The sequence below is a fragment of the Pleurodeles waltl genome, chromosome 10 (assembly GCF_031143425.1).
Source record: "Pleurodeles waltl isolate 20211129_DDA chromosome 10, aPleWal1.hap1.20221129, whole genome shotgun sequence".
In the NCBI taxonomy this organism is placed as follows: Eukaryota; Metazoa; Chordata; class Amphibia; order Caudata; family Salamandridae; genus Pleurodeles; species Pleurodeles waltl.
Window position 1 is genome coordinate 107463854 of NC_090449.1, and position 144179 is coordinate 107608032.

Sequence of the window (144179 nt, forward strand, 5' to 3'; positions counted from 1 at the left end):
TGGAAAGACTTGGTCGTCACATTGGCGAGTAGAGTTACACAATAAACCCTCGGCTGTGTTAACTCTCGAACAGTGCAATCAAAGTTGATACTTCAAAGTATCAAACAACCTGTTACATTAAGCATGACTTGATTCTCAAATCATAATTTATGTAAGTCATTGTCACTTTGTTGCACTTAACTTTCCTGTGCTCCTGCACTGGGGTTGTCCCCAAGAGGGGAGAAGTGTCAACAAATTCTGGGACAAAAAAATTCGAACCCTCCACAGGAGAGGTGTTACCTCCCTCTGCCAAGAAGCCACATGGGAGTTAGCCCAAAAAGAAATCTTCAAAGGTGAAGCCACCTTTAAAGGACACATGGAGAACACTTGGGAGATGGGCAGCCCAATTGTTGAGGTAGACAGGCTGGCACTTGGGAAGGAGAGAGGAAACCAGTTGCAAAGCTGTTTTTTCAGGGGTATGTAGCCCCCTTAGTAGCCACAGCTCCGGGTTGGGCTAGGGAGCTCCATACACAGAGAGAGGGGTCCTGCATATTGGAAGTGGACAGAATGGTTCATCTTGGAATAGCCAGATGCCACACTTTGCAAGAAGTCTTAATCAGAAAGGAAGCAATCTAGTTGCTCACTACCTATTGACTGCGTCCAATCTACGGGCATTTTCAGCGCAAAAAAGGGCATCCTTGGAACCCTGCAGGTAGATCTCACCTGAAGTGGAAGGACCCGTGAACGTCTGCCCTGCTGCACCATTGAACTGGCAAGAAGAGACTGCAGTAGCAGGGACTTCACCTGCTGAACCTGTGGTTAGCAAAGCAGAGGGATCATGCCTGCTGTGCCTTGCCCGTTGAGAAGTCATCTGCCGAACAAAACCCTTCAAGAGTCAGCTGGCTGACTTCCTGTAGGCTTCACAGCACAACAACAGCTGAAGAAGTTTGCTAGTACGAGTCGGTAGCCCAAATCTTCAAGCCGTGGCTTATGCCGAAATGCAGCACCAGAGACCAGGACCCAATGCTCAAAGTTGCACCAGAGTTTCCTGAAACCAGAAGAGTTGTCAGTGTGCAGCATGGTCACCCAGAAGGAGAGTTCTTGTTCAAGGAAGGATTCCGCTGGGACTGTGATACTGGCCGACGGGTAGACCAGGTCGACTTCACTTAAGCCAGGAACAGGTGGAGTTTGAGCGAAGGGATGAAACTACCTAGAACTCACAAAAGACTGCTTCTACGCTCAAGGTAAATGTTTCTGTGGACCTTTCTGGTCCCACTGACTGGCTCCCTCACGGTGTTAGTCACCTAAAATAACTTTAAGTAACTGCAGTGAATTGTTGAATTTGCCAATGTTTATTCATGGTTAAGTGAAAAAAAGCTTATCTACTAAACCTTGTAAGTTCTGTATCTCAGCAACCCTGTAGTGGATCCTCTTCATGTTAGAGTCTAAACACACAAAAAATAATCTTTTTTTATTTCTTATAAATTGGTATTGGATTTCGTGGATATCTTCAACAATTGTACTGGTGCTGTTTAAAAGTTTACCCTTGTTCCTTTGTGAAAGCCTTGCTGCTCAGAGACACAGCTTCCAGAGGTTGACAAACAAAATCAACTGGTCCTAAAGGGGTTAAGTGTGTTACACAGTGAGATCGCATAAACCACACCATACAATACACCCTATTTCTTCACAGCTGCTTATCTATAATTGCATATTATACATACTTCTAATACCATTACACCATTCTGAGTAGAGATCTGTAAAAGCAAAAAGCAAAAGAAAGTATAGATAATGTTGGAAAGTTTGCTTATATCTTTAACTAAGTTTAAATTTTATTAAGTTAGTTTTCTTTACTTAAAAAGTGGCGATCTCTCAATATGAAATGTAATTTTGAATTTCCTCCTAACTTCCTGCCTAAGGCAGCAGCACCTATTTCCAAATGCTTGTGGGTTTCCTTTGAACTGTACCGTAGTCTCACTCAAGTTCACGGTCTGTCACATCTTTACCAATTTTGTCCATTTCAATGCAGCATGAGGATGAAGGAAACAGTTTGTGGAGTGAGGGTCTCTGGTGCACTATGGAGTTCTTGTCTGTTTTTAATTGCAGTTGGCAGTGCATCTCACTTCACTGGGAATGGGTGAATAGTCTTAGTTTTCAAGAAAACAATGTATGTTCTGGGGACTAAGTGTTTCAATCACATGATCTCCCACACAGTGTTTCTTATCCTTTTAGACAAATAGTGAGCTCTCTGCTCATTCCTTTAGCATCAAGTTAGACAGTCGTCTTGTCTTTCAAGTTCTTTCCTACATTGATCCTAAAACCGCTTGCACCTCATATGATCCTGTAATGCACTCACTCCCCTCCACTTCCCAGCTAAACTAAGGTAGAGCTTCTTCTCTTTCTAAACTTACATCTAAAGTTACTGGCCAACCTATGCCTCACGTCTTGTGCACATCCAATACCACATCACTTTTTCCCTTGTGAAAATGCCTCTGTTTGCATCATCACTCCCAGTTTTGTGAACTGATACGGTTACTGTACACCAAGACCCTGCTAACCAGGCCCCAGGGCATGTGCCTCGTCATCTATAAACTTGTCAAATTGGCTAAAATCCTAATTGGCACATCTAACATACCGATAAGTCCCCAGTATATAGTACCTAATGTGGCCAGGCCCTATAATCCTAAATGTCACTAGCAGACTGTAGCATCCACTACACCATCTCTAAAGTGACAATGCAAAGGATGTCTTCAAGCATGCAAATGCAGCCCGAATGTGCAGTCTTTAACTCGCCACTATAATAGGCTATACATGCCCAAAGGTTGAAGGGTGCATGGTATATAAAATGTAGGGAATGTGTACAGATGTTTTACATATCCTGGCAGTGAAAAATCTCCAAAGTTGTTTTTCATTGTGGCAACCATCAATTTGAGAATAGCTAGAGCCAGGTTTCAAGGGCTTAATTATTATTTTGGAAATGGCACTTTTAGAAAGTTGGCAATTTCCTGCATAAAGCTGTTAGTAATGTTTTCAGAATTAATCTCAACTGTCCCCTGGCAGCCTGCAGGCCACCTATATGGTGTGAATGGCTCCCAGGAAAGAGAACAAAAGGGTCTTAGCTGGGATGAGGTGTGACCTTCTCCTGACAGGGTGGCCTGAGAGATAAGTCCTCCAACTGTACAAGCTTCAAAGGGGCACTCCTCCACTGGCAAATGTAACTCACACCTCTGCCTGCCCTTGTCCATGTGGTCAGAGTAGCACCAATCGGAGTGGGGGAAAACCTGTCCCAGAACTGGTTTTCAGGGAGAGTTTCTCATTTCACTAGCCACACTTCTGGGGGGTCACAAAGCTCTGCACAGGGGGGAATGTTCTGCCATACTCCTTTTAGGCCAAGAGGGGCACTGTGCATTAGATTAGAGTAAAAAACACAGGATGCCCCGCCAAAGTGGGTAGGAGCACTGTAGGAAAACACCCTTTTAGACATGGTCACCCCGCTTTATGCTACTGGTAGTGAGGTTCTTCGACTGAAGGTGCATTGGGTTCCTGCTAACTAGGTCCCCAGTGCCAGTGCTTGTTCCCTAAAACAAGGAAAACCGCCTAATTTTGTACAACTGACATACACTTTAGTACCCTTATAAGTCCCTAGTAAATGGCTCCTCTGGTACCTAGGGCATGGGTATTAAGGAGGGTCCCTAAGGGCCGCATCAAGTATTATGCCACCCTTAAATTCCCTAAGGGCCGCGTCAAGTATTATGCCCCACAAATTGCATGTCAACGCAGGCCATGACATGGTGGAAACCATGAGTGAAAACGTGACATGGTACATTCACAGTGTGCCATGCCAGAGTCACTGCATATTATATATGTAAGTCACCCTATAGCAGCCCTTAGAGCCCTAAGGCAGGGTGCATTATATTCTATGCGAGGACATACCTGCATGAGCAGATATGCAGATATGCCCCTGCAACCTCTAGGTCAATTATCAGATATCACAAGTGAAGAAGGAAGCCATCTTAAGGTATGTACTGGGCACTGGTTATTACGGTTTACCCACAAACATGATTGCTTCACTAAAACTAATGGTGTTTGGCAGCAAACACCTCATTTTAATAAATCCATACTGATGCCAGTATTGGATTTATTATGACCTGCATCCACAGGGCACCATCGGCCCCCCTGAAAACGTACTAGTCCTCCAGTGTGCTGGCTGACTGGTATCGACCAGCCTGCCACCACTAGTTTCTGACCCCCTGGAGCTCAGAGCCTGCATTCTTAGAGGCCAGAAACAATGCCTGCTCCTGAGAAAGGTGTTATCACCTCCTCCAACAGGATGGCTAGTAAATCTGCATACCAAGGCCGGGGACTTCAAAGTCCCTGCCACCTTCTGTAGGAGACCTCGGCTTCCCCAGTCCTGGGAGATGCCACCCTCAGTCCTGAGGCCCATTTGGCACCAGGACAGGCAGGAAATTAGTTATGTAAGTAGGCGCATTGCAGTACTAGGCTGGTTACACCCCCTAAGGTGGGCTACCTGATGTGCTCCATGAAGGAAGGGTTCCACCATCTTGTAATTGGTAGAACTAGGAACTCTGGGATGGGGTTAGGCCTACTACCCGCAGGAAGTGGTCATATAGGGGGTGTAGTAACCCCAGGGGTAAATAGCCCCGTGGTTACTCGCTCAGACTTCATAAACGCCCCTAAATCCAGTATTTAGGTGGCCCCCTGACACCAAGAACTCAGATTTGACACAGAAGAGCCGACCAATGCAAGAACTGCAGACAAGCTGAGGACTTTTGGTGCCAAACCCTGCCTACCTGCTGTTGTCTCGACATCGCAAGAATCTGACTCGTCCTGCAGCTGTGCATCTTCCAAAAGCCTCAAATAGCTGCCAGCACATCACCAATCAGCCCGCATCTATTCTGGAGTGGTGGAGCTACACCCTTGCAGCTGCAGGCACCAACTGCACTTGCCCGGTCCTACATTTTGCTGGCCAACAGGCCCAACAAGGGAACAACTCCTCTCGAAGGCTGTGGTGACCAGGAGACGAGCCCCAATGCTTCTACCAAGCCTCAAGATGATGTCCCCTTCAGGATCCCCACACCACCAATACCCGGCGCACCAGAGAATTTGCCACAACCAAGGCTTGTTGTGAGTCCAGACCAGACACCACTGCCGCCAAGACCAACCTGCTCACTGAGGCATGACAGAACCACCTGCACTATCTGCATAGTGTAACCCTACATTGGCACACTAACTAGATAACCAGTTTCCTACAAGCACTCCTGGGAACTTCTACCCCATTGCTTAGGGAGTGGCCAAGAGATTCCCCCACCCAGAGGGTGGCATGGAGCATAAACGTGATACCCTAAGTTACCTCTTCAGAATACCTGTGGAAGACATATGAAAGACTGCACCAGCTGCTGAACCTGAGGAGAGAAACCCCAAGGGCTGGACCTGCGCCCCACTTGCATCCAGAACAGAAGAATGGACTTCAATGGCTAGCAGTCTAGATTCCTGTTCAGCTCCAGGAACACACAATCTGCAAGAAGCCCACATCTCTGCAGAGCCCAGAAGGCCAGCTCAAACTGGATTTGCCCTGGATTCTGCTGTTGACTTCTGGGGGATTGAGTCCTAACCTACAAGTGATGCTCAGAAGATCCTGAACCCTCCAGCTGGGTTAAAGTGTACTCTTTGCTTCTTCAACTTTGTAAGACTGAACACTTTACATTTTTTTCTAACTTTTTGGAAAAAAGAACTGAGGCTACCACCAGGATCCTGCCAAACTGCAGCCACTGAAACAAACACCAGTGTGACTCAACTTGCTGGTTTGTCCCATGTTTCTCCTTGACCTGCAGAAAAGTTGCTAAGTTCGAACATACAGGACTTCACTAGCACCAAAGCCTAGCAGCCCCCTGCTCCTCTTTTGAAATGGTCAATGCGTTTTGAACCTGTGAAAATAGCAATATATTATTTCAGTGAGACATGATATCGCACCTACTTAAAGTAGACAACTACCTGATGAAAATCTAAACATTGCGACGTGACTCAATCCATTAAGAACACCTTCAAGTGAATCATACAGATGTGTCATCTGAAAAACAAACATACAGTCTACCAGCATTTTCTATCAGTACTTTGATTACATTTTCATTTCTGCCACAATAAGGCCTAAAGTCATTATTGTCACCAATTTGTGTATTTCTGAGGGTGTATATATATATACACACAAACTCTCCTGTACATTGCTACATACACAAGCAAGTACATCTGAAATCTAAGGTGCATTCAGCCAGACACACACAACACACTCTCTTGCTCAAGGAAAACACATGAAATCAATGCTGAATTTATTTTTTATTTTGAAGTTCTAAACGCCATCAATGTCACATTACTTAAATTAGTACAAGTAGTCTTTAACTTCATATCTACAGAATTATTTTGACAATACATGGACACATAAATAACAAAAACTGTACATATTATATACAAAAACAAGAGGAACGATACTAGCATTACATTTTTTTAATTTAAAAATGCCACTGATGCTTCTGCAGGACACATGTCCAACTGCAAGGCTGCTACCAAATTGCTGGTCCCCCGGGCAGAGGCCTCATGCCCAAGCTCAAGCTGCTGTGCACAGGCGGGTGCATGTACAGAAAACAGAGGAGGCAACTGCCGAGGGCAGTAACCTAGAGGCAAGAGAGCAGTTTGTGTGTTGATGGACAAGGGAAGTGTTACAAAGAAGGAAAGGCCTACCAAAAAAGAACGGAAAACTAGTCAATAAACTCTGGTTGCTCCAGAAGAAATGGTAACATATCTGACAACTGGAGTGACAGAAAATACAGTTGGAATGAGAGCATGTGACTAGGAGCGGCGTTGAATAGTGACAGGATTAAAACAGGATCGATGTGGGAAATTTACCCCATTTAAAAAAATAAAATAAAAAAAATAAATAAATACTTACATGAGAACAGTTTATAAAAAATCACAGTATTATCATCATTTGTTATTTAATTGTTTCAAGATCAATTATTAAGACATTCTCAATGAAATGGACCAGCAACTTTGGCGGTTCCTTGATGCCATTCTATCAAGCACAAATCCGCAGGTTTTCTTGTCTTAGAAAAGTAACAGTACAACTGCCCCAAATATTAACAATTATGCTAGTACCTGGGAACTACACAGTTGTTGCGAAGCACCTTTCCATTCAAAAGACTTGTATAGCCGTTGATAAAGAAAAACTTTTTTTTTTTTATTCTGCAAGGTCAACAAAAAAGTACATTCAAATTGCTTTTATTCTCTTGTAAAAAATGTGCGTGGGCTAATACACCAAAATAGATAGTATATATATCTAGTAAGTAGATCTAGAGAAAATTAGTTAATACAATAAAAAATGCACATTACTGTAATTAGGTAAATGGCTCTGTTTGTACATAGGATCGCGTGTCTCTGTGGAGCATTTATATAGCAGTGTATAGCAGCATGCATGTCCTCTATATATGTGCATGCGCACAAGGAAGCTATATAGACATATGTTACCACTGTGTGGCATACGAAGGGAGATACCGGGGAAAATGAAATAATAACAGTTCACATCGAAGCACTGATTGGCATATGCAAGCCTTTTTGGAAACACTGGTATTTGGGAGCACAATGGTGATTCCAAGTGAATTACTGGGATACCCGTAGCTAAATACAACATTACTTATTATAGATTACATTATGTGTAAGGGATGAAGTCAGGGAGATCAGTAACTAAAGACTGAAATGAACTCAGGTGGGCCCAAATAAAGGACATAGGTGACAAGGACATGTTTAACACACATACACCATATTTACTGAATTGAACAAAATAAGAAAAAAGTGGGCAATCAAACTCAGTTTCTACATTTTAACAAGTATTTACATGGTTTAGAAAATAAATAGATACGTTAACAATGTCTTAAAGTGGTTGAGAAGTGCAAGACAAAATAACCCAGTGACTAAATAAAAAATACACATAGATCCAGTTTATGTAAAAAAACGACTATCAAAAGTACCATAATTGACACAAAGATAAAACAAAATATTGTAAGGAATTCAATCCCCAGAACCAATGTGGTGGATCTTTATCAGGCCTATCAATTATTGTTTCATAATTAGTAGTATACTCTAGATCCAAAAACAATAGCAGTGTCTCAATAACTTCATTACACAGAACCGATTCGATCCTGGAAAAATACTTGAGTTTTGGGCATATACTATGTCTTACTACATACTAAAGTCTAGTATACTTTTTTTTTCTCACAGCACTGGGGCCTACATTATCATCTGTGGACCTAATCGACATCATAAAAGCTCAGGAAAAAGGTAGTAAACCTATAATTCGACAGATTGCAGAGAATCAAAAATACAAATCTTTAATTAATCCAGCTCAGCAGGGATGCTACATGGCTCATGTTATTCAGCTGCTTTCTGGCTTTTGTAGCAAGATGACACATCCTAGTAAACTTCACATTCTACGAAATCAGAGAAAGCAATAGAAACGTTTTTGTGCTGCTTGTACAGAACACAAGCCAACATGGACATGTGAAGTTATCTAAGCTATTGCCTGATAACATATCAAGCGTTACTACCATTATAGCCACAACAGTGACTATAAGCAAGAACTCCACACTCACATAAATGGCGGGAAAGGGACCAGGGATTCGCACTGCACAAAACACCGAAAAAAGCCTACATGTCTACTTAATTTTGTGCAAACTGCAAAAAGGTTCCCAATGGGTTAGTGTGAAATATTCAATACATCATAATTATATAGCACAAAAGTAGAATTGCTAAGGGCTATACGAAGTTACTTATGGAAAAGAAGCTACTCAGAACAAATATTTATAATACAGGAATAAAAGCATCAATTGAAATGCATTAATTTCGAATGTCCTAGTACTGGTGCAGGCCCCAGGAGACTTAATGGTAAGGAATTTTGGTTGAGAATTGTATCCTCAAACCTGGTGTGGACTAAGGGTTGGGAAATATTGGATGCTCCCGTCTTGGGCCACTGCCAAAAAAGGCACTGGCACTTATCAGGGATTTGTTTTATTTGTAAATGTAATTGTAATTTTAAATTAACTACAGGAATGTGGTAACGCACAGAGCTTTTGAGGGACCTGTGCATTTAGATATATGTACAGTTTCCCTCTGGCTGGAGAGCTACAGAAAGGGTAAGGACACCACCACATGAATACTTTCACTAACATAAGTATGAGGGCACAAGAGGGACAGGACTGATACGCTAGTGTATATACGTACACAGACACACAAATAATTAAATAATGAAATTTGGCTATTACATGAGCCTGTTTTCTAAAAAAAAAAAAAAAAGGAGCAAGCTATTTTCTTTATGTAATTACTGCAATTCAGAAAATGTTAAACTGATATGTGTGTAAAACTGGTGTATATCATACATTTTCAGGAAACAAGCTGGTATTAGGCTCGGAAACAGTATATTTGCTGAAAAGGGAAAGGTGACATTTTTGCGAAAAATGTATGTAGTCCTGAAAAACTTCACATTAATATTTGAATTACTATTCAAGATTATTTTGGGATATGTACTGCCAATGGGATATGATGGTTTACTTAATATTAAAGGCAAATGTCTTGCTGATGTGGTGGTTATTTCAAGATTGACATGGTGACATTACATGATGCATACTGATAGCTTATAATCATGGTTTATAAATGCTGTCCGGGGAGTAAGCCTATAAGATCGATGCCCTCTGGCACTCTTCTCTGAGCCTGTAAGTTCTGTCAGTACTGAATGAGTACGTCTGATGTTTAAAATAATATAAGAAACTGATCTTCAGTACCTGTTTCTCCACATACTTCCACGGACGTCGTTTAGGGGTAGCCAGGGGTTGCAGCTGCGACCTCTGTCATGCCCCTTGCGACCCTGCCCTCAATGCTGGCAGAATCAGTCCCAAGTGCACAAGGGCAGCCCCACTCTCCTGGTCTTTTGTAAATTCTTTATTACACTAATAGTGAATAATATGTTATTATTCACAATTAGTGTAAGAAAATGAATTACAATTTGCTGGAATATGACCCTCCTTGGCAGCTGAGGTAAGTAAAAAAATGATTTTAAATGTTTGTAGTGTGCGCGCTTGCAAGTGAGAGTGTTCTTATGTGAGAACGAGTGTGTGTATAAATGCGTGTGTACGCCTTAACCACACCTGTGTGAGTGAAAGTAAAGGTTAAATGGTGTGTGGTGTCGTCTCCATTACCCCAGGCATTTTGGTGAATTGACGCTCAGGCATACTGACCATTCTAAGTAGATTCTCAGTCTTAACGTGACTTGGAATCTACTTTGAAGTGGAAGGCTAGGAAAACAGCAATTCTATAGACTTCCTGAAAAATAACAGGATGCCATGTCAATGCACATATTTTGATGAACTATATGTAACATCTACAGCTCTTGAGCTCATTGATTTGAGATTCTCTTGCGTAATACTCACCACCTAGTCCCGTTAAGTTTAAACTGGTCTTGTGGATACAAGCCCAAAGCGCCAACAGCCTCCTCAGTAAAAGCCTATTAGTTACTGTGACTTCATAATGGTCTGAAAATCAGAGACTTTTAGCTAATTTCATTTGTAAATTGTGTGGTAAAAGCTAATATTTCTCCTGCCTTCCCTTACAGTATGTGGTCAGCCCTACTCCCTTCATTTGCTCTGAGTAATTCAGATAGGGTACTTACAACCCACTTGATTAAAGTTTGCCAGACTCCAATGAACAAAACTGGAACAGGACAACTTACTGTTCTGTTAAACAGTAGCACATGATTTGCCCCAGATTTTAGTAGCAGAAAATATATTTAGGAGTGGCTTCTTGGTGGGAATAAATGTATTTTGCATTGCCTGCCCTAGCAATACCTTAATGAAGGACAATTTAACTTATGCAAATTAGTTATCTTACAACTGCATCTTCTGTCTCACCCATTTTGCTGTCTAGACATAATTTTAATGAAGCATATGGCACACACATATAACAAATTACATGTGTATTTGTTCTTTTTTGAAAGCATATGGTTTCTGCACATGATAACCTAATCCTTTCATATGGAACTTAAGATTTAGCCGGAGGTAAAACTTTAATCAACCATTCTTTCTGGTTAGCTTATATCTTACCTCACACATCGTTTATACCCCAGTTTCTTTGAGAAGTTAATTCGGCCAATTTTGATTTTTGGACTTTTCGGATGAGTACACAAACTGGTTTGTATGTTTTTACAAACCTTTCTTTATCTAACTTCGACCTGTACATCTATCCTCGAGGTTACATCAGAATATATTTTGTAAGAAAATACCCGCATAATTATTTCAATCAAGAAATTACATTACATTACGTAAGAATACAAGGGAACGAGAAGTGCAAAACTATTCTGAACTGTATTTCTTTTCAAGATTTGTCTATGTTCAAATCTATTATTTAGAAATATTTTCAACAACGGAATGGTATACACGGTCATATTAAGTGTTCAATTCAGTGACTGTCATGTATGAATTTCCATCAGCATCAAAAGCTTCATTCAATTTCACAATTTTATTTTGCATTTCTTTCTTCTGAGCTGCTGCAATAGGGTTTTCTTTCAGGAAAAGCATTGTCTGGATAGCTTTGTCTCTTATGAAATAAGTTGGATTTTGATATTTTAAGAGTGTACCTTCCAATGAAGCAGGGGCATGAAAGAAATTATCTTCTGCTGGCTCGGGGCACGTTGATATTTCCTGAGTGTCTGCCGGTGTTGTTGATCCATTTACACTTTCTTTGCGAAGAATTTTGACAAAATCAGCGTTAAGCAATGAAGCTTCTGTGTCCTTGCTCAAATGATTCACTAAACTGATTTGCCCATTGGGCGAGTTTTCAAGCAGATATTCCTTGGTTGGTATCCCTGAACAATCGAAATGTTCATCTATATCATTTGCTGTCAATGTATCATGAGTCATGTTACTGTTCGAAGTCATTATTCTCCGATCTGAATTGCTTGGTGTGTCTGTGCTGAAGCTCTGATCGACACACATTATTGGGCCTAATGCTCTCTTTTGTTCTTGCGTGCCAGCCAAACAGTGCTCACTAATGGGTGTTTTATCAAAGACGAAGGGAAACACACAGTCACAAGGCTCAACATCCACTCCTTTTCTTGGACTATGGCTGTAGGAATCACTCCACTGAACTGCATTGTCACCGACCTCTGTATTCAAATGCACTAACTTAGTTTGCAAATTGTGGGCGTCAGGCTCTGCTGCGTGTATTTCGGTGTCCCAAAACAGCATCTCATTGGGTATTATCTCTTTGTTTTCTCCTGTAGCGTGATCATTTGTGGAATACTCCAAGGAAAAATGGTCTTCATTTCTCTTCTTGAGTACCTCTTTATTTCGAACGGCGTTATCAAAACTTTGATAACCAGAGATGGTAAATAAAGCAGCTGAGTCGATGCCTGCTCTGTGAATGTCAGTCTCTGTAATGCAGCTATCAGAGTTTCCCATAAAAAATGAATCCTCTGCAAACTTAATTGCTGGAAATGCATGATGGTTGTCATTTTGGTGAGATAAGCAATGGAAATCTAACCCTACTACATTGCTAAAAAATTGCTGACTTGTGCTTGAACCTTGTGTCTGTTCTGTACTACAGACAAGTGGACAATTGACGGATATCGAGTCATCATATGCGCAATTGTCTTCAAGATTATCTTCACTTTGTAATATAGCGCTAGTGAAGCTGCGATACTGGGGGTCAATCCTCAGCTCTGAAGTATCTACACATTCTCCCAGCAGCTCACTGTTGACATCAGCCTGGGTTTCCGTACAACCATAAAAACAGCTGGGATGATCCAGGTGAGGCTGAGGGTCCGGATCAGAATTACCAACCTCACTCTCGAAACTATGATATCCAGAATCCCCGAATGCTGGTGTCAGTGGCGTTGAGGGTGATGTCCTTTCACAGCTTCCCTCATCACTTGTTCCACTGAAAAAAGAGAAACTGCCAGTACAATCGGAGGATTTTTTGCTCTGCAATGCATTTTCAGATTCCAAACTATCACATGGCTTATATTCATCAACAACTGTCACTGACTTTTCTAGCGGACACATTGGTATGTTGAGCATGTCTAGAAACATGGCATTCAAGGAGGGATGTAAAAATGTGTTGTTGCTGTTGTCAGATTGTTTTCTGTCTTCATCTTCCTGGTTCATTTCTTCGGCTGGAGTTTTGTCGATCTCATTTGGCCTACTCAGGATTTCACAAGGCTCCACAATGGCTTTTTCTGGTAGTAAGATGGTTGGTTCAGTTAGAGTGTTCATATACACGGTTTTAGACTTTCTGAGGGGGTTATCTGCATATGGTTGTCGTGTAGATGTTGATGAAGGGTTTTGCACAACATCTTGGTTAATGAGGCTAGGTGCAAATCTGCCAAGCCAACTCCAGCTGTTTAAGACAAAGAGGAAATACCATTTGGGTCTGCTTGATAGAGAACATGTTGAACTTGGCAAAGCAGAGTTAGTAAAACAGCCATACTTACCAGGTAACCTTGAGATGACACAATCTGTTGCTGCCGGAAGAGCTATGGCCATACACAAGTGGGATTTCTGAAACCTAAAAGTGCAGAACAATCTTTTTAATGGCGGCAACACATTTCTAGTTCAGACATAAGAATGAATCATCATTTTCATCACAACAAAGATGCCTAAATTTGCCAACTCCCTGTTTTTCCCATGGTATAATATAGATCATTCTTTAATGATTCTCAAAATACTCACTTTAGCCAGCCAGGAAGAGTAACTTTGTTTATCTCAGGCTAGTGTTAGTATAGCTGAGCCAATGGAAGGCAGCCCCCAACCATATATGTCCCTGGTGTCTAATGTATTTGGGGGGGGGGGGGGGTGGAATGGGTGTTTCGGGGGGGAAGACTGTGGATACTCACACCCATCTGCCCTCCAGGGTGGGGCAGAAAAGATGTTACAATAGGTTTTGGGGATGGGGCAGGGTCGTGTCCATAAGGTGTAGTTCCCACCCTTTGTAATTATTTTAAAAAATGACCCTAGTGTCTAGAAGGCTCTCCAGGGGGTTGGAGGGGGGGCAGGAAGACTGATCATGTAATGCAGTGCCAGAGCAAATCCCCTTGCCCAAGGGGCCATTCCCCCTAAAATCCCTAGTGTCTAGTGGGCAGATCCCTGCCTGGGTATAGCTCTCCTATTGCGATCCCCAAGCAAGAATTCACTGGGGAGATATATAGTTGAAAAGGGGAGATTCTTCCCTTTCCAACAATACCTCTATCCTCCAATCTGTGCTGGCGGGTGGCTGGGATATGCAGCCCAAACACGGAGGCAGTGAAAATAAATTGAGCCCATTTTTACTTTCACTTTAGGGTAATGACGTCAGTGCACCCTGCACAATGATCATCGCGACACAAAAAAAAAAAAAAAAAACACAGAGGGCCTTTGTGCGTTTCCCGAGTGTCGACTAATGATCGACAACCGCACTGGGGAGGTAGTGCACCTGTCAACTGCACTTAAAAGGTTAAATAGACAACTTTTACTACGTGAGCTATCAATACATTACGCATGCCAAGGGTTGGTCTGTCTGATGCCCAGGTGTAAGGCCTGACTTACTGTAGAGGGGGGTAATCTGGAAGCTAAGAAAATGTCAAGTTAAGCAGGACATAGTGAGGTGGAAAATAATTTATAAGGGTTCAAAAGAAAAAAAAAAACATTTTCTCCAGTTCATATATTTTTCTGGACAGTTTTGTTCTTCCTACAACTAATCTATGAACTTTAAAGTTAAGGTTTCACTTTCCACATACATGTGCCAACATGCAATTGCTAATGTATGTGAATACCCCTTAGTTACAGCTATGTACATGATATTTCCACAGGATTTCTCGTCAAAAACCTCAACCACCACTGAGAAGACAAGTGAAAGTTACACTTTTGAGTATTTCACAGGTTTACTATCGTATTCCACAGCAAATCTGAATCTGCCTACACACAAAGTACTTCATGATCACTTAACACCAAATAATCTTTCATATATAGGACAGGTATTGGTTATTTTAATGCTTTCACTCTCAAAGACTTGAAGATGTAGTATGGCAATAAACTGAATGACAACAAAGACAAATAACCCGGTAGTGAAAGCAGAAAATATGTCAGCAGCATACTATTAAAAGTGTTCACTAAATGAAGTGACATGAATTTCATGTTTCAGCTAAGATGGGAGGTGCCAGCAATCGCTACCCTTGGTTACACCTAAACAATGCCTCAAATGGCCTGCATGATCACTTTTAGGTAAAAAAAAAAATGAAAACACACAAACTGAAACAGAAAATTAACATGTCATTAGCTGCCCTACAATGAATAGCAGTCCACTAATCCAATGTTTGAATGCTTCTGCATCAAGACAGACACTTCAGTAGCCAAATCAAGGTGTCAAAGCTGAACCGAGGCACTTCAAAGCACTAAGATATGTGACATTTAGAACCATTCTTGTGTCCTACATACGCTACTGGGCATTCTAAATATTGAAAGGTAATTCTACTAGGTGCTTTGGTGTTTCAGGTGGGATTCGTATGATGTTTTACTAATTTGAAAGATGTAAAACCTCACACGGAACTGAAGACACATATCATTTTGTTGACTAACGTACTTTGCCACTTTTTGGTGGTTTATGATTAGGCTGGAAGACAAAAATGTGATAGGTCGAAATAGAGATACTTCCCTGTGGTGTGTCACTTGGAAACCACTCTTCTTCACATGCAAGTGAAAAGGTGGATCATGTTTCCCTGTTTTACAATATTTACCAGCTGCCCCACCAAATATGCAGCTCCCAGCCTCGTTTGGGCTGATTTTCTTGTGGGATATGCCAAAAGATTGTATCTGAGAAATTCATTTTGTTGTGTACTAGAGAGGTCATGGTGCTGTCATCTCAGCAATTTCAAACTGGTTTGAGACACCAGATACCCTAAACAGCAGCTAAGCAACCAGTATTGCAGCAGGTGAAGTGGCACTGGGGCACCAGGTTTAAGAGACCCACTACACCCACAATATGACTGTTTTTGAGTGTCCCGCCAGTGGGTTAGGGGAAATTTACCTTGTTTGCCAGAAGGCCCATTCCACCATTGCCACGGCCCTCAGCCCAGATTCCGCACTATAAAGTCCTAGGGAGGGCCTCTTTCCCTGGGCCTTACAGCTCGGGATTATGGCTATGAGGCTCATGAGAAATAGCCATTCTTAGGGACTTAGTCGTCAATACTGCAGGAAGTGTAATGGCACTAGAGCCTAGGGGTCTTAGGGGCTTTGTTATACTCTTAAGCTTGTGGGGTGGGGTGGAGAGGACACAGGGATATTTACCTGGTTTACACCAGGCCTACAGCACCATTGCTATGCCATGGCCCATTTGCCTTGCTTGCTCCGGAGACCATGACATCAATGTAACTGAACTGGACCTAGGGCTAAATTTTGAGTTTTGTAGACCGTGTACTCCACTGAAATGTTGATGGAGCTCTCCGTCTACCAAACTCTCAGTCCACCCACTCAATTTTAAGTTGGGCAGACAACCAAGTTCACACAGATGGAGCAAAATTCACTCAGTCAGCATGAACCTTCCTTTGATGGCCCACTGGAATATGGGTTGTCACAATAAGCCCATCTGACCATCTGTTTCTTGAGAGTCAGATGGCTTTTTTATCTTCACGACAATCAAAATAAAGACAAATGACTACACCATGAATGAGTGCGCCTATGGTGTTGTGGCCATTAGTTTTCACTTATCGAAAAACAAACTCTACATTTAGGAGTTTGTTTTTGAAAACAGAAAAAAAAAAAAACTTAAAAGGTTTACTGTAAGCATCTGTCATCAACGACTGACCCACATCAAACTTTTAAATGGGTTTGTATGAACTGCTGTGTTAAAAAAAACTCAGAGAGTTCATAGTAGGGTCAACTGTGAACTGTAAATTTGGTAGGTGGATTAAAGGCAGAGTGGTAGACAAAATCCTCCACCAACCTGACAGCCTTTCATCCGTCCATCAAACTCCGTCCGCAGCGGCAAAGGCATCTATTTTGAAGAAACCATCTGAGGTGCCCTTCATGTAATTTGCACCACCATTGCGGGGCTAAAGGGATGCAGCTGCTGACCTTGAAAGAAGTTACAAGCTCTACCTAGCTTCAGTTCCAGAACCTAAAAGGGAAATGTTTTGTCCATTACCATGCTGGATACATTTCCGCAACTTAAATTGCATCAAAAGTCACATCTTTCCATTCAAAGGGGCACTGGGAGTAGCAGAAAGAGTATGTGTGGGGGAGGAAGATGTAAGAAAGCATTGCTGGAGTCAGGGTAACTAGGTGCATGTGTAAGATCATTCGGGAGAAATTGATGGCCACAGTTCTGATTCACAAAGATACATTTCTTAAGGCATGGCACATATTTAAGCCTAGTGATGATCAGTGACTGCGTCACTCATTCAAAAACAAATACCTAGGGTAAACATAAGTTCCATATAAGCTTGTTAACTCACAATCACAGACGTAGGAGGTTGAAAAAGATTTGTCGTGCATCATGCCAGTTTTTTTCAAGAATTTGATTGCCTTCAGCTCAGTAACGCATAACTGATGGTCTCATTTTAATGCTTAGGCATATAAAGTGCCAGTAACCTGCAGAGCGCCTGGGAGCTAAATATTAGTCCTATATTAAGAGGTACGTACATTGATCTCCAGCCTACGACCCCACTCAATGCCTCTCAGTTTATTGAGCAGGGTGGCGTCAGACGAAATGGTTGTACTGCCCCCTTCTTTTAATCTCTGCAGAACTAAACATTTACTCTCTTGTCTAATTTATTCAAGGGTTTACAACAGGTGCAGTTCCTCCATATGGGCGGAGGAGCGTCGCCCCCCGGGCAGCAGCAACCGCTGCAAATCCTGTTTGTGTAAAAGGGGAGGGGCATTGGAGGTGACAAGCAGAGGGGAGTACTCTGTGCACTCCCCTCAGAGAGCATGTGTTTGGCTGGCCGGCTCCGCCCAGCCAAACACACATGCGCTGTAGAAACTAGCTGGGCTGGCGAGAGCCTGCACAGACTCCCAAGCCTGCCTGGGTGCGCCCTGGCTGGGCACTCCCAGCCAATCCTGATGCTGCTTTGACCAGCGTCAGGATTGACACAGGGCAGGCTCGGAGCCAGTGCCTGCAGCAGTAACAGGAGAGGAGCGGTGCGCAGGAGTGTTTGCCCCGCCCCACCCAGCCCCAGCCCCAGCCATGTGAGCCACTCCGGGTTTACAATCATTAGTTTCTAAATCCCCTTGGATAGCTAAACTCACTAGGGTTTCATAGGTAAAATGTACTCTCTGCACTCATAATGACGAGTTGAGTGTCTTAGACCTTAGACTGTATTACTTAGTGGTGCAGATGGTACTGGTCAAGGACTGGTAATTTGGAGATAGTACTAATCATCCATGTGATAACTGATGGGCAACCCTGGGAAACCAGGTACTCTAAGCTTGTTATATGGAGGCCAGCCTCCACACTCGCTGCCACAGATTGTGTGGCTCTCACTTTTGTGCTGGCGAGCAGCCCTGACCCACATCAAATATCTCTGCAAACTGACTGGCCAGAACCCACCCCCCTACGGTTTGGTAACTGGCTAAAACAAGTGGTTTCTGGCCCCTGGGAACTGATTGATATTTCCTGAATATGAAACATATTGAAATGCAATCAAATGAAGTTCAATCAATCAATCATGTATTTGTAAAGCGCGATTTCTCACCTGGGGATCTTGAGGTCCCTCAATCTTTCAGCAGGTGAGTTTGAGGCACCTAAGCCCCAAATCTATAGATCTGTCCAACACCATCACCCCCTGGTTACATAGTGAATAGAGCCTGCTTGAATCTAAATGGAAACTCTAGGTCGAAAAGGACTATTTAAGTTTAACAGATCTCTTCTGCCTAATGCCCCTGATCCGGTGCCTGGTGTGAGGGCAGTTAGGGAGCCAGACAATGGAAGGATGGATGATGACAAATGGCAGTGGGACAAAACAGTAATTTGATATTAGCCATACTATTCCAATTACGATTAATTTAATCCCACAAGATTTATAGTAGCCCAGACACACTCTGGGAGATGGGCAAGGCCAAGAATTGATCATGCACACAGTGTGGAGACTCCGAGGAAAATGAGGAGGGGGCTTCCTGTCATAACATCTGGGATTGCATCACTATTATACACTATTTGCAAAAGCTATATAGCACCTTAGTGGACATTCTACATACCCCAGTTGCCATAGACCTGAAGATGGTGTTGATGGGGATAACTGGCCAGTGGGCGGACTCTGGAGAGTTGAGATACCTGGCAGGCACTGGATTCAAAATAGCCAAAAGAGGTGTGTGCTGAGGCCCCTCCCTTTAATGTTTGGTTTATGGGCACAGACTATTACACAGGAGCATGTGATTTATAAATATTGAGGGTTCACAAATTCTGGGTTCGTGGCTATACAGGTGTACATACTCAGAAGATTCAAACTAATGAGGCTGTCCTCAGCTCACATTTATGTATTTTGTAACATTCTGTGCCTACATGATAATACCAGATTTCTTAGCCCACTATTGAATTGTTGTGTGATGTTGCATAAAAATAATTAAAAAATATATAAAGGAGATCTTACCTTCAATGCCACACTTCATGTGAACATAAATAATCGAGCTCTTTCTCACGGTTTCTGTAACACTTTCAGTTTGAAAATGCATGTAAAATGGATTCCACATGTCTGTGGATATTGATCATTGTTAAGGCTGCAGGTTCCAGACATTTGTTTAGCTTTTCCCTGAGCACGCTTACTGTCCTAGTGTTACCAACATAAACTGATATTTTCATATGTCCCCTCGCTTCTGCATGTTAAGTTAGCATCTCTGCAAGCAAATCACTATAGATGTTTGCCCGTAGAAATTGTCGCTTTTTTTAAGTATCTGTCCTAACAATGCACCCAGAAATATTCTGAATTGCTTGCTCTGAATGCTGCTGAACAATGACACATTTGCTTTTGATAAAGAAGGTAATGGAAGGCTTAACACATAATGCAGAGCCATCTAAGGCTCAAGCACATTCCTTTTTCTGTGTCCAGTCACCATGTCCATGAGAGCTGCAGCACTGTACTCTAGGAGGCCAATGCACAAAGATTTTTCTGTTCTGCAGGAGTCAAGTATGCCTGTGAAAATTTGCAACTTCAATGTTCAAAATTCATCGGCGACTGTAAAACTAGTTTTCCATGCAGAGGTGTCACTTCAACATGGGGGAATTAAGCAAACTTTTTAGCATTCATAAACACTGGTAATGCATTTGCAGACTTATATGCCAAATGTACATCTTTGGACCACGATTATGAGTGAGGGTTGATTTCTTATCCCTGTAAATACAGGAACTTGTGTAGCAATCGGAATACCGGGGCCTGTAATACAAACGGCATACATTTACTGTTTGCACTACGACACACCTTTAAACAGGTGCTCAGGCGCAACCAGATACAATGGATCCTATTACAATGAATGTGCTGTCTCAGAGCAGCCACAAACGTGTGCTGCCCTGGGGGGGGGGGGGGGAGGGCCTTCAGTGAAATACGGAGTGGCTACTTTAAAGCTGCTTTGTGTTTCTCTGAGCAATCAGAAATCCCCTGCACTTTGAAGAGGGAAGAACCCTTTGCAGGCAAGTGAGTGACTGCACCCACCTGCAGAGGCTATCTAGAGGGTCCATGGGACCTCCTTTACTCGCTCCAGATGTGTGTCTTTAGGATGCCAACCTTTTGGGCACACTGTGAGTGCGTCTCCTTATGGCCTGTTTGAGTCTGCACCTGCACCTATAATATGATGTGGGTGCAGAGGCAAAGAGATTTCCCTCAGTTTCATGGGTCCACGCCACCATGCAAATGAAGGAACACCCTCATGATAGCACTGTCCAGCACTATCAATATCACAATAGGGGCTGCACACGCATGTGCAGTCCCTTCTGTAACACGTTCGGTGGCCCGGGGCTCTATGTAAAATACTGTCCCTGTAGTGCAAGACTGATCACACTCATGCTGTTTTCCCATGACAGATTTCAACAGGTCAAACATGCCAAATTTATTGAAGGGAAAAGGCTTGAAAAATGCCAAAGCAAGAGAAACTCAGTACTTTAAAAGCAATGCCTCTTTTCCAACTGAAAAACTTGAAATAGGAAGTACTCACTGCCCGGTTGCCTCTTACAGCAATGAATCTATCCTGAACTCACTCTATAGGGAACATAACTATTTAAGCGAGACTGTTTTTATCTTTTCAGTTTCTGTAGTCCTTTCTTTTTAGATCACTTTGGGGCACATCATAGTTCTGATAGTTGACAGGGCTACACAAACTGTAGGATGTCCCATGAACAATTGATCCACTCCTCCTACGTCAGTTATATTCAGTGCTTTGTTTACTTTGGAGACTTACAATATTCCAATGCCCAGATAAAGTGATGAGGGACATGGTGAAACATGCGATGGCAATATCTTTCCCTAAAAATCTTTGTCAGACTCGGTTTTCCTAATAAGAGCAAGCTTAATGGATGATTGTTTTCATTAATTCACATGAGCTTGAAAAAAATCGAGGTATGTTAATTGCTCTAACAATGACAACACTCAAGTTATTTTACATAGCACTGTCGTGGTGATTATAAAACAACAGTTCATCTTCAAGATTGTGATTTTTTGTTGTTGTTGACTGAAACGCATCCCCATCGTATGCTGCAATACTTGTTGATTTGATATTGATCACACAAAAGGGCCTCCTAAAAGTGCATCGGTCCTGATTTCATTAGACCAGTAAAGCTACTGCTCCTCACATTGGGGTAGAGGTGTTTAAAAGGGTGGTGGATACTTCACCCTTTTCCAATCTGCTTATATTTGTGATCTTAGTGAGGGAAGATTTCTAATGCTTCCCATTTTCACAGTAGGTGCAGCAGGAGACGGGTGCATACATAGATAGGTGACCGCATGCATAACTGAACAGATGACAGTGAATGAATATTTGGATACAAGTTTAATCTGCAAAAAAACATTCATAGATGTGGGATGTTATGCAAACATAGGCCAGGTGGCTTTCGGCATCCCATGGTGCCTAAGAAGGACTAACAAATTCTAAGTATCTAATGTCTGCAATATGGTCCTACAGAAAGAAACTAATTACACAAATACCCTCTCTCACTGGACAGACAGCTGAGCACAAACATGAGTAATGCCTCACCAAGCATGCTAGAACGACCAGCTAGGGAGCTCATCCTCTCACCTCTCCTTGCTTCTCTCTAGTCCATCATAATCCTTGGCTTGCTTCTTTTGTAGTGTATTCATAGAGATGTAATAGTTTCTCCAGCACTCTCGACTGCATCACAAGCTCACACAAAGGTAAAACAAAAAGTGTATCCTTAAATCAGCAATCTAAGGATACAACTCAAGCAGAACCCTGCGAGACCCAAATGCTGCATGGTGGGCTAAACACAAAAATGGTGAGGGAAACCACCGAACAGGGAGTGGGGTGGGGTGAGATAGGCAACAAAGCCACTCAACTTTTACAAATGGATAACCAACAGCCTGCTCTAAGTATATGTTATGTTTTTGAAAAAATATGTCTGGGAATCAGACTGCTAAAGTGGTCTATAACAGAGACCAATAATGGGAATTATTTAGCACACTTTTCCACAGATCCTGCACCAGTTAGAACGAATGTCACCAGATGGGCATTTGTGTGGCAGAGATTGCTCCCCAAGCCACCATGGGGAGATCAAGGGTTAGGGTGAGTTGGGTAATAGCAATCGTAGACCTTCAGGATCTGGACTTGTGGCAAGTGAGCGAAGAACTGATTGAGCAGAACCACTTATCCTCTGCATCCTGTAAATTAATGGTAAATGCAATTGTGGTATCTGGTCCTATACAGCCTTGATGCCCACTTTGTAAAGGTCCTAAAATTAGAATATAAAACCCCAATTCAAAAACCTATCACAGTCTGTTAGAAGATACTGCAGAGCACGCTCACATATGGAGCCTTTTCATTAATATCAAGACATACATACCACAGCCATCTAGTTGGAAAGCCCTCGCCTCAGTAAGTGCAAAATGGATGGGACCACTGTCAAAGCGAACCAACTTAAAATAACCTGTCCTGAAATGTATTGAAGATGTTACTTGCTCTGGGAAGGACTGTAATTGAGTTACTACCTACCCAAACAGCTTATCTAGAAATGGGAACTCAGAGGTTGCGTGAAGTTTACTGATGCAAGAGGATCCAAAGATACCATAAAAAATAAAGGTGTTAGTAGGACATGCCAGTTACTAATGGACAAGTCCTGAAATTCCAAAACTATTTCCTGTCTCCTGTAGGTGAGGGATAGTTTAAAGCATGTATAGTCCTTCATAAACATAGGGTGAAAATCACCCCTAAGGGAGCAAGTGTAAAGACTTGAGCTAAGTAATAATTCAATAATCTCAGTAAGTGCCTTGTCCAGGCAATTAACAGGTAACATATTTACCAAACCTTTCAGAGCCAATTAGTTTTAATTTCTGCAGGGTTCTTCATCATTTGAAGTGAGCTCTGGAAGGTACTTCACTAGCTTCTCCAAAGGATTTACTACCCAAAAGTATGTTCTCTGAGGTTTGCATTCTACTGCATCAATCATCAGGCTAGAAATCTATACTGAGCCCTGCCTTTGGAAAATAATTCCTCATCCAATCTTTCTCTAGTTGTCACAGCTTACATTTAGCTTTTTTATTATTACTGGGGTGTTTATGACTGCCTGGAGGATGTTTATTTTGGTTTGGTTGATAACTTTCATATGCATTCAGACAGAAGAAAGGTAGGTCTTACATGATTGAGCCATTTGTTGATTGTCCACTGAGCGCATTAGTCTTGGGGGGTCACCTTATTTTAACAGCAGACATACAACAAGATTTTAAATTGGATTTCCCCACAGGCAAATAGAAGGAAAGTTGAAAATTTTAATCCCAAATGGCTTATCCATGGTAACTGGCAGATGTACTCATGGTCCAGACTGAGCAGTAACATCTCATTTTTGTGCAACTTTGTTTTAGTGATTTCCCATGCAGAATATCACAATACAACATGCTGTGCATTTCCCCAGTCACAGGTGCATGAGATATTTCAGAGTACTGCAACATCCCCCAGTTACAGGTGTCTAGGACATAAAAGTAACATTTAATTTCAAATATTTAGTGATGACCTCTTCAGGCCTCGTATCGCAGAGGCTCCTGTTGCTCTTTTTGGAAGATCTGTCCCAGGTTCGCACCATCCGAAGCCTCTGTTCAAGGGTCACAGAATCAAACCATACACTTCATGCCTGATCTGTGGCAGGTCGCAATCTCATCTCTTTGCAACAAACTAAGTGAGCCTTATGTCCTGGTCATGCCTACAGCCTCAACAGGTAGAGATGCCCCATAGTGATTAGGCACCCAGAACTCTCAATCACACCAGATCAAGTCTACACAAGCTACAGAGAGAAATCTCCAGGTTCGCTGTTGCACTTATATCCCTTAGACCCTATGGCCGCCTACACTCAAAATGATGCCATAAGGGAAAGGGTACCGGTTTATGCTTAAGCATTCACTTACATAGGGCCATACACACCAACCTATCTGTGGAACAAAGGCAATCTGATTCTCCAAGACATTACCAAGCCTTATTTGATGTTTCCAATTACAGTTAGGTCAGGGTTCATCCCATAAATAATGTATTCCTGACATACGGTGTGAAATGCTTTCATAAAACAAGCAGTCCATCGGCTCATAAAACAGACAACGGAAAACGTCTGGTCATCCATAATGTGAGCAAACCTATTTTATATTTAATAATAAAGGAAATCATTTACCTGTGGCTTTTCAACAAATGTTAAGTGTATGCTGCTCTTCGATGGATCTGGAATTATGTCACAATTTTGCTTGATGCTGTAAAGAAATTAATACTTTGCTTTGAAATGTAAGCATTGCAGGATCTAAAATAATACATACATTTCTAGCTCCTAAAAAGGCTAGGGAAATGATTGCAGTACATTCTGCTTGCATATGTACATACTAAAATCCATAAAGAATAGTTTAATGGGTGAAAGCCAATTAAACTAATTTCCACTCAAAACCCAATAAGATTTATTTAAAACAATATTTATAGATTTATATATTCAAACGTTCAGGACTTCAGAAAGTATCTCTGTGGAAACTGTATGAGTATTTCAAAGCCTAGGCATAAGTAGTTCATGTTCATAGATGATGTTACAAACAAATAGTTTAGTAGCGCCATGACCGCAAGTGAATATAGACAAACACTCATTAAGATTGCAATGGCAGCAGAATGCTCAGTTTGCTCTTTTCCTTCTCCCAACCACATATCATGTGTGTTGTACATCTGCACCACTTTTCAAAAAAATCGTCTTGGGTTGCCTAACAGCTTGGAGTAGAAATGCATTAAAATAGGTTTGTTCATTTAACTACACATCCTACCCCACAGCTCCAAAGTTGAAAAATATTCTAGAAATGCTTATAAAATGAATTCTAAATAATAAATAGCTTGGTTGGATAAGTTTAATATCTACCACAAATTAGCCACCAACTTCATTGGCCTCTACTAATGTTAACCTGTAGGGATAGATTTACATGTGGGAGTGTATTTGAAAGCAAAGACTCTACCATGAGCACCCAAGGGCTCATAAAAACGAACTGCAGCATACAGTTGTGCAGAGAAGTATGAAAGAATTTGAAGACTTTTTTCTAAGAGTAAGGTTAAAAAAGTGGAAGGAGCACTGCACCACCAAGATGCACCACAGAGCAAAAATAAGGTGCCATGAGTGCAAAGGGAACTTTGAAGGAGTTACAGTCTTTTATGACCAAGACTGCTTAAACTCTGATAACAATAAACCGAGAATCCTCAAATATGGCCTGTGCAGTAATATGGAACAAAGTACAGAAAAACAGCTCAAGCGGTTCTCATTATGTGCCATGGAGCAAAAGGTTTTGTGTTCTGACAAAAATATAATGGCATATGTTGGCCTGAATATGGAGTCTAGAGTATTTTAGGAAATCTTGCTGTCCTCTTTCCAGAAAGACGACACTGGAACAAAAGTTGACATTTCAGTACGACAATGCCCTTTTCTCTATGCAAGACTATTTGACTATAACCAAAGCAGAATTACTACTTGCTGCACTGAGCAGCAAAGAAGGAATGACAGGTGAAATAATTTATGAAAAAAAGCTAATGAAATGTATGATAGCGAAATCATTTCAAATGACTAATGTCTTCTTTGCTATAGGGTGCTAAATAGGGCCGAGTAATTTGTTTTTGCTTCACGGTGAGGCATAATTCAATCCCAATGTAAACATGCCTTTTAAAGTATCCTCTTCTGCTTTCCAAACGCTGAAAAAGGACAAATAACAGGATGTATCGCTAAAAGATACACCAACCACTGTGACAATGTCAGCTCACAAGCGGGAAGGCAGACTTTAAAGTCACACTTTTTCTGACTGGAAGCCAGTAGTCAATCACCAGCAGTTAATCCCAATGATCCTAACGCACAACTAGATTCTGAATAGTTGAGTAGATGCCCTATGGAGCTGCCAAAACAACATGCTGCTCAGCAATTTTGATTTGACAAACTTGCAAACAGTAGTAATAACATTATTATCTGCGCCCTCTGTTTTTGACCCTCTATTGGCCTTTGTGTTTTTGTCTTCTAGTATAACACTTTTCTGGCTTCCTTGACACTGTATAAATAACCTAAAAATAAAGAATGGTGATAAAGAAGTAAAAATTCAAGTGAGGACAAAATTAATTAATCCTTCTACTAAAGGTGTTAAGGTTAACAATTAGTAAGTTATCTAGTTTAATAAAGATGCAAATAGGATAATCACATCTATCTTTTCATTTACCCACTTATTTGGTGTGTATATTTCAGTACACCACTTGAAAGTCTTGCTATTACTCGAAGACAAAACCTTCAAAACGTACTAGTCAGTAATTTAATATCTAAAAAGTTTAAATAAAACATTTTGAAAACAATACACCTATATCTTTATTTTGGGAAATATGCTAAAGAGATTACACTTGAAATTAAATAAACATGTGATTGACATTTCTACCCAATCTTCAGGCAAAATATATACATAGATGATTTTATTTGCCTTTGGGTTTTTCATGTTTCAGATTTGTTGTTGTTTTTTAGTATGCTTAGATGTTCATTTACATCTCAGTTTTAGCAGAATTGTCCTCCACTTGACTATATTTTTGAGTCTATACTTGGTAATGAAACTTAAGGTATGCAGTATACGTTTGTGTACATAATTATATCCATTCCTTTAGGATTTGATAACATGGGACCTGCCCCCAATGGAATGGAAATCATTAAAATATTCCCTACTCAATATTACAAATACTTTTTATGTTGATGTAATTGCTTACAAATAGCTATAATTTGTACACTTTAGAGTGTTTCCACCCAAGGTTTGTGAGTGTACCAATAAAAATAATTGAATATGTTCACTGACCGTGTAATGTAAATCAATAAATACCAGGACTAAATAAACCCTGTGTAAACTACAGGTTTGCAGCACGAGCTAGAATTATCAAATTCAAGTAAAATTCCATGAGAAATGACAAAACGCAATGTACAAAAACGGCTAAGAACAGAAGTGCTTCCATGCAGACACGTATCTGACAAGAGTAATTGCTGTCCTTACTCCGAACTACAGCACGAGCCCACCAACATAGCATTTTCTGTCTTCACTCTCAGCTTCCATGGTGGCAGTATATGCTTCACAGTCTGGGACACTTCAGAAAGATGTCTCACGTGTACACTAAATAGCATGGTTCAAGGTCCAATACAGTCCCTCGGTTTGGTAATACCTGTATCAATCATTTAGGTTGGGTCACCAGTTGAGGTTTGGACCAATTTCTCCTCAAGACTGAAGACTTAATATGAAAAAGAAGTAGGTTGATTCACCTATCATTAAATATAAAGACAAGGTTTCTTGATGCAGAAGTGATGATTTTTAATGCAGCAAAATATTTCTTCCTATAGATAAATACAACACTTTTTGCTTAGTTGATCCAAGTTCTTCTATACAAAAGATTTCAGAAAGCAGACTACACATGTTTTGTCCCCTACATGGTTGTAAGCCTGGGGCTTTCTCAAGGCTGCAAAGATAAATGGCATCCAATACTAATTAAAACCTTGGAGAATGTTTGTTTAAGAGAGTGTGCCTGTCTTCTAAGTGTGAGAGCATACATGCAGTCTGTATATGATGTGAGCAATCTAATTTAATTTGTTTTGTGTGCAAATAGCCGCTATGTCTCTACGTAGCTCCCCTGCCCTTTCTGAAGTATCAAATGACATAATTTAATCATCTCAGGAATGAGTTTTAACACAATTTGCAAAAGTATTGTAATCACAAAATGCATTGTGTAATTTGTAACTTAGTATGCTACACAAGTAGACTCTTATAAAAGCATGTAGCATAATCATGTAGTTTTCAAACACTTGGGATGAATTGAACTTAAGTGTAAATTGTAACTTATAGTCTGCTAGTGGGTTAGACTTTTTTTCTATAAAAGTATGAGGCATAACATTTGGTTTTTCAAACACATAGGATTAATTGAATTTATATATTATCGGATATACAATGCTTGAAAATACAGCTTGAAAATACTTTGATGACAAAAAGGATCTTTTCTACTGATCAAAATAAGAGGTATTTCTCTCTGTCCTAAATCAGCACCCTACATCTACCATGCATGCAGCCAAGGACCTACAAATTGGCAATCTTATTTTCAGAATATTTGTATAATCCTTAACTTGCTAGCACTACCAAACTTTGTACTCCCTAATGTCTATTTGATCATTTCAGTTTACCCTCTATAAAACAATCTCTGTTGCTCTAATTTTACTAATCCACACAGGTGTTTTCGGCTTAGATTACTGTACTGTTGATTCTTTGTAGCACTAAACTGTGGACCAAAACTGATGGCTGTCAATGATGGACTAGTTATTTTGCAACTTATTATTTAAATATCACTAGGGAATCACTATTTTGCCTGTATGCTATCACACCTAGGGCATGACCACACTCTCTTAAACAATGGCTAAGGATTTAATTAGTAATAGATGCCATTTATCTTTGTAGCCTTGAGGAGGCGAAACATGTGTTGGCTGCTTTTCTGAAATCTCCTATATAGAAGACCTTAGATCAATTACTAAAACAATATTCGGATGAGCACTCCTCCAAGGATAGTGATTCAATCGTTTGTTTATTGATTGACTGTGAAAAAAAAAACAAAGAAGAGAACAACGCGTTTCGACCACTACGGTCTTTGTCAAGTTCAAAAGTGCACACTTCCATTTCCAACCTATTTATAGATAATCACACCAATACCAGAATAGTGCATGCTGGGGCTAGTAGTATCATGCACAAAAAAGAGCAAAAGAAAAGGAAACAAAAGAAAACAAAAGAAGAAAACAATGCCTTTCTACATTCACTTAGGTACTTATAAACATACTATATACCATATAAATTTATATACCTAATATTATTACTACTAACAAGTGTACCAAACAAACGAAAATTCTTATATCAAACCAATATCAACATATAAGTATATGAAGCTACATAATATATTCATATAAACTATATAGCATATATAATATCATGTGATTTAAAATCCGCATGTTTTTTCAGTATAATTAACTCATCCAGGTTACAAAATTTCAAAATCAATTTTCAAAACTTTTCTTCTTTGCAATTAATGCATTTCATAAATGTACATAAAGTTCCTCATCATAATTCATTCCAAAAGGGACCTTCGTTCGTAATTGTATTATATATCTAGACTCTAACTGTTGCAACTTTTTAATTCGGCTACCACCTCTTTCCTGCTCTGGAATGTGATCTATTCCATAATACCTTAAGTTTCTCCAATCACTCGATGTATGTGTCTGCATATGTTTTGCTGTGGCATATGTAATGTCTTTATGGATTATTGCTCTAATGTGTTCTAATATTCTTTTCTTTAACATGCAAATGGTACTGCCAATATATTTAAGGCCACAGTGGCATTCAATAATGTAAATTACAAATTTGGTGTTACAGGTGATTTTGTGTTTAATTTTCTTCACCTTACCATTTGCAAGTGAAATATTCTTCATGGATTGACCAATTTTGCACGCTTTACAGCTATTGCACTTAGAGAAACCCTTTTGTTCATCTGCTAACCAGTTAGAGTCTTTCCTAAGAGTAAAATGACTTTTGACCACCAAGTCTCTAATACTAGGGGCTTTTCTATATGAGAATTGGGGTTTGGAACCAAACAAGGGTCCCAAATCCTGATCCTTTTCAATTATTTTCCAATGTTTCTCAATTATACTTCTTATGCATCCACTCTCTTTCGTATACCTCATTATCATTCTGACTGGTTCGTTTAAGTTTGATTCTCTTTTCTTAAAAATAATTTCCTCTCGTTTTTTAGATTTGATCAAAGTCATAATTTTCTTTAACAGATTTTCATTGCATCCTCGATTTTTAAATCTTTCATAAGTTTCTAAACATTTTGTAGATAGCTCATTATCATTAGAACAAATTCTCCTAATTCTAATGAATTCCCCCATTGGTATGCTCTTCATTAAAGATTTAGGGTGAAAACTGTGAAAACTGTGTCCATGTAGCACACTGTTACAGGCAGTTTCTTTCCGATAAACTGTAGTTTCTATTTTGTTATTCACAATATATATAGTAATATCTAGGAAGTTAATCGATGTTGTATGGGTTTCACATGTAAATTTTAGACCTACCTGATTATTATTAAGAATGGTAAAATATTTCATAAATTCTTCTTTAGAACCATTCCAAATAATAAAAAGATCATCAATAAAGCGGACCCACAAAAGTGCTTTCTCAACAAATTGATCATTCGTTTTTGCCCAAGATATTTCTCTTTTCCACCAACCCATTACTAAGTTCGCATAATTTGGGGAAAGAGAAATGCCCATTGCTGCACCACATAATTGATGGTAAATTTAATGATTAAACATAAAGATATTATTCTTTAAACACATTTCAGTCATGGCTAACAACATTTTAGAGTGTTCTAATTCGGAAATATTCTGTTGTTTTAAAAAATATTCAACTGCTTTTAATCCCACTTCATGATTGATAGATGTGTAAAGGGAGACAGCATCAATTGTAACCAATAAATAATCTTCCTGCCACTCCAAGTCCAACAGGATTTTTAGTAAGTCTCCAGAGTCCTTGATATATGAGCTCAAAGTTCTAACAATAGGAGCTAGATAAATATCAACGTAATCAGACAATCTTTCAAATAATGAGTCACATGCTGATACAATAGGTCTTCCTGGAGGTGATATTACTGATTTATGAATCTTTGGTAAAAAATAAATTGTCGGCAAAGTTGGATTTTCTTTTTTCAGGTAAATATATTCCTCTCGGTTCAATAGTTGTTGTTGAAACCATTCATCCAATTTAGAATGTAAATGTGCAGTCATAACTTGTAAGGGATTTTTTGTAAATTTTTTGTAATCATGTGGATTATTTAATTGCCTGTAGGCTTCTTCCATATAGTCAGATGTGTTGAGAATCACTATATTACCTCCCTTGTCCGCCGATTTTATTACTATCTGATTATTTAACTTCAAATTCCTCAAAGCTTCATGTTCCTTTTTAGTCAGATTTTTTGAGTGACTGGTATGTCTTTTATTACATAATCGATCTATATCCTCCAGCATCAGCTACGAAAATAAGTCCACTTTATTCCCTGGCGACAGTATTGGACAAAACTTTGATTTATCTTTTAATCCCGAGGGTTTATGAGCTTTTGTATCAATATTTAGTTGTTGTAAAATTTCTTCCTCTGTGTACATCTCATCCTGTAAATTATGAGATAAATCAAAAAAGTTTTTAAATCAGAGGCTTCATCAATCCTCAACTGTATGTCTTCCGGTTCATAAATAATTTGATTAATCATACTGGTTGTTACCTTTTTAGTTTGCTGTGCATGAAATTTATGTAATTTTAATTTCCTCACAAATTTATAAATGTCAGTCCGAGTATCAACATAATCAAAATGAATCTCAGGACAAAATGACAGACATTTATTTAAAATATTCATCTCAATGTCAGTTAGTTGGTAATTTGAGAGATTCACTACTAAATTTGGTGTTGCAATTACTTCTTCTGGCTTCGCAGGGGATATTGCCTTTTTCCCGCCTCTTTTGTCTCTCCTTGTTTTTCTCTTATTGATCCTATTCGGTTTCGCCTGAAACCTGAACCCTTCCTCTTGATAACTTTTGGTCCAAGTAAAGCACCTGCATTTCTTCTAAAAAAGTATTGCCATTTCCCGAACTTTCTCCTTCACTTGTTTCTACTTCTGATTCCATTGAAGTTTCTTCACCATTCCAATTCTGTTGTGCTTTACTGTATCTCGACTCTTGTTTTAAATGTTCAAATCTTTTAGCAAACGTATATACTCTACCAAATATATAATCTCTTTCGTCCCTTAAATATTTCTTTCTTGGATTTCATCCTCATAATTATTGAGTCGTTTCTCCATAATTTGTCGTAAAGGGATCTGTTCACTTTTATCCTCATAGCTAGTCAATCTGTCTTCTAGTTCTTTAATTTTTGTTTGGACATCCTCCACATCCAATTTAGCATGTTTTATGAGAATCCTCATCATGTTTAAAGAACATTGCATGTTGTTTTCTGCCCATTCTGTGCAGAGTTCAGGTTTCATGCCTGGATATGTCGGAATTATAAGAATTCGTAATCCTCTTGGAATTCTCTTCACTTCAATATATTTTTCGAGGGAGATAATCTCCCAACTTTTATTAATTTCTTTTTTGTAAAGTTTCTCCAATTCCAAGAATAATTGCTTTAAGGATAGATTTTTCCGTAAATCAACTTCTGTTCCTATCGATTTTGTCTCATTAACCACATTACTTGTGTCAAAAAGTTTTGTAGCCACTTCAGCTCTTTTTGCTTTTCTGTCCTCCATTTGCGTGTGATACTATAAATATGATGCCTTCTTAAAACAGATTTCACGATTTCAATGTCCCGATTTTTATTCGATGATTACTTATTACTCCTTGGTGACCCCAAAATTTAAAACCACAGTGGATTACTAGGGGGCTGTACCGGCATTAACGTCTGCGTGAATTTCTTGAGAAATAATCAATAATCAATTTGTTGAGAAAGCACTTTTGTGGGTCCGCTTTATTGATGATCTTTTTATTATTTGGAATGGTTCTAAAGAAGAATTTATGAAATATTTTACCATTCTTAATAATAATCAGGTAGGTCTAAAATTTACATGTGAAACCAGCACAACATCGATTAACTTCCTAGATATTACTATCTATTTTGTGAATAACAAAATAGAAACTACAGTTTATCGGAAAGAAACTGCCTGTAACAGTGTGCTACATGGACACAGTTTTAACAGTTTTCACCCTAAATCTTTAATGAAGAGCATACCAATGGGGGAATTCATTAGAATTAGGAGAATTTGTTCTAATGATAATGAGCTATCTACAAAATGTTTAGAAACTTATGAAAGATTTAAAAATCGAGGATACAATGAAAATCTGTTAAAGAAAAATATGACTTTGATCAAATCTAAAAAACGAGAGGAAATTCTATTTAAGAAAAGAGAATCAAACTTAAACGAACCAGTCAGAATGATAATGAGGTATATGAAAGAGAGTGGATGCATAAGAAGTATAATTGAGAAACATTGGAAAATAATTTAAAAGGATCAGGATTTGGGACCCTTGGTTGGTTCCAAACCCCAATTCTCATATAGAAAAGCACCTAGTATTAGAGACTTGGTGGTCAAAAGTCATTTTACTCTTAGGAAAGACTCTAACTGGTTAGCAGATGAACAAAAGGGTTTCTCTAAGTGCAATAGCTGTAAAGCGTGCAAAATTGGTCAATCCATGAAGAATATTTCACTTGCAAATGGTAAGGTGAAGAAAATTAAACACAAAATCGCCTGTAACACCAAATTGGTAATTTACATTATTGAATGCCACTGTGGCCTTAAATATATTGGCAGTACCATTTGCATGTTAAAGAAAAGAATATTAGAACACATTAGAGCAATAATCCATAAAGATATTACATATGCCACAGCAAAACATATGCAGACACATACATCAAGTGATTGGAGAAACTTAAGGTATTATGGAATAGATCACATTCCAGAGCAGGAAAGAGGTGGTAGCCGAATTAAAATGTTGTGTCAGTTAGAGTCTAGATATATAATACAATTACGAACGAAGGTCCCTTTTGGAATGAATTATGATGAGGAACTTTATGTACATTTATGAAATGCATTAATTGCAAAGAAGAAAAGTTTTGAAAATTGATTTTGAAATTTTGTAACCTGGATGAGTTAATTATACTGAAAAAACATGCGGATTTTAAATCACATGATATTATATATGCTATATAGTTTATATGAATATATTATGTAGCTTCATATACTTATATGTTGATATTGGTTTGACATAAGAATTTTTGTTTGTTTGGTACACTTGTTAGTAGTAATAATATTAGGTATATAAATTTATATGGTATATAGTTCCTATGTTTATAAGTACGTAAGTGAATGTAGAAAGGCATTGTTTTCTTCTTTTGTTTTCTTTTGTTTCCTTTTCTTTTGCTCTTTTTTGTGCATGATACTACTAGCCCCAGCATGCACTATTCTGGTATTGGTGTGATTATCTATAAATAGGTTGGAAATGGAAGTGTGCACTTTTGAACTTGACAAAGACCGTAGTGGTCGAAACGCGTTCTCTTCTTTTTTTTTTTCCACAGTCAATCAATAAACAAACAATTGAATCACTATCCTTGAAGGAGTGCTCATCCGAATATTGTTTTAGTAATTGTTAAATTGAGGGCTCGGCTTACCCTCGGATTGAGCACCGGTTCGTGGAGCGCAGCGCCATTAATTGAGCCGCTTTGTTTGTTTGAAGACCTTGGATCAACTAAGCAAATGCTGTTGTGTTTACCTATTAGAAGAAATATTTTGCTGCATTAAAAGTCATCACGCTTACGCTATTCTACAGGTTTCAAATTCTGAAGCACTTAGGCACTGCAGAAGCATATGTGATGCTCCCTCATCCTGCCATAAGGTGGTCAGCACTTCCGCACTACAGGAACATGTCTAACCAGCACTCTAAACAGAACCCCTATCACCACGGTCACTCACTCCCAGCATCACTAGCACCCTGGGGAGAAGTCACTATGACCACTTTCCCATTTTTGTACTTCCCTCCCTCTCTCTCTCTGCCAGTTACCCTGAATTCACCCCTCATTACTGGGGTCCATTATCACCCCTCTTGCCCTCTTCTGAGATATAATTATCCTGCACCCACATATGGCCTCATAAAAGTGACTGTGAAGAGGGAGAAAAACACTAGTACAAGAAAAACCTTAGGGGCGGAGTAAGATTTTGGCAGGAGGGGTTACTCCATCACAAACGTGACGGATATCCCATCTGCCATATTACGATCCCATTATATCCTACGGAGATCATAATAAGGCAGAAAAAGTATCCGCAACGTTTGTGACGGAGGAGCCCCGTCCACAAAGTTCCTAATCAGGCACCAGTCTTTAGAAGATGACTTGCATTTGTAGATTCAAAAAATAAGGGCAGGCCGAGCCAACTGTTCTCTAAGCCTAAACATATTGAGCTCCACAGTGCTCTTACATAGAGTAAATTAGTCTCGTATTTAAATTTAGGAGGGGGGACAGCCACTGCTTTCTGTTTTGAGCTGCAGTTTTGCTTCAGTTAAAATGTTCGCAATAGTGCTGGTTTACTTAACAGTTGAATCAATCACTATGAAATTTGTAGGCACTATGAAGGGGAAAGGTCAAAATGCAGGAAGATATAACACTCATAACAAACAAGTAGCCTGTTAGCACTTACTCCGAAGAGGAAAAGAGAACTCATTACAGGTGGGCCGAATGCCTTTGTTTTACTCTACAGCAGAATGAGAGGTCATTCATGTTTGGGTCAAAATAGCACGTGGCAGGTACGACACAATGTACTGCATTTTACTTCAGCGGGTGGTGACAAATTCACTGCAGTTCCTGCCCATTCGACCTAAGGGTCGGAAGTGACTTCTTTGTGTTAGAAAGCATAATTTTCACTTATAAAAACAAGACTATTTGGTCATGTAAGTGGAACATACACATGCAAATAGTTTTGTGAATAAGGCCAATTGTGGAGGAGCTTGGCCACACCAACACATAATGTGAGGAGCTTAGGACACATGGACAAATACTGTGAAGAGCTCCGGGCAACTAAGACGTATATTCTGAAGAACTTGGGGCACAATGACAGATATTATGTGGAGCTTGGGGCACATGGACAGACACTGCAAGGAGCTTAGGACATGGAGACAGCTATTGTGAGAGCCTGGGGTATTGAGAGAGCTTGGGGCACAGAGCCAGATATTTTGAAAGGCTTGTGGAACACGGACAGATATTGTGGAGAGCCTGGGACCCACTCCCAGATACTGGAGGGGCCGAGACAGATTAACAGACTGTAAGAATGGTGGTTAAGCAAAAAGGGAGGTGACTTTTTGGCTCTTGCGAAAATGTGGAGTCGCTTGAAATTAATGCATGTGCACTTTTCACAACACTACTACATACTTTGTTTGATATTTTTGCCCTTCCATTTGTAGTGAGGGGTGACAAAACTATTTATCTATACCCCTATAAAAATGTAAGCACACAAAGTGACAATTGTATTTTTTTGTGCAAATAGGTATAAAAATGTTAACAGATATGATTTAGGAACACCCACGTATGATCCATTGCATTCTCTCTTGACGCAAAGTAGCGCACACCCCGCCCACTTTGTGTTACTTTGGGTGATTTCCCAGTGCAAAACATAATTTGTGTTGGAAATCAGCACTTAGCCCCAGGTTTGTGCATTTTTTGTGATACAAACCAGGACCAAAGTGTTGATAAATTTAGCTGAAAGTGTCCACAACCACTCTGCATATGCACTTCCACTAGCTCTCTTGCCCCCTTGTGCCATATCTCACTCCTACTCCTATGTGTGCCCCCCATCAGAAACGTGCCACAAATATTACACACTAGAATACAGCATTAAACCAACTGCACTCCTGTACCCTCGCAGCAATTAATTCTCCTCACACTTAATCTCCAAGAGTAACTTTTTGTTTTGTGCAGGCCTCCTGCTAACTTTAAATTCAGCACAGGGTCCTCGCTGAGCAGCCACTTCCCTTCGCACAATCAGAGCCTGCTTCCTATCCTCCTAGACAAATACAGCAAAGATATTTTTAGAACAGCATCAATCAAAATGTACTTGTTGAGCTTGAAGTGTTTTTGTTAACAGGAGGGACAGCCCTGCCAGAAGGCTGATCCAAAGAAAAGGATGGACCCAGGGTCAAATTCTCAAAAGTATTTTGTGGAATAACAAAAAGAGTGCCACATGCACAACCTGTGGTAACTCTGAATGGCAGGACTGGTGGGGTTAATGGCAGAGTTGTGTTGCCAGCCCCATCAGAATAAAAAGGGCACTCGTAGGCACTACAAAGCTGGTGGATTCACAAGAGGGGGCAGATGATTTGCTAGTGGTTACCCTAGGTGCAAAAACTATCAACAACACTAAGGACATGATTACGACCTTGGCGGAGGGGATGACTCCGTCCCAAATTTGACCGATATTCCGTCCGCCATGTTACAAGTTCTATTGGATATAATGGAATTTGTAATACGGCGGGCGGGATATCCGTTACATTTGGGTCAAAGTAATCCCCTCTTGCAAGGTCATAATCAGGCCCTTAGTTTCCAGATGTGCTGCAATTTATGAAATGCAGAGATAACTTCAGTATTTTCTCATGGCCCTCAGTCATGAGCATGTGAACAAGTTCTACTTCATTGTACTTCCCACAAATTCACTTCAATGTACATGTTATTCCATGAGTAAAATACACAATGTGTGATGGGAAACGTTTATAAGCCTCCTCCACAAACCGCCTTTGGCATCATATTTTGCACTAAATTCAATTTGTTTTGTGAAACAGCCTATCTATACTGCAGCTATCAATCAAATCATGGTGGTCTCACCCTAAAAAATATTGCAGACTATTGTGAAACACATGGGGAACAACACCTTCAGAAAGAAAATTTGACCTGACAAAGAAAGAAACAGGTCTGAAATTAAAAATATTATATATTAGAGACAATGTAAAAGTATGTAGATTCCCTTTTAAATAGGAAATGCTTTTTCCCCCAAATCCTAAAATTTCATTTTTCAGGAAAATGGTACAGCCATACAAGTTTTCAGGGATTCCTATTCAGTTTTATGTGTATGTGTTTTATAGTGTTTATACATATTGCACAATTTTCAAAAAGTGAGAGAAAAAGCTGTGTTTTTCCATAATTTACCCACAGAAGGACAACATTCCACAAAATGCACCGGCATAATTGAAAACTGCATCACTGCTGTAAGTGATTGTAGGAGCACCAGGTTGCCATTTGGTATTAGTGCCAAGAATGACAACACGTTACAGGGATTAGGAGGAGCATAATTTTTTGTTCTAGTTAACAAAAGGCTTCAACAAATTTTCAGCACAGGGGATTTCGGCCACACAAGAATGATCTCACAGAGATGTAGGGCAGAAGCAGTGTGTGCTACTGATGGAAGGATATACTGGTTGTATGAAAATCCATGGTGCGACCAAGCCAACAAAAAAGTGCGCACCTGAAAAACCAGGTTAAACCACTGGCAAACCTACCATTTTGCTCTACAATATCCAGGTGTCGTTGATATTGTACTTCTGCCACTGAATGTGGATGTAGTAAAAACGAGCTGAATGGTGCCAGTGAAACAGAAGAAAGCACTCAGTAGGAAACCAACAGGATGGGAGTAACCATGGAAGCATTGAGCACATAAGCCGACAGCATAACTGCCTAACCCTCATTCCTTCACAGTGGTGTATTATGTGCAGAGAAGCTGCACCTAGCTTTCCACAACCCAATTTTGAAATGACAGTCCAACATGAAAGGTCTAATGCTGCACTCACAGACAGCATAGACTTTGAAATGCAGCAGTGTTTTTTATATCTGCTACTAGCCTAGAGATCACAAAATGGAAATTTTGAAGCAAGTCTCATGCAGTCAAGCAACAGCTCCGTCACAAGGACACAATCGCACCCTATGAAATGTTCTACACAAAAAGGTGCAAGATTTGTGCACAGAGAGACAGTGCTCAAAACACCTACAAGGGGACACAAAACATGAAAACATTAAGAAATGCTCTTTCACAGTAAGCAGCGCTGTTGAAGATTTAATGAAGTGCAAGGTGTGAGCACCGGTGAAGAGTAGAGAGAGAATGAGGGTAGGAATCACTGCAGTTTAGAGATAAGTTAAGCAGGCACAGGTGTACTGCTTGGCAAAGGGTCAGCATCGCTGGCATAAAGATGTGGGACAAATGAAGGCATTATTCTGATGTACCGAAAAGGCTTGGGGCAGTTGTTTTTGCATCAATTAAGGGTATCTTGGAATGCAATGAGCAAACTGCATAAGTGCTACATTGTTAATACAAGTTATGCATGTATATGACAAATAAAATAACCCTAGCTACAAAGCAATAGAGTGATTACGCAATGGGGCTCTCACAGTATTTGGCAAAGGTGTGCTGGTGAGAGGGGTGGGATGGGATGGCATTGGGGACTCTTCAAGTGTGTTCCAGCATCTGAGTGATTACTCACCAGTTAGATGTTGCTTCACATGTGTGTTTTAAGCTCCTTTTGGAACATGCAAAGCAATTAAGCCTTGTAAATCTGCAATGTCAGAGCAGGAGAATGCCCCACAATGCTGCTGCTAAGGGCAGTGCATGCTGAAATGCAGAAAGGGTGTAGTAGTCAGTGGATTTCTTAGAGATGCTCTAATGCGGTCATACTTGCAAAAATCCTTAATGGTGTACATTGGTACATGAAAGATAATCTTCAATCAAGTCAAGTGGATCTCAGATGGTGGCCAGATGAAAATTATCTCAGTCCAAAATAGAAAAAGACTAGAACTTGTACAGCTTTACTGAGTCTACTTCTTTTAGAAAGGGCCTTCTTCTGAAGTGCATGACTAAATTTGCCAAACAGAGTTCAACTAAGGCTCAAGAGGAGTGCTGAAAATGAAGTTGGTTTCAATGGACAAGATCAGGAATCTGGCAATGTCAATGAGTCGAGAAGATAAGCCACCAAGTTCCAACTCACAGAACCAGCTTTGTTGGCAGTCTCTGGTGAGGTATAGAAATTCTGGCTGCAGTAGGCATTGGTCACTGACGCTTGGACAGCGCAAAGCAGTGCCTCAAGTGATCAATGCTGTAGGCAGATGAGACACTCAGATAGAGGTGTATGTCATCCACTTAATTGTGGATTCTGAACATCCTTGCCAGGCAGCAATACTCCAAGGGGCTCATGACAAATGTTGAAATTTACTTTGAGAGGTCAAGGGAAATGTTAGAGGAATAGGACTGGCTCAGATATGGAAGAAATGTTCATGACCAACTAGGCTCTCTTCTTTATATTGTAGTATGATGTCATTGATGCCTATTTAAGATGCAAGTGTGTCTGTGGAGTTGGATAGGCAGAGCTTATGTATTATCTTCGGGAAAGTCTCTTTTGTGTTTTCTTCTCTCCATGCTACTGGTATGTTCTGAAGTTTAAGGAGAATCATGATGTGTTACTGTTGACTGCAGGACAGACATAAGAATCAAGACAGCAAAGAAGAAATATGGCACATATTGTCTGGGAGCAAAACAATAATTGACCTCTTAACCCATAAGGCACTAGACCAGGGGTCTTCAAACTAGGGGTGGGGGGGGGGCAAGTGATTCCAGGGGGGCTACCAGGCTCTGACCAAAAGAAGTATTAAGCTAATAACAGGGGTTTGTTTTAAGCTTAAAACATGAGCAGCAGTAAATTGCTCTGTATTGGGCCATCACTAACATGTGTTATCATTTATCCAAGCTCGGAGTATGTGTCAAAAGAGAAGTGACTCCAGATACTCTTCAAAAAACCCCAAACTCACTTCTAATAATCACACTGTGGATACTTTTACACATTAGTAAGGCCTGCCTGACCACAATAGTGTGTTTGGCATCATATATGTGATTCCATTTTTACAACTGTAACATAACTTAACTGTAATGATTCAATGAGTGTGTACATATTTAAACACTGTGAATGTAATAGAATCATTGTGAAAAAGTCAGAACGGGAGGGTGGCAATTTTTTTTTTTTTCCCACTGGGGGTGACATTAAAATGTTTGCAGCCCACTGCAGTAGACTCTGAGAACATTGAGGGATAAGGGTGATAGGTGAAGAGTCAACCTATGGCTACCATTAGTTTGGGATCGAAGTCATATCTGTTGGCCTTGTGTTGACAATTTACCAGAAATAAGCATAGCAAAAGATGGATTTTAACAATAAGTCTTGGGGAAAACATTTGTATTTGTTTGGCTGAACCATATTCCCTGGGCCTTTATAAAAGTGGTTATTCTATAAATTGTTGATGCCATCTCAGAACCTGCCACAGATACTTTGCCAAGGGACCTAACATACGCATTTAAGACATGAGTCTGAACCTTAAGCATGTCTAGGCAGTTCAAAGACGGCTGAAGCACATAAAGTACTGCTTTAAGTACTTCTACGTGCCTCCATGATCAAGCCCCAGACATCTAAACTGGGAACATTTTTGAAAATATATAAACCTTAGCATAAATAGTGCTGTATCATCTTTGCACTTTTTCAAACACGAAGCTAGACGTTTTAGCATTATATCACAAAGGTGCATTATAGTTTGTAAACACTTACTTATGGTGCACTCCTTACTCTACCTACACATGCTTTTGTGAATGGGCACCACAATGTTTTTGCCTTGCTGCCATGGTTGTCACTTGGCCCCTCGAGATTTGGCTCCACTGCTTTTGATGAGTACCACGTGTAATCCACTTGCATGTGACATAATATTTTGGCTTTTGTTACACTCCACCTGTGGCAGCAGTATATCAAGAATGGAGTTTATCAACATTTGGGGCAATGCTATTTTCAGTCATTGTGGTTTTAGGTAATTATGTAGCAGTAAATTCAGTTCTGGAATGGTATTATTTCACCACTAGTACAACAATCTGTGCCACCACTAATAATTCTTATACACTTTTTTTGAATAGGTGAACCTTGCAATTGTAAAAGTATTTGTTTGGTCTTTATCAGTGCTGCTTTTGGAATGTGAGAATCCAAAATACTCATTCTTCCCTAGATAATCAGATAAACGTACGATCTCTTAGCAAGAAACACCATTTAAACTGAGAACACTCCCATCATTCCTTACAATATACAATCAATTAAGTTTGCCACTAAAACAGCATGTGCAATACTTACATGAGAATGCAGAAATAAGATGTGACAATCACCACAATAATGATAATGCAAGCTAGGAATGCGATCAGTGGAACGGACTCGTATACAAAATTGTCTGTTCGATCTAAAGGATGAAAAAAAGGAAATGTAAGTTGAAAATGTGATATTACAGTCATTAAATCTAGCAACTGTATTCAGTCTTAAGTTTTTCGAAATGTACATACTTCACAATTCACAGGATTCAAATATACAAAAGGTTTTAATCAATCTAGAAAACATTGTGAACATTTTCGATTTGCAGCACATTGCTCAGCAAAAGATTACACAGTTTCTCAATCTACCTGAACTTGCTTTGTCCTCAGTAACCCAAACGGATTTATGGCATTTTGACTCCTTTTCAATTTGCACATTCTTGACCAGACATAAGCAGGCTGGTGAAACACCAAAATGGCAGAATTCGATAATGACTATGTAAAAATGGAAGGATCAAAACAGAGATCCTATCATTCTGCCACAATTCAAAATGACCACGAGCAGGGATTCTCGGAAATCATGTCCCTTTAATCTTCAGAGGCAGGATTTACTTTGTCAATCCTTAAAAATCACTGCAAAGGAAAAGATGGGACAGCAGACCTCCATCAAAACATTTGAATGATGCTGTCATGAAGGTCCATATTGCTTAAGGGTTTCGGGACTGCAATAAGAAATATATTTGGCAGTATTTGAAATGCCTTCATGGGAGCATGCAGCAGTCCATGGGACCCCTGTCTGCATTATAAGATATCCACAACTGCTGTTCACAAAATGGAAGTTACAACTCCTGGACAACTGCTGCTTTGTGAGAGGATACCGATTGCTTTTGACAATTGGAAATCTTTCAATGGTTTGTAACAACAGGAGTGATGACAAACTGTTCCTGAATATCTGTCTTATTTCAGTTCAGTGCACCCTTTCATTTTGATTCCAAAGCCACGTTGAAAATGTGACTCAAAGCCATTTGAGACTCTCAATTTCACATTAGTACATTGCAGACTTTTTTTTTTCTATCACAAAGAATGACAATTTCTAAGGTTCAGTGTAGGTCATTACTGAGAACAACAACCACTGTGTACATAGAACTATACATCCTTTTTAGTTACCAAAAAAGAGAAGCACTCAGTATGAAATTCTGCTTTCAGAATTAAAACAAAGTAAATTAAAAAGTTGCAACTACAAATGTCACTTCCTAGGAAGAAGAAATTTCAGGAGTGGAGAAAGAAGTAAAAAGAAAAGAAGGAGGACGACAAGGAGGAAAAAGAGGCATAAGGGTAAATGGAGGCGGTAGAGAAGTAATTTTTGGGTAAGATAAAAGTCAAGGGTGAAACAAGAGCAAACGAATTAGCCATCCAAAATAAGACACACAAAACAAAGATGTAAACAGAGAAGAAGACAGAAGGATAAATAAAAAGGAGGCAAGGATCTTGGAGGCTGACACTCTTGCCAAACCCCATTTTAAAAACATCATAAATAAACCAGAACAAATTGTATTTGTGGATTGATAACAAATAAGAAAGGGTTGGGGACCCAGAAGAAGAAAGGTTTGAGACACCAGGTTGAGGTGTAGTGGTTCACAAAAAAATAAGCAGCAGTCTCGGTTAAGCCAGGATTTAGAAGAGAGCCCTTTCTGGGCTTAAGTGCAGACCAGACACAGAAAGGGCTGTGTCAGTGACCCTTCCGCAAAAAAAGAGGTAGAGTAGATATGAACGCTTGAAAGACAGAGCCCTAAGAGACATGGTCACAACCAGCAGGCTACATGATAAAAAAGGAAAACAGCAAGGTGGCATTCTAGGTGCACAGCAAATGGATGTGTCATTGCAGCATGGAAAGAGCTCCACGGCTGATAAAAGGAGGATGTTGATAGTTACGCAGATCAATAGTTTGGAAAACATACTAAATAATAAGTCGCTGAGGAAAGATAAGGGTGTCCTAAGGGGGCCCTCTTCCATGTACCAATTAAGCTAAGCTGCACAGGCAAGACATAAGCCTATTGATTTCCATACAGGCTTGCGACAGGCATAACCATATTGCTGGTCCCTTCGAGATTAGCCAAGGGAGGGGGTCAACGTGGCCTTGAGGTACAGGATTGTCGCGAAAGGCCCAAGAGCAGCAACTTAGAAGCAAAGATAATCTGTTACTAGCTCCAGGAGATAAAGGAACCAGACCTGGGTTGGCCAATCCGGTGTGATCATAATCAACTCAAGCTCACTCCCCACACAGACAAGAATCCTGTCAAGGAGGCAAAAAGAGAGTAAGCACAAGTGACAAGATCTGTCTTGGAATCTGTAACCCAGAGTTCCAGATCTAGACACCAGCTCACAAATGTTGTTAGTTTGCAATTGAGTTACAGTGCAAAAGGATCAAACCCAGAGGACCCCAGAAACTATTCGCCACCTGCAAATGTAGGGAATTCACTCTCTAAGAACCATATATACCAAAGGATTTTGCATTTCTTAACGGTCAGAATCACTATTTCGGGCTGCTAAGATATGAAAAACTGACTTTTCTAATGTACAAAGGCCTATGCGGAGTTGCAAAATGCTATTTCCACCCAGCAGAAATTGCATTTTGCAATTTCCAAAATAGGAAATCGCAAATCGAGATTTTCTATTTGCGATTTCCTAACCGCATGTACATAGCATTTCCTAATTGCGAAAAGGACTTTTAGGAAATGCTATTACCATCAACTTGGATCTGATGTCCTAGGTGCAAAAATAAACAAGGCACCCAAAAGACAACAATGTGCAACTTGTAGGTCATGAATGCATAGATTAGGTGGCAGAGGAAACATATTTGAATGAGAAAAAGTTGTAATTTACATAATGATCGAAAGGGTGCAAATGTAGTAGTTACAATGTTTTAATGTCACTCCTTTTCCTCTGCATGAGTGAACTAGTGTATCATCAGAGGAAGGCAGTAAAGTAACGCAATCGCAACATGTCTCAAAACCCCTGCCCTTAGAGCTACCAAATATGGAAATAATAAAGTAAAAACATTAATGAAGAGAATCATTGAAGCCCTCTGTATATGACCCAAGTAACATGGTCGTGTTAACTGGCAACAGCTGTCTGCTACCATGCACAAACCAGCGGGTCTGTGTCTGCTAACATCTTCTATAAGGTTTTACCCCCATGACAAGAAAAAACCACAAAGGCAAGGTCAGGATCCTTGAAGCTCCTGAGAGCACTAGAGTCTTCGAAATATGAAAACAAGCCATTGCCTGAGGGCTTCCCGCTCTTAAGAAGGGCGATCTTCCACTGGTGGCAGCAGTTGCAGTGACACCCATGCACAGAGGTCGGACAGGCCAGCGTAGCCTTCAAGATGCTGTGGTTTATATTTCTGCCCACTCCCTTCCTTGCACTAGGGCCCATAATAGACTGGTTGTACCCCTGCTCTTTATTGTTAATTTCAATTTGTTAGACATGAACACAGCCAGAGGTGTTGTTAATTATAAAGCAAAGCAGACCAAAACGCTGACCATAAAAATAAATTTAAAAAAATAAAAAATAAATAGTCCCTGCTCTTATTTCTTGCTCCTTATAACACCTCAGTGGCTTTTACCCCGCCCATTCCTGGAGCTATGAGGCAAAAAACAGAGGGGGAGACTGAAACCAAGGTCAATCAATCAGGAATTTGTAAAGCACACTACTCACCTGTGAGGGTCTCAAGGCGCTGAGGAAGGGGGTGGGGGAGGGGGGGGGGGGTGGTGGGGTGGTGCTGCTACTACGCGAACAGCCAAGTCTTAAGAAGTTTCCTGAAGGTAAGGAGGTCTTTGGTCTGGCGCAGGTGGATGGGAAGAGTGTTCTACCTTTTGGCGGCGAGGTGCGAGAATGATCTACTGCCAGTTGTAGTTCTGCGGACGTGTGGGATGGTTGCGAGGGAGGCGGAGCAGAGATGCCGGGTTGGGGTATTCTGGTGCGGTGTTGTGCTGTGCTTTGTGAGCGTAAGTGAGGAGTTTGAAGGTGATTCTCATGTTGACTGGGAGCCACTGCAGGTTTTTCAGGTGGTCTGTGTGTGATGTGGCAGTGGCGGGTGATGTCCAGGATGAGGCGTGCAGAGGCGTTCTGGATGCGTTGCAGCCTCTTCTGGAGTTTGGCTGTGGTTCCTGCGTAGAGGGCATTGCCGTAGTCCGGCTTGCTGCATATGAGGGCTTGGGTGACTGTTCTTTTGGTTTTGGTGGGTATACACTTGTAGATATTTCAGAGCATGTGGAGGGTGTTAAAGCAGGAGGAGGAGATGGCGTCGACTTGCTGCGTCATAGATAGTGAGGGGTCCAAGATGAATCCTAGGTTGTGTGCGTGGTCGGTGGGAGTCAGAGCGGTTCCCACAGTGGCAGGCCACCAGGAGTCATCCTATGCGGAGGGGGTGGGGCCGAAGATGAGGACTTCCGTCTTGTCACAATTGAGTTTGAGGCAGCTGCTCTTCATCCATTCAGGGATGCCTTCATTCCTTAGTAGAGGTTGGGCTTGGCGGAGTCCTTGGTGAGGGAGAGGATCAGCTGGGTGTCGTCGGCATATGAGATGATGTTGAGGCTGTGGGATCGGACGATGTTAGCGAGCAGACCATGTAGACATTGAAGAGAGTCGGGCTGAGGGACAAACCCTGGGGTGCGCCGCAGATGATTTTGGTGGCCTCCAAGCAGAATGGGGAGGAGGCAGACTCTCTCGGTTATGCCGGTGAGAAAGGAGGTGACCCATTCCAGGGCTCTGTCGCGGATTCCAGCATTGCTGAGGTGTGGGAGTAGGATGTGGTGGCAGATGGTGTCAAACGCAGCAGAGAGGTCCAGGAGGATGAGGGCTGCAGTTTCGCTGCTGTCCAGTATGGTTCTGATGTCACTGGTGGCAGCAATGAGGGTGGTTTTGGTGCTGTGGTTGCTGCAGAATCCGGATTGGGAAGGGTCCAGGGTGCCGTTCTCCTCGAGGAAGCAGGTTAGTTGGCTGTTGACAGCCTTCTCAATGACTTTTGCCAGGAAGGGGAGCACTGAGATAGGCCGGAAGTATTTGAGGTCCTTTGTGTCCACCTTGTTTTTTTTGAGGAGGTTGTTGATCTCAGCGTGTTTCCAGCTCTCCGGGAAGGTGGCGGACGTGAAGGAGCTGTTGATGATCTTCTGTAGTTGGGGTGCGATGATGGAGCTTGCTTTGTTGAGGATGTGGTGAGGGCAGGGGTCAGATGGAGAGCTGGAGTGGATGGTGTTCATGATTTCGATAGTGTTGTTGTTGTTGACGGGGGTCCAGGAGAGCAGGAGGTTGGTCAGAGGTGAATCTGTGGTGTTGGTGGTTGCGGGGGGTCTGGGTGCTGAAGCTGTTGTGGATGTCTGCAATCTTGCGGTGAAAGTAGGAGGCTAGGGAGTCGTAGAGGCCTTGGGATGGCGGGATGGCGTTGGAGAGTTCCTTCACGACGTTGAAGAGCTCTTTGTGGCTGTGTGCGTTGTTGATTCGGTCTTTGAAGGTGGTTCTCTTGGCGGCTCAGATGAGTTGGTGGTGTCTGCGGATGACATTTTTGAAGGCTGTGAGGTTGTCCACAGTCTGATCTTGGCACCACTTTCTTTCGAGTCTTCAGCAGCTTTGCTTAGATTCGTGGAGGTCGGCTTATACTGCAAGGGTCGAGAATCCCGATTCCGGAGAGACTGCAACGGAAAATAATTAAAGTGGCTCACAAAGGACATTGTGGTATCGTTGCCACAAAAAGAGCTCTTTGGTTTATGTATTTAGATGAGAGGGTTGAAAAATAACTCCAGGCCTGTCATCTATGCAACTGTCTTTCTACGAATGTTACTCAACATACACTGAACATGTCAGGACTCCCTAAGCATTCATTGAAGGGAACAGCCACCAACGGTTTCAGTCCACTCGATAATGAAACTCACCGAATGGTGATTTTGGACGAACACTCACTTCTTCTATAAGTCGAAGATCTTTCATCCATGACTTGTGAATGAGTCAGTGAGAGACCAGATGGCATCTTTGCAACATAGGGCATTCCTGCCATTTTAAGTTTGATAATGGCCTGCCTATTAACAGCTGATAATTCAAAGAATTAATGGAGCATTTGAATATAAAGCATCAAAAAAAGCACACCTTTGTGGCCATAGGCCAACTGACTTGTTGAGCGTTTTAAGAGTACACTTAAGAAAGCAGTACAGTATGCAACTCTTGCAAAGCTCAGTTTGAAAACTGTATTAAATTCTACCCTGCGAGCTTATCGTGCAACAACTCACTCGACCACATGCAAAAGTCCTGTGACTTTGATGTTCTTCAATGTAAACACTATTAGTACAAGGTACTTAGTTCACAAGGACAAAATTAAAGCCTATGTGCACAAGAGGCGACATGCCAGAAATATCACTTTTAAATGAGGCGATTTAGTGATAGCGCAACAGATGCAAATAAGGAAATCTGATCCTCCATATGATGCTGAACCTTCCCACATGGTGTCTACCAAGGGACGAATGGTGACTGCCCAGGGCCCTGGGAGGTCTGTTACCTGAGGCTCTTCTCACTTTAGGTCTTTGATTCCTCAGTCTTCAAAACAAGATAGTGAAGGAAAAGACTGAACCTGAGAACTCAGTGACAGCTCTTATCTCTTCACTGTCTTTAAAAATCTGTCACTGAAGATGACAGCTACCAGCTTTGAGTAACCAGATCAGGTCGACTAATCAAAGCGTCAAGAAGGTTGATTGAAGAGATGTAGTTGTACATGCCAAACCGTCTGGCTCCGAATTGACTCCGTAGAAGTGTGAAATAGTTGTTAGAGAGGAATGCAAAGAAAGTTTGGGTTAAAATGTTGAGTTCAATGTTACTTGGAGTAGAATCAAGATGTGTAATATTCAGCTCTGTGTGTGGCTATTGGTAGGTACCTAGGATGGGGAGGACTCTACAATGAGCGACCTAGAATCCACCATAATCCTAATGCTATGCCCATTAATTTGTACATTGCACAAAGGAGGGTCCACTTTCCAATTTCTATCTTCTACCATATTGCTATAGTTTCCCTGTTGTCAGACACTACTAATACATATTTATTATTATTCTCATCTGTGTTATTCTTCAGCTTTGACTATTTGATTCAAATGTCTCAAGTTACTCAGACCCAACCTACAAACACGTGTGATGCCCTTTTTTGACCAGGTTGCCTAAGCAGCTCCTGAACTTTCACCCTGCTGGACCTTGAACCATGTCACTGTTAGTCTTAGAATTATTCCTCATTTCTTTAAGTTCAGTCCCTGTACTGAATATTGACATCTCCCTCATATACATCTTTGAATGCTATATGCCCCTTGCCAAGCTCAGGGCAGTCTCCCGCTCAGAATCCTTCACAGACAACAGTCTCTTCTCTCCTAAACCTTTTTGATATTCATCTTCTTGATTAACTGATCTCTAATTACTTGGTACATAAGTTCACAATAATTACAGTTTTCCACCAGTGTTCATAATGCAAAAACCAAATTATCTGGAGGGGTCACCAGGAAGCGGGTTTCTTTGCAGAAATCTGTCTCTTCTTCGAGTACGACATTCTTTTGTGGATGGAACTTTTATCAAGAGCTTTTTTAATAAAGTAACACACTCGATCACTACACCAGTATCACACTCCTCACTTGCATGTATCCTCAGAAATTTTGACAGGTATTGTTTTCAACAAGTTTCTACTTTCAGAGCCAAGATTGTGGATGAGAAGCTTTTGTTTCTTTTTAGATGTAAACACATCCCCAACAATTGCATCTAAAGAGTCAGACTAGGTCACAAATGTATAATCTTGTCCAGGAGGCTCAATATTCAAACTTATCTAGCTAATTTAAATTTCTGAAGGACATTATTTGTCCTGGGAGGTGATAATAATATTATGACAACTTGATGATAAAAATGAAATCGTGGTGAAACCAACAAAGAAAGTTGGAGCTAACTAAGTATGATACAGAAAATATTCTGGTCTGATAAAATGATGTCAGTCTGAAAAAGGTTTACATAGTATACTAAGGTTACAAACCCTCCAAAGGAAAAGCAAGACATTTTTATACTGTTACACCAACACTATATATAAATTCACAACTTTCCGACTACAATGAGTACTCCTGGTAAGCTGTAACTAGAGCAGCTTCCCAGCAGACCACATTTACATAAATCCACTACACTTTGATATTTGTTAATATTATTTACATAGTTTAACTACTTGAATCCTCTACGTAGGGTAGAATTTTCCTTCTTGAAAAAAATCCTTTTTCATCCCACATCTACACTATTTTTGGTTAGTATACTGTCCCTTCTGCACATACTCTAATCAGATTTCCTTGGGACCAGGGTGGGAATAAATCAGTTGTTGTTTTCAAGTTGGGGTGCACCCTGTAATATGGATAAACCTTCAAACCTGGGAGTATTCACCACTTTTCACCTGTATCTCCTTTGTGAAATGCACACAACCTGCCCCTGTGAACTAATCTACTCTCACAAAACCTTCCCCATAGTGGCTGAATTTGAAGTGTGAAGTAAATGAATTTAAGATGACAGAATTCCACCATTCCTGATTTTGTGAATTAGGATTTGGCCCTCATATTACTTTATATGTCCTCTACACCTATGTGCACAAACATATTTGTGAATTGGGGGAAAGTTAAAAACAATCTGAAGGCTCAAGAATTATTCCCAAAAAACACAACTTGAAGAGAAACAAAGAAAATATTGCCATATTTAGAATTTCTATCAACGAGTCTGTAGAAGACAACCATCAAGGTAACATGTCATTCGTCATCATAGGAGACCAAATGTGCACACCTATAAGTGTGGGAAGCTTTCCTAAAAGAAAATACTGAGATGTATGTGTAAATGCACATAAGCACAGATGGGGTTAAAAGAGTTATAGAACTGAGAAGAGAAAGCCCTTAAATGGTTATTTCCCCCAATCAACAGACTTTTTTCAGTCTCGATCATACCTTCATCTTTAACTAGATTTTCCTCCCATAGCGGGTCCCAACATTCCACACGATGGGCTTCCAGCAAGCATTTTTTCATGTTTTGAGCTGATGTGTAGAAATGAAAACCTTAGAAAGAACACGTGAACATCTGTGAGCAGGTGAACATGTATGTCCTGCTACCAGGTTGCGGTCTTTCAGCAAAGATGCACTTCCACTGCGACAGACACAAGGAACATGTGCTGCAATATGTTCACTTCACTCACATGAAAATGTAAGCCAGGAACATGAGGAGCAGTGAGGCAGAGCAAGCAGAAGTACTCTTGAGAAAGAGCAGCATGCTTACCTCAACAAAACGAAGCAATAACACTCCTACTTGAAACTACTTACCATTACGAAATTCAATTTCAGAGCTGTAGTCACTCCAAATGCCTTCATAGCCTCCTTCAGGTTTTGCTCGAATTTTAGCAACATAGAAATCACCCTGGGTTAGCTGACTCCTACTTATTGCAAACCGTGATTCCACTTGGCCATAGTCAACAGTGTAATTCTAAAAAGTGGAGAAAAAAAAGACTGTCTATGAGATGTTTCAGTTCCTCATGAAGCAACTTACCTGTGGTAGTTTTATAGATACAGGTACTTATCAGCATGCCATAGTTTTCTTTCTTTGGGGCTCATTACGGGTTTCACTAGAATCTTGATTTGGGCACAGCAGTTTCATACAAGAAGTATAACCCATTATTCTATTAACCATTTAACATTTTTCTCACATCTGTTCAGTGAATTATTAATAGTATATGTCGTTCCAGAGATTCAGGATTTACTCCCAATTAAATTAACACACGGTATGCACATATTCAATTAGTGTAGATTTCATGCAAAGCAGTCAGGCTGCTTCTATGATTTTTACATAATAGCAAAAAGAGGGATCAAAAGACCAGAGCGAACCAAAGTCAAGACTTTTTTTCTGAATGATTGAGAAGTTTGGTTAAAATATCTTAGGGAGTTTAAAAAAAAAAAAAACAAGGAGGTGTTATTATGCTTAACCCTACAGTTACGTGGGGGTGAATATTCGATTGGAACATATTTTTTAAAAGCACTAATAACTCTGGTGCACCTAGATGAAGCTGCACAAAAATCTCTGTAGAAGCATATAGACTCCTCATTTGAGCCAATTAACCTTCTAAAGCTTGGAAGGGTGGAGGAGAGTTATAGGGGAGAGACTCTAAAGATGCACTTTCTATTAGATTATTTGCCCTCCACTACAGCAGAAGGCACTGGACAGAATTACAACAGACTTAAGGCTTTATTTGGAGTTTGGCAAATGGGACACTTCATCATACATGTGGCCGATGTCCCACCCGCCCTATCTGAAGTACATCATAGCCTATAGCACTTGTTTTATGACGGACATGAAAGCCATAATGTTTTGAGGGAATACTCTGTCACACAGTAATTTAGTCTCATAGCTTGAATAAACTATTTGTTCCAAATTTGCACCTTTGTGGAATGGGGTGAATCTGTTCAGTGGTTCATGATAAAGTGAAAACATTTAAAGTGGCAACATTTATCTTCATTTGGACCATCACATCCACAAACCAAAACTGAATTTATAACAGGTGCGTGAGATGCCTTTTTTCCAGAGTGCCATCTTACGGGGGCGTACTGTCTGTTGCCAAACCCGAAAGAATATAATTGGCAGAGAAGGCTTGAGATTTTGGTTTCATCATTATATGAGGTTCACAATCTGACTCTCCTGGATCAAAACATAAATTCCTCGAGCCATCGTGCAAGATCACACTTTAAGGAGTGAAATTCCATTTCCCATTAAAAGGCAAAATTACCTCCAGGCTGATTACAAAAATATATATATATATTCTATACTGGAATCAAGCCCACAAAAGAGTGATATTCCATTCACTATGTCCAAACTACATACTCACAGTACAAAGATGTTCACAATGAAAATGATGAAGAATGAGCTAGAGAAGGCCATTATGCAGAATTCTTTCAAATCAGTGATATAGCCCCAACACGGCTAGTGGCCATATAGCTAAAACAACATAACACTGGGCTTTAATGGAGCTAATTATCAAGGTTACTCCAAAAAGACTTCAGACTTTAAGTCAGAAAGCAGTAACAGGGCCAAAATCAAGTAACTGGTAGAGATTCAGTAAATAATGGTACTGGTTCTCCATTGTGAAGTATCACTTTGCCGAACTCTGAGGAGATAAACCAACGACCTTAGTCATGGATTTCTCGGTCAATTTTCCAACCATCTTTGCAGTACAACAGTGAGTATGGGCTAGTCTTACAAAAATGAATAATAAACTTTAACTCAATGAGCGTATGCAGAGGACGAGAAGCGAGGCAACCTCTCATGACAGTAAATTATTCATGTTTTAACTGTATAGATGCAGAATTCGAGAATTATGAGTGCTACGATCGCGTTACCTTCTAAGCCTGCTGTGAGCATCCGGGATAATCAGCATATGTGAAAAACAATTATGTTTGCAAAATTTTAATCTGGCTCAAGAGAAGAGCTAGTCTCAAAGCATTTTTGTGTGACACAGCAGGGGGGGTAAAAAATGAAAAAAGTACAGAGTACACAACATCTAGGTCAAACCGTACATACAGTCAACATACATACCAGCTGTTCGAGCAGTCCCCGTTTTCATACCTCAGGCAATAAAATGAAATCATCAATTGAAATCAGTGTGTGCTTTTAAATGAGTCCATTAATAAAATCAAAAATGTCAACTTCAATTTTTATACAGGAAAAACTTTCAGTAGTCTCACTTAACCTCCACACCATCATATAAGTAGGATATACACAACTATCTAATGACGCAGAACATGCATTCTTTTACTGTGCATCAACATTACTCTTAAAAACTCTGCTGTATCTTACTAATGTCAAGGCCGACTTTGTCCAGGGCGAGGAACTCTACATTCCTCAAGCCTCAACACCAAGTTCACCATTTCACTTAATTCAGAGTTTAATATAATGGGTTGCTCTTTTTCTGCACACTGCCAAATTTAGCAGATAGTCAAACACAGAGATAACTGTAGCTTGCGTTGGATAAAACCATTTCATACACTGATGACATAGGCATTGGAACTATAGATTTTTGGTTTGACCACTCAAAATATAGTAATTAGACCACATTGTAGTTCTTGGTAGAGAAACTTCAGATCTTTTCTACAACCACGAATTTAAATTATGCCATGAGTTAGTCAGGGTTCACATACACCTCATCTCATTCTCTTATACATAGTTTGTCACATTATTTCCAACTACTTTCATCCATCCATGGATCCCCCTCCGCGTGTTCTTCTGTTCCCTCAAGCTAAGTTCAAGTTAGGTTATTTCGTGATCATATAGCACACATCCTCTCATGGCTACATGAACAATGGAACTCCATAATAAAAGTATTTTACATCACTCTACGTAAACCACCAAAATCCACATACAGTCGTAAACCACCAAAATCCACATACAGTCCTTGCACCCAAACCCTAAACATGACTCTGCAACATCCTGATTTGCTGGAGTAGAGTCACATTCGAACTGTTAAGTTACACACACACAAACAGTTGAGAGCTATTGTGTGCCAAATATCAATTACAGGATTTCTATTGCCAAACACATCTTATGGGCTGGTGCAAGAGCCATTTCTCTGTCTCTGCCCCTAAACTGTGGAATCAAAAGAGTCTTAAATATTAGGGCTCCCTAATTAGATGTCTTCTCCCATGTCCCATTCAGGTAGGTTCTAAATTCGTACACGTACGTGGAGGACTACTAAACAGGCATTAGGGAATGTTTCAAACCAATGTACAATCCAACAAATGATAGCACCACATAATATGAAATAAAACAACGCAACTTTTTCTTTGGCACACATTCATAATTAGGTTTTTAGTTGCAAAATGATGGAAAAAGCATAGATCAAAATATGTTAGGACTGTTCACAGCAGAAGAATAATTTACCTCACGAGGATTCCATTTGTTGTAATAGAAAATCTCAAATTTCAGGTATATGGAGATAGCTTCATCCTCTCTGTATCTCTTATCCCAGAGCAGAATGGGGTCACCATTTTTACTATATTCAATTGTTAGTTTTCCAGGTGTTTTTGGCTTAACTATATTGGAAAAATACATTTAGTTGACAGGTGAACTTGAAAATAAATTAATTCAGCATCTCAAGATATGACAGCTTTCATAAACGCTCACCCTTTCTCTTAGATACTGAGGAATAAATATTATGGAGGCTTTTGTAAAAACGCTGTTTGAAGAAAGAAAAAAATAGGCAATTAAGGTAACCATATCACCTAGAATTTGAACACTGGTCCACCTTTCTCCCAAGGTGAGGAGCATAAAATAAACTAGTATGGGAGTCCATGATGAACCAATTAGGCCATTACTCTAACCCTTACAGCGTATGTTTAACATTCTAAAGCATTCTTTTGAACTACTTACTGTTTTGGCTATACACAAGTATTATTTACATGAGGCAATATTAAATCTTTCGACACATTTGCCTTACAAGCTCACTATTTATAAATCTAGTTGCTCAATACTTTCTCCATCCAGGTTCTGTAAAAAAAAAAAGAGCAGGGCAAGTGACAGAAGTAAAGACTGATGAATGTTGGGTCTTCTACAGATGTATGTACTTCTCTTCTACACCTGTACTCATTCCTCTGGGCTGAGACTGAAACCTATCCATAAAAACCCTCAACTGCACAGCAGTTTACATCTGCCTCAAAGCAACTCACTGTAGTCATCAAATTCAGGTGGCTTTGCAAAAAATGCAAATGAGAACCAATGACTGATTCTATCCTCCTGTACTCTAGTGTTATCCAATGCGTATCCAGAGTTGACAACCATTTTCCATTCCTCCACATTAAATACATATACAAAGTCGAAATGTAACTCATTCAAAAGTCAGTGGTTATTCTGAAATTGTGTGCGCTGTGGGACCTAAATCGCACACTCTTGTGTTACTTAAGGCCAGATGTAGGTAGGTAAAATTTTGCAACTTGCAATTTGCGATCATACCGACTCGCAAATTGCAACTCGCAAAAGTGCATGCAGAAAGGTGTCTCAGACACCTTCTGCGACTCGCTATGGGGTCGCAAAGACCCACCTTATGAATATTAATGAGGTGGGTCGCATTTTGCGACCCCATAGCGAGTCCCTGCACTCATAGGGATGGTGGCCTGCTGGAGACAGCAGACTTCCATGTCTGTGACTGTTTTTTTAATAAAGCAGTTTCTTTTTTTCTTTTTGCAACCCGTTTTCCTTAAAGGAAAACGAGTTGCAAAAAGAAAAACTTCCGAAACCATTCGTTTTTTTCAGAGCAGGCAGTGGTCCATAGGACCACTGCCTGCTCTGGAAAAAAAAAAATAATTTCCGTCATTCACAAAGGGGAAGGAGTCCTGATGTGGTCGCAAATAGGAAGGGAACACCCCTTCCTATTTGCGAGTCGCAGCCTCAAATTGCGAGTCGGTACCGACTCGCAATTTGAGGTTGTGCATCGTGTTAGGCCTTTTGCACGTCGCAAACTGCGTTTTTCGCAGTTTGCGACGTGCAAAAGGCTTTCTACATCTGGCCCTTACTCCTTTACTGTATGAACTACAGTCATGTTCCAGGTTGAAGAAGCCTTTCTGACCCAGGATGAATCCCTAATGAATTCTGTCAAGCTTCTGTTTTACCTGTAGCGTTTATTTTTATATTTGACTTGATATGATCACTTTCAAGCAGAGATGACAGAGGACTTCATGGGACAACTCCTTTGGATGAAATGAGTGATTCCTGCTCATTTCCATAATTTCCATGCTATTAAAAACTGTTAGCAATGTATACAAACATAAAAACACAACAGTGTACACTCCGGCGCGGTTGCACGCATGGGATCATGATAAGACAGACCTTTGCTGGAGAGGGTGTGGAGCTACAGGCACACTGGTACATTTGCTCTGGCACTGCCCCAAGTTACATCATTACTGGGAAAACATTATAGATGATATAGATGTAGCGTTCCAGGTCACGATCCCGAGGTTCCCATCGTACATCCTACTGGGGCTGCCCAATCCCCTTACTTTTCCTTTAAGATCTCTAAAAGGGAGGCAGATAGTCCTAGCACTCAATGCAGCGTTGCAACTGATCCTAGCTCTCTGGGGTACAGATAGGGTCCGACTCGCGTCTCATGGCTCCAGAAGCTCTGGTTTATTCTTGCAATGGAGAAACTTACGTTAGCCTCCCAGCAGCGGGTAGAAGAATTGGGCGCATTGTGGAAGCCATTTATTCGTCTTCTTGCTGCAGAATTTACTGACCTGACAGGCCCGACCTACCTGAGAGTCTTGAGGCTGATTTTAATCATTGGTTGGAGTGCCGGGGGGGGTTGCTAGAGGGGAAGTGCGATTGGATGATGTAGGGGTTAAGGAGGGGATGACATGGTCTCTCGGAGGGAAGCATTGTTGAAATGTTTTTTATTTTTTTTAATATGTTTTATATGTTTATGTGGTTCTCATCTGCGGGGCTGACATTCTGGAGGACTATTGGACATCGCCAGTGGGCACATGGCTCAGCAAGGAGAAGATTCTTTGAGGGGTCCATATGAGCATGGTTTTGGGACTCATGAGAGAGACCTTTGTATGAAGATACGATATTGCTATTGCGCGGATATATTTCATTTCTGCCCTGCGATGAGCGGTGTTTTGTATGTTTATATTTTTATAAAACAATAAACAGATTTGATCTTAAAAACACAACGGTGACAGCAAGAACATGCTAGCGGAAGTTGATTTACGATGGAATGACTTACCCGTTATAAAGGGAGAGATAGATTTATTTACTAATATTTTTCCAAAAGACTGTATCTGTATCAGATACACATCTCCTGCATTAAACTGATCGACCAGTATTGTGCAGATACACTTGTTCGGTACAATGAAGCCATCAATTTTCACATTTTCTGGAATACAAGTGTTATTTCTGGAAAAACAAGGAGACGATAATTATCATAACAATTACCTCATAAAATAAAAGCTGTCGGAGTGCAACATAATTTAAATTCTGCCTTTGGACTATATTATAGAGACACCCCAGACAAAATACAATGATAAAATAATTTAAAAAAATAGAAGTTCAAGCTTGTGATTTAAATTGTTATTAGCACATTATTGGATTCACAATAAACTGATGAAATGTGTATAGTGCTCTACATTGAAAATGAGTAATAATGCTCCTCGTTGTAAATGTGGATCACTTGTACATTAATCAGATGTGTTTTGCTGCCTTCCTATTTCCACATCTGTGCTAGTTTATCAGTCACCATTCACTACCTGTGTTACTCAACCTTTGGCAAACTGAGGTGGAGGCCAGAATTATTATTATTTTTTTAACTCATAGTTCAGTGACTATCCATATTTTCCACATCAGTTCATTAGCAAACATCCAGGAACATTGTCCATGACAGAGAAATATGTTTATTCTATGCGATAACTTTAAGGGGAATTGGTCTACAGCAAGGTATTAAACAGCATCTAGTGATCTACTCTAGTGGGTAGAGGTGGTTGTGGTGATCACCTTGGTATGACTCCGGAGGCATAAAAATATTTCTGTATTTATTTGATACTTTAAGATACCACGAGGTTTGCTAGGGTGTAGATTATGATCAGTAGATATAAACAAGAGAGAAAGGTGAGCAGGTACTCATTCTATGACTGAAGCAACAGTTATGAGGGATTTCTTTTTTCCTGCTTCACTCAATTCATAGTTTTGAACTGCAGAAATCAGACTGCCTCTGACTAGCAGCATCCAAACGAGACAGCCCAGTGAAATGCTTCACTTTCTTTAAACATTTAAGGCTAATATACTCCCTGGAAATGTAGTTTTGATTGGGCACTGTAAGAAAAAGCAAAGCTGCTTTATTGTTTTCACTGCTATTATTTTACAGGTATTCAAAATCGCCTGTCCCTAAATTCATCATGCAGTTGTGCTTTGAGTGTTTTAGGACGACACACCAGTTGATTTCCCAAATAAAATATTTCGGAAATAATGTGGGATGCCTATGATCTATATCTGTAGAAGCAGTGAAATAGCAAGGTCCTAAAAGAATATAAAATCTATTGTATTAATCACACAAAATCAAAATGGTCTCAAAATGTTTTTCCGCCCAACATCTGGTCTGGACGATAATCAAGAACACTTTAGAAGATATACTCATTAGGGTCTATATGCCGTCATACAGCAGTACTTAGGAACTGATTTCCGAAACACTTAGTCAATATTCAGAAAACTAATATTTTCCTTGCAGCTGAGCTGATATTGTTTATGTTGTGAAGTTGCTCGGATTCATACACTGATGTGTTTCATAACATTGTTTGTATGGTGAAAAGGCATTTGAATCAATGTCTTTGGGATTCTGGAAAGAGCAAACTTAGGTCACGGCTTGGCAGGATGGATACGATTTTTGTTTGATAAACCTACAGTGTGCATTAAATAGGAAGAGTGGTCTTCGACTCATGGGAGGTGCAAAGTGATACCAACCATAGTTCCTAACTCTGTTTGCCCTAGTAAAAAACATCACAATCTTTATACAGAAGGAACAGGGTGGTAGGGACTAGATATAGCTATTTAGAACTATATGGTATAGCTCCACCAGACCACATACCTCTATGTACAGGGGCTCTTGCAACGCCCATCCCATTAATGCTGGAGGAAACTGAAAGGGCTGCTACACTCAAAGGTGAGAAATATTTGGACAAATCTGGCTCCTTTACCCTACAAGCCATTAAAATAAAGTATTAACTCATTCAAATAAATAGAAAGAGTCTATTAAACAGAAAAATACTGTAATGCTCTAAATAATGTAGAATAATACATTGAGAGCACTGCTAGTTAATGAATTAGGTGGAATTGTAGTTGATACTACCATTGTCTACAGTGGAAAACTGTGGTAGGAATTAGTTTATATTTTGAATATTTCTGGTGCCACAATTTGCAAGACTGGCTGTAAGACAGAGCAAAGTATTTTAGGAGGGTCAACATTCAGGAATAAAGCAGCATAAATATCAAATTATAAAGGTATAACATATGTTCATGGAACCTTAATACATTAGAGTCCACAGGTGAAGGGTGACTGATCAAGACTGAACAGGAGGGATCACAATTGGACAGGGTAACAGCTCAGATAGCATATTTTAAAGTACTGTTGGATATCAGTAGTTGAGGAGGAGTTTATGGTAAAACAAGCATGTTCTTTTTAACTGTTGGAGCAACAAAGGGAAATCTTTGGTGCAGTCAAAAGCCAAACCATAGACAAGTAAAGTCAGTCTGTGGGTTTTCTTTGCTGCAGCGTGCAATTTCGAACTGCACTATCGTGCTTTTCCAAGACTGCAACAATGGCTTCCTCTGTACCCATATACCACTTAATTTAGGGACGCTGGTAATACTCATGATAAACTGTTTTATGGAAAGGACCATAGCTACTTTAAAACACTGATGTGAAAAGAAGAGTCTAGCGGCCTCATTATGAGGCTGCAGTGGTGGTTGGACTGCCACACTCCAAGCAGTTCAACGGCCACATTATGACCTGGGTGGGCAGACCCACCTAAAGACCGCCGTCCCCGCAAGGAACATCCCGATGTGATTCCGGCAGTCAGGTTTGTACTCAGCTGGGTGGCGCTGGACTCAGCGTCGCCTGGCTGATTACAACCCCCTTTTCACGGCGGGGACCCTGCAATAGAAAGGCTGGCAGAAATCCAGTGCCTGGGGCCACAGGGGGGCCTCTGCCCTTGCCCATGCCGAGGGCATATGTAGTGCAGGGGCCTCCCTGCCCAGCACTGTCGGAATACGCACTATCTGCTTTGTGCATTCCGAGGATACTGGTCGGCCTGCTCTGTGCTGTTGTATAGGACATAAGGGTGCCGAGTTCCATATCTTAGCACTGTTCCCAGGAACACGTGTAATATGCTTGGTGGGACCACCAAACTCATAATGAGGCCCCAAGTCTTTTGCAAAGTCATTAAATGACTTAAATATTGAATTTAGAAGGGAAGGGGTGGTTTCCTATCCTAAAATGTTTTACTTTCATAACATGAAGCTGACAGTCTTGTTGCTGCTTTAGCAGGGTGTAATTTAACAAAATGTGGTGTTGTGGATCGCCTCCGCTGTTTGCCCCGGAATGTGCCAGGGTATTATAATAAGGGACATCCAGGACCTGACAAGAGTGAATCTGTTTTTCGGATTTCTGTTATTACTATTTGAGGACATGATTTGCTGGTGTTATGGTCTTCGGGTTGCGAAATAACCACCAATACGTGATTAATTCAAATAGGAAAAAGCAATATTGAAAAGAATGAGTTGGGAAGTGTGTGTCATACACTTTGCATAAATTTAAATCAAAGGAACAGTGATACAGTAAACTTCACTTCACCAAACATTCCTTCTAAAACACTCCCAGAAAGTCACACTTCAAAAATTACTACAGTAACATTTTCTCCACTGCTCAGTGCACCTCAATGGGACTGTTTATTACTACACTATTAGGACGACTCTCAGCTGTCATTCATCTGCTGGTGGAAAACCCTGCTGGTGTTAAACAAATATTGCTAAGGATAAAAACTGACTACCTTCAGTAACAAATACTGTCGGCCAAGAAGAAGTTTGTGAAAATTGAAAAGAGAAGGATAATGCCACCTCTGTAAAAACTAGACATCTGTCATTCCCTGAGAGTTTGGATATACATATATCCTGAGCTAATCACATCACCCTTTCATTAATGAGGGTGAAGGATATTCAGCTTGGTGAGTGTCAGTGTTTAGTTCACAGAGTTTACAGGTTCTTTCGTAGTTTGGCTGGCATAAATTTAATCTAATAGAGTAATGGATCTAGATTACCTGGCACATTTGGTGGCGAAATCTCGGCTGCTTTTTAGATTCCCCATGGTTAATGAGATTTCATCAACAATGTGATTATTTTCACTGTAGCACGAGACACTTAAAATGGAGTGGACAAGGTTGAAATCAAAATAATAAACTGACTATATTAGCATGGAATGGTCTATCTATATTCTCTATGCATCTTTATTTTTCAATAGCGCCTTTTCATAACAACTGCTACATCTGCCCAGCACATGGAAGTAATTAATAATCCCTAAAGACTCAACTCTAAAGATGAGATCATTTAAATACTGGAGTACAGATCAATTTAACGTGCTTCATTCATTCATTCAATGTACATACTCTTTGGGAAATAGTCTATGCAGTGAAAAAAGTTGAGAAAAATTAAATAAAGAGAATAATAAAAGTACTATTGCTTTTGGATGTCTCAGTCAAGACAAAAAGAAATATGACTCCTGAAAAATAAGGCTGTTTGTTGTATAAAGATTGCAGATTGTCAGAGCTTCTTTGGCACACTTGGTCAAAGAACATTTGGTGCATACATTTTTATTTCATACCGCTTGCCGCCAGATTCTGTCACCCACATCTTACAAGATAGCCACAATGAGTAAGCAGGGGTAAAGTTTGCCTTTGTGAAATGAGTCAATTAAGAAAGCATTTATAATTAAGGAAGCAGTGCTACAGGTGTACACTTTTAATGTATTTTTTAATCCGTCCAGGATATCCTCCGGTATTTTTAAAATTACAAAGAGGGCGCAGACTTTTCTATTTGTAGCAACTGGAAATGAATATTCCCTGAATAGTCCTATCTTATTGCTACTTTAGATGTTTTGAGGTCAATTCACAAAAGGCACATAAACAAAACGACAAAATAGACATTTTAAATTTAAAATAGAAAACGTTGTTTCGGTGCCCTTTCAGTATTTAAATTAGTTTATTTATTTACATATTATGTTATTTTTGTCACTATTGACTCACTAGATATTCCTTCAGCGTATGACTTGAGTGTTCACGTGCGTCAGCAGGAGAACATGTCATACACTCCTAGAAACAGGGAGGGTCAGTTAAGATTTATCAGCTCTAGGTTTTAGATCAAGGCAATACTAGGTGGCTGCCCAAGGCTCCACCAGCAGAGGACAGAAGGATGCTTGTAGGAGCATCAAATAAACCCCAATGGCACAGGACATGGTGGTAACAATCGGTGTCTCCCCTTGGATGGCAATGATATTTACCTCAGCTCTTCACAGTGTTTGAAGAATAAAAATTATTACTTGTATTACTTAAAACGAGGGATCTTTAGGGACATTTAAAAGCATCAGGTGTCTAGGAGCACTCATTGTAGTCACTGTGTTCTGTACGTCAACAGTCTGGGTCTGCAAATAACAATACCCAAAGTTGTGCGTGAAACTTACTTCAATCCAACGATCTCTCGCTCATAGATCATGCGGTACTGAGTCGCACAGGTGGTTTCCAAATTCATCCCCTCCCAAGTACAATCCATCTTTTTGTCATAGTCATTGAAACATTGCAAATTTGTTATGTGGCCATCTGTTTTACCTAGAGGGGAACAACAAATAATGGAACAATCGTGCACAAGATTCCAGGTATAGCAATGGCAGTCACTTTGCATACTGTACAACAGTAATACAATGTTATCTTCTTTTTACTTCCTCTCACGTACTACTATTTTGCATAAGACCACTCTTGGCACTCATGTGAACAATCCCATCTTGAAATAAGCAGAACATTTAACTCCATAGGGTCAGAGTTAACGGGAATGTGGAGCTTGCCCTGCAGTGGCAGCCATTTGAGGCGCACAAGTCTCTTCTAGAGCACTGATTGTGCCTCTGGTGTTAGTGCTCAAATAATCAAAGGGAGTTTGGCTGTGCAGCCACATTAAACTTGGCAGTCATCAATCCAAAGTGCGACGTCATCAAGGGATCTAGCATGATGGTGGATCCTCTGAAGGCAAAGGTCTCTAAATATGGCAGGCAGTCATCCACCTTGGTGGCTTAGGGTTAAGCTTCCATGAGCCTGGCTGCACGCCGGACATCACCCACTCCTTAATAAGGTTGTTAAGTTTGTTACACCACATCACAGTGCACTCAATGTACATGTAAACACCTCAGTTGTGACATTTAAATTGCAGGAGACTCAAACCCTACAGTGTAAAAGCCCACTAGTTTGTGCTTAAATATCTATTGCTGCAGCCCTTCAGGCATCCTTAGTCCTACAAGTAATGCAGATTGCCGACCTTACTCATATAATTATTTTGCTCTGACAGGTCTTTACTTGAAATAACACTTATTGTCATTCTAGCTTATTTTACTGTGGTCTTGTGAAAAACATGTTATGCAGGTAGCCTCCTTGTCCTGTGAAGTAGTACAATTAGTGCATGCAGGTCAGCACTCAGCTATGAGTTATTACATGTATGTCAAAAATATCCAAAGCAACAGCCCATCTGTGAAGCCCTGCCAGCAGTTTGAGCCACATCAACAGTCTCCCTCTACTTTAGTCTTGCAACCCTCTCCAACATGAACGGGACTCTTGGTACATAATGTGAGTAGATCAAATTTCAGCAGGATTAACCTCGGACTTTATCTGATCTATGTTGCATCGGAGTCTGCCTGAACGTTTGACTTGACAGTCCCGAGTGACCAGTTAGCCGCAGTTGGCACTTTATGTTTTTAGGTGCTTTTTACACTTTGGCCTTTGAAAATCCATAACTCTGGTTCTACTGATTGGATTTTTTAGTTCTATTGGTCATGTTTTATTAATTAATTGTTTTTTTTTATTCTTCTAATTTGGTGTGGGATCTTTCCTGTGTGGCGCTGTCACTGTTACACTGTTTGACGTGCTGCACAATACTTTACACATTGAGTATAAATTAAGTCTGCATACTCTGTGCCAAGATACCAGGGGGTTGATCACAGGTTAATCTGGGGTTTGCTTGTGCCTTACCCTGAATGTTGCTGCTTGACCAGGGGTCACAACCCAGTCAAGAACCCAGTTTCTACCGTGATTGATTCTCTACATTGTTCTAGGGTTAGTGGAATACATTTGTGACATTTCAGGACACACCAATCACGGGATTCTACTAATATTGCTGGGTTTGTAAGTATGAAGGTAAAAAAGTGTGACATCTGACTGCATCACACACAGGATAATTCTCACTTGAGTTGATATTGGTCTTTGCTTAAGTTCACCTCACAATAGCAGCTATCTTCTGAATAGATAATGGAAGCGCTATGGCTACACTTAAAGAAGACCAGGTTCGACTTGATCCTCTTCTTGACAACTGACTCCCAGATGAAACACTGTTGCAATGGTCAACCATGCTTTTTCTATTTTCAGTATTTACAAAATGTCTTAACATAGCTAAAATAGCATTTGTAAAAAGTAAAAAAAAAAAAAAAAAAAAAAAAAAAAAAAAAACGAAGTACATTCCAAAGATGTCTGAAAAAGAGTGGTGGACAAACACCAAAGACGGTGAAAGAAACCACCTCTTTCTAAAAGAATGCTACACATTGCTTTTAAGATATATCGTAAAAATGCAATATACATTTTTCTACACTTCGAGGTCATTTAAATGGTAAAAATGTGGAGAAACTCTGATTTACCATTTCTATAGTTTTTGAGAACAGTAGGCAAACCTGGAGCTGGAATGGACTTTTAGACTGTCTGACACTGCCAAGTAGGCCAGACTGAAAAGGCAGTGTGTAGGCTGTTCTCTTTTAGGCCAAGCGCAATGCTGTAAAACCACAGTGCCAGGGAACAGGTATATGCACATTAACCAAGAGGACAAGCATCTGTTGTTGCCATCACTAGTTCTTAACACTTTATGCCAAATGTTTACAGACAAATCACTACAGTGGAAATATTCACCTGGTATCAACTCCTACCATCACATTTCGCCTCCCAATTATTACACAGAGCCAGTGACTCCACTTCTTGGATTATTTTCATCAATTTATTTTTGTGGAGTCATGTTTCCTGGAAGCATCTGCCTAGACGCTAGAAATGTTACAAAGAATTGTTTTGCAAGATTATTTCAAAGAAGTGAAAATTGCAGAACGTTATCTACCAAATCAATTGGTGGATTACAACAAGGCCTGTGAAACGTTTTCTACCTATATATTGTTGTAAACAAAACAGCTGCATTTTAACTACTTACTGCTAGAACATCCATAGAGCATGAGGAGAAGGCAAATCAGTTTCTGGTTGTCGAGCCATCCATCACTCAACTGGTGTTCAGTTGACCACGTCATCCTTTTCAAACATAATTTTGATCAGTCAATAGCTGAAAGATATAAAAAAAATTTATAGGTCAGACAGACATTTTCTAATTTGTCAGTTCACATCTTTTAATAAACACAATGTTAAACTCGGGTATCAGAAATATCAGATCATGGATTTGCAGATAGTAACTAACTTACCAGTCTAATGTGCACACTGATGTCTGGGACAGTTGCACACGTGATTTAGTAAGTGCAGTAAGTGGCAGCAGAAACACGAATGACACAAAAGCAAGTACAACCATCCTGTGTTGGCCATGGGTACTGCAGCAACCTTTTCAACATTTTGTGGTGTACCATGAAAAACTAAGGTGAGGGGTATCCATTGCCAATCCTCCACTCACGCACCACGTGTGCAACACTACACACATTTTTCAGTTTGCTGCAGCACTGCAGATCTGGGTAAATGTAATTTAAGTCTTTGCTTGTTTTATCCTTGACAAACATCCTGGAGTCTAAAAGTGTCTACAGTGACTGATACATTAGTACATGTGTAGCTAAGAGAACTGTATTTTGTTATATTATGTGACGCTACTGTCACTTGTTATAGTGCTCGAATCACCCAGGGAGGGGTACCTTGGCGCTCTAAATGTATAGGGAGGGTCAACAGAGTTAGAATAACATAGTCTTGAGCTTTTTCCTCAATGAAAGATGGTTGGTACTGGTATGAATTTCATAAGACAGTTTGTTCCTATAGAATGAGTCCAGAAATGAGAAGGCTCTGCCACCTGATTTAGGTTTCTTTATGCGAGGAATCATTAAAAGTGCTTTGTCACTAGATCTCACACTTCTTAGGACAAAAGTGCATCAACTCTTATGTAATTTATGTAGGACCTTTTCCAATGAGAGCATTGTCAGTAAGGCAACAGGTCTTAAAGATTATTCTACTTTTATTGGTAACCAATGTAACGATTTAAGAAGGGGTAGTGAAGCTGTACCTGGAGGTTGGTTACATATAAGCCTCGCACCTGTGTTTTGTACCACTTGACGTTGAGCAAGAAGATTAGCAATTGCAGAGGCCAGCCGAGAAGTACAGTAGTTCATCAGACTATTTATTAGCTCCTGCACTAAGGTCTTCCTGGCCAATAATGGTAAAAATGGAAGTGCTTTCCTGAGTAACAGGAATGGGAACCGGTACCGATCATTGATGTAACCTGGTCTTTCATAGTTAGGTTCTGATCCAGCTGAACCCCTAAGTTATTCACTACATGCTTAGGAGGTGCCAGAGCCAGGTCGGCTGGCCACCAAGCCTTAGCCCAGAACCTCTGGGCTTTACCGAATAGCATTATTTCAGTTTTTGCTGCATTTAATTGAAGACATTTATGGGATATCCATACTGTGACTGTTTTCATACCAGATAGAAGGGTGATCTCTGGGTTTTTATTGAAAGAGATCACTAATTGAGTGTTATATGCACAGGAATAAATCTCAAGCCTTAAAGTTCTGACAATTTGTGCTAAGGGGGTGACAGATATTGAAAAGTGTGGGGCTCAAGCAAGAACCCAGTGGCACTCCCTTGTCTGTCTGCCTTATGGAAGATTTGTACGGAGCTAGGGAAATATTTAGCGATCCCTCAGGAAGTCATCAAGCCATTTTAAGGCTTTACAGCTTTTTTATGCAGCAGGTACTGTTTAAATTCCTCCAGTGATATAGTTAGTATCGAGTGCCACTGCCAAAAGAACTAGAACGGCCATTATACAAGATTGCTTTCCACTTGCAGAGGTGATGCCTAGATGTGCAAGTACAAGATTATAGGTATATGAGAATCAGTTTTAGCTACTGGCTGGTTTCTGAAAGTCATGTGATCTTACTATTGATATTATGAACAAAAAGTCATGTGATCTTACTATTCATATTATGAACAATCACTGACAGGGGAGGAGGCCTGCTCAACTCCTTATTCACTATGAGGATATGGAGCTGTATTTTAGGCTTCCAGTCTGTTTGGGACACATGGGACACTTTACCAAGTACCTCAAAAGGCTCTGCCATTCTGGATGCCAGTGATGAAAAATTCAAAGATAAAAGTACCTTGTCATACTAGATAGGATAAGTACAGAGCCTCACTAGCCACACCACGGCTACCTCTACTACACTGTTAAAACCTTTGGGGACATGGTTGATGAAACAAATTTAACCTCCAGCAAACAGAGTGAGAACAATCTTCACATGTGCTGACATGCTACACCATTGACCAAGATGCTGGGGTGCCCAAACAAACATTAATGTGTTGCCTGAAAGACACCTGATGCAAACAAATACATACACTGAATGCAAGGGATTTGCAGCTCACATGTGTCATGCTCCACAGTATGGTCCTTCAACAGATGACTACTAGTTCTTGGTGACCATGGACAGCCCTTGCCAAGGCCAATGCTACCACTTCTCTTGCATGTAGCAGTCAAAAAGCTACTGTAAAAACAGCACTTGAGGTAGCAGGCAAGTTCTATCATTGAACACAAGGAAATATTTTTTGGGGTCCGGGACACTAAATCTGCATGCTTACTTTTTCCACAGGACACACAAGTTCAACCCTTCTGGCTGGCACTTTACAGTGCCACAGTAAGGTTGCAAGAGGATTATCTGATGGTAAGGTGCAATATATATTCATATATTTCCCATGGCCAAATTGTATTTCTAGTTTATTCTTAACAGATGGAACACAAGCTATCAGCCTGGCACCTTACTCCTTGGAAGCCTGAAAACTCATAGGTGGAGCATCTCAATGCTCGTCGCTCAGCCCCACCCATTTCAATACATATATGATCCCTCTGACCGGGATTATCCGTGCACACATCAACATCCCCTTCTGTGCTGATGACACACAACTCATACCCTGCCGCTCGGACAAGAGCCCCAACACAAGAAACAAGTTCACATCCTGCATGACTGAAGTCACTAATTGGATAAACATCATCTGCTTCAACACTGACAAGACAGAAGTAGTGATCTTCAGCAGGAACACCATGAGACTCCAGCTGGTAGGTGGCTAATTTCAGACCCACACCCATGCCAGGGACCTTGGAACAACCATTGACAGCAAACTGGACCTGCCTTTACAAATCAACGCTGTTACTCACATACCCTGAAGATGTTAAGGAAGATCTTCAAATGACTCCCAAGCAAAACTAGTTTGACTCACCAACAAGTTAGACTACAGTACCACCCTCTATGCCGGCATCACCAAGCAACTCACTAGAAGAACACTAGCTATCCACAATTCAGCAACCAGGCTAATTCTCAACCTTCCATGCGGACCCAAAATCAAAGCACACTTCAGGGAGTTAAACTAGCTCACAATACACAAACATGCTTATTTCAAACTCCTGACACACACACACACAAACACACACACACACACATATTCAAGACCTACACAACAATCTCTTTCCACTAACCCCCCAGACACCTTTGCACCACAGGACTCCTCCTAAAACATATGCCACAGATACACAGAACCAGATCAGGAGGCAATTAGTTCACTTACACTGATCCTAAAGCATGGAATGTCAGTCCTCCAACTCCACATCAGAGCCTCCATCTCCCTTCTAGAATTGTGAAAGGCACTGAAGACCTGGCTTTATAATTAACTAACCTATCATAGGTAGAGCTAAGTACACACACCTGCTCAGTGCCAAGGTACCCTTGCAGGTGGCAATGCGTTTTACAAATACACATTACAAAACATTAACATGCAAAAACCCTTACCTTTATTGTAAGCATTCTAAGGGTGCGCTTGCTTAAAATTATAGTGCTCCCAATTGAAAAATATGTACAAGTATTTGCAAAATGAAACCATTTGTGAATTATAATGCTCCTAGATCTAGCTCCATTATACAGGCAAATATGAATATATATAAATCAAGGTTATTTTATTTTTAAAGCAAGCAATGTACCAAAATAATATTTGCAACTTTAAAATAAACACAGACCAAGGTTACAGACAGTTTTGTTGAACTCTCAAAATAAAATATATCCAAAAATATTTGCAACATAAAATAGGATAAAAGGTTACAGACTGTTTTATTAAATTATCCCTCATTTGAAGGACCACTTCAAATACCATTCATCTAAATCATAATTTAATTAAAGCATGTTTGATGCATACCAATATTTTTATAAAATAATACTGGAGAAGCACTATAAACACACTTTGGACCAGTGCTTTAAATGGAAAAATAGAAGTGCAGGTACTCTGTAATAGAGTACCTGCTTGTTTCTGAGAAGTGCCGGTACTCTCCAATTGAAAGTATTACGTTTTTCTTGAGATGTGCCGGTACTCTCCCTCTCAAAATAAAAAAGTGCCGGTACTCAGTACCGGAGAGTACCGGAGAGTACCGGCCCATTTAAAGCACTGCTTTGGACCTTATTTTAAAAGAGTCAGAAATGTGGACACGAAGGGCTATGAACTTACATTGTTGCAGATTAACGACTTTCAAAAATGTGGGTGAATGTACAGAAGTAGAACTGAAACTCTCCAACAGGTCCAGGTTTCCAGGCATACTCCTGAAACATTTTTGTGAATTCCATTTCAACAAGAGCACATATACATCAGTAATATGGCTAGCAAGTGCAAATTACCTGTTACAAATTGTATTTTCTTTCTGTTTGGGCGAGGAGGTTTTAATAATGCAAAAAATCCCTTTCCACACTGGAAAAATGTTTTACTCCTGCCCCTATAAGGAATAGATTTTCAAACTTCTTCAGGATGGTAAAGAGTTGGAAAGGACATAGCTAATACCCTATAAATGTAAGCTCTTGTGATGCACACTCCTGTGACCTTCCAGCCATGTATTGATCACGTCCTTCAAACCTTCAACCCTTTTGAGTAGATTTGCCAAAAATAAAATCATTCTATTGGACATCGGGCTCAAACATTGCAGAGGCAGTATCATGTTGGGTTGTGAATGACATATCAAACTTTACTTTAAAGAAGTATTGACTCATAGTTAGCTAGTAGTTAAGGGCACCAAGGAGCTACGACATCAATTTAGTGAACCCAGTTGAAAATTACTGTTAAGTACTGAGGTGCACTCTCCTTGTCAATTTTAAACCTCCATTAACTGGGCTACGAATTTGGTTATACTTTTCAGGTGTTAGTAGACAATGACAGATGTACTGTGTACATGGGTGATATGCTGTTGGGCATTTTTATATATTTAAAAAAATGCAAAATAGGACGAGTTGTAGGTGATGGAGCTCCTCAGTATGAATGCTACACAGTCTGGTTGTTTTACTTGTCATCTCTGGATTTGTAATTAAGTGAGAATGAGCATTTAGCCAGACCTCAGTGGTGTCATTTGGTGATCTGGTGATCACTAGCATGCTAGAGAGATGGTGGCCTGGTTGCATCAAAACAGAACTGAGTATTAGTGTTTTGTATCCTGTAATGTGTGTGCTTCGCTCTATTCATTTATGGTGGGTTGCCAAAGCTTCAGTGTCCCCATGAAGGAGTCGGGCTTGTTGAACAATTTTATATAAGTGCATCACGTCAGCATAGGTTCTGTCATGTGTTACCAATCAGGAAATAGCCATCCCAGTCAGATTTAGGTCAACCTTCAGGCATCAGTTTCAAATTTTCGCTTTTCTTAGTCTTTGGGACATATTTCATTTTAGAGGCGAGATAAAATACAGGTCCAGCTCCAAGATACAGGGAAGACAATAATTTTACTGAGAATGGATCACCGCAAATATGATGTGATATGCATTTTACAGTGTAGTGTGTGGAGTCTGTATGAGTCAAGAGTTTAAAAAACTACACTATACTGTTGTTTTTATATATTTACATAGCACCTATTTACAAGCTAAGTACATGGAGACAAAGTAATTTGCCACAAATCAAATGATTTTTTAATAAGTGTTAAAAATAGGGTTAAAACCCATACATCCAGGCTCCAAGGTTAGCTACAGGACCACATCTCTTCAGTTTTATTGCTAATATTTATAACCACTTATGTAAGCGCTGGGATGCAACCCCAACCTTCTTATTTAAGGCCTTGATATGCTTTTTATATTGTTGAGAAGATGGGACTGGTAGGTAGAGATGTATGATTGATCCACTGTTCATGGTATGATTATCTAAAAGAATCGGTTGGAGTATTAGCCCCCAAATACTCATGAGAACCTACAAATTGTATACTATCTATTGCAAGAAGCATAAGTTTACAATTAGTTACAAAACTGTGATTATTCTGGAGCAAAGAATGATTTACGTCAAGCCTTTTCAGTCTGCTAATACCACTGAAAATCCTATATAGCTCCTGTTTTTAAGGGCTGGTCTTACTCAAGACCTTTTGACTTTACTAAAATAAGACGTACAATATACTTACTGAAAGGGACTTTCAGCCACAGCTCTCCATCAAATGCCCTTGTCTCTTTCAAAATTTGCTTCCAACCAAAAGAGCATATAGCATATAGCTTGGGGCAAAAGGTCAACCTACTTCAACCACTGGTTAACTTCACTTTGAGCAACTTCATTTTGCTTATTCACAAAGAGCTAATCCCCACATAAGGTAGTTTCCTTCAGTGCATGTGTTTTTGGTTTTACTTTGTCATTTTTAGGGGCGAGCGCAAAGCCCTCCATTACTCTTCTAATCTCTCTTTAGAGGGATTTTAACCACGCCCATGGTACGTCAATCACTTAAATTGGTTTGTGGGCTTGCCTTTTAAAATCCGCTTGTTTTTATTTGTGAAAGGAATGCATCTGTCAGGCCTTTTCCGGTATTTAGCCCTCCCTGAGAGCACCGGTAAACTACTGGAAGCATATGAGGCTTCATGTTTTCCGTATGGTTTCTGGACTACTTTTTCTCTTTATTTCACAGCGCGATCTCACTGCGTTTCAGAAAGCGATTGCGCTTTTTTTTTTTTTCTTTTTTCATTTAATGTGGCAAGAAAAGTCAGGTTAGGAGTTTACAATGCTAATAGCTCTAACTCAACTTAATGCGAGACCTGTTGCATGTCAAATCCTTGTTTTTTTGTGTTGCCTGATCTGAAAGCTGGATGCCACTGATGTGAGCACAGGACACATTTCACCTTGTCGGTTCTCGTCTCCTGCCAATTCCATATGGAATGACCTTAATCAGACTTCTGCTATTTCACAGCACACCATATTGTATTCCAGGACTGTATTACCACTGGTTGTTTTTGCCTCCAAAGTAACCAAACTTTATTGTGTTTAATTTTTAGCACACACTTGTACCATTTTTATCTAAACATAGCTGCAGTGTAATTTGGGTTTTATTATCCAATATTTTGTACTCTAAACCCGCTTTCCTTGTTTCTTTCCATTCTCTTTCTGTGCTTCTTGCTTTCATTTTTCTTTATTGCCTTCTTTCTTTCATTCCTTCTTTTTTCGTTCTTTCATTGTCCCTGTCTTTTTCCTTCTTTCTTTTTTTGCATTTTCATTTTTTTCCTGTCTTTTCTTCGTTCCTTTTTTGCCTTCTTTTAATTTTTCCTCCTTTCCTCCTTTCTTTCCTTTAATTTCTTGTTTTCCTTTTTCACTTTTCTTTCCTTTTTTCTTTCCTCTTTTCTTTCTTGCCTTTGTCACCTTCTTTCATTTTTTCCTTTGTTCTTTCCTTCTAACATTCCTTCCTTCTATCATTTTTTCTTTTTGCATTTCTTTTTTCTTTTGTCTTTCTTTTATTACTTTTGTCTTTTCTTTCTTTACTTTTTTCTTTCCTTCTTCCTTTCTTTTTGTTTATTTCCTTTTTCTTGCTGTTTTTCTTTCCCTCTTTCCTTTCCTTCTTTCTTTCCAATTCATTCCTTGCCTCTTCTGTTTTCTACTACCTTTGGTTTGCCTTCCTTCTCCTTTTTCCTTCCACCCTTCTCTTGTTTCTTTTTTGCCTGCCTTCCTTTCTTTTTAACTTGAATGTCTTCCTTTTTTGCTTTCCTTCCTTCCCCTTTTCTTTCTTCTCTTCTTTCTCAAAGGCAAGAGACTGCCAGACCAATTCTTTTTAGGCCTGTGTTATTCAAGAGCTTTTGATTTTACTAAAAGTAAGTATAACACAGTTACTTACAGGAGTTTTCAGCTGGATTTCATTAATCATTCTGTGTCATTCAAATGTGTCTTTCACCCATTCCAGCATTCAGCAAGGGGCAATGTGTTAGCCCTCTTCAGCCACTGACTGACTTCCCTAGGAGTCATGACATTCTGGTCTTTCACAAGGAGCACCTCCACCCACAAAGTATTTCCCTTTAGTGCCAGGTAGCACTGTGGAATTGTGTTCTTTTTGAGACCAAAAAACACGTATCATTAGCTAATGTATTTTTTTTTTTTTATCTGATGCGGGCAGAGCAGCTTCCCTAACTAAGTTCTGTAAAGTGGAAAACAAAACAAGACAAGACTTGCAAAAAAGCTGGCAGCAAATGATGTCCTTGTGCTCGTAAATGAGAGGATTTTGCAAACCAACTTACGGTTTCAAAACTCAAAGCTAAAATAATTTTCACACGAGTTACTCACCTTCACCTAACTTCTAAGGTGTTCTGAGTTTATATCCTGTTTACCAGTTTTTTAAATTCTGACATTATTTAATTAACTGCATCGGAAAGATATTGAGCAAGTTTACAGTTATGGCATGGAGGTGAGCTCTGTCCCCATGAAATGTGCGGAACCAATGTTCAAAACATTTCAGGATTAATATTTATTTAATTAGGTTTTTTTTCGTAAAACATTCATCACGTTTCGATCACTTGACACTGCTATAGATTTACGCTGAAGTCTGTATCTGGACCAGATGGGGAAGTTGTAGTCCAGTCACTATGGCTGGAGTATTTACCACAAATTCTATATTTGCAACACCTATTCTGTGTTGAGCTCTATTACACCCGACGTACAGGTTGGTTTTCACATTTATACTGAACCACAAGTAATTTGGTTCTGCCATAATGTTTGGGTTCATGGTACTCGACACTTCACACCCTAGACTAGGGGATTGGCCTCTAAATTTCAGTTGATTCAAAGTTTGTCGACTCATTCAGTGCGTAGTAGCTCAGAGTACATAGTGGGATGCTAACACATCATAGAACTTTCCTCCTGTAACTTATGTGTTTAGAGACCACTTGAAGTGATACTTTCATCTGCTGGGAGCCACTGGAGTGTCTCTATGAACGGGTTTATATGGTCGTCCTTTCAAAGACTCACACATATACTTCTGGCCTGGCTTGGAAATTAATGCAACCTAACTTACAACCTATTCCTCCTATGTGCTTACTTCATGTGGAACCATACTTGAGGAGAATGATATGGTATTTGCATCTTACTATTATGATGATTAATTTTTATCAGGCAACAAAAAATACTAAGCGGTTCACCCAACCCTAAATTAGTACAGTCATCTCTAGGTCAAAGTACCATAATCACTTATTACTCAGGAAAATTTCTTCTGCCTTTAAACCAATGAGAGGATTTTTTGTGCAAAAATCTAGGGCGGTTCATAAAGCAAGACTGTAAATGAGGTAAGAATATAGCCAGAATGAGGTGCTGCATTACTCCTCCTAAGAGCATAAGCTGGCCCAGTATTGGTGTGTGAGCGGCACAACACAAACTTGCTTCGGTTAAAAACAATATTTCCATGACACCTGCCAGGCTCTTGCGGTCCAGCCACCAAGTTCCTGGTTTTCTAAAGACTGTGAGAATGCATCAGAGGTCATTTAAGCTGATTCATGAGGAGGAGTTCAGGAAACAGCAGTGAAACTTTTCAAATATTTGTGGATCAAATATATGCTTTGAACTAGCGTGGTTTTAAGTTTGCTTGAACAAATTCAACACTCCCCCTCTATAAACAAACATGTAGCATTGCGGGATCTAAATCTCCAACTCAGGTAGGGCTTTCAGAGAGCATGGGGTGGAAGTGCTTCCCCTCCGAATTTTGAGCGAATGACCTCATATCTCTACTACAAGGGAAACTCCTAGTGTTCACCCAACTAAATCTGCCTTGTTGAGAAACACAGCGCCACAACTACACAGCTGTTGCAAGGGCAAGACGGGTGCTTCATACTGGTCAGCGCGTGCACAAACAACGCCCACAAATGGCATGGTGGTTCACATGATAAATGATAGAAGAACCCTTAAGACAACAATATGGGAGCGCAAGGTGGCAAAAGATCAAAAAGAATGGGAAACATTTCAACCACAAAAGGACTGAAATCACACCCGCTTCTAGGAGCACGTAAACAAGTTAAAGAGTGGTAATGTCCCAATGCAGAACGGTGTTTCAGATGCTGCATGGGTCACTCACGTTACAAACTTGTACACGGTCATGCAGTCGGTTTTTGGCACGATCAGCAACGGGTCTGTGATGACCCTGAATTCATCTTCTCTCCACTATGAAGCACTCTCCTCTGAGGTAGAAGGCACAGAGACCATAGTAGTTCCTGGGTTAGAGCAGTCAGTTGCTTCTGAGGAATTAAAATGTGCAGATCTAGATCATATCTCCACCAGAAAGATAGAAAATGTTATTAAGTTTATAAGGAAGGATGGCACCCAGGTTCCAATGGTCTGACAACTTCCTTGTTCAAATGTTCCCCGGTAAACTGGGCAAAGAGGCTGTGTCCCTGCCCTTTAATAGTGCATTTCAGTCTGCTGCAGCCCCGGACTCCTGGAGAGGGTCCATACACTGACCAATTTTCAAAAAGGGGGAAATCGCACATTTGCCTCAAACTATTGCTTAATAGCCCTCTTGTATGTGGAGGCTAAAATTTATGCCCGCATATTGTTGGACCAACTGGAGGCTTGGGCCCAGGAGTGCCAAATCCTGCTGTTCTTTCAATCTGGCTTCAGACCCGGGCCTCGTCAGTGGATAACATTGTGGGACTTTCATATTTACTGCAGCAAGCATTTGAAAACAATCATCTGCCGTAATTCTGCTGCTTTGTGGACCATAGTGCGGCTTGCGATAGGGTTGATCGTGAAACTCTCTGGAGGAAGCTTGTGGCATGGGGTATCCCCACACAGCTCCTAGGTGCCTTTATTTAATTGTACACAGACACATGGGCTCGAGTAACAACTGGTCATGGCACAATGACTCAGAAAATAGAAACCAATAGCATCCTAAAGCAGGGCTGCATCCTGGCCCCACTGCTGTTTAACTTGTGTACAGCGGACTTAGGGAAAAGTTTGGAGGCCACCGATGACTGGTTCCATAAATCATTCAATATGCCGACAACGTTGTGATAATGGATTGTACAAACATCGGCTTACAGTGGGCACCAAATGTTCTGAACACATTTAATATAGCCAATCAGCTTCAATTAAACCAGGAAAAAACAAGGTCCTCATATTTGGAAGGTATCAAAACAAAAAAAAATCATAGACTGCCAACTCTGAAGTCAGGCCATTGGCACAGTCAGGAAGTGTAACTACCCTGGCACGTGGTTTGCTGAAATAACCTGGAAGGGAAACAGAAAAAGCGCAATCAGAAAAAATCTGCCGCAATCACATATAGGATTGCCCAACTGAATAGCCAACTAAAAAGAGCATCAGCAGTCCCAATACTGAGGGTAACAAAGGTGACTCTACTTCCGGCCCTGCAGTATGGCAACCTGGCATATCCTGGATCTCTAGAAGCCACTGTAGAACAAGCACACTGTATGGGGTACAAAATAAAATCCTACAACAACCAAAACACATCCGACACTCCAGGCTAAGATTGGAGTTGGGCCTTGTGTCGCAGAAGTTAGAATGCTAAGCAACCATCTTGAAGTACATCATCAGGCTCAGGAAGGCAAACACGCAGTCATTAAAATACCATTTGAGATTAATTGTCGAAACTCCTGGTAACCACTAGTATACATGTGTAAACAACGCACTGGAGACTTTCGAAATGGGAGACTCCAGTCAGATGGCAGAAACTGTTCCGTTTAAAACTCAGAAAATAACAATTAATAAAAGGATAAAAGGAAATCTCAAGTGAACAAGACTTATTGATGGTCAAATCCCCATCAGCAGCGCCAGTTTCAAATGATTCCTACCTGGTCGGGCGCCACAGCCATATCTTTTAGAGACAATAAACGTGGAAATCCGACGGAAGATCTTTTACATGCGCACATTAGCCCTGCCAATTAAGTATTTTAATCCTGCTTAGCCCTCACATAAAGATAAAAGAGCCTGCAGGCTTTGCTCTTATCAACATAAAACTTGGTTGCACCTTTTTTGCTGTCTCTCTTTAGTCTCTCAGAGGAGACAGCTAATCAAACCAATGGCACTGGCCTTGGTGGCGCGCACTTGTTTGGAGGCATCTAACATCTGTTTCTCACGCCCAGCGGTTTGGGGCTTGGCTAGATGATTCAGCATTAAGGCAGCTGTTCTCCCAGTCAGTGGGGGTGGCCAGCATAGGGGCTGGAGGGTTATTAGAAGGTTAAGAACTGTCTGAGAAATCTGAGCTACAGATAGATTTGCAGTTTAATGTTTTATTTACACAAGCACTTTTAGTTTCTTCTGTATAGAGGGACGACAGTACATAACTTAGAAGGTGGAGCAGCTTAACTCATCAAGTCGCAGTAAGGGTGAGGGCAGTGTAGGCAATCACACAAGTGGCATGGCATGTGTTCACGCATAAAGTATTATATTGCCTACCCAGGCAAATACATCTTGACTGTCAACAGCAACTAGGCCTGTTGGGAAAATCAATGATTTACAGACATAATGGTACTTGATGTGTCTGTATTTTAATTTAAGATGTTTTATCGATGATTTTATTGTAATGGTTTTAATTAACTTAACAATAAAGCTGATAATGACAAATGCCTCTGTCGTGTTCCACTTGTGTTTTCCTTCTGGGCCTTTATGGGCAGATGCAAGAGGAAGAGAGAGACCCAGCAAAGGCTTCAGTCATGAGGAGGAGTCCTGAGAATCACTAAGTTCCACAGTAATTGTAGAAGCCTCCATGTAGTGCTTTCCTCTTATCTAGTTTCTAAGCACTAACATAACACACCAGAAATGCACTTCTGAGGTCAAAGAAGACTTTTATTGTTGTTAATTCTTCCCCAACCCCAATTTTTATGTATGACGAATTAGTAGCTTTCAAGTCCGCGTTAATCAAACAAAATATATCAGTTTGCAATATACACAGCAGGTTATATTTATAAGATATTGAATGCAAAGCAAAACAAATACTTCACCGTGTGGGAAACTATTTACAGCTTCATCTTTCTAAGGTCTGCAAGCTGATGACCCCTTGTAAGCCGCGAGAAAGAGATTCATCTACCCACACGGGATTGCTGGCAGCTGGCGCCAAGCTCCAGCACGAGGTCCAGCAGATTCGAATCTGAATCTCTGCAGCCTGTTACATTCGTTACAAAGGTGTGCCCCTCCTCTCAGACCTGGGAAACTGAGCAAGCCTTTTGGAGACTGGCCAGGTCTCCAAGACTACTCCTGTTCCCAAGCTCAAGCGAAGAAAAACAACACCCATGTACTCTCTCTTATCATGTCTAGTCTACTGTGAGAAAAACATCTTGGTTCTCTGGTGCAAAAACACAGCTTGGAAAAATACAGCTTGGATTCTCAACTGCAATGTCTAACTCCACGTTAAAGGCAATGGGCAGCTAACCTAAATATCAAATGCAATGTCTAGTGTCATGTCAAAGCCAATAAGCATCTAAGCTGAATACAAAATGCAATGTCTTATATCATGTCAAAGCCCATAGGCAGCTGAGCTGAATACAAAATGCAATGTATAATATCATGTCAAAGCCAATAGGCAGCTGAGCTGAATATAAAATGCAATGTATAATATCATGTCAAAGCCCATAGGCAGAATATCTAATAGCATGTCAAAGTCAATAGGCAGCTAAATTGAATACATCATGTCAAAGCCAATAGGAATGCAATGTCAAAGCCAATAGGCAGAATATCTAATAGCATGTCAAAGTCAATAGGCAGCTAAATTGAATACATCATGTCAAAGCCAATAGGAATGCAATGTCAAAGCCAATAGGCGGCTAGACTGGATACAGCATGTCAAAGCCAATAGGCAGAATACAGAATGTAATGACTAATGCAATGTCAAAGCCCATAGGCGGCTAAACTGAATACAGAAAGTAATGGCTAATGCAATGTCAAAGCCCATAGGCGGCTAAACTGAACAGAACATACAATGTGAACATTGAGCAACTAATATGCGCAGTGGTGAAACACAAAGTCATTGGTCAAAACAAAACTTATCAAATGGCAGTACATTCCACCACAGGGAGAATCAGTGTGTCCAAAATGGCCCCAACCATTGTGATCAGAGGCCATGTCTAATACAACTAGTGGCAAGGAGGGCGTTTGTAGCCGTTGACTAAGTAGGTGAGATGGTGGAGGGGACAAGCACAAGCGTGTTAAGTGACTCCGAGCTCCCAATAGTGTTTTGATCAGAATGGAGGCTACTGTGGTAAGAAAACACCTGAACAAAGAAGCAAGTCAGGCTGGCTTGCTCTGATGCTAGGGTGTGCCTAGCTGTCGTTGCCCACAAATGACTTGCCATATGTAGAGTCAATGAGGTTGGGAGAAGTGGCTACTGACCGTATTTTACCTTTGAGTGTGAGCCACAAACCATCCTGAACTCAGCAGCCAGACTCATGCTCAACCTCCCACACAGAACTCACATCACACCACACCTGAAGGGGCTCCACTGGCCCCTGGTACACGTGTTCATTTCAAACTTCTCACACACACACATTCAAGGCACTACACAATTTAGGCCCCACCTAACAGACCAGTTACACATTCTCTCACCAAAAACCCAGACACCACTGCTTCCCTTTCCAACATGCACACATCATAACAGCATAAACAGAACCAGATCACAAGGAATGGAGTTTTTTTATTTTGCCCAGAAAGCGTGAACAGCCTCCCATTATGCATCAGAGACTCCTCGAATCTACTTGAATTCCACAAGAAGTTGGAGACCTGGCTCTTCGATTAAACAACCTACTATAGGCAGGGCTAGGCACACAACCCTGCTTAGCGCCACAATACTTTTGTGGTTGATAGTGCACTTTACAAGTACATGTAACATAACACGGGCATGAGAGGTTCTGTGTGCGTACCATCATCCAAACTAAGATCATCATAACACTTATGACCAACACTTAAGAGGGTGGCAGAGGGAAGGCATTCAAGGAGAAGCCCAGAGTTTAGCTGCCATTCAAGAGATGCAACAGAAGATGGACACTTCATTGAGGCTTCAGAGAGTGCCATGGACTTTCTGAGAAAGAGGGGGAACTTACAAGAGGTAAAAACTACAATATGGGGTTTTGAGAGATTTGTTGTGCGCCTTCAGGAGTTCAAGAAGTTATCTGAAGACTTGAAATCCTGTGCTGCATTTGACATTATGTAGCTGGAATCACAGCTTGTCATTTGTGAAGATGCTAGAAGAAATTTCAACATACTCACATTGGGATTTCCATTTCATCAGTGATGAGTGGAAGTGCAGTATCCTCATATGCTGAAATACAGTTTTATTGAAAAAAAGGCTCTGTTGGCTCTTCCCTCACTATCAGTGAGACCAAGTAGGGCATTCAGATGCAAAAGAGGCAGAGAGGAGCCAGAAATACTATAAATGACAAGTTAGGCAGCCAGCAAGACAGGGCATTGGTACTAATGGAAGATGGCAATAGGTTGGTCTTCTCAAACAGAGCGAAACTCTTGCTCTTTCCTGATTAAAGCCAGGGGACCTTGAGGTGTAGGCAAAATTTGATGTTGATCAAAAAACGCTGAATTTGAATTGGCATCACTGTTTTGGCACTACTTTAATTTAAAAGTGGTGGCTGAATGGAGGCAACATAGGTCCGATTCACAAAGTCACTTCGGTTTAGTAAAGTTACAAATGTGGAGTACCACAGTGGTGGAGCAGTTTCTGCATTCAGGGCAGAATCTCCATAAGCCACACTCTCTGCAGTCCGCCGCGTGGGGATTCCACTACGAGTGTAGAGATCCCTGCCTTGAGTACAGATAGTCCGCACTCATAACTTTACTACACGTTTCATTCATTTGGATTTGTATAGGGCCTTAATCACCCAGATGGTATCCAGGCACTGGATCCAGAGTGCTTGCAGGAGGTGACAGCCACATGTCTGGTCTGGGAAAAAAGATGCATTTGAGTATTGCACCAGAATATTATAGTCAGGATGTATAAATATAGTTCACATAAATATCTAGTCATAAATACAATTTGAAAAAGTATTGTTAAATTGGTGTTAACAAGATACCTACAGCCAATGGGACGATTATTTTTTAAATGACATTTAAGAAACAATATCTATGTCAGATAATATTTTTGTATACAATATTCTGACATACAACCTTCAGAGGTGTGATTCTGATTGAGTGATTTTGGGTTGATACTAAAGGGTGGCATGCCCATGGACCTTTGGTTATGCACAAATATCGGCACACAGTGGAGGCCTGAAAAAATGGGCAATGTTTAGGCCTTTGGGGGCAGAGGCTTAAGCAGGTGTCATACAGCGATATAGTTGGGTTTTGGAATGTGAACATTTCATCGACCTGCTTCTTATACTGCCCCCTCCTCCTAGCTAGCTACCACAGCTGGAAAATATAGTCAGTGCCTAATCACATGCAGGTAGGGGTAGGAACATAGATTGAAGACACGTGTACATCAGCACGTTAGAGACATGCACCCACACAAGATAGTATGTATCGCACTCATGCGGTCCACATGAATAAGGCAATAGTTATAAACAATGCTCCTATATAAAAGCATAACTCGTGAGCGGATATATTACACGCCTACAACTAAACATCTAAAGCTATTGCATGTGGGATCATTCAATGTGAATCCCCGTCACTCAAACCCCAAAACCTTTCCAGGTTTGAGGGCTGATGGACGTCACGAACAGCAGTCATTAGAGAACCCAATGCGAGAGACACCAGTCTGCTGTAGTGCTTGGTTGGCTAAGGATCTCAAGGCTATAAAATCAAGAGAGGGCTAGCTGAACTCACTGTTTAATATTTACTTGGCTAATTTTCTTAAAATTATTCCCCTTGTTTAATAATCAACATAGTTTTAAGATCAACTTTATTAAAAGCTGAAAAGTTGCTCTAAAGTTCAAAAGCAACAGTTCTAATAGAACCAATAACTTAAACACAGATATACATAACTATCTCTAAAAACAATGCATCTCTTCTTCCTCAGGGACCAATTTATTAAAGATCAGAAAACTTAATTGCAAAGGAATTCGTTTTATCATAAGTGATGATGATATTACAAAAGAGCCTAATGCATTTAAATATCTTTTTCATTTTGAGACTCACCTGGGTAACGTATATCTGATGTATAATGCGGTTGGAGGAATAACACTTTTATTATAATAAAACGCTCTATCTTTTCACTCAGGTACCCTGATCTCTCTTCCCTCCATTCCCACATTCTTAAGTGCGGAGCAGCAGTCATTATTACTGTGACCAGGCTAAGACTTTCTGCTGTCTTGCCTCAGAGAAAAATTACGAATTACTTTATCCCGTTGCTCTCTCAATGGAAGTGTAATTTAATTGTTTTAAAGAGATTTGAAAAATGTGGCCTGAGCAGACATTTGGTTCAGACGTTAAAAAAAAATGTGTGGCTGGACTCTTGCCTACAAATTCGTGGGGAGTAATGATGTGTAGTATAACATTTGAGTGATTTGTAAAGTGTAAATAAATCAAAACAAATAAAGGACATTCATTCTCTATCCGTGTTTTCATTAGGGTCTTCTTATTTTTTCTTTTGCAACATTAGCAAACGTCTAGGGCAAATATAACAACTTGGAAAAAAAACTGCAGTTTCCGTTTTGGCTCTTTTGCATAGCAATTGTGAGATGTGTACTTCTTACATCACACATATACTTATTTAGCTGTAACAAAATAGTTCTGGGTCAGACATAATCTGTTTGAAAAAAAAAAAACCTTGTGCAAAACCATTGGGCAAAGGACAACTTAATAACAAGCATTTACAATGCAACGGGTCTCGCGTTTGCTCATGTTAGAGCTGATCGCGCTGTAAACTCTTAACCCGACTTTTCACCTATCGGGCAAAAGTGCATTTATGTACATAACCCGAAAAAGTGAAATTAACTATGTAAAGCGCTTGACTTCTGCCAAGCAAGATCGCGCTCGTAAATTAGAGAGAAAGAAGTCCACGAGCCCGATGGAAAACAGCGAGCCTCGCATGTTTTCCATACTTGGTCAATGCGCTTGAGGAGGGCTAGCCACCGGAAAAGGCATGACATATGCGTGCCTTCGACTAATGAAAGCAAGCCGATTTTATTAGACAAGCCCACGAACCAATAAAAAAACCCTGACGTGAAGTTGACAGGGCTCCGAGCCCTTTTCTAAATACTAAAGCGTCTCGATGCGATACGCATGCGCGAGCGCATGCAACGCAGGCTCGACCCTAAAAAGAAAGCTGGCCAAGAAGTAGCAACATACATTTCACAGCCTCGATTGATGAGAACACTATCTGAGTGTGCAACAAGAAAAAACCACATATCTTTGCACGGGTAATGGCGAAGATAATTGAGAATGGCGAAATTCGTTAAGGTTGTAAAATGTAAACAGCTGAAAAATAACTTTGCTCACTCCAACGTCTATATGGAATCAGGGGCGTAATGCGGGCCCCTCCATCCCCCAACCAAGACGTCATTTAGGTGTCTCCAGGAGTCGCAGTTGTGAACCCTGGCTCGTCCCATGTACCCCTGGCCTCAGAGACGGCAAAATCAGTGCTAGGAACACTAGGGCAGCTCGCCATTGTGGGGGTTGGGTGAGCCACCACTTTTCTTGTTTTCTGTCAATTTTGTATTACACTAATGGCGAATAATATTTTAACGTTCACTACTAGCGTAATAAAGAATGGTTACAATTAGCTGGAATGTGATCCTCCCTGACAGCTGAAACAAGTAAAAAAAAAATGCTTTTAAATGTATATTGTGTGCGTGCTTGCGGGTGAGTGTGTTTTGATGTAAGAGAGGGTGTGAATGTTGTGTGTGTCAAATATCGTGTGATGTCACTTCCGCTACCCCTGGCGTTTTCGTGAATCGACCTTCATGCCCCAAACCCCTAAAGGGGGCCCCATATTCTTACAAAAAACAATTAATATTTGCGAGATATGCCAGAATCAGGGGGCTCCTCATCACACTTTTCAGGGGGCCCCACCATTTTGCGTAATGCCGCTGTGAGTAACACCAACAAAAATGTTCTTTCCACCAGAAGTCCTCTCCAGAAATTAGTTTGACAACATATCAATAAACATTGAAGAGCATCTGCAAGTACAGTTTCCTTTTATGCTCTCACTTGGTTACACAAAGTTGCCACTACATACAGTTTATATTCCTGTGCTGGTTTTTACCATGTGTTACTACTTATTTTTGGCAACTAAAAGACAAATTAATTTATTACTGTAAATGTTTCAACACTATTTGGATTTCGGGATCGGTTTGTTCAATAGAATTTTCTTAAACAAACACCCACGTTTTTGCTTGCTCCGAGGAGTGCCAACTAGGAAATAAGAAGGCTTTGTCTTGTAGCATAAGTGGATTTTTATCAGACAATACTGTCAAGAGAAAAGCACAAATATCAAATCTGTAGACTAAATTTGCATAGAAGCAGTACACTAACCTGCGGAACAAAGTCGATTTTTACCCGAGGCATTACCTCGTACAACCTTATGGTTGTAGTGCCCCAGGAGAAGAATCTTCTCTTTGAAAGCATGGACAACAACGGGTATACCACTGGTACCATCTTTTCCACCCATTGGTCCAAGGGTTCAAGAAGGCAGAGTCAGGAACAGAAAGTAATCAGGGTTTCAAGACCATGCTTACTTTCTTGGCTTTTGCCTAGCCCATCCCAAGCAAGTACAAGAATGCGGAGAAGCCAAGGGTGTAGCCAATAGTCAAACCTTTGACTATGCTGTATCCATATCTTAGAACTCCCCAACAGAGCCAGAGTTTTTGCAGCTGTGGGTGTGGACTTTAACATGTAGCAGAGCATCCTCTGCTTGACGAATCAGCAGGCAACGAGAAATCTAACAGTACGTGTAGCGTCTTATCCCAGATCACACACAGTAAACCATGAAGAGGCACTTTAAAAGTATGATGCACCTTTACTCCTGGGGACAGCCACTCTCAGAGAGTGAAGTGTACTAAGTCTGCTGGAACTGAACAGCATTTTTTATGCCCTCGGCCAACAAAGTTGAATAACAGCGTCACTTTGTCTTCCTGTGATGATGCATGTGACAGGCGTGCAGGTCCATTTATTATTTTCCTTAAGCAGACTGTGGACAGAATAGACGCCTCATCGGATTAACCTCTGTTTCTTTTCTTTGTCAGGGCTCACCCCAAACAGGCCAGATTGGCCTGGAGCACCGCAAACCAGGTAGTTTGCAAGACAAACAGCTTTTATTATTACTCAATGGGAGCCACATTCCAGCCCAAAAGCAAGAACCGTTTCCCACAGCTAGGGCTAAGGGGCCAGCTAGCTCTTTCTGCTTTATCCCGAGATTTAAAAAAAAAAAAAAAAAAAAGCATGTTCATATTTTCTGATGCACTAAAAGATCGGTTGCGCGGGTCTACGTTACACCCCAAAGGTTAAAGCCTGGGTCGTTCATGCCGCCCTTCCTCCTCCTTGGGGGTCGGTGGAACACACCACCATTTTGAGAGACAATAAAAACCTGTTATAGTGTGCCAAGAAACCCCCGTGGATGACATCATGTATGACAGAGTGGCACAGCACCATTAAACAGTTTGTGTAGCCCCGAAAAGGTAGGCCATAGAAACTACTGAGAAATTGTCAAGGTTTTAAGGTCAGCACGCGCGTCCAATGATACTTACCATAGAGTGGGAGCCCGAGCTTAAGCTACAGTCTCGGCAGGGGGTTCACACCGTGCCGTAGAGCGCTGTGTTACCTATAAAAGCAACAACCCTACACCGTGCCGGTCTAATGGATCCCGTTTCATGGTACAAGCTAAGCATCACTGTTAGCATCTTTGTTTGTCTCTGTGGTCACAGGTTCGAACCCCTGGGGGTCTGCTCAATATTCTTAATTTTAAGATGGGAGAACAGCAGAAAAAGCGGGTTATAGCCATCGCCCTTCTACACAGCATAATATATTTGTTTTAATGTACACTTTACCCACATTTTAGACGCAATTATGTCAATAGTTAAAATCCAATGAAAAATTAATGGATTGCAATCAAAATGTTTTAGAGAAACTAAGTGTTTGAGTGGTATCCTCCTAGTCAGGGTACCCGATGATGTCTTGGAGTGCCAGAGTTAAACAGAAATATCTGAGAAAGAGACCTGTTGCAAAACACTAGATGCCCTTACCCGGTAGAGAGTGTGGTTTGAAAGACGCCTGTACTGTAGCCAGTGCTTGAAATAGAAACACAGAAGTGCAGGTACTCTGTACCAGAGTACTTGCTTGTGTCTGAGAAGTGCTGGTACTCTCTAATTGAAAGTATTACGTTTTTCCTGAGAAGTGCAGTGTACTCTCCCTCCCAAAATAAAAAAAAAAGTGCCGGCCCATTTAAAGCACTGAATGTTGCTAAAACATATAATGCCCTTACCGAGGAGAGTTTTGTAGGGTGAAAGAGGCCCTTTATTAAAACACAAGATGCCCTCACAGTGGACGAGTACGTGGGTTGAATGTTTCCCATTGCTCAAACATATTATGCCCTTTTGTGGGACGATTTCCATGTTTTTGTTGTTTCCTTGGTTGGGTGAGTGGTCTTGCCAGTGAATGTTGGTGAAATGTGGTACATTCATGTTGGTATTCTGTGATCTACCACTGAGTTATGCTCATCTGGCCATAATTTCGGCACGTTTTTGTGGTGTCCTTTTAACATGCACCATTTGATGATGCTGTGTAATGTTGCAGGCTTGCGTTTTTGTTGTCTGTATTTTAATGTGTTTTTTAAGGTTGGAGGCATTTGTTTTTGGTTGAAAAGGAAGATGATGTGTGGTATCCTGTTTGCCATGTTACCCAATGATGTCATGGAATGTCAGGGTTATGAGGGTTCTCTTGAGGGCAGTGGAGCCTGACAGACCAGGGCTGAGCATCTAACCACATCTGCTCAGGATGAGCCATTAATGTATCCATTCAACTTAAAATAAACCCTCTCTCAATCTATGGCGGTGTCAGCATATTTCTACATGCCAACCTGCTTCACAACAGTAAGAAATACGTGCTAAACCTTCCAATTAAATTAAGGGGAACAAGTGTTAACATGGGGTCCTGTGCAATTGAATGAATGTCACTGGGAGAAATGAAGTGGTGAAAATGAACTTTGCACGTGGAAACTCTGGCGCGCAGCAATCAAGTAAAGGGGTCATAAGGAAAAGTCCTCGAGACATGCACGTAAATGTTTGCAAAACAACAAAGTCCAACAAGTAATGATTCACGACACACCCAGAGATACCACTTGGAATACATTACCCAACAGCACACCGGCGTGCATCACAACGTACAAGGGCATTGGTGCAAATAACGAATGGTTTGCCCAGAATGGAAAAACAACCAATATCAGAATACAAAGACCAAGACACTTACACATAAATACTGAACTCATTAAAGAATTACACCAACACGATCTCCATCTAACACCATATCGAACAAACACTCACCTAACTCAAACAAACGTCCTTGCAATCATGCATTGTCAATATTCTACCAATCACAGCACAAGGTGTGTGCTGCTATCTAGAAAAAGCTGGTCAGGATAACCTGTATTCATGTAACATGCACAGGGTCACACAAAAACATGGACGTACACCTCTACAAAACGTCAGGCCTGAAATACACGGCACACAACCACAGAGTGTGAGACAAATGGACAGTGCATTCAGAAAGAAAGCAAGAACACAGTGTCTGATAGCAAAAGTTGGGTACATTCTGGCTGTGTTCAGGCAAACTGTTTCCAGGGCACGTAGGATGACATCATATACTAGCCATCGGTATCGGAGGTAGGATCTGTTCCTGTTGGTCTGAGTAGAGGTATGTCCCCTTCATCTCCCTCTGACCTCTCTGCCAACCCTACAAAGACTGCAGGGAATGCAAGTGAATCTAGTTCCATGCTTGTGATGCTTGGGGTCAAGCAACGTACTTAATGCAGCACTATCTCATGTGCAAATAATAATGTTTTCTTCCTAGAGTTTGTACATCCTCAGATTGCATGCTATCCCAAAAGTCCTCCTCACACTATATTCAATGTTTCGCCGAATGTAGATGTGGGGCATGACCACCTATGTCAGAAAGAAAGAAACATTGGAGTCACTAGCATTGTCATTCAACAATGAAGTCAAAGCTGCACAGAACAACACGATTCACGTGCTCGCTAAAGCGACACCAGTTATTACATATACCACTACATTTAAAAGGCTGCTCCTATAGGACCTGGCTATTACAACAATATCAACTCAGGTCTCCCAAGCAAGTCTTTATAACAATTGATTCTGTTAAAATCCTTCTTCTTTTCTTTTTTTTTTAATTCCTTCCTTAAATCCAAGAGGCTGGCAGTCAATGGCAGGAAGACTGGATTTTTAGGTCTGTGGTAGCCAACACCATTTCATTTGACTAAAATGGAGTGTACAGCATTGTTACATGTAGAAGTTTTCAGCTACACTTCATCCATTTGTGTACGGTTGTGCCATGCACATTCTTCTCCAATCCACTCAAGCATGCATCAAGAGGCGATGTGTCAGCCCATTGCAGTCACTGGCTGGCTTCACTACGAGTTATGGCATCCAGCCAGTTTACAACAAAGTGCTTGCGCGCCTGGCCCTTAATAAGTAAATTTACAAGGGGACGCGCATAGGTCGATGAACCCTTTGATTTGCATGGAGTATCCTAGCTAGGGTATGGTCGGTGTCCCAAATAGTCAATACACAAAAACTCAATAAACATTAGTTGTCGTTAATAGTTAATCAATGGAACGTCACACCATGACCTTTCAGTCATGAATAACCACAACTTATTATACATTTTAGTGATTTTATTTCCCTACTAAGTCAGGAGATTAATTCAACGCAATTCAATTCAATCACAATTCCGTATTAGTTTATTATAAGGCGCCAAAAACAATCTATTAAAAACTTGCATCAAAGCATATTCTAATGCATTAGCAAAAGTCAACAGAAGAAACAAAAGCAATAGATCTTTTCTACTCATAGAGTTCAGCCAAACAGTCCGTCAACCATTTGTCTCTGAATCTGTCAGTCGTCATATAAGAAAAACCTAATCTATCCCAGATTAGCATCAGCATGTGGGACTTCATGCAAAACAATTTAGAAACAGGAATTTAGAAAACATCTAGCCAAAAAGGCTATTTAGACAGCGCAGTTGGTACCTAGAAAGGAAAGGCACAAAGTTATAGTGCAGTCACATTGTCATATCTAACGATCCTCGGTATAGATCAGCAACAGAGTCAGTCTTCGTCAGTCAGCATCACATCAGGCTCTCAAGGGTATGAGCCCAATGACAGAATCTCGAACCTCCTCTGTGATCTCGCAGTCTCGCTCCGTAACATCTAGCATCTGTATCTAACATCTGAACTCTCGTCTCTCTGTCACGTTGTTATTGCGAAGTTACCCAGACTATCCCCCAATTTCCAATTGGTCAATTAATCACAAGTTATGACTCTACACAATAGTTGTACTATTCCAAATCTATGTATTCTAATATTTCACAGTTCACATGTCGTTGACTGGTCTGCTTTACGATGTCCTCATCATCCGGCTTGTCAGGTATCAAAAATGTTGCATCTTCTTCTCCAGTCAGTGCCTTCATTGTTCGAGTCCTTGGAAAGTACATCTCATGGACGTTACACATTTATTCGTTACAATTACTATCACCACCACCTGTCCATCGGTTCTCATAAAAAAGGTCTAGTTAAGCATTTTATTAAAACAATAAGCAGTTTATGGTCAGTTCATTTTGTCAGCACATTTCTATTAGATGCTAAGAATTTCCGCTTTTTGAGTGAGGCCTCTCAAGACTAGGCCAAGACACTCGCTAAGTTAAGGCCTACAATTATTGCAAGACATAAATTATAACTCTCAATATGACATATTATTACATAATTTGAATACGTTTTCTATATTTCAAGTATGCTAGTCACTTATTTAGTACATTTCGTGAAATGTGGTGGCCATTCTCTAAGGACACAATTTCAAACGTGCACACAAATTTGCTACGTAGTCATTTACGTTAACAAAAGTATACAAAAAAAAGAGATGGATGGAATGCTTCAAATCATATCAGCCACTTGTAATTACTCAGGGCCGCAGCCCAGTCCATCATTATTTTGTACACCATGAATCCCAGTTTGTACTCAGCTATACGCAAATCAGTATCCATCCCACTCCAACGGTAACAGCCCAGGCTTAACTGCGAAGCCAGGCCCTCCCTGAAATGAAACCCAAGCAGTCTAGGACTGGTTTTGCCCTAGTTAGGGATCATCAGCTAGGTATGGCTTGGCTGCAGTGACAGTGTGCACAGGAGCGATGTCTGGGCATACCCATCTCACTTAGGTGACACACCAAAGTATACAAAAAAGTGAAGGGTGAGATGCTTGAATTAATCACAGCCACTGGCAATTACTGGGGCCGCATTCAACACCATCGTTATTTTGCACACCATGTTACCTCAGTTTGGACCCAGACATATGCAAATTAGTCTTGATCGTGCTCCAATGGAAACAGTTCAGCATGAAGTGCCAAGCCAGGTTCCCCCTGAACTAGAAAATAAGCAACCTAGGACCAGTTTCGCTCTATTTAAGGTTCATCATCAGCCAGGATTAGCTTGCTTCCAGTGACACAGCGTGCTCTTTCATAATGAGCATATCCACACAAAAAGTAGTACCCTTCACTTCCAGGGAGTACTACGGTAATGTGTACTTTTTTGAGAAAAAAAACATTTTTGCCTTTAGTGAATGTTATTTTAGATTGACAAACATTCAGCATCTTCCCCATACAATAAAGTTTTGACAAAACAAAATAAGAATTGCCAAAATGCTGGTAGACAATGCTAGACCTATTGGCTTTGCCAAAGCGTGCACAAAATTTGCAGTCTCCAGTGGCGTCCCAAATGATGTGGAGGGACGGTTCTAGAGAAGGATTGCATGGAGTGAGTTCTGCTGAAATTTCATATCTCGCCTGACATCATGTGCTAGCTTATGTTATGGCATTCTTGCTTATCAAAAAAATGTGTAAGAGTGGGGGTTTGGCTTCAGTACGCCAGTCCAACCATCCAGGTGTATGAAATGCAATAAACAGGGGGTGTGTGTAGTCTTCCAAGAAGGTGGCGATGGAGTCTAATGTAGACAACCGAAACACCTCACCAAAACTAAACAGGTAGGGGGGGCATGACATCAATTGTCCCTTTACCACCTATAAAATCGCTTCAAGTGACATAATAGGGCATTTGACTGATGACACGCATCTTTCCCTTTATAAAAAAAAAAAAAAAAAACTGAGCTGTATGTTACCAAACAGTAGCCCATTTCTTCCATCACGCACACAAAGAAACGGGAACTAAAAAGCAGAAGCACATGTGCATATTAGAGATCAGTATTCGGATAACGGGTTGCAAAAACCACATAGATTGCAAGCAGCAACACAGTGGTAATCATCGTCTGGTTGTTGTATAGCTTACAGATATGCTATTTGCCAGAAATCGCAGCAGTTTTTGGTAGTCAGGATGACTTTCCAGGCAGTTCAATAGCTACCACTGGCTAGGCCTAAATGCCACACTAGTTGATTACTATAGTGTGTTACTTACTGAATAAAAACAAAAATAAATACTTTGTGTTTTTAACTACACCACCGCTTTTTGCAACTATTGTGGCGCTATAGCTTTTGTGAAACGGATTGATTCTTTTAACTGCACTTTAAGAGAATAATATGGTAATTTGGTGCTAGCTTTACAGATGAAAGTAAAGGGAAAAAAACTGTTTTCTAAAGGTACGGCAGGTTCACTTTAGGGCCATACCCTAAGGCCCCAGGATGTGTGCACTATATTGTTTGCTAAACTATTTGCATGGATAGGAACATAGGGGCCTCAGATAAGAGCTAGCAATTCCACATGTTCGCTTTGTTCCTTAGCCACTTCAAAATTGGTACCTTAAATAATCTGTCTCCAGAAAAATATTTGCTCTTCCACTTTGAAGCCGCCTTCCTGATTCTATCACACACATTTCTAGGTTCCACACAGACGGCTTTATCTGTCTTTCCATCCACAAAAAAAAAAAAATCATAAAAACTTTAAATAGGTGCTTACATAGAGGCTTTGGCTGAGATCTATATCTATTGGTCTTCTTAACTGTCTTTCAAACTTTGATTCCACACACCACAGGATACAGACAACTTTAGCAACTGGCTGTCCTGCAACGTGATTGGCGCCGTTTCCCTATCATGTGTATGTTCGTCCACCTAAAGGAAGAGTGCTTCTGGCCCCCTGCTGGTGCAACAATACTTTCTTTTAGAAAATGTTTTTTACTTTCTAATCCTTATCCATTTTAGACATTCTTTTGTGTTTAAACTTTCTCTTTGGGTTACAGAAGTTCAAAGCCAACTTTCTTATTTCTGCACTAATGAGTCATATCTTCCTGTGGTGTACATTACCACTTAAGAGGGTTTCGATAGCTCTTCTAAGTACATCTGCCTGCATTTGAAGCCTCCTTCCTATTCTATAAAAATACCATTTAACTCAGTAGCATATTTTCTTCTTTCCAATTTTATGGCATACGATCACAATATAAAAAGTAACTATAACCATCACACTAGCTTGCCAAGGATAGACTTAGTGATTTTGTCAATGTTTAATCACCCCCCCCCCCCAATCCTCTCTAGAAGGCAGTTCTATACAACTACTCTAAAGATATAGGGCCTGATTACAACTTTGGAGGAGGTGTTAATCCGTCCCAAAAGTGACGGTAAAGTGACGGTAAAGTTACGGATTTACCACCAGCCGTATTACAAGTCCATTATATCCTATGGAACTCGTAATACGGCTGGTGGTATATCTGTCACATTTGGGACGGATAAACACCTCCTCCACAGTTGTAATCAGGCCCATAATAATAAGCCAACACATTTCTATATTAAGCAGTTGCAAACTGTTTACTAACTTTACACAAATCAATTCTGATTTTGTAAACCGACCTACGCAACTAATGGGTCATTTTGCAAAATTCTCTTTCAGAGTGGATAGCAATCTGATCTACCTCGTGATTATTAATGAGGTATGCTGCATATTAAAAAAGCACTCCTTTAGGAGGGCCTCACACAGATGGCAGTGGCATGCTACAGTCAGAAGACTGGCATGTCTTAGATCACCTTTAAAGTAGTTAAAGTTAAACAAGCATTGGCATAGCCAATAGGGCTTGCCTTTGGGACCTTTTAAGTGTTTAGTATTAACAATAATTTAGACAGGTTAATGTAATTACTGCACAAGCTTTAATTGCATTTAATTATTAATTATAGAGTTTACATTTTTAAACACACTTCAGTTAGTTTATATTAAAATTCATCACATAAACACACAATACTTTATCTTTTTCGGTTGGCGTTCCAATATAAAACATTTATGTAACCAATTTTTCCAGTTAATTAATACCGCAACACAATGTAGAGACTAAAGATGATAACAGTTTATACATGTAAGACAGGTAAGATCTTCAATTTCCTCATCAAACAAGAGCTCAACTACAAGACGAAAATTCACACTTATTGTATCCCACACCCTAGGAAGGTATTGCCATCCATTAGGAAAGTTCTGCGTCTGTTGCTCCCGAAAGATAAAACTATTATCCCAAACAAATGCTTTAGATTGAAACTCTGGCTGAAAACGTTTCAGAATCGTGTGTTTATATGATGATTTTTTTTAATTTAATATAAAAAAAACTGAAGTAGGTTTAAAAATGTAAACTCTATAATTAATAACTAAACATAATTAAAACTTGTGTAGTAAGTACATTAACCAGTCTAAATTATTTTTAATACTAAGCTCTTATAAAGGTCCCAAAGGTGAGACCTATTGGCTATGCCAATGCTGGCTCCTCCTTGGATTGGCTTGTTTTAGTCTTTCACACCTGGGGTCATCCGTCATGATCTGTTGCTTCATTTATAAGAGGGGATCAGATGGCAATAGTCAGCTCTCCGATTCATCAGCTGCCCCAGCACGCAGACTATCTACCGCCCCAACACAGGAACAACATGGGCATGGAGGATTCCCATTCAAATACAGGGTGCCAAGCGGCACCCACAACAGATTTATTTTTACAGTCAATATCACAAAAGCCGCTCCCTGCAGAGCTACAGTTGGTTCTAGCGCCCGTGTGGGGGTCGGTGGTGTTAGAACATTTACAGCAGAGGCTGTCCCTAAAGGGGAGGGGGGGGGTTAAAAGGACTGAGCTGCCCCCGCAGAAGGTACATTTGTGGGGCAGAGGCAACGCACAGGAAATTCAAGACGACGAACAGGGACAGTGCACCTGGTCGGCCGTGTAGTGTTGGAGACCTCGTATAGAAGCTACTGGCGGCAAAATGGTTGATCGTGCCGCTGCGCCTTAACTGCCCACCCGTCTACCCTCCGGCTCCCAAGACCATTGCCTGCTGCATGACTCGTGGCACTGCCCCATGCAGGAATTTCATCACCGCTGCGTCCGAGTGAATGGAACACTCGGAATGAGCAGCAACCTCGGACCAAAGGAGCATGCAGCAACTCCTAAAGGTGAATAATTGCTGGGAAGGTGCAGACTGTGAGCCAGGCTCACTCCCTATTCGACAATAACCTCAGTACCGACTGCAGCATACCTCACCACCCTCTTTGATTTGCTACTAAGAACGGTAACAAGTGTAGCACACCAAGGCTCAGAATAACCACTTTAATGACTCAAACAGTACTGCACTGAAACTCCCAATATTTGTTGGAGCTGAAACAACTGTACTCCCTGGGCTAAACACATCAGGCCTGGACGTCAAGCGCACAACCCGCTGTGCCATTTAGTGGCTTCAGACACGATGCTGCTGAAAGTCTTCAGTGAATGCCGTGGAACAGTGGGCCTTTTCAGGTGTTGTTTAATATGGGCGGAGTAATGCTAGGCGTGGGCGCAGAAAAGTGAGACCTGGCTTGCTCGGGGAACAGAACAGCCCGGGGTTGTATACAAGTTTGTCCTTGTGCAGCACCTGGGCCTTGAAAAAGGTGTGAGGCGCGCAGTCTCCATGTCGGAGCACAAAACGCCCTCCTTACAAGCCCCATCTTCAAACAGCCATGCTCAATAACAGTTGGCAGACGCGCTGGACTGTTCTGTAGTGGCCATTTACACACATTAAGATTATGCTATCACTTTTCCTGGTTTATGCTGCAGAAAGATTTATATACTAATAATCGGGTGCCAATGTCGACCGAAAGTTTGTTTTATTGGGTTCTGCCACATGCCTTTTGTCAGTGGGCTGCGTTATGTTACAATGCAGGGATAATGCCAGTTCAAGATAAGAGCCTAACTCTCCGAAACATCACTTAAAGATGATGTTTAACCAAATGTTTACAATAACAGGCAGAAAATGAACAATAAAAACAAAGATAACTTAATTGCGCTTAAAGGCAGATAAACATATAGATAATGGAAAATACGTAGTAGGGGGCTAGCTGACAGAGCTGCTGCCTTTGGAGCTGGGGAACCAGATTTGAGTCTCTGCGTCGGCGCAACACCCTGTGATCATAGGCTAATCCATTATTCCCTCCATGACTATCAAAAGGAATGTGTCCTTGTGTTAATGGGTGTCATGCAAAGCCCTATTGTACTCATTATTTCCCGAAACTAATCCATCACTAATTCTTGTTTGGTTCCAGAGTACTGTGCTACTCACCGAAAAGCGCTTCGACGCCTCGCTAGGGGTAGAAAGCACTATATAAATACTATTACAATACAATACAGTACCCTCGGATTAAGTTCACGCTATACAAAACTGCAATAAATAAATAAAAGAATTGAAGCAGCAACCAAATCAAAAAGTAACAAGGCCCAGGGAAATTTAACAGGACAAAACGCACTAAAAGCGACCCTAGTTATGGATTATCAAGCAGGTAGCATGATTATTATTTTATTTTAGCAAAATTATCATTATGATATTTATAACATTGAAAATGTGACAGACTCCCCTACTGCAACATTCTAACGAACTGGGCTGCCAACATCCTCCCAGAAGCGGTGTCACAGTATGCTGCAGAGGCCTCTGCACTTTAGATGGGAAGTGAAGCGAAGGGACAAATATACCAAACATTCAACAAGAATTTGGAACTGGATCTGGGAATTGTGTCCGTAAGGTGCCATGAACTATTAGAGGTTGTTTGAAAGTGTTTCAAAAGGGAGTGCTATAATATGACAGCGAGGGAACAATCATATTTGGGAATACTTTAGAGCGTGCCTGTGGAAACGTAATAAAGGCCTCTCTGGGATAAAATGAAACGGACAACATGACAATAGGTCCAACAGCACGATAGACAGGCTTACATCTTCACAAAGGGCCATCATCGATCAATTAGTGCCCATGGTCATCTGGCACAGTGCGTACATCATACAGTTATAGTGGGGGGTGGGGGCGGTTCATTTTTGATGTTATAAGCAGCGGGCATGGTTGAGCAGTGAGAAGACAAGGGACCGCTCTCCCGGGCATTTTACGGCAGTAGTTCGATTGGTACCTCAGTTCAGCCACCAGCATGTAAGGGATGGGCTATTAACAGGGATATTCACGAAAACAGCCACATATATGCTGAGTGTGTATTCATACTTCTGCTGGGTTGGTAGTTAGGATGCTGTGTAGGAGTTAGAGGGATAATCTGGCTGAGACACCAACCCACTGTACAGTCCGGGGCTGATGAGCACTTCGAAAGAAGCTCTAGTGTGGAACATGTGGTGTTATGTTGCACTGTATGGTAACTAGTCCTGATAGCGCTAGATTTCCCCTAGTAATGCTGGGCATCTCTAACTATAGCAAGAAGCATTAAGCCCGATAACTGTAAACTGGTGTGCTTAGATATACCAGTTACCTTTGCAGGGTAATTTGCAGGTATGCAGGGTATACTTTCAGCTATACCAATCTCTGCAGTGGAAGGTCTGCATACATATGCCCACAGAAATAAGCGTTTGTACTTACCTGCACAAGATGTTACGGCTATTAGTTGAGCAGAAGTTTTTTGGTGTGGTGACAGTGTGCTGCATCGCTTCTGGTAAGCAGATGTCTGACTATCCCCCCTGTTTCTCTTTCATGTATGACATCAGCTAGAGGAAACGACTCACGGAGAGACCGAAGAGGATCTGAACATGCCCGTGCATAGCTGCGAGGACGAAGCAGAGAACAGTCGGGGCATGTGGGTAAGATAACCGAGGGAGCACAACATTTTTCAACTTCCCTCAGCCAAGACTGGTATTGCTAATCCAGCACTTGATTTTGTTTAATGGCTTTCCCTATTAATGGGTGAGTAACTGCTGAAAACTCGACAGGGACAGTATAGGGACCTCCAGAGTAAGGTAATGCCGGAACCATGACTGGGCTGTATGCACACTGCGAAGTATAGGTTGTAAGAAAGGGTGGTAGTGTATACATACATCCTTTTGGGTACAGCCATCTGCATCCAAGGTGCAACTTTAAATCCTGAGCTAGTATTTCGTCTGGCACCGTAATCGTAATCAAAGTGTGCCAGACGAAATACTAGCTCAGGATTTAAAGTACAATACGATTGTTTGACTTTAATGCAGCAAAACAATTCGCACAATTGTTGTAGACAGGTCTGGATTTTAATTTCTTCCATTTGCAGAATCAACTGTTCAGTGCATTGTTTGTCTGTGGGGAAGACAGTTCATTTAACTACTTGGACAGGGCCTATTGGCTAAAGCAAGTACCAGGCAAAAAGTAATATGAACCAAAACACATGCAAAATCAGAACATGAACAGAGTGTTGGGCTAAATGTATTTTTACATATAGACCACAATGAAAAATATACAGACCAGGACTGTTAAATGGATCAAAGGAGTCAATAGTAAGCGAGGACCTCAGGTCTTAGTCAACAGCGTTAGCAGTCGATTGTAGAGAAATAAATAATTAAATAAAAGGTCATATGTTTTCAAAATTAACTTCCTGGTTCTCTCACTTGTTTCTATATTTATTGTGGAGTTTTGAGGAGCACCATGTGTATCCTTTGGGACACATTTGAGAAGTCACAGCGAGAAGACAGACTGCAACAGGATAGGGTAAACTACTGTGTTTGAACTTCTTCAAATGAGACCCTTGATCCATATTAATAATAATAATTACTTCATTTATACATCACACGCTACCATTATGTGGTTTCAAGATGCAGCAATAGGTGTTATGTATTACTCAACTCAATAGGACTCATTTCAGCTACCTTAGAATGAGGTATGGCCGAGTGGTCCAAGCAGGTATAAGAATAAAACAAATCTTATACAATAGAACATAGAAACCAGCCTATGTATCACAGACAAACACTTCAAAACTAAATGTGGAAAAAGTCCCCAGTCCAATGTCACAGAAAAAAGCATTTATATAAAAATAACCTCTAATAACTCCGATAGGGAAATGGGAATAAAACCGGGCTCTAATTCTAACCCAGGTAAACCTGGGAATAAAACCAGCATCTAATGTGACAGAATAGGAAACTATAATTAAATGACTCTCAAAGGTCAATTGACTGGGTGCCAACAGTATCGCCTGCTTCTAAGGCCCCTATGTGAATACACGAATGGTACCAACCTGTAACCTAGGTAAGCAGAGGAATAAACTTAAATGTCAGAAGGGAAGAACAGCATTTAGTATCTTCATTAGGAACACAAGCATTAAAGCTCAGGTTTGTGAACATGAATTTTGCGTCACGCAGTCTGGCATAGAATAAAGCCATGCTCTGATTTTTGGGATTATCAATGTTTTGTGAAGACCCACACAAAACATTCAATTTGAATTGGTTTGCTTCAGCCATTGGCTTGTTTGGGTCAGGCCCTTCCAGCCATTGGTTATTCGAGCTGTCCATCCTGATTTGTGCCTCCTCCAGACATTTTGCATCAAGCTGCACTGACCAAGGGGGCCATCTCCTAGACTGAAGCTAATGAGTTTTGACTCACACTGTAAAGGCGCTTTTACTGGAAAGGTGCTTTATCGAGCAGATGCATCAAGGGCAGTCACATTGTTTGTGCCAAATCCCTTATTAGATCACTGCATGATTTATAGCACTGAAATACCCATCATAAAATAGGTAAACACCCTCAGAGTCGAGAGACTGTGCACCCATCCTGTTGACACATGACAAAAGTGGCCACAGGTGATAACATCAGCAAACATAATAAATTATGAGGCTTTTCAGAGTTCACATGCGATTCAAGTGTCCAGCCCACATGAACTACTCATTTTTTTTTTTAACCTTTAATCTTTATTGTTTAGTTAATAAAAACCATAACAATCATCTCATAATACAACATGTTTAAAGATAAAACATCTCTAAAATTCCGTAAATTCCTTGGCCATGAAACCATGCGAGGATCTAAAATCAGTTTCTTAATTCTAAGATGCAAAAAAGTGCGTGATTAGGTATGCATCCCGGATGGAAGGTTTACGTCTTTGGTGTGTGCAGTCAAGAATTTGATGAATTTGCATATTGATTGTGCATCATTAGGATCAAACATTGACATCACCGCTGACCGACAGGAACTCTACCACCGGAAGCCTTCTATACAACAGAGACACAATATAGGAAATAAGGGGCTTCTGTGTGCACACTGACAACTTTCACAAAACTCATGACAAGCTGTCTTTCTCTAAAAGAATACATAGGTGGTGTGATTTTCCACAAATGTGTGGAATTGTGAGAATGGCAGAAACCTAAGCAGGAGTAGCCCGCTCCATACTGGCAAACAAGTGCAGCCTTCATAACCGGTGCTAGACAACCAAGCCAAAGGGACTGTGTACTTTGCACTTCTCTTTATTATCAACTCGGGGTTATAGCTCACAACACAAGGCTGGCCTGCCAGGCTCTGGCTTGTAATGAGCAGCATAGCTACAAGCAGCAGCGGGCACAGGGCTACTAGGGCCAAGATGTGCGAGGGGCCACCAAATCACAATTAGTGGCTGGATTTTCAATACTAAACCAAAGGAGGGGTGTATTTTTCCTCTTGCTTGCACTAGGGACTTCAGCACCCTTGCAAATCCACTGCAGTGTAACTTTCTTATGATAACTACTCTGTTATTTAAAACTGTTGTCCTAAAAACCTATTCTCTGTACTAGGTCCAAGGGTCTGGCATATTTAGGCATGTTCAAGCCATGGTGTAGCCTATTTTCTTTTTTAGGTCTGGCGTTAGCCAAGATCTTTTGATTTTACTACAAAAATATGTATAATATGCTTACTGAAAGGGGCTTTCGGCCATCTCTTGTATCTATTGCTTTGTTGTATCATTCACATTTTGTTTCTGCCCACTATGGCACACAGCACGGGCAACGGGTCTGCCTACTTAAGCCACTGGTTAACTTCAGTTTGATTGACTGCAATTCACAATGCGGATGACCACAGACTGGGTAGTTTTATTTAGTGCCAGTGTTTTTCTTTTTACCTTAACATTTCTTTAGTGTTGCCTGTTGTGATAGCAGGTCGCCTCTGACGTGAGCAAAGGGCACATTTCAGCTTTATCATTCCTGTCTTATTGCCAATGCTGTTGCAAATTCCTTTTGGAGTGGCCTTTGTTTATCTGACTCCAGTAATTTCCTGGATGCAGTTTCACCAATGGTACTTTAAACAGGATAAATGTTTGGTTCTCATTCTGATCAAAGTTTATTAATTTGCAGCACATTTGTAATACTTATTTTGTGCCTTATTACCTTCTTTTAAAAAAAATCTTATTTGCCTTTGTTTTCGTTTTCGTTTTTCCTTTCCTTTTTTTATTCATTCTTTCTTGCCTTCTCTCGTCTTTTGCTGTCATTCTCTCTCATTTAGCCTTGTCTTTCCTTTTTCCCTTTGTTAATTCATTCTTTCGTCTTCTTTCCTTCCTTTTTATTACTTTGTCTTTTCTTCCATTCTTTCCTTCTTTATTGCCTTTTTCTTTCCCTTTTCTGCCTTACATTCTTTGCCTTGTTTCCTTTCATTCTGTTTCTTTAATCATTCCTTCTTTCTTACTTTTCTTTCCCCTTCTTCCTTTCTTGCCTTCTTTTTTGTCATTCTCTTTCTTTTTGCCTTCTTTCCTTTTTTACATTTGATCATTCATTCCTTCTTTCATCTGCATTCTTCCTTTCCCGTTTGCCTTTTTCCTTTCCTCTTGAATTATTTTTTTGCCGTCTTTCTTCCATTCTTTCCTTCATTGCGTTTTTCCTTTCCTTCTTTCTTCCTTGCATTGTTTCTTGCTTTCCTTTTTTCTTCCATTCTTCTACTTGCTTTTTGCCTTCTTTCTTTAGTCATTTCTTCATTCTCCCTTTTTCCTGCTTTCCATCTTACCTATATTATGTTCCCTACCTTTGCATTTTTATTTCCTTCTTTCGCACCCTTTTTCCTTCTTTATTCATTTACTTCTTTCTTCTGTGCCTTCTCTCATTCCTTCCTTTTTGCGTCATTCCCTTGCTTCCTCCTTCATTTTTTCCCTTCCTTCTTTCCTTTTTTTTACCTGCCTTTGTTCCTTCCTGTTCTTTCTTCCCTTCTTTCTTGCATTTTTAATTTCTTGCTGTCTTTCCAAAAGGATAGAGGCTGGCATCCAATGCCATACTGATCGGCTTTTTTTAGGTCATGTTAGATAAGTACAAAACACATAGAAGGAGGGTACTACGAGCAAACGAAAGTCCAGTACCTGGGCTCCAAAAACAGTGATCCAATACAAAAAGAGGCACTGACATCTCGTGGGATGTGTGAGGGCACCATAATATAATTGATAGGATTCCCTTTTCAGATTGGGTTCTTTGCCCGCCTATTACTTTTGTTAATAGGAACAGTACCTCTTTTTGTATTGAGTCAGTGTTAGATAAGACCTTTTGACTTTACTATGCTTAAGTATACTAGTTGCTTGTAGGGGTTTTGATTCAGATTCAATTTATTAATCTGTGATTGTGTAAGTCACATTTTTCTTCCACCTGTTCCAGCATGCGTCAAGGGGTAATGTGTCAGCTCAAAAGAAAGAAACAGCAATGGGAAGAAGGTTATAGGACAAGACGTTCACAGTGAATCACCAAGTTAGTACATACTCCAAATAATGAAAGGCACGGTGCTCCTGGCAGGAGGATCCTCCCCCCTCCACCAATGTTTCTCTAAGAAAAACACTACATAACCAACAGATGTCAAGGCACTCGTGAAAAAATAATAAAGGGTCATTAGTCCTTGTACGTGTATTATCAAGTCCTCTTCCAAGCAATCAGGTACAAAGTAGACCGTGAAAGGTTAGCATGACTCCAATTTATTCTTGAGATGGAATATTCATATACTTTTAAAAAGGAAACGGCCAACATGTGTTTCGTCTTAGGAGAGAATGATCCCTGTTACCTCCTCAGGGCTGTAAAAGATACAATTGTAACTAAATATACACATATGAACTCTAAGTCATGTAGCAAGAGAAAAAATAATGTCAGCAATATCCATGTGACATTGTGAAAAAACACTACTAAAAAAAATAAAAAATTCATGCATGTGACAACTCGTGAATAACAAACAGTTTATAAGCCACATACGAGAATACCAATTAAATATGTGAAGTAATATGTGAGATAAAACATTCCATTTCTTCTGCCCAAACAAAGTACCATGAAAGTCATGACACCAGTGTGAAAATAAACCAAAAGGGAGCAGTCAGCCCTACCCCTACAATCCAGACCCAAAAGAAGTGAACAAGAGTTCCCCAAACATTATGGAACAAAAAATTGTACATTAAAAAGAAACACATCTAGAAAAAGGATCATACCTCAACACGATATTCAGAACAGAAAAAGACTAATAAAAAAAGCTATAGTAGCTCATATGAAATCCCAACTATTAATTATCTGTGAGAAAACAAAAAACAAAGAAGGTATGCAAAGTAGCAAGTTAAAAGATCTAATCCAAGGAATGGCGACTCAGGTTAAAAGGAATGAAAGATGTCAACACGGACACCTACCCGACATGTAATGTGTCGGGTCACGTCAGCCACAGACTGGTTTCACTATGGGTTACAATTTCACAAGGAGAAATTAGGTCCCTTCCGTGCCAGTGAGTACTATGGTTATGTTACTTTTTCGAAAAAGAAGAAGTAAAACAAATATATTAAAAAAAACAGTTAAAGCAAGTTCTGCAAAGAAGCTTGCAGCCAATCCTTGATCTATTGACTTTGCCAATGCTTGTTTGGTGGTGGTTTGATGGCGTTGCATGTGTAAGAGAACATGCATACTTGCCCAAATCAACATCTGGGAGATGATGGAGCAGCTGAGGAGACTCCTTACAGTTCAAGGAGATTCAGAGATTCATGCTGCGCCACAGTGCAAATAGAGAGAGGGTTCAGAGTAGTGCACGGAAACACCCCATGACTGAGGAAATAAAGGATGCCTTAAATATAAAGATTTAAAAATTAAGAACAAACTAAAAGAACCAAAAGAAGCCACCCTAGGGATTTTATATGACCAAAAGGTAAAAACTCCTCACAATGACCGAAGATCTAAAAACCTCAATGAACTGGACTTTGACACACAACTTTGAGAATTTCTCTAAGCTCACTAACAGTCTTCTTTGTTTGCCACCAAAAACAATGGGGAAAAGACAATGTATTTGTCTGAAGCTTATATAGATAAGGGACTGATGAAAGGTTGGCTGTTGCCATGGTTACAACTCCAAACAGTGTGCAGTGTTTTACGAGCCTTATGGTGGAGGGTCTTAAATCCATGCACACAGATCTATGTTTAAATTCAATGATGTCTGCTACCTGGGATCAGCACTGCATCAGTGCAAGGAAAAGTGAACAGAAATCATTGGCAAAGCCTACAGATCTCACCTTTTGGACCCCTTGTCTTTGCAAATGTTTTTAGTGATGATGTACAGCATAATGATAGTGTGCAGCAATAAAAACCCAACTACAAATTATAACAATAGATTATATTTTTGTCTTTAAAATGACACTAAAATGATAAAATTCCAATGTAGGGAACCGAAGATATAAATTTTTAAAGAATTAGGCCCTCATGAAGACATTTGCGGTAACTGCCGCCTACCGCCACAGCGATGGCTGCCAACATACCGTCGCTGTGGCTACCAGCCGCTCACTCGCATTATGACACTCAACGGTATTCCACCAGAAGGCTGTCGGAATACTGCCGACAGTCATGGCGGCAGCCGGCGGTGAGGTGGCGCTGCTGTCAGCAGCACCACGCCAGCAAAATACCGCCTACCGTATCATGAGCAATGATACGGCCTGGTAGTGTTTAGCTGGCGGACGCTGCTGCTGACAGCAGCGCCGCGTCCAGTCTCCAGCCGGAGGACCCCCTGCACGCAGGTAAGTCAGGTGCTCAGAAAGGAGAGAGGGATGGGTGCATGTGGGTGTGAGTCGCGCTGACTGAGTGCATGAATGCATGAGTGTACCTGTATGTTGTGAATGCATGTGTGTGGCATAGTATGTTGGTGTTTTGCGGTGTGTGGGTGCAAATATGTGCGGGGCAGGAGAGGGAGGGGTGGGTGAGACCCCGATCAGTGCTAGGGAAAGAATTCCCTGACAGTGATAGTGCCTACCGCCATGGTTTTCGTGGCGGTAAGATTGCCACGAAAACCATGGTGGTAGGCGGGGTCATAACCCTGAGGGTGGGATTGTGACGACTGCTTGGCTGGAGACCGAAGTCTCCAGCCCAGTGGCCGTTACCGCTCTGGCGGACGGAGTGATACATTTGTCATAATTTGGGAAAAGCTACCGCCAGCCTGTTGGCAGTACCTTTCCTCAAATTACCGCTGACCGCCAGGGTCTTATGAGGGCCTTAATGTTTTCTAGCGCATAGAAACTAAAAGTGCCAATCTAGTCCTCTTGTCGCACTAGACCGGGGCAAAGTCAAAGTTTGAGGTACACCACGATGGAGCCTTGCTCGGCTACATCAAGCAGGAGGCCTCTGTCAAAAGTTTACCTTCTGGCTTAGTCTTTTTCTTGAAGATTTTCTTCGGTGAGACGACATCATCAATCCGATCCCACCTCCCAGGAGCCCTCTTCGAATACGCGTCATAGACGGTTTATCGGGACGAAAATCTTCATCCAGGCCAAAGCAGAATCTTGATCTGACGTCCCTGGAACCCTCCTCGGACGCATTGCGTGCAAAGTCCTGGTCAACTGTTTACCTTCAGACGGTCACTTTTTGGAGATTTTTCTCTCCAACGTCGGATTGTCTTTTCGGAGCCTCCAGTGAAATCCTGAAAGTCTGAGGCCCTGGAGCTTTTCAGCGGGATGACCCTGCAAGTCAGGCCAGGTCGCGGTCAACGTAAGCCGGCTTGACTCTCGACGGCGGCTCGGCCACTTATGGAGCTTTTTCCAAAAGTTCTACAATCTTCTAGATATTCTTCCAGAAGGTCTTTGAAGGTCCTTTAGGAGGCCACAGATCACCCCAAGGTTCCAGAAGCTCCAAGTTGCTCCTTGAGGGTTAGGACCCAAACTCCCAGAATGCACCTGGTTCAAATCCAAAAATTACCATTAGCCATTAGTCAGCTGGTCAGTTCCATCAGGTTTTGATGCAGGGGACTTTGGTTAGCTATTTTTCACCTATAGCAAGTAGAGTCCCTTCTTGAACCAGTTGAAAACGGGCAAAGTTGTTTTAGTAGTGACGCCCAAGAGTGCAGCTGGTGCAGTCCTTCAGAGTGAAGGGTCCAGGTGCAGGTCAGGGGTCCAGCAGGGCAGTCCTTCTTCTGATGTTGCTCATTGTAGGGATCTGAGGTGTGGGTGGAGCTCTGCTATGTTTCTCCTTGTTCCCGGGATGAAAAGCAGAGGGGGTGACTGTCCAATCATAGGCAGGCCACTTCCCCCTTGGAGGACCACATCCTGGGAAGTGTGGAAAAAATAAAAAGCAATCCCAGAGAAGAATATTTCTTAAAAATCCAAATTGGTAGAAGCTGAATTTTGGAGGTTAGGTCTGGCTGAGCCGACCCACTGGTGTGACTACAAATTCCAAACACACCCCTCTCCTGCCCTCTCCGAATCTAATCAAAAGGACACCTAGGTGTCTGGGGTTGCAGGGAACAGGGGAGGCCCTGAGCTGCTCCAAATGTCCTTCTCTCATCTGAAGACCAGTTTGGCTGCTCTCCCCCCCATCCTGTTTCATCATCTGCTGAGGTAGACCTCTTCTCCCAGGCACTTCCTTTGTGTTCAGCCCAGGCCACTTCAAACCTCAAAGCAGCCTGGCCAGGCTGCCAGAGGCTGGCCAATCAGAGAAGGGCACAACAGAGCTAAAAAACTGTTAACTTTTAGGAGGAGTTTTAAAACTCTTTCCCTGAAATAGTTATATTAAATCCAACAATGGCAAGTTGTTGGATTTATTATAACAATTAATTTGAGCCCAAAGTTGCCATAACTTGCTCCTTTCTTACCTCACCAGGGCTTATAAAACAATGTTTATAAAGTCCCTGCTTATAGTTCCATGCCGCCCAACCCTACAGGCATTTAGAGCACACCTTAGGGGTGACTTATCTGTAAAAGTAAGGTAGTTAAACACTTTGGAAATACTTTTAATTCCAAAGTCAAGTTTACAAATATCTTTAATTTAAAAGCAGCCAGCAAGGCAGACCTGCCCTTAAAATGATCCTGGGTACCTCAGCAGTGCACCTAGGATTGCACCACCTATGCTCGGGTCCCTAACACTACATGCCCTACCAAATACTAGGGACTTATAGGTAGGTTAGCAAAGCCAATTATAATTAGCCTAATTTGCTTACTCATTTTACACAGAGCACAGGCCCTGGGACTGTTTAGCAGTACCCAGGACACCATTAAAGTCAAGAAAACACCAGCAAAAAGTGAAAATGGGGGCAAAAGTTAGGGGCCGCTGCAATCAGCTGCACGCAGCCCTTTTTTCTCATACAGGGCAAGCGCAGACGAAGGGGGTATGCAAGAAGTATACGAGTGAGAGCAACACAGAGCAGCACAGTAGAGAATCACACCACAGAGACAGCTGGAAAACACATGCATTCTTGTAGAGTGCTTAAGACAAAAGATAAAGGTAGTTCACTAAAAGTGAGCAGGGGATGGGCACAAGTAAATCGACAATGCTCCCAGGTAGGGACAGGCACAGAAAAGGCCATTGAAAAAAGAAACGAAAGACAACAATAGCCACTGAATAATAAGCCGACAAATGAGGGTGAAAGTGAAACCAACTACTGACAGGAAAAGGGCAGACAGCAAAGCCCAGTATGTTCCTGGTAAGTCCACAGTATGTATTTTGCAACCAGGCAGCTGCTCTGTCTCTTATGCTTGATCGAAAAAGAAAACAGCAATCACTTCTACAGCCTCATTTTGCGCCAATGGGTATAGTTTCTGACGTGTCTTATTACAGGGACTTTTTGTTTGATTTTAACCACAGTTAAGTTTCACTCTAAGTGTTACTAGGGGCTCATTAGGACTGAGCCTGTGAGTGCATGCGTCTAGAATGCGAGACTTTACTGTGTACTGTAAAGGGCTTGGAGCTCATCTGTCACTTACCATTTGTTGGCTTGTGTGGCACTCTTCTTTTCAGCCTTGTAATTCATCATTGCAGGCCTGGCATCATTTCCATTCATCTGTGCGGAACAGGCACCAAGCACTGATTGATATAACAATCAGTACTCGTCCGCTGTTCCAACGTGACTGAGGTACTATTTTGGTCTTTTTAACTTCTACTGCCCTACAAACAGGCAGCTTGTGACTGTCAAAAACATGCCTAGCATGTCAAACAAAATTGCAAAATTTTATTTTTAATAGCTAGCTTTCTTTTATTTTGCTAAGTCGTCTTTTCTCCCTCTGCACTCATGTTTTCTTTTGTCTTTGCTTGTGGGCGCAGTTCTCAAAAGGTGACAATTATCTTGTTTTAAATATTGCAAAGCCACATTGTTTTTTACGTGGAATTTCTGAAACTATGCTGTAACACAAAATCGTGCAGTACACCCTAATCCACTCGCCTGCTACAATCCACCCCACACCAATCCACTCCAACCCACACTACTCCAAACCTTCAAACCCAAACTGCCCCAACCAAGTTACCCCCACTCCAATCCAAAATGATCCACACCACTCCAAGACAATCAGCCCCACTCCAATCTGCGCTACTCCAATCCAAAACATTACGCCCCACTCTAATATGCCCAATTAAAAAAAACCTTCCCCACTGGAATCTGCTGCACTGGAATCCAAAACAATCTGCCCCACTTTAATCCAAAACAATCTGCCCCACTCCAATCCACCTCACTCTAATCTGCCCCATTTTAATTCAATACAATCTGCTCATTCCAGTCTTTCTCACTCCAATTCAAAACAATCGGTCCCACTCCAAACCACCCCACTCCTATTCAAAACAATGTCCCAATCCAAGCTGCCCGCTCCAAATCACTTTAATCTACCCAACTCCTCTCCAATTAATATACCCAAATCCAATCCAACCCACTCCAATCCAGCCCACCCCACTCAGTGCTCCTCACCCTAATGATCACCATGTTAAGGACGAGCAGATATTTATCTAATATACACGGTTATAAGAAAAAAATACATAAAGTAGGTTTTTTGGGGGAGGTGGGAGGCATATTCCAAGCACGAGTGCTTCGATTTGGGAAGGACTGCAAATAAGATCATGTATCCCTGTGCACCGCTCGATGAAGTGAGAAGGAACTACTTTAGTTCCTAGGTTGACATGGGCGAAATTCAAGGCTACTTTCTTACATGGGTCCGCACCTGTTGCTTTATAGTTTTATTGCTATTTATTGCAGTGACACTGACGGTTGATTTTATAACAGTGTTCCCTGTCCAAAAATTATAAAAACTGGTCTTTATATGCAGCACTTGAGTTCTACTCTATTTGTCCAACTGGGAAACAGATAGCAATTATATTTGTATAGCGCCTCATGTCTCTTTATCAAGCAGGAAGCTAACCTAAGGTTGTGCTTGGTTGGAAGATGCTGAAGTGTATGAGGGAAGTTCTGTAATGTCATGCGCGACTGACCAGGTTTTTGGGCCACAGTGGCAGTGCTCTCACCTGGGTAGCAGCCAAGAGTTCAGAAGAACACTGTAAACCTGCGCTTCCCAACCTGTGGTCCGTGGCAGACGTGGTCACTGGGGGTGCCAACAACCCTTGTCATCCAGGGAACCACTGGTGATAAGGCTGGCCCTGAGTGGCAGTTTTGACTCATCTAAGGTAGCACAGATGGTTACCATGCCTGCTGCAAAGAACATGTATCATGCAAAGAGCAGTGTTTTATGTGCAAATCACAGTGGGTTACTTCTTTTCTCACAGATTATTTTGTAACTGTGCAGTTCATAAATTACAATTGTAATGTAGCACAGTAAGCTATGAACTTCCATCAAAGAGCTGCACGCAAACTGCATGGCACAAATCAGAAAGATATGTTTTTTTCCCCAATCTTTCGTTTTCCTTATCCTGCTTAAAAAAAAGGTTTGCTCATGTAGAAATACATTTCTGTTATTAAAGTCAACACTAACCTCTGTGTAATGTTCTGAATCCTGAGTTTGTGCTTCTGCAGACCATGCACTCTTAGAAAAGAGTGTGGATGATGTGAATCCTACGCCTTAAAGTCCCCTGTAAAATGCTCCAACAGCCTACCCTGGTATGAGAAGTGCTATAAAACAAATCAATTACACGTGGCACAGAGGCTATGGAAAGATGTGAGGCCCCTATGGGTTTAATTCCTTTCTCCACCACATATTTATGAGAAAAAGCTTTCTCAAATCTTATACATAAAAAATAAAAACAGAAATCGCTTGGGAAGCGTAGAATCTGACCTGAGGATTCCGCTTTCCTAAATAAAACTAAACATTGAAAATTTAGCCTTGAGATACAGCTCCAAACTCCCCATTAAAAATTGCCAAGCATTGAATATTTTTCAATATAAAATAATTATATCGTTGGTAATTCGAGTATTTGTTTGGTGTGTTCTTGTTTGTGTATTTTTTTAGAATGGATTTAATGTCTGAAACTTTTAAATTGTACAAATTGTTTGGAGGTCCCCGGCTTCCAGCAGTGATTCAGTGGGGGTCCTCGGGAGTCAAGAGTTTGGGAACCACTGCAGAATACCTCGTTCTTACGGTATGACAACTGCAGCAGCAGACATGCCACCTGGTGGGGCCTTCTGTAACACCGTAACTTTATACCATGGTATCAGCACCGTGGCTCCCACGTTCCACGAATTACGGGAGTCCGTGGACAACAGAAGCACGAGGCAGAACCAGAGTGAGAGTCGGCCCCCGCCAAAGAAGGGGCGCAGTCTGCAGGCGACTTCCTAACTAAGAAAATTATGCAACTGATTTACTGGGAAGGTTCGAAACATTCCAAATCAGCGGTGATTCATCGATGCGGGAACAACTCACACTTGGGGAAAGACTTAACCATTGTATCTGAAGGGTAACTTCTTAGCCGGTAACATACTTGGGCAGAAGGAAGGACACGACTCGCAAAGCATTTCCTTAAACTTCTCTAAAGCGACCTAACACAAGGGTGAACAGGTCATAAAGTCTAAAACATGTCACTTACAAGGAAGGGGTCCGGCAGTCGCTCATCCTGGCACTAAATCAGATCGATCCTCTCTACAAGTCCCAGACATACAAATAGCAGCAAATTAAACCCTGACAGGACAGGACCTACCTGCTACAGGAACCGCCTTGTTCGGGTCCAGTTTATCAAGTTCTTCTTCCAACAGCAAATTAAAAGTTTAGCCAAGACCTTGAAGGAGAGAGACGATATACTCCGCTCCCTTCCTCCATGTAACGTGTGAACCTTAGATCGCTGCTAACTCTTGCCCCGCCCACGCCCCTAGCTCCTCCCCTCGGGGCAGCGACAGGCCACGCCCACTGAAGGCCCTGGCAATCCGTGTTTCGCCCAGCAGGTCTGGTCACGTGGCTTCCCAGAACTCGCGAGTGTGACGTCACGGGACTCTTCTGTAAATCATTACAGTGAAAGCAAAGAAAATGGGTATTTAGATAAAACTTCCCTGTCCTGCGGCTGTAAACAGTGGTTTAAGGGTGAGATTTGAAGCAGCTCTTTAAACTCCCTGTGACTGCAAACTCCTGACGCAGGGATGCCATGGCAGGATATGTGTGTTTGAGAAGTTGACGGCAGTGTTTATTCTGATTTGAGCTCCATTTAGCTAAAAGATAAACAGTCTGAAGGAACGCTGTTGCTGTTCCATAATAGTGAATTGTACCGGTGGATTTTGTACAGGAAGGAGTCGAGCAAGTCATGGCATCAATACATTCTCCATCCCACCAACACCAATGACACCCCTAAAACGTATACCACCCTTAATCCACGCTATGTCTTTCACCATACCTCTAACACAGCCATCCTACTCTGTACACCATAACCGTCCCAACACTGCATCCTCCAACTTGTTCCCGACTTGATCTCCAACTCCCAACGTTTGCTGTGCCCCCCAAACTAAAACTGCTTCCTTCCTCCTCGCTGGACACCTCCACCCCCGGTGATAGAAGGAATAGATTAATCTCAGCCCCTGGCGATTACAGAAACCTCCACTACCGAGTAAAAGGCCGCTTATTTGGACAGGCTAAGAAGCGAAAGCTAGTGCTTAATTTGTAAAAGAATGAGTGCCTGTGCCCAAAGCAATGCTATGAAAAATAGACGGGACAAATACAAATTCTGCATATTCTTGAGTTAACCTCATGCTCCTTTGATCCACTGCCAGATTCTCCCCTCCCCCCTTTATCTCACTCTTGCCGTCCCATTTTCGATGCTCCCCTTGTGGCAGTATTCCATTTTTCTCTTAATTTGACTTTTCGCTATGTGTGTTGTTCCATGTTAAACTTGACACACTGAGGCAGTGTTTTCCCCAATATGTACAGTGTGAAAGTGCCCAGGACCCTAAAGCCACGGGGGGTAATCAGCAAAAGTAAAAAAGTTTGGGGAAAACAATGCCTCAGTGTGTCAAGATTAACATGGAACATGTACAGTGTGAAAGTGCACGCATGCCTTCCCACCTATGTTGGGAAGTGGCGCTGGCCTAGGTGTGCACGCTAGCACCTGTGGAGCTTTAAACCAGTAACTTGCCTGACTTAGTACCAGTGGCGGCTGGTGTTCAAGGGCTAAGGGGCTGCGCCCCTAACCTTTTCTGGCCTCTCCAGTGTAGCATAAATTTAATTACATGATGAAAGTAAAATGTTTTCTGCACAACATTTTCGGAGTGAAAGTTGTGCACTTTGAAAAGCCCCACTGCACCTGAGTCAGTATGTGGCTGAAAGCTGCACAGTAGGGCTGACAGGGCTCAAAGCCCTTACGTTTTCTCAGAACGCAGTGACGTCCCTGGCTTATCTCCTCCTCCACCAGAAGCCCTGATTGTAAACAGCCTGGAGCGTTTTTTTGTTCAGCCCGGGTTTCTGAAAACTTCATGTCACTCCGATATGATTCTCCACCCTTTCCTATTTACTCAAATGGTGGGGTGTGATCAGAAGGGTCTACGTACCAGAGGTCACATTTTATTAAAAGAATGTGGCATTGCGCAAAGAAACTCCCCAGTCTGTGGCAGAGAAATGGAATAAATACAATAAATAACTCCATCCAGGGCTCTCTGGGAGACAGGAGTGTGACCTGAAGACCTCAAGTCATAAATATGCCAAAGACAACCCTGCACACAAGTAAGTTGGAGCTCTATCTTTTTTACAGACAATAAGAAAGAATCTGTTCTCTCAGCTCTCCTCTCCTTTCACTGCCTCTGTAGGTGATTTCGTCTCTCAGAGGAAGTAATGGTTCCAGTAATTTATCATGGCTAGTTATTGTTTTATTTCTTCTGTAGACTAATGACGTGATATGTCATATTAAACATGTAATCTGCAGCTCAAATAAACGTGTACCTTTTATCACTGAAACTGCTGGATACTGGATGGGTGAGGCAATGTGTGTTTGTTTGAATGTGTTTACAGGGCTTGACAGAGTTGCTGAGAAAATGTGGGTGTCTGTGTATAAGAGTTGTGTGAATGGCAGTGGATGACAATGTGGATGAGTAAGTGGGTAGGTGACCAAAGGCAGCGGGTGAGTAGGTGAATGGAAATACGTGGGTAGGGAGGCTCTCTCACAAGGTGCAATTCCGTCTTGTATTTGTGCCCCACCACTGCTTTCAGTCACCAGCCACCACTGCTTAGTACGCCTGTGTGTGCACTTGCACCTCTGGTGCTTTTAGACATGTCCAGCTTGCCAATGGAGGCTTGTATGTGCACACAGACACATATGCCCAGAAAGCGAAGGATACCCATGAGTATTTTCATTGCATAGGAGAGCTACTCTGCCTATAGGTTAATATAGGAGGTGTTACAATTACTCCAAGCTGCAATAGTGGATTGCAGCTGAGTAGAGCAGCAGCATGTTGTTTACTATCATTGGATTGGATTCGTCCTGACAAACCTTTTTCTATGTTAAAGGTATGGTTCTATGGTAAAGGTGGTTTTGTCAATAATCATGGAGCCATTTCAGTTATAGAAAGTGGACATTTCTTTGTCCTAAAATGCTGAAGTTTAGGCGAGATAACTGTGGTTCAACGGAGAACCCTCTGAGCCTCACCTAACATCAAAGGCACACTGCAGTATAAGTACTGGTGCTCCACTGCAGCAAAGTAGAGCTACATTTGCAGGAACCTAGTGCACACTGCCAGAAGATTCTGTTGTGCACAAGAAGTAATTACTGCCCAAGGAAGGGATTGCGCATCCTTCCTGTAAGCGTGGCTGGCCTGGGAGAACTGGTTACTGCTGTGTGGCACTGTAAAGTGTGCTCTCCAAGGGCTTGTTGGCTTCCTCTTGTTCTTTGGTGGAGGTCTCAGGGACATCAAAAACTTCCCGCGAGGGGCCTACACCGTCTACCTATGTCATCTAGCGAGGAGTGCCCTCTTAAGTGCCTACATCGTCTGCTGGACGTCACCTGGTAACAGCGGTGCGGGGCATGGAACTAAGTATTGCACCTGGAGACCGAATTTGCCTGATGCAGAGCCTTTAAAGTACTGCCTGCATTCAAGGAGTGTGTCCCTTCATTGTGGGGCCACAACACGTATAAGCGTCTGGTTGGTAGTGAGTGAATTCACCGTTTGTGGGACCCTGTGTGGTCTGCTTTTGTCAAGCATGCCACATTTCTCTTGTGCAATGCCCAACTGCACGCTCATTGTGTGCAGTGTCCGCTTTACTGGTTGCGACCCTCGGACGTGTGGGTGTACCCTGAGCAGTATCACATTCTACCTCATGCAGCACAGCTGAATCTGTGTCTGTGTCTGTGTGACAGGATTTGTCTGGTGCAACTGAAGTCATTGCACAGGAGACATTCCAGGGCTGTATGGCATTGGTACTTTCTCTGTTTGATCAGGTTTGTCTGGTGCAACTCAAATCTTCGGGCACCAGACATTGTGCCTCATTCCAGGGAGGTACTGCATTGGCAGTGTTCCACGTGTGATCAGGTGTGTTTAGTGCGACTCAGGACATCGTGCACCAGATGTTGTAACTCATTCCAGGAAGGTATGGCATTGACAACTTTCCGTGCGTGATCGGAGTTGTCTAGTGCGACTCAAATCATTGTGCATCAGATGTTGTGCATCATTCCAAGGAGTTAAGGCACTGGTAACTTTTCGTGTGTGTCCAGAACCTTGTGTGGTGACTCAAATCATTGCACACCAGACGTTGTGTGTCATTCCAAGGAGGCACGGCATTGGTAAGTTTTCCTGTGTGTCCGAATTGTCTTTTGCGACTCAAGTCATTGCACACCAGGCACTGTGCCTTATTCCAGGGATGTGCAGATTGGGAACTCTTCGCATGCAACTGAGACTGTCCAGGGTGACTCAAGTCATCCCGCCCCAGACGTTGTGCTTTCTACCATGGAAGTGCACTTTTGGTAGCTATCTGTATATTGGAGCATCTGGCTGCGCCTGGTGCCACTGTGAACAGCTTGTTTCCCAGAGTGACCCTGTGCTCAGCAGACTGGTGCCTGAGCCAGAGGGCACAGTAAGGAGACCCTCCAATTAAACTTCCCAAGTGGTGGCCAGATCTCCATTTGTTGACTATTGCCTGATCAGCCGTTATCTCTTTGCTTCCCCCCACCTTTGTCCTAGGATCCTGAATATGTATAATTCTGGCCGCAAGTGGCTTAGATTCTGGGGGAAGGGTGCTATCATTTCCAGCTTGTGAGGGGGTAGGGTAGTAGGACTGGTTGGAGGGTCAAGGAAGGTTTGGACCCAAGGGGGGGGGTCTGCGAGTGCAGTGACCACTAGCCTGCCGTATATCAGTGCACCGCATTAGGGTGCATGGAGGGATTGTGAACAAGTGCTTGCTATACTAGCCTCCTTGATATCTGTGGCACTGCATAGTGGTGCAGAGTGAGTGAGTGAGAGTGACCACCTGAGACTGACTACACCGCATGGCAGTGTGACGTACACGTTGTTTCTTGGTTTGAGGACTGTCACGGTTGATATTGTGTTTTAGCTGTGTGGCCTAGGTCGCAGAACTAGCTAAAAGTGCTGCTGTTCTCTGTATGTACACATTGCTGCTATCGTTGTGAACCACAGTGCATCCTATAATCATGTGACATCCATCTGCAGAAATTGGGCAGGAGGGTGCTGGGAGGGAAAGTATTATTTTTCTCACATGTACATACTGCTAATATCTTTTTAACACAATGGGGCCTAGTACTGCTAGTGCTATTTCTAAAAGTGATTTATGCCTATGTTTACATGCTGTTCATGTTGTGTTAATTAATGTGTGTGTTAAATATAAACTTTATTATATACACCTCAAGTCTCCTTTGTAATGCTCAATGTATTTATTGTGTGGTAGCGCTGTGCCAATGCTTTACACATTGCCCCTTTGATAAACCTGACTGCTCTGTGCCAAGCTACCAAACGGTGATTGAAGGTTATACAGTGGGTGTAATTACCCACCCCTGATGGGAGTGGTAGGTTCTGCCTGGCTAGGGCCTCACTTCAGCCAACAAGAATGTGCCGCCTCCAACATCCCCCCTCTTGCCCATGGTCAATATCTGATTGGGAAAAAAAAGTGCCACTGCACAAAAATGAGTGCTGTTGGGCACCGCTAACAACTACCGGTTCAAATTAAATAACAGTCAAAATAATACTTGTATATCAATAAATACTGCATCTCACTAATATAAATGACAGATTCTAAACCCCATACCACCCTTAATCCACTAAATTGCCCAAACTACCCCCTAGGTATTCTGCAAGTCAACATTTAATTGCACCAGTCTCTGGTTCATGAGCAGAATTTGGGCACCGGCAGTCATTCTTGTAAAAATTAAACACTGTCACTTCCCATTAGATCCATCCAGCCGAAACAAATTAAAATCACTCTGAAAGATATTCCCATGACAAATTGAGCCAAAACCTTGGCACTTGTAAAACAACACTCGCATTTCCTGATTTATCTTCCAGTGTGCTCTCTCAAAGGATTTATGCTTGAAGACCCCATGCCAAACCCTCAGTCTAAGTGCTATGTGTCCTGATTCAAAACATTTGATCCCCAGTAAGTCAACCTTCATCAGTTTTAACTGGGCACTTAATTAAATCATTCTCATCTAGCTGGCTCACCAATAAATATGAAGAAGCACTACTGATTTACAACTCCTTAAGCCAAAGTAATAACTGCCCCAACACATGCAACTCTTGCCTCACCTTTGTGCCATTTACCCATTAGATCTGAGGCCTAAGCATCTGCCACGAGGCCATCCTCCACCTGTTTAGCTATCCAACACACAAACGAGTGACCAAAAATCTAAATGGTGATAGTGGCATATAATGGTCTTGGAAGGCAACTTTAAACAGAACAAAGAGAAAGAACAGGTTAACAAACATATCTAGACAAGATCATAAATTCTAATATATCCTATGCAACAATCATAACCCTAATGACCTATGCTCCAAGAGAAACCCAATCTTTCTGGTTCAGTGGCAAAACCAATCCGGAAGGAATGTGTGCAATACTTTTTCGCCTTTAAACCTAAAATGCGCAGAACTGTTTCTCATCACACCTAATAATTGAAAAGTTGATAATCTGGTCCCATGCAGATAAAACATTTCTCCCATTCCTTCAAGACCCGAAAACAATGATACTCCAGCTATGCAGCTAAAGGACAAAGAGCGCCACCTATCATCTACCTAACCATAATCTATTTCCCTTTATACTTCTGTTCTTGGCTGCCTCAAATACAGCCACAGTTCTAAATTTGAACAAAACAGTCTCAAAGACAAAGGGATATACTTTGTGTAAGTGGATTAACATCTTCATCAATACATCTGCTGGTATAGGACATCTTGGTCTACGAATTTCCCTTTCCACACTTTTTCTTAGTCTGACAGGTGTGCCCCAAACAAAATGGTTACTCTCATGCATGGGAGAGAGAGAGAGAGAGAGAGAGAGAAAGAGAGAGAGAGAGAGAGAGAGAAAGAGAGAGAAAAAAAAAAAAAAAAAAAACCTGAGGAGCCTCAATGGCTCCCCAGTCTTAGCTGGCTCCCCACGTCCTGAGGGAGCCGGCATTGCTGCCACAAGCACAGAGCTGCTTTAAATAGCAGCTCCCTACGTGCAGGAGCAACATTTTCATCTGTTTCCTTGCATGCATATGTGCGTGCAGGGAAACAGATGAAAATGTCACTTTACGCAACCGAGAGCTGTTTCATAGCTCTCACCTGCAGAAAGTGAACTGTTAGCTCTGACTTGGCGGGAGAAGTTAAACCTCCCACCAAGTCAGAGCAAACAGTAATGTCCCAGAGGTGGGCACCCCAGGACAAAGCAGGAGCTGGACCAGAGAGGTGGCAGTGCCCAGGGCCCCACTCCAACGTAAAATAGCCCTGGGGAAGTGGTGGTCTCCCGGGCTGTGGGCTGCACGGCCCCCCACATTATATTTGATGAAAGCTCCTGGGAGATGGTGGTCCTCGGGGCTGCCGAGGAGCTGTGCGGACCACCCCACTGTATTTGATTTCAGCCCTGGGGAAGTGGTGGTCCCCAGGGTTGCAGGGGAGAGGGGGACGGCCACGGGGAGGTGGCATATATTCATTTAAAAAAAACAAAGGTTACAAGGATATTATAATTAGGTTCTGAATTTACATTTATAAATCCATAGAAATTCAGCAATTATAGTTATGGTTGTCTCAAGTAACTATAATTCGTGCCCTAAGGTAACTATAACTCACATGCTCATGTGCTTGTTTGAAAAGAAAGGCCCCTAGTGGGCCAGGTCACAGGGGCATTTCCAACTAAATAACAGAAAAGGAGGGGGCACACAGGGCCCCCTCCTAGGACTGTTAAGTGCCCCTGGGACCACCTCTCCAGGGCTTAATATTAATTCTGAAGAGTGACCAAGCGGCCCCCCCTTCATGGGCTCCAATGAACACCGGGGACCACCACTTCCCCAGGACCAAACTCCAGAATTAAAATGGGAAGAAAGCCACACAGGCCTGCCTCTCCTGGTCAATTTTGGCCTTGGGGGTCCACATCCCCTGGGGTCCGGGCATGTCCTGCTGGGTGTCCAGGCCCTACCTAGGGCACCCATTTTACCAAAATCGGCATGGGGCGAGCCTCAAGGTCTTCTGCACGAGCCAGCATTGCTCCTGCACCCAGGGTGCTGCTAAATATGCAACTCCTTATCTGTGGGAGCAGTCTTTCATCTGTTTCCCTGTCGGCATGCCAGCATGTAGGGAAACAGAGGAAAACTCCACTCCCAGCAAACAGGAGCAGTGTTCACGCTCCAGCTTGCTGGGAGCAGAGATAATGTTAGCTTTTGCTTGGAGGGAGCTGTCACAGCTACCCCAAGCAAAAGCATACAGCTATCTCCCAAGGGTGGGCACCTCAGAGGATAGCAGGAGCTGGCTCTGGGGAGGTGGTGGTCCCCAAAAACCGTAATGGCCCCAGAAGGAGCGGCATGCGGCCCACCTCCTTTGATTGCACAGGAAAGTCCCAGGGAGGTGGTGGTCTCTGGGGCTGTATATAGCCCAGGCGGGGAGGGGTGTGTGGCCCCCCTGCATCATCAAAAAACTTAAATGGCCCCAGGAAGGTCATGGTCCCTGGGACATGGGGGATCTGTGCAGCCCCTCACACTAATTTTAATTTACCCCCATGGATGTGGTGGTCGCCTGGGCTTCAAATAGCCCCAGGAGGGGGGGGTCTGTGTGCCCCCCTTCCATTAATTAAATAAAGTCCAGGGAGGTGGTGGTCCCTGGGGCTCTTGTCAGCCCTAGGAGGGGGTCCCATGTGTCCCCTCCTTTTCTGTTATATATTTGTGTATGTCCGGAATCTTGCCCACCTCAGGGCTTTCTTTTAAAACCAGAGTGGGAGTCCACACTTGTTGTTTTTTAAATGTTGTTGCAAATTCACACATTTTTCCAACATTTCACCGCAAAAACTTTAAAACATGCTTTTCTGCCTTTACAGGGCTCCAGGGGGACTCCAGGTCCAAGACTTGGGGGTCAGGGTTTTTTTTTATCTTGCCCCTTTTTCTTTATTTTTTATCTTTTTTGTTTGGGACTCAGCTGAGTCCCAGCCCGAAAATAGCTGCCAACACTTCCTGGTTGAAGTGTTGGCAGTCAGTCAGACCTCTGCACAAGACTGGGAGGATTTGCAAATTATTTGTGCACCTAGATATACAAATTTGGATATTCTTTAAAATCTCGGAAACTACTGAACAGATTTACACCAAATAACAAACAACTTGCCTTCCGGACCACAAGCTATCTATCAGACAAATTTGGTGTAATTCTGTTCAGCGGTTCGGGCTGTAGTCATGTCTGAAATCCCTATAGGAATTAACATAGGAAATGCACTTTTTTGACCCCCTTTTTCTCGGCCACCGATTGACCGATCACCCAGAAACTTTTCATGCACCACAAGCCCCAACGTGACACTTTTTGGGAAAATTTCATGAACATTCAGCAAACGGCACCAAGGATATAGACAAGCAAAAAAAAGCTTTATCTATGGAAACAACTACAATTGGCGATCACCAGTAGGTAATATATATATACTTGCGGTTGCCTTAGAAAAAGTGTTTTTTTTTTGCTAATAACTTTAGTGCCATTTGACGAATCTTCACAAAATTCTTAGGCCTGTGAGGAGTTCACTGAGTTCCACTCTAGAAATTCACTGAAGCAACCAAAGGTTACTTGGACTTTATAGTTAATAAATGGAATTTAAAAAAAACGTATAAATTCACTGAAAAAAACAAACGTAACAGGGACGTCATAGTTAGCTTCAGAGTTTACACACAAAACCATAGACATTCAGCAGTTATAGTTATACTTATCTCAAGAAACTATAACTTGTGCCTTAAGGTAACTATAGCTCGCACCCTACCTATGCACTGCTAATTACCCCACATATTCCATCAATCATGACATCTTCTATGACACCATTGATAGTATCACTGTAATATTTGTAATACAATTATTGATGGGAAAACTGTGCATGGCAGCGGCATGAGTTATAGTTACCATAGGGCACGTATTTTAGCTACTGTAGGGAGCGTGGTACCGTGTTCATGCATGAGGTTTTTAAATCTTAGTGTGTGCCACTCTTTCAAAAATGCACTTTGAGCATGAGAGAGTGCTTGCTTGCAGTTGTGTCTACTGTCTTTGTTCCAAAAGGAGTGTGGACATGCTTTAATAATAATACACCAGTGTTTATCAATACCGTGCTGAGTGCAACAGTAGCCAGGGCCCAGATTTATAAAAATTTCATGCAGAGCAGCAAGACAACTTGCTGCATTGCATCAAAGACAGACGGCAGGAATGTGACATTTATTTGTGCTCTCCACCTGTGCTACCACACCAAGTGCTGCACAGGGCCAATGCAAGCAATCTTGTGCCATCAGGGTGCCATGTTACATGGTACAGCACCCTGGATTCTTTTGTGCAGGACGGGACATCCCTCTGCACAAAAACAATCCATAGATAGAGAGAAAGGTAACACAAACCCTTGATAGAGTGGTGGTGCATAGTTACAGCATGACAGGGATAAAGTAGCGAGTTAGGAAAGTTAGAAGGTAGTGGAAGTCAAGTGAATGATACTGCCAGGATTCTGCTCCAGCGTGAGCTAGACAGGTGCTCGCGTGGGCTGATTCAAGGCATGATTGTCAACTGATCATGTCACTCACTGTTACAATGATAGTATATCAGGTATGTTGTGTAACGTGTGTTCTTCTCTGTGGTTTATGTAGCTCATAGTACCATTATCTCAGGTGTGCAATATGCAAATGAGGACCGACTTGACTCATCAGAAGGGGATGGCGAAGCAAAGATCATTTTTTGGAATGAAAGAATAGTTCAAAATGTTATTTTTGGAGGTTTAGGATTATGAAACAAGGAATAGGCTGTATGATTTCAAAGTAAAATCCTGTCCATGTCATTATTTTTGTACAGAGTACCACCAATCATAATTTTTTATGTTCTTTCTTAAGCAACCAGGGGTAAGAGGACACCAAGGTTGGCTGCCACAAGCTTCGCGGAGGGTGTGACCGGTGCAACTACAACCACCACGAGGGCCGCAGCCATGAAAGATCATTCTGGTGTGCCCTGTAAATCATTTCTAATCCCTGCTACTAAAATTATGCCGCTTCTATATACTTACTAGTTTTTCTCAACTCGCAATGGATGTCGTTTTTTTATCCCTGTATTTCCTTGTTTTTTTCTATATTTCCTGTTTCTGCAGTTGACCTAATCCTGTCTGTACCTTTCTTCTGCTCCTTCTTTTCGCAAGCATAGCGTTACCCCTCTATTACATGTCTTGTTGTGTAGTACTAAGAGGGGAAAAGATTTTTGGTAATGTCAAGAGGATTGCACAGCCAGGCCCAAGTTCTCTAGTCACCAAAGACATTGGTGGTTTTGTTGATCAAACAGTCAAAAGGTACAGGGGCAGAGATACAGTGGTCATCATAGTCATGGACGCCCAATGTTGTCTTATACTAGCAATTTCCATGAGAGCGCAGCATGGCAGGACTGGGATACTACCACCAATACTATATGTCATTTGCATTCCTTTCTACCACTTATCCATTCATATCCTTACCTTATGCCCTTCCTTTAGTATCACTCCATTCGGTGAAAAAAGGTGTTGGTTGACGCAGTGACTACCTGCTTTTTAAAATGTTGTCAAGCAACAAAAAAAGTAACACAAACCTTCCAAAGTTATTACTTTCAATAGAAGATGATATTTATAGATAGCTAACCTAACTGTAGTGAAGACTTGCAGAGGTAACATGTGCAAAATAAATAGGTTACTAGCTGGTATCTCAAATGGGTGCATTATGTTGTTCTCTAGACACACAGACCACTCGCAGTGCTGTCATGGCATGGACGTTAGTGGAGGCCCAGCCAGTCAAAGGAGAGGGATTAGGCCCAGTGGTGGCAGGGACACATGTTAGGTAACCTTGCTTACTTATTGACAATACTGTGTTTGTTTAGTGAGGCAGATATCCGCCTTCATTTCTAGAGTCCAGTCCCGCCCTCTGCATTTCATCACTTAAACCTGCGGTGCTGTGTAATTTGGTGGTGGAATGCAGGTGGTTAAATCATATGGGTCTGCTGTGGCACAGCTGTACAACAAAACTAATGCCCTAATTATGACATTGGCGGTAAAAACCGGCTACCGCCGCGGCGACGGCCGTCAAAAGACCGTCGCAGCGGCTACCAGCTGTCCACCAAATTATGACCATGGCCGGAATCCCGTCAGAAGGATGGCGGAATTCCGGCTGCGGCCATGGCGGCGGATGGCGGTAAGGTGGTGCTGCTGCCAGCAGCAGCGCCACGCCAGTAGACCGCCGCAGACCGTATCACGACACATGATACGGCCTGGCGGTGTTCTGCTGGTGGACGCTTCTGCTGGCAGCAGCGCGCCGGCCCGTGTCCTGCCGGAGGACCCCCTGAAATCAGGTAAGTCGGGTGCTCCGACAGGGGAGGGGGAGGGGGGTGTTGTGTGTGTGTGTGTGTGAATGTTTGTGTGTGTGTGAATGCGGGTGTGTTGTGCGTCTTGTATGTGTGTGCATGTATGGATGTGTGAGTGCGTGTATGTTGTTTTGTGAGAATGCATGTGTGCTTGTATGTATTTCAGTGAGTGTGGATGTGTGTGTGAATGGATGTATGCATGCATGTGTGAATGTGGGTATGAGTGTATGAGTGTGTATATGAGTGTGTATGATGGTGCGTGTATGTTGGGGGGTGGGTCTGGAGTGGGAGGGGGTCGAGGGGAACCTGGGGAGGGGAGGGAGGCGGGGAAGACCCCTATCAGTGAAAGGGAAGGGATTCCCTGTCACTGATTGTGCCTACCGCCGTAGCTAAAACTGTGGCGGTAGGCGGGGTCATAATCCCGCGAGCGGCCTGGTGATGGCCGCCTGGCTGGATACTGAAGTCTCCAGCCCGGCGGCTGTTACGGCGGTGGTGGACGGAGTGGTACATTGGTGGTTTTGCTTGAGCCAAACCGCCAATGTCATATTATGGGCAAAGGTACCGCCATCCTGTTGGCAGTACTTTTCTCCATTTTACCGCCATCTCCCGGAGTCATGATGACCCCCTAAGTCTGCGATGCAAAAATGAATACAATGTGTGTTTCCCTGTGCCCACTCAGTCGCCTACTAGTGCTTTACTTCATTATTCTTTTTTTCTGTTCTAGCCTACTTAAAACATTAAATTCTATCTCGGCATATGATGCCTGTGCCTATTATGGATTGACGGTTCTAGTATTTCTCCTCCCATCAATCAATGTGAATAAGCAAAAGAGTAGTACATGATCAGTGACACCCGATCAATCCATGGCTAAACCTCTACATAGCCTAATCCCTATAACTCATTTCCCTGTGGAGTAATTTCCTTCACTGCCAAGTAAGATATTTCTTGAGAATAATCTGTGTGGGAGGGCGGGTGATATTTGGGACTAAGGGCCTGATTTAGCGTTTAGCAGATGGAATTTACTCTGTGACGAACAAAATATCCCATTCACTGTGCTACAGTTCATCATTTATATTCTTCTGTGCACTGTCTACTGTAAGATGAAATATCAGTTATCCACCAAGTGTGTCTCATCCTCAAGACTTGAATAACCTAAGCCTATGACATAAGTTTGGACTTAGGGTAGTAGAATTGAAGACAGCATTGGAAAAGAGCAGGGGCATTGGAATTAAAAGTTAATAACATAACATGCTACAGCAGCGCTGTCCCAAAAACAAGCTGGAGAGTATGCAGAGCCACCAGCATGGCTCAATTAATGTTGCATAGTCAAGTATTAATTGTGCAGCATAATCAGTGTATTTCATGGACATATTTCATGGACATAAGTTATAGTTATCTAAATAACTATAACTGTTGAATTTCTGTGGTTTTGTACAAAATAAAATGTGACCCTAACTATAACTCCCCTATAACATTTGTTTTTTTAAGGGAATTTCTAAGGTCTTTTTTGTTCAATTTCCTAACTTTAACGCCCTTGTAACCTTTGTTTTTTTAGTGAATTTCAATGTTTTTTTAAAATCTACTTCCTGACTACAACATGCCTGGAACTTTATTTTTTCAGTGATTATGTATGTTTTTTTTAATTGTAGTAAATAAATAGAATGTTCAAGTAATGTTATTTTCTTTTAGATGTTGATTTTCTTTTTGCTTTTGTTTTCTGAAATATAACATCTGTGTAACATTTGTTTTTTAAGTAAATGTGCATTTTCTTTGAATTTCAGTAGATTAAAACTATAATTTGTACGCTCTTGTAATTTCTTTACTTTAAAAAAAAAAATTGTGTAGAGCATAAAATATGTACATGTATACTTTATTGATATATACTTGTATTTTTTTATTTTTTTATAGTAGAGTCCCTATCACAAATTTTCGTACTGGAGTTGCATTTTTATCACATCAGGAAGGAGACCCAAATTTAACATATTTTTAACAGTAAGATTTACTATATAACTAGAGCTTTAAAATATATTTTGAAGTTAGAGATTTACTATTATACCAGAAAAACTATTATAAATAAAAATCGATATCTTTAAATTTGTGTTTTTATATTATTTTGCGGCGCCTCCATGGAGACGTGGTATATACGCGATCATGTCATCAACACCATGTGAGTGAAAAAAAAATTTGATTGGTGGAACACACTTCAGTTACTTGTATAGAAAGGGCACACCCATTTTTCAAGCATCTGTTGGGTTTGTTAGAACTACTGCAGACCTGTGTTGGTTTAGACCAAATGTTTTTTTTGGTGTTTCTCTGTTTTTTGGAGTGAGAAGAACATGGGAACTACTTCTCTCTACCAAACACCAAGGAAGAAGAGGGAAAGCATTGTGTGGACCTTCTTCATCATACTGGAGGGACATAAGAAAGTGAATGCGCTAAAAATTACTTGCAGTCTAAGCAAGAAGGTGTTATCTCGGGGCTCCAAGCGTAAGTACCCTTGTGGAACATCTTCCATGTTAAAGCAGCTTGAGAGCATGCACAGTGCTAGGCTTCTCTAGGGAAACAAGAGATAACTCACCCTTGGCACTGCTGGAACCCTGGATTCCTAACCCAGAACAACTTCTGGATCCGAAATGCCTACAACACCGTACTTTGAGTATACCGGAGTTTGCTACAATAGAACAACATTGCATGAAATGCTAACGTACATTGTTCGTTGGCAAACAACCCATCCAGAGCATAATAAATACCATCAATGGACACAAGTGCTAGTTTTTTTCCTGTTTGGAAATTATGTTTGTGTTATTTTTTATATAACACTACATTTCAATACGTTGTATAAAAAAAAAGAAAACATTAAAAAAACATTGTTAGAAAATAACACAAAAAACTTTTTTACTCCTCCTTCAGAAATGGTTAGTTTCTGAACCATTTTCCTGATCAACAAAATAATAAATATATGTTATATGTTTGTTTGTCATCTGCATCAGTTAGTGGGTGCATGGGTAAATGTATGGTTAATTAAGTGGGTGCATGTTTAACTGTATGAGTGAGCGTGTGTGTGTGCGAGTCGTTTTATTAGCTGCAAGTGTAACTGTACGGGTGAGTGATATGGTGCAGGAATGACTGTATAAATGAGTGGGTACATTAGTGAGTGACTGGGCATAGGTGCCCATATGGGTGAGTGACTAGGTACATGATTGAAGGTATGGGTGAGTGACTGGGTTTGTGACTGGCCGTATGGGTTAGTGAATGGGTGTGTCAGTGGCTCTGTGGCTGAGTGAATGGCTGCATGAGTTGGTGTATGGATGAGTGATTGGGTTTGTGAGTGGCTGTATGGGTGAGTGAATGGGTGTGTGAATAGCTGTATGGGTGAGTGAATGGCTGCATGAGTTGGTGTATGGGTGAGTGAGTGGGTGTATGGGTGAGTGAGTGGGTGCATGAGTGACTGTATGGATGAGTGACTGAGTGTGTGAGTGGATGTACGGGTGAGAGAATGAGTGTGTGAGTGGCTGTGCGAATGGCTGTGAATAGCTGCATGAGTTGGTGTATGGATGAGTGATTCAGTGTGTGAGCGTCTATATGGCTGAGTAAATGGCCGCATGAGTAACTGTGCGTGTGAGTGAATGGCTGCATGAATTGGTGTATGGGTGAGTGAATGGCTGCATGAGTTGTTGTATGGGTTAGTGAATGGGTGCGTGAGAGCCTGTATGGGTGAGTGAAAGGATGTACGAGTGGTTGTATGGGTGATTTTGTGGGTTCATGAGTGGGTGTATGAGTGAGTGACTGGGTGCATGACTTACTGTATTGATTTTTGACTGGGTGCATAAGTGGCTGTGTAAGTGAGTGAATGGGTGAATGAGTGACTGTATCGGTGAGTCAGTGGGTGCATGAGTGACTGTATACATGAATGACTGGATGTTTAAGTCTTCCTATGGGTAAGTGAGTGGGTGCATAAATGGCTCTACAAGTGAGTACATAGGTATACTGGGGTGAATGGGTGAGTGAATGGGTGCATAAGTGGCTGTATGGCTGAGTGGTGGGTGTGTGAGTGTCTGTTTGAGTGAGTGAATGGGTGCCTCACTAACTGTATGGGTGAGTGACTGGGTACATGCATTTGTGTATCGGTCAGTGACTGGGTGGATAATTTGCTATTTGATTGAGTGGCCGGATGCATAAGTATCTGTAGAGGTGAATCACTGGGTGCATAAGTGACTGGATGAGTGACTGGGTGCACTAGTGGGTTATGGCTGTGTAAATACGCACATTGGTGTCTGTATGTGTGAGTGAATGAGTGCATGAGTGTCACGATAGGTGAGTTAATAGGTACATGAATAACTGTATGGGTGAGTGAATGGGTGCCATTGTGACTGCATGAGTGACTAACTAGGTGCACTGGTGGTTGTAAGAGTGCATGAGTAAATGCATGAGTGCAATAGGAGATTGACTGGGTGTGTTAGTGAGTGTATAGGTAACTGAGTAGGTGTGTGAATGGCCGTATGGCTGAGTGACTTGGTGTGAGAGTGGTAGTACAGGTGAATGACGTGGTGTGTGAATGAATGTATGTGTGACTGATTGGTTGCATGAGTGGTTTTGTGGGTGAGTGACTGGGTGCGTGAGTGGCTGTATGGGTGAGTGAGTTGGGGTATGAGTAGTTACTTGGGTGAGTGAATGGGTGCATAGTGACTGTATGGATGACTAACTGAGTATGGAAGTGCCTGTATACATGAGTGACTGGATGTGTAAGACTTTCTATGGGTGAATGAGTGGGTGCATAAGTTGCTGTATGTGTGAGTGAATGGGTGCATCACAAGTGAATGAATGCCTGACACAGTGTATGGGTGAGTGAATGGATGCATGACTGTCTGTATGAATGATTGAATGGGTGCCTGAGTAGTTGTATGGGTGATTGACTGGTGCATGGGTGGGTGTACGGGTGAATAACGGGGTACATAAGTTGCTGTATGGATGACTCATGATGCATGAGTGGCTGAATGGGTGAATCAGTGTTTGAGTAGTTTCCAGTGGCTGTATGGGTGAGTGAATGGATGAATTAATGGCTGTATGGGTGAGTCAATGGGATCATGAGGGGCTGAATGGATGATTGAATGGGGGCATAAGTGCCTGTAAGGTTGAATTACTGCCTGCATTAGAATATGTATGGATTATGTATTAATGAAGCAACATTTAGAGCCTGATTACGACCTTGGCAGAAGGGATTACTCCGTCCCAAACCTGATGGATATCCTGTCCGCTGTATTACAAGTTCCATTATATTCTATGGAACTTGTAAAACGGCAGACGGTATATCTGTCACTTTTGGGACGGAGTAATACCCTCTGCCAAGGCCAGAATTACTGAATTACTGAATTAATGCCAAAAATGTCCTTTGATCTGTATTTTAAGAGATAGAAGACAATATTAAACTTTGCTATAATTATTATATCTATTATCAAAAGTTATTACTCTGTAATATAAAATGTATTATTAAAGACAAAAAAAACGACTTTTGTTTTTTATATTGCAATTATACATAATATATAGACATGTTATGTTCCCTTGTCCATTGTTTTCAGCTTCTATACTTTTTCACTATAAGAAAGTGTGTATAGCTGCTCATCACTGAACAATGGGGAAAAACAGTCATATGGACTTGGAAAAAAACCCAGAAGGCCATAGCATTTTATTTAAAATTAACAACACTATGCATAACACTCGTAACTTCACAGTATTCCACTTCAAATAACTGTGGTTTGCACTCTTTATAATTTCTAAAAAAACTATGTACGGTTTTCGAATGCCACCATGAAACTGCCAAGGAAATGGTAGCGTACAATGAATATCAAGAATTACACACAAGGAAAGAATCGCGCGTGTTGCCGATTCGAATGCCACCATGAAACTGCCAAGGAAATGGTAGCGGACAATGAATATCAAGAATTACACACAAGGAAAGAATCGTGCATGTTGCCCATTCGAATGCCACCATGAAACTGCCAAGGAAATGGTAGCATACAATGAATATCAAGAATTACTCACAAGGAAAGAATTGCGCGTGTTGCCAATTCGAATGCCACCATGAAACTGCCAAGGAAATGGTAGCGTACTATGAACATCAAGGGTTAAACCACTAGGAAATGAATCGCGCGTCTTGCCGATTCGATGGCCACCATGTAATTGTCAAGGAATGGTAGCGCACAATGAATATCATGAATTAATCACAAGGAAAGAATTGCGCGTCTTGCCGATTCGAATGCGAGCATGCAAATGCCATGCACAATTACACGCGCAAGAGCAAATTGTTTTAACATGAAGGATTAGGCCCAAGAATTCGAGCGTCTTCGATTATGGGGTCGGGCCCAGCCCAACCTCCGTCTTACTGCCCTGACTAAGGATCAACACTGTAGTATGAAGCGTAGAGGCCTGGAAGGTCAAGGTAGGCCACCGGAACAGGAGCTCAGGAAGTTGCTGCTGCTCTGCACCGGGACCTCTGAATAGTGAGCACGTGGAGCTGAGCTGGCTCCCTTTTATAGAGTCTTGGCCCAACCCACAAACCACACCCAGGCATGCTACAGGGGAAGCTTCTAGAAGGCCCTGGAAAGGGACCACACCCTAACTCACTCTGAAAGCCTGCAGCAATACATTGCAAATGAACAGTATTTATAAGCACCTTAAGAATGAATCTTCTGGATTGAATTCTGCAATGCAAAAGGTTAAACAATAACATCAGTACAGTGCATAAATTACATTATCTTGTGAGTGTTGGGTTTTTGCATTCTAGTCGCCCGTAGAGCGTGCCCTGTCCTGGTGTTGACAAATATCCTGGGCAGTGCCAAGCCACAGTCTCACAAGTGAATGTCAGTCTCCACTGGTTCTGGAGGGAGCTTGGTGCCCAGAGTGCTTCATCGTTCCAAGGGCTGTGTGAATGGATGCTTTTCTCCACTGGTTCTGCAGGGGGCTTGGTGCCCAGAGTGCTTCATCCTGCCAAGGACTGTGTGAGTGGATGCTTTCCTCCACTAGTTCTGGAGGGGGCTTGGTGCCTAGAGTGCTTCATCCTGCCAAGGACTGTGTGAGTGGATGCTTTTCTCCACTGATTCTGGAGGGGGCATTGTGCCCAGAGTGCTTCACATGCAGTGTGGCAGGTCCCATTCCCTCACCTGGGTGTGTGTGCCACGAGATTGCCTGGGAACAGGTAGCATGATACTCCATGGAGGCAGAGACACACTCCACCCTGCTGTGACTTCGCCTGCCACCTGCAGGTACAAACAGTGCTGGGTGTCGTGCCTCATGTACGCTGTGCAGGATCCAGGACGTCTCCTGCAGCCTCGGACGGCTGGCCACTGGGGATGAAAGCCATGTCAGCTGTGGTGGCACTGTCTGAGCACGTCGCGGGGCTGGTGGCGGTGGTTGCGGCTGTGTCTGTGGTGGAGACGCTGGCGGTGGTGAATGTGTCAGCACCTGTGGAGGGACACAGCAGGACGGGAGTGGAGGAAGAGGTAGTGGTTGCAGGAGGTGTACGTCTGGTGAATTTGCGTGAAGGTGAATGGGTTGGAGGCTGTTGTGAGGTGGATGGCTGTTGGGTGGGCGTGTGCCTTTGTGTAGTTTGGGAGGAAGGCTCACAGACACACTGGGAGAGGACACGGGATGTGTGAATTTTAGTGGGGGTGGTGATTGCATGTGAGCGGTGTGTGGTGATGGGCGTGCTGGTGATGGAGGTAGTGAATGAAGATGTAGTACATGCAGGTGTGAGTGGAGACGAGACAGGGAGGGAGGAGGAGGACGTGGAGGAGGGGGACACAGTGGAGGCAGTGGATGTTGCTGTGTCTGCATGGGGATGGTGCTTGTGTGAGTGCCTGTGAGATGTGCTTATGTTTGCCATGTCCACTCTTGTGTGTTGATAAGTGTGCATGATGGTCTGATGGTGTGCTTGGGATAGCCTGAGGTACAGGGGATTGGGTCTGGGTAGAGGAAGTTGGAGGGGGGGGCTGGACACAGGGACAATGGCTGCCATCAGTGCTGAGGCCAGAGCCTGAAATGCTCTCTGTTGGGCCGCCATGCCAGAATGAATGCCCTCCAGGTATGCATTTGTTTGCTGCAAATGCCTCTCAACACCCTGGATGGCATTCAAAATGGTTGATTGCCCAACAGTGAGGGATCTCAGGAGGTCAATAGCCTCCTCACTGAGGGCAGCAGGGCTGACTGGGGCAGGGCCTGAGGTGCCTGGGGCGAACAACATGCCCACCCTCCTGGGTGAGCGGGCATGGGAAACTCGATAAGGGGCTGCTGGGAGGGCGGTGCTGGTGGTGGGGTGGCGGCTGTACCTGTTGTTGCGGTGGGCCACCGCAAGGGAGTTCCCATCAGAGGAGAAGTCTCTGTCACTGGTGTCTGCTCCTGTCCCCGTTGTGGAGCTCCCCTCGCACTCCATCCCACTGGTGCCTTCTGACTCCGTAAATTCACCCTCCTGGGCCATGTGGGTTGCAGCTCCCTCCTGCTCCGGTGCCAATGCTCCTCCACCAGTTGACACTAATGCACACAAGGACAGGGTGACAAAACAAAAAGGAGGGAAAGACAAAGGAGACACATGGTCAGTGCCTGCAACACCTCTACCGTTGGCGGACACAACACACAGGGAGCAGCCCTATGTACTAAGCCATGCACTAACAGTGCAGGGGAAAAGTACACGCCCCTGGGGGACTCTGTCTAGACCCATTTCATGCACAGCTAGAACCCATAGAAGCCTGACTAGGTGTAGAGGGCAATTACCACCTTTTGGGTTGGAGTGGGACTGAGCCTGCAAATCAATCGGTCTACCTTTGCGCATCTGCCCTGGCCTAGGGGAACCCACAGCCCACCTCCGCCACCCACACACCTCATTAAGCGTGCAGAATCAGCTGAATGAGAGTGTACTCACCCTCTTGTGGCTGCTGTGATGTTCTCAAGCGCCCATCCAACTCAGGATATGCCACCGCCAGGATCCGGTACATCGGGGGGGGTCATGGTGCGACTGGCACCCCTTCCACATTTAGAGGCCATCCCCAGCTGGGCCTCCGCTGTCTTCTTGCTCCAGCGGCACAGGTCCTCCCATCTTTTCTGGCAGTGGGTGCTCCGTCTATGGTAGACCCCCAGGATCCGCACTCCCTTGGCGATGGCACACCAAATACCCTTCTTCTGGTGGGCGCTGACCTATAGGAATAGTGAAGTAAAAAAAGGATGTTACTCCCCCACACAGTTCTTCTCACACATTGGCCACAAATCTCCCACCCTGTCACAGAAAAACATACACTCACCATCCTCACATGCTGGCCTGTCACCCACCCATGTCTCTTCCATCCACAACACTCCATACAATCATGTCCCATCCACCATGCACACGGTTCACTCACCTGTTTGTCTGGAGGACCGTAGAGTTGCGTGTACTGGGGGAGGACCCCATCCACCAGTTTCCCCAACTCCTCCGCAGTGAAGGCAGGGGCCCTTTCCCCAGACACTGTAGCCATTGTCGCTTCCAGACACAGGTCACAGCAGCACTTGCAGTGTAGGTCCTCTCCTGTTGAAGGTCAGGTATCAAGTGAGGGAACAGATAGAAAATGGCGGTCACGTCCGCGGCGGTGCGTACCGTCACCGCCGGCGTACATCGTCATTGGCTCCTGGAACCCATAGGGCCCAATGGTAACCAATGCTGATTTGTGCAGTGGTCTTCGACCGCCTACCACGACGCTGCACAACGCCAGCGCAGGTACCTCATTTCCCCTTGTCCCTCCTTACAGGGCAGGCAGCTGCCATTTCAGGGGGCCACATGGCAGGCCAACTAACTGCGTCACAGCTATTTTGGCCAGGAATACGCACAGACAAAGGCACACAGAGATAATTTCACGATTGTGTTTAAACAGCCTTGTGAAACCTATGTGGTGTATGACCCTCTGCTCACCCTTCTCCTCCATAGGGCACGTCCGCTGGGGCAGGTGATGAGATAGCGGCATACTCCGGTGTACAGACCCCTGGTGGACCTGTCGACAATGGAAAACAGACACATCATTATCACCTACAGACTTGATCGTGCCACAATCCAGGAACTGTGTGCCCAGTTGGAGCCAGACCTGATGGCAGCTATCCGCCATCCCACAGGAATCCCCCCTCTAGTGCAGGTTCAATCAGTGCTCCATTTCCTGGCAAGTGGGTCCTTTCAAACAACAGTGGCCATGGCATCAGGGATGTTACAGCCAATGTTCTCTAACGTGTTGTCCAGAGTGTTATCTGCCCTGCTGAAACACATGTGCAGCTACATCGTTTTCCCTCAGGTGGAGGATCTGCACACAGTGAAAGGTGACTTTTATGCCCTGGGACATATCCCCAACATCATTGGTGCCATTGATGGAACACATGTAGCATTTGTCCCCCCGCAGGCATGGACAGGTGTACAGAAACCGCAAAACCTACCATTCTATGAATGTGCAGATGGTGTGTTTGGCAGACCAGTACATCTCACATGTAAATGCCAAGTATCCTGGCTCAGTGCATGACGCTTACATTTTGAGGAACAGCAGCATCCCTTATGTGATGGGGCAACTCCTGAGGCACCGGGTGTGGCTAATAGGTGAGCCCAAGGTCCCCACACAGTTTAAATAGGTATCTGGGTATGGGAGATTCCCTAAGGGTTGGAAGATGTCTAACAGTTGTCCCTCAATATTTGCAGGTGATTCAGGATACTCCAACCTGCCATGGCTACTGACCCCAGTGAGGAATCCCAGGACAAGGGCAGAAGAAAGCTACAGTGAGGCACATGGGTGAACTAGGAGGATAATAGAGCGCACCTTCGGCTTCCTGAAGGCCAGATTCTGATGCCTTCATCTGACAGGTGGCTCCCTATACTACTCATCGAAGAAGGTGTGCCAGATAATTGTGGCATGCTGTATGTTGCACAACCTAGCTTTGCAACCCCAGGTGCCTTTTCTGAAGGAGGATGGGGCTGATGCTGGTTTTGTGGCAGCTGTGGAGCCTGTGGACAGTGAATAAGAGGAGGCAGAAGAAGAAAATATAGACAACCGAAACAAAATCATCATGCAATACTTCCAGTGAGACACATGTAGGAGGATGGCACTGCTTAACACATCTCATACTACTATAGGACATAGCATAAATCTGCCCTTTGACCTCTGTGTATGGACCCTGACATGTCACTTTGCCTTTCCATTTCACAGATCTGGGTCCCACGTTGTGCCCTCTGCTATGTTTACTGCTGCCCAACAACTGTCTAACATTGGTATGTGAAAATGAACATTGCCATTGCTATATTTCAGATAGGTTACAATAACACATTTGTGAAAGTACAGACTGACTCCAGTTTGATTTGTGATTCAAGGGTGTTTATTTCTGTGCTAATAAGTGGAAGGGGGTGTGCAATGGGCTGGGGTGATGGTAGAGGAATGTCCAAGGTAGAGTTCAGTTTCTTGGTCTCACAGGTGCATTGTCCATGGGGCATAGGAAGTGGAGCAATGGCAGTTTAAGGTGGACAGGGTGACAAAGTGGGACAGAAGGGTGACAATCAGGAGTGTCTTATTTCCTGGCGGGGGTCTTGGCAATGTTCTCTGTCTTGTTACTGGATTTCAGGGATCATTTGTCGGCTGGTTCTCCTTCTGCAGGGGGTGGGGTGCTGGTGGCCTGTTGGTCCTGTGGCAGTGCCTCCTGTCCACTAGTGCCGGCGGAGGTGGAAGGCTGTTCATCTTCCAGGCTATTGTCAGGGGCCCGTTTGTGTCCCACTGTGTCCCTCATGGTGTTGGCCAGGTCTGCCAGCACCCCTGTAGTGGTGACCAGGGTGGTGTTGATGGACTTCAAGTCCTCCCTGATCCCAAGGTAGTGTTCCTCCTGCAGCTGCTGGGTCTCCTGAAACTTGGCCAGTACCGTACCCATGGCCTCCTGGGAATGGTGGTATGCTCCCATGATGTTGGAGAGTGCCTCGTGGAGAGTGGATTCCGTGGGACTGTCCTCCCCCATCGCACAGCAGTCCTCCCAGCTTCCCTGTTGTCCTGTGCCTCTGTCCCCTGATCCGTGTGCCCACTGCCTCTGACCCCAGGTCCCTGATTGTCTTGGGTTGGTGGGTTTGCCTGGGGTCCCTGTAGTGGTGGACACACTGATGATTGACGTGTCCTGGGGACAGTGGCATGGGCCCGCTGGGTGGGTGCTGTGGTGGTGTTTCCTGAGGGGAGAGGGTCTGTGGTGGCTTGTGACTGTGGCAGGGGAACCGACTGTCCCGAGCTCCCTGATGGACCGGGCTGGTCATCTTGATCCAGGCTTGCAGAGCTGCTGTCATCACTGTGGGCCTCTTCTGTGGGGGGACTGGATATGTCTGGCACCTCCTGTCCGGTGGCGTTGGGTATGGGTCCTGTTGGGGTGTAAATGCATAGTTTTAGTATCTGTGTGTGCCATATTGTGCATTGGGTGTGTTACCCTCTACTCCTGTTCTTGCATTATTGTGTTTGCCCTTGTGTGATTAGTGTTTTGGGGTCAGTGTGGGTATCTGTACTGGACATGCTTTGGCAATGGGTGTCCATGCGTTGGTGTTGCATGGAGGGCTTGGTATTGGGATGGGTGGGTTGTGATAGTGGGGCATATGTGAGGTGGTGGAGTGATGGGGTGAGGGGCTGGGTGGTGGTATGTGATGGCATGAAGGAAGGGTGTGGGGGATATAGTAGTGAAGATTTGCCTTACCAGAGTCCAGTCCTCCTGCTACTCCTGCGAGGCCCTCAGGATGCAGTATTGCCAAGACTTGCTCCTCCCATGTTGTTAGTTGTGGGGGAGGAGGTGGGGGACCACCGTCAGTCCTCTGTACAGCAATCTGGTGTCTGGATACTACTGAAAGCACCTTCCCCCGTAGGTCGTTCCACTTCTTCCTGATGTCATCCCGTGTTCTTGGATGCTGTGCCACTGGGTTGACCCTGTCTACGATTCTCCGCCATAGCTCCATCTTCCTTGCAATGGAGGTGCGCTGCACCTGTGATCCGAATAGCTGTGGCTCTACCTGGATGATTTCCTCCACCTGGGGTGTCTTTGAGGTGCCATAGTGTGGTGTGGGTGATGTGTGAGGTGACGTTTGTTGTGCTGTGGGATGTGTTGTGTTGGGGTGTGTTGTTTGAGGTGCACGGATGTTGTATGAGTGATGTTGTGGTGTGCCTGTGGATGCTGGTGTTGTGTTTGCTATTTTCTCTCTCTCTCTGCTTTAAAAAAAAAAGTTGTTGTAAGGGTTTGTGGGTAATGTGGGTGTGTGTTTTATAGTGTTGTGAGTGTGTGGGTGTGGTGTGTGTATGTGTATCAGGTGTGTGTATTTCGAATTGTCCAATGTAGTTGTGTTTTGTAAATGTGTGTGTAATTTGAGCGTGGCGGTGTGTACCGCCAATGGATTACCGGTTAACGGTTGAAAGACCGCTACGTTGATTTGTGGGTCGTGATAGTGTGGGCGTATTCTTGTTGGCATGACGGTGTGGGTTTTGCTATCGCCAGTTTATCACTGACCTTTGGTGTGGTGGACTTGTGTGGGTGTCTGTATTGTGGCAGATTCTGAGATGTGGGTCGTAATACCTGTAGTGGATTTCTGCGCGGCCACGGTATGGTGGTGGCCTTCAGTACGGCGGTAAGTGGGATTTACCGCCAGGGTTGTAATGAGGGCCATGGTCCCTTCCTTCATCTGGTTTCACGTTCACTAGCTGATAGAGGTCCATGAGCCATATGTCAGTTTGCATAGGTTCTTCCTCAGTAGTTCCTTTGGTCTCAGAACGAGTTTCTTCATAACAATGAGGTGGTGCACGTGAGCTTGCAGAGGATGGCATACGACTCTTCTGCTTTTCCATTCTGCGTTCGTGAAGACAATATTCTATGCCAAGAGTTAAGTCCATCAAACTCTGAAGATTCTCTACTCTCGCAGAATGCACTAATTCGTCTTTGATCTCCTCCTTAAGTCCCCTTTGATAAAGAGTAACAAGAGTACGTTCCATCCAAGAGGTTTCCGCTGCCAGTTGTCTAAATCGTGTGATGTATTGTAAGACGTCCTAACTGACTTGTTGGATGTTGCATAAGGCTTCTTCTGCAGAAGATTCAAGTTCAGGACGTTCAAGCATTTGTTTGAAGGCAGCGATGAAGGCGGGGAAATTAGGCAGACAGGAATTGTTGGAGGTTACCAGAGGAGTTGCCCAGGCTAAAGCTGGACAGGACAGGGCACTGATTAGGTATCCAACCTTGGTCTTGTCTTGCGTGAATTCTGACGGTCTTCTAAATACAAAATAAACCATGAGGGCATCTAGGAATTCACGCAATTTATTAGGGTCCCCTGAAAAACGAGGTGTAGAGGCAGAAACCTTGGGGACATCAGTGGTCCTGGAAGTCAAGGCTTGCCGTATGACCGCATTTTCGTTCCGTAGCTGTTGTAATTCCTGCACTTGTTGGATAGTCAGGAGCATAGACTGGTTTGTTTGTTCAGAACTTGTCGAGGGGTCCTCCATGATGCTAGACCACGACCGGAGTTTTTGGCGTTGCAATCAGTCAAACTTGGTCTTTGGCTTACCGTCCAGACCAGAAGGAGATTGGGTACGGCCTCGGTTCTTGCAGGTCCGCCTCTGGCCGAGGTAGGGACGAACCCTTCCCGTAGCCACTGTGCTGTTGCCAGTTATACGCTACTACAATCCGTGCCCTCCAGAAGGAGTCCCTGAGGAAAACCCCATAGGGAAAAAACTTCCAGACGGGAACTCCCTGGAAGAAGGAGGACACAAGGAAAAATCAGAATCTTGAAACCAGAAAAAACACAGGGAGAACAGGAAAAAAAACAGGAGCAAAAACTGGGCATCAAAATGAAAAGACCAGCTGGAGCGTAACCACCATCGAGCAGTGTTGCAACGCAAGGAGAAAATAAATCAGTGCCCTTGTATACCCCTAAACAGGAAGTGATGAAACAGGAAAAGGAAAAACTGCCATCTTGAATTAGGAAAGGGTAATAGAACTTAATAGGAAAAATGCCATAGAAAGAAGGGAACCAGGTGCATGCAGGGAACCAGAGAAGGGAAAGGTATGATGGGATAGCAGAAAAAATGGCTTCCCACAAGAAGGGAAGACAGAGAAAGCCCAAGAGGGAATCCAGGTAAGTGAAAGGCTGATGGGGAGGGGGCCTGAAGGCTTTTACTAATTTTCAGCGCATCAAGAATTGAAGCCCAAGTCTGGGCTCCCACTCCAGAGGTGAGGTCAACACGAGGCTGGAAAAAGGGGGTGCGGCGGGCCTCGTGGCCTGTAAAATGGACCGCGGCCCCTAACACGTCCTGACCAGACGACGCTGCGCATCCCGGCGGCGTAACATTCCCACATCTATGTGTTTGAAAATGGAAAACGTGTTATCTGAGACCTTTTTCACCATTCTGTTTTTGTATAGTACATGTGACATACTGTTCTATAAAAGCCAACCCAGGTTCATAACTTTCTGTTCCAAATTTGAGTGCATCTTTTATCCATTGTAGCATGTGAATGTGAGGAGTACCTCTTGCCTGGTACTCTTTCCGCCAAAATAAATCACTTAGGCCCTCATTACGACCCTGGTGGATGGGGGAGAAGTGGGGGTAATACCGCCAACAAGCCGGCAGGAAAAAAAAAGGAATCATGACCATGGCGGTTACCACCATGGTCATCCGCCACTTCTCCACTCCGACCGACAGGGCGGTGACGACCGCTGGGCTGGAGATTTCGGTCTCCAGCCCGGCGGCCATCACAAGACCGCCGGCGGTATCATGACCCTGCATACCACCATGGATTTCGTGTGGTTTGGAACTGCCACAAAATCCATGGCGGTAGGCACTATCAGTGCCAGGGAATTCCTTCCCTGGCACTGATAGGGGTCTCCACCGCCCCCCTCCCCCACCCGAGTCCTCCCCCCACACCCCAACACCCCTACCACCTCCAAAGGTGGTAGTACCCCACTCCCCACACCCCCCACATCGACACACACACCCCCCTTCATGCACACAGACACCACCCCCTTACATACCCGCACACATACTATCAAACATCCCAGCAGACACACACATTCATACACGCACACATACACACAGACATACACACATACTCACAGTCAAACATACAGACAGACACGCACACATTTCAAACACACAACACCCTCTGCATGCATACATGCACTCACCCCCCCTCTACACACTCATACTCACACCCCCATGCAAGCACACACCACACAACACCACCCCCCCACACCCCCCCTTAACGGACGATCACCTTACCTGTTCCGGTGATCCTCCGGGAGGGGACGGGTTCCATGGGGGCTGCTCCACCGCCAGCACCTCCAGTTCTCCAGCTGTTTTCATATTTATATATTTTAGATTAGAGTTTGCTTCTCTCAAGAATTGAACAAGATCATCCCACGCATACTCTTCACAACCCAGTGTCAAAAACCAGGATGGTGGGTCTAGGTTTCTCAGCATACACTTCAGTTCTCCATGACGACTGAACCAATAGTCGTTGGTGCCATGCTGGCACACTATTAATTTAATTAAGTCATATTTTTATTCCTTTCTTGAACTTTGTTGGCAAAATCTCTTGCAGACATATTTTGAAGATTAACTGCTGTTTTTAGAATGTGATTCACTGCATATGAAAGTCCAGATTAGTCACTCTCAAATATAAGGTAAAATATGTGGGGGATGCACTGTCTGAACCTTGGATCCTCTGAATAACTCATGGGATCTTCTTTAGCTTGCTTCATTTGAAAAAGTTCAATAGCATCAAGAATGACGTATTGGAATGTAATGGATGGATGCTGCAGTGCTCATAAATTTGCTCTGATGAAGATGGATCTACCTTTTCAATGTGTCCACTTCATGGCAAACTCTCATTATCAACATTGGGTACATTAGGTTCCAAATCAACATTTTTCTAATAAACATTATTTTATACCAAGTATAATGTTGCTCATTTTTTTTTATTAACACCAACTAACTCTTGCCAGATTGTTTTATTCTTAGTTGGTACACTGTTTATCAGAATAATAAGTGGTTCTCCATTGTCTTTGTCTATTTCTAAAGTTTCAACATTTTTTAATAGTCTAATGGCAAATACACTACTCTTCTGTTAAGGCCTTTCAATAACTCTGTAGGATGCAATTTACTTGTCTTTGCTTCCAAACATAGAATTGCTTAAAAATGGTGTACAGATTGTATAAGGACAGATTCATATACAGTTAAGCCTTGTAATTGTGCTGGAATAGTTACAAGTTCCAACCTGTTATACACTTCTCGAGCTGGTGTTTTCTGATCCTCTAACTTATCATAGCAGTACTTGCATATAACTTGCTGAATGAACAAGTCAAAATGCTGCTCTACAAATAAATAAGCAGCTAATTCTTGCCACTTTTCTGTGTTTTCCCCATCAGTTTTAGAAACTACAACAATTTGTGTTTGACTTTTATAGTGAGTGCGTCTGCAGCAAATTCAAACATAGTTTGCTCTTTCAGAACAAGTTGTGTTAAATTTTATAATCTCTTGTTCAAAATTGTCAGTAGCAATACCTGTAATATCTTCCTCAATACCTGTACCTAGGAATTCCTCATTCTCCTTAAATTATTTTCCGGTCCATAGAACTAAAACTGCACATCCTCCAGATGTTTTCTACCTCTTGTACAGTACCATGCAAAAGTACTCTATCCACCCCTCCTAAAGATAACGCTGGACTCTTCACAAAGTAAACTCTCCTAAGAAAACTTTGTATTTTTTAATGGTGCACTGCCAACATGCTAAAGTGATGAAAGGTGCTTTGGCACACTTTCTTGAATAGACATGCTATTAAATGTCCTTGTAAATTGGCATGCTTTCTAACTTTGCATGGATCTAATCTTTGCAAAATAGAAATTTTCTGTTTCAAAGTTCTGTATGGAAATTTCTGTACAATGTCTTCAATAAATCAATTGATTGCTGCTGAATAGTAAAAATACTGCTACAATTCCATTCATACACAGGAGCATGGCTGTGCCTTCCCTGAGCCTCTTCTCCTACCACCTCTTCCCCATTTCTTGGAACAAGCTCTTCTCTTTCAACGGGACTCCCATCCTTCATTTCGTAACACCGACCAGTTGAATCCACTGCATGCACTAATGTGTTCTGTTGTGAATACGCTTATTCATTAAAGAATGCTCCATACTGGAGGTATGCTTCCATTCACCTCTTTAAAAAAATTACTTTTATTAATCACTCTTTTCCTTTGGCTGCATCTCTTCATATATAACACTATTTTATCCAATGTTCTCATTCTTTTCAGAATCAAAATGAAATGATTTCTCCATAAGGCAAGTGACTTGTCAACTACAGCGTCAACGTGTTGTTTTGTTTCAGTACTTCCCTTCTCCTTTCATATTTTTTAGAAGATTCTAAATTATCCTGACACAAAACATTCAAACTCTCATTTCTTTTAACTGTTGCTGCCTACCTATCTGGTTTCTTCAATGATTTCTTACAAGAAGCTGCATCTCACAAGATTTGTTGTATCTTCTTCATTGACTTCAAACTTTCCTTTTTATGTAAATCATTTTTCACAGTTTGCAGTTTCCCATATATAGTTTTAAGAAATGATCTACTTCTTATGCCAGTAGCTGTTTTTCTGTAAGCACAGTGTCCTCATGCTCTACCGTTTGTTTCTGTGTTGCAAGTAAATAATAGGTTTCCTCTGTTTTATTTTGGTTTTACTTTTTGTTGGCATCTTCAATATCTCTTGTTAGTAAAAAGAAATCTGAAAAACAAAACTGTATAGCAACAAATGAACATTTACACAAGACACCGTCATTACATATATCTGTAATATACTCCTCCAACATTAAGGTGTGTAACACTGTTGTAAACACTATGAGGGTCATTATGGCCCCGGCGGTGAGTGGTAATGTGGCTGCAGTACCACCAACAGGCTGGCAGTACATACCGCCACATTATGAGAATGGTGGGTTGGCTGCAGCCAACCCACTACTTCTCCACTCAGACCGCTATGACGGTAGCAGCCGCCGGGCCAGAGCTGTCAGTGACATTTTGAACCGGCCTGCCACCATGGTTTTCGTGGTGTTAGCAAAGCCACAAAAACCATGGCGGTAGGCCCTACCAGTTCCTTCCCTGTCACTGGTAGGCGGCTCACCCCCCGCCCAACACTTCCCAGACGCCCCCACCCTGCTCCATCCACACTCCCCCATTCCGATTCCCTCACCCCCATACATGCACACACCTACGGACACGAACCACGCATACACCCACTCACTCACAGTTATGCTTGCACACATTCCTACACACATTCACACTGACATGCAGACACGCACTCACATTACCATTCTTACACGCATTCACACACATGCATATACCCATGCAAACAACACACAGACATATTCACGTGCACACTCACACATTCATGCACACAACCCCACACACACAACACCCCCACCCCGTCCCCTGTCAGAAACCCAACTTACCTTCTTCCAGGTGGTCTTCCGGCAGGGAACAGGAAGGGGTGCTGCTACTGCC

The 144179-nt window shown here is 42.0% G+C and overlaps 1 protein-coding gene across 1 annotated transcript; it reads right to left on the reverse strand.

Moving 5' to 3' along the window:
• Nucleotides 1–6314: 6314 nt before the first annotated feature.
• LOC138261177 (uncharacterized) lies at nt 6315–112505 on the reverse strand. Its single transcript, XM_069209890.1, has 10 exons — nt 112368–112505; nt 66471–66596; nt 63709–63853; nt 58216–58385; nt 55380–55531; nt 51779–51938; nt 42472–42574; nt 24868–24943; nt 13520–13593; nt 6315–13425 (listed from the first exon to the last, which is right to left on the reverse strand). The coding sequence occupies exons 2-10, from the start codon at nt 66562–66564 to the stop codon at nt 11475–11477; spliced, it is 2925 nt and encodes a 974-aa protein (XP_069065991.1). The 5' UTR covers nt 66565–66596; nt 112368–112505; the 3' UTR covers nt 6315–11474.
• Nucleotides 112506–144179: the final 31674 nt, after the last annotated feature.

What these genes read in the sequence shown, in the direction of transcription:
- LOC138261177 (XM_069209890.1), bottom strand. Translation starts at nt 66,564, where the DNA reads ATGACGTGGTCAACTGAACACCAGTTGAGTGATGGATGGCTCGACAAC. An exon ending in CGAGAGATCGTTGGATTGAA is followed by an intron (nt 58,386 to 63,708) that starts GTAAGTTTCACG and finishes TTGTTTTTCCAG; the next exon opens with AAATAACACTTGTATTCCAG. An exon ending in TGTCATCTCAAGGTTACCTG is followed by an intron (nt 13,426 to 13,519) that starts GTAAGTATGGCT and finishes TGTCTTAAACAG; the next exon opens with CTGGAGTTGGCTTGGCAGAT.